The sequence below is a fragment of the Mixophyes fleayi genome, chromosome 4 (genome assembly GCF_038048845.1).
Source record: "Mixophyes fleayi isolate aMixFle1 chromosome 4, aMixFle1.hap1, whole genome shotgun sequence".
NCBI classification, from domain to species: Eukaryota; Metazoa; Chordata; class Amphibia; order Anura; family Limnodynastidae; genus Mixophyes; species Mixophyes fleayi.
In genome coordinates this window covers 38,423,495-38,567,673 of record NC_134405.1, presented here as the reverse complement: position 1 = coordinate 38,567,673, position 144,179 = coordinate 38,423,495, and the positions used below count along the sequence as shown (strand labels likewise).

Sequence of the window (144,179 nt, the reverse complement as noted above, 5' to 3'; positions counted from 1 at the left end):
TATTTTATACAAGTGGAGGGGGGCCTAGAGAGACAGAGTGACCCCAAACTGTCTTTCTCCATGTCAATTAATATTGTACAGTCTATAATGGCTGAATTTTTTAGTATTTTATACAAGTGGAGGGGGGCCTAGAGAGACAGAAACCAAACTGGCTTTCTCCATGTCAATTAATATTGTACAGTCTATAATGGCAGAATTTTTGGGTATTTTATACAAGTGGAGGGGGGCCTTGAGAGACAGAAACCAAACTGTCTTTCTCCATGTCAATTAATATTGTACAGTCTATAATGGCTGAATTTTTTGGTATTTTATACAAGTGGAGGGGGGCCTTGAGAGACAGAAACCAAACTGGCTTTTTCCATTTCTTTACATATTTAACTATAAGTGTAGGGTGTAATATACATTCAAAGACGATGGCTGCATTGCCAATATGCATAGATGGAGAGGAAGACAATCTGTTTTGTGTGTAGAATAGGCCTACCAACGAAGAATTAAACTGTTTTTTTGGATGATTTATTACCTCAACAATTAGATTACTTGTCTCTAAAACAGTTGGAGCACTAAATTGGGTTAATTTAGGCCCAAAAACATGGATTTTCCCAAAAAATAGCAAAACAAAACCAAACAAAACCAAAACCAAAACCAAAACACGCAATGGCGGTTTTGCAAAACCAAAACCAAAACCAAAACACGACGGTAATCCAGATCCAAAACCGAATCCAAAACCAAAACACGGGGGTCAGTGACCATCTCTACTTTATATTAACTTACATCTACTGATGCTTACCTGTACAATACATACATTTACCATCACTTTTATACCTATACAAGTGCTAAAACGTTATAATATTAATCTGTACTAACATATAATACAAATCTATAATATTACGTACCCTTACAGCATGTACTACGTTACATGCACTGACACGTTATAATATTCACCTGCACTGTTGCTGGTGAATTGCAGCCTCTTCTTGTCCTATCACCTATGTTCTATGGCCCTTCGGAGAGATCGCTTATAATGTGCCCCCATGGACTATCCTCCTCCACTGGTGTCACTTTAGGGACATTTCTTCCCTGTTGGTGAAGGAAATAGGACTGGTTTTTTTTTTGTAATATGATCGTTGATGTTATCGTTATCTTTGAAACTATATTTTCATCCTGGAGCTTGTTCCTCCTACTTTAGTGGCCTCAGAAAGACAGCTGTCCCGGTGACATGGCCGACAACTCTCAGTCTATTGTTATTTAATCCCATGAGAGGGGGCAGCGACTTCCATGTCATCATACAACAATCCGAATCAGTCAATCAGTCTCAAAATCCATATATATTCTTCAGGGCACAGCAATTAACAGTGTGAAAAGTTTGGTCACATCCATAAATATCTTCTGTTGAAACTGTTATGCCATCATCATCATCACCATTTATTTATATAGCACCACTAATTCCGCAGCGCTGTACAGAGAACTCACATCAGTCCCTGCCCCATTGGAGCTTACAGTCTAATTCCCTAACATACACAGACACACACACGGATACATAGACCAGGGTCAATTTGTTAGCAGCCAATTAACATTCCAGTATGTTTTTGGAGTGTGGGAGGAAACCGGAGCACCCGGAAGAAACCCAAGCAAACACGGGGAGAACATACAAACTCCTCACAGATAAGGCCATGGTCGGGAATTTATGACCCCAGTGCTGTGAGGCAGAAGTGCTAATCACTTAGCCACCGTCTGTTCTACCTCTGAATGAACGAAACACACATTCTGACTCATGAAATATTTCTTCTTATAGTGAAAGCGTCTGGTTTGCCATTACACGGGTAATAACCTTACCAGTTGTTGGCCAAAGAGAAATACCGCTGTAATCCTCATAGTTTGCGTTATGTCCCTTGTTAAATTTTGAAAGTATATGGGCATCCCTCAGTCCGTCATCCATCTTCTCCTTGTTCAAGATCTTCAAGAGTAGTTTGTTCATTTGTTCCTGGAGGATTGTACCACCTCCCTTAAAGATCTCGGTTGAAATTCCATTCCAAGTGGTTAGACATATCTATTTCAGCAGCGGCAATGATGGTCTCTTAGTTCTTCAAGAAAGTTTGTCCATCCTTCAAGAGCATTTGCACCATGATAAATTGGTCTATATAGAGTCTTGGGTCATGACAGAGGTTTGCTTTTCTAAAACTTAAGTTCTATCACTTTCCTCCGGACATGTTTTTTGGCTCTAGAATGAACTCTTGCTTCCTCTTGGACTTGATGTCATTTTGCCAGACACAAAAGGCCTTTCTTCAAGAACTTGTCGAACTTCCACTTCATTCTCGTTAAACCAGTCCTGATGTTTCTCGCCTTTAAGACCAAGAGTTTCCTCACAAACAGAAAGGTTATTGGAGTTGAACATACTCAAATGTACTTCCATATCTTCTGGATATTGTTTTGGAAGTCACAAGTTGTTGTAGCTTATTAGTGTCCCTCATGTTGATACTAGTAGAGGGAAAACTCAATTTATTTTGTGTCCTTCTCTTTTTTACAAGTTGAATGGACAACGTAGTATGGATGAGACAGTGAACTGTCTAGCGGTCGTCTGCACTAGTCATTAATTTGCTGATGACCACACCTCAGCACCCCCTATTGGATACTACATCACAATCGGTAAACGGTCCTGAGATTGGATTGATTGAATAGCTCTTTTGTCGTAAAAAGGGGTTTGTGATACTGCTGTGTTCCGCACACTTCGAGAGGAGCATGACATCCTAGGAACTGTAGTTTCTGATCCTACTTGAAATCTTCAACCTTAAGCACTTAGCACGGGAACCATGTTCAAAAGCTTCAGAAGAAGGGGAATTAAGGGCGAGATTTTCTAAAACTTCTAAATAGGAAAAGTGGAGGTGTTGCCCATAGTAACCAATCACATTGTAGCTATCATGTTCTAGAATGTGTTAAATAAGTGATAGCTAGAATCTGATTGGTTGCTAGAGGCAACACCTCCACTTTCCCTTTTTAGACGTTTTAGTAAATCTGCCCATAAATGTTCATTTGGGTTCATACAGTCGGGTGCCCAATTTACCTCTCCAAGCTATAACTACCCTTCTCATCCCACACTGACCCTTCCTCAGCTAATGGAGTTTCAGAAAGAGGAGCTAGCTTAATGTGGATCCTCCCTCATCCCGTTTTGCAATAACTACAGTTGGTCTTTCTGGTTTCTTCCTACAGGCATTGTCCATAAGTGTCCTCGCATTCCAAGCTGGAAAAATACATATACTTTTCTTTATTATTGCAATTATCTGTTATTATTTATTATTAATATTAACATTTATTTGTAGAGCTCCAGCAGACTCCAGAAGGCAGGCTTTACCAGCAGCTTCCCCCTATGGGGTGAGCAGGCTCTTAAATAAGTCTGCTCAGTCATGGCTGCCGATGACTAGAATCATCCAGGCCACACTTCTCCTGTGGCCACAGGACATTCCAAGCTCAGAAATGCCTGTGTGCGAGATCTACGTTATGCATTAACTTTGTAAAGTCCTTTGGTGTCAGGAGCAGGGTCGTGTGACCTGTGTGATCGATGACAGAGAAAGGGACAGAGTTTAGAGGCCCGTGACAATTGGTGACCCTTACTCCTGCACAACACTAGAGTGGACTGTATAGTGCTAAAGCCACCATCTTGTTGTGGACCGCACCATCTTGTTGTGGACCGCACCATCTTGTTGTGGACCGCACCATCTTGTTGTGGACCGCACCATCTTGTTGTGGAGCGCACCATCTTGTTGTGGACTTTGTCAGATCGCACTTTATCTGGTTCCTAGCTTTTGACCTTACCGTTATGGGCGCTACCATGAGCCAGAGCTTCTGGCGGTTCCACCTTTCATGATTGCAGAGATTAACCTGTGTAATATACCCACTGAGATGAACCTGTGTAATAGACTCACTTACTTGTATAATATAGAGGCCTACTAATACCAACTTGTAAAAGGAACACCTGAAAAGCACTGATATTTACCTGTACAATGTACACCTGTGCTTACACATATACAATAGGCATCTATACTATTTCACATACATTTCTACGCACCTGCATATTACACAATTTACCGGCAAGTTTCAGTTATGTGCAATTAACCTGTTAAATACACAAATATATTAACTGACTTGTACTGAAAGCGGTGCATTCATTTACATGCACAGATATAGTGTATATTTTCTAATCAAACCTACATTGTATCATCCATTGATATATAGTACCTGTACAATATACAGCTATATACCTCCATATATACCATGTAGTGTCTCACTATACAACTATACAAACCATACTTGCCTACTTTAAGGGATCTCCCTCCAGAAGATCCCTGAAGAGGGGTGTGGTGGAAGGGTGAAAGGGGGCATGGCATGGTGAATTGCATCATTTCTGCCCCGCCCTACGGAAAAATTTTGTTGTGGGTGGCAGGGGCCAAAATGACACAATTCACCATGAATCGCATCATTGAGGCCCGTCGGGGAAAGGATGCGGGAGACTTGCCTGCTCTCCCGGGAGTCCGGGAGACATATCCGGACTTTTGGAGTCTCCTGGGCATTGCTGGAGAGTAGGCAAGTATGATACAAACACAGGTATAAATGATACCTATCCTAGTATATACTGACACCTGTGGTGATACAGTCCAGATTTGTGGACCTAAAAATGGACGGGGCTTGCACAAAACTGAGTTTCATACAGAAGGGGTGGGGTTTGGTGGATGGGAGTGGGGCTTAGTTTTTTGGACGTGTATCCTGATTTGAGGACCACAAACAGGGAGAAAAGTGGGTGGCGTTTTAAGTAAATTTATACGGTTGTAGGCGGAGTTTGGGGTGAACGGGGGCGGTGCTTATTTTGTCCCGCTTTCGAGATTCTAAATTTTGGGAGGTATGCTGTTATTTTTATTTTGTGGAACAATCTTGTATAATAACTTTCATCTACAGTAGGGGCAAAGTGAAACAGGTGGAGGACCGCAGTTGTAGTCCTGTCACCATTCGATACAACGCAGAACACCTTCACTTTCTGCATTGTGTACAGCTGTATCCAGAGAGCAGCTTTGTGTTATATCTCAGGGCAATAAAGATAAATGCCCCCTGATGATATAAATACATGGCTAAAAGACAAAGCTAGTAAGAAAAGCAGCAGGACAAAGCTGCAAGAGGGCATACACAAGCCAAAACAATAAAGTCATCTGGAGGTGGATACCGCATTACAGTTCAGAGCTTGTCTCCGCTACCGATGTTAGCTACTTGGCAGCCTACGCATGTGCAGGGTGGCTTCCTTCTGACGATGGCGCTCAGATACTCTATTTTCCCTGTGACACCCACATGGATGGGTGCTGAACACAGAGTGTTAAACACAGATGGGTCCTCTGTGAAGCTCGTTATACAGTGAGAGCCGGAGTACTCTGGGTATTAAATTTCAGTTTGATTTTATCAAGTTCCTTAGCAGTGAATTCAGCAGAGCATGAAGCTCTTCCACGAAATCTCTATATCTAGTATTATGCAATGCAAGCTCTCTGTCTTTCTGCTTTTGGGTTTCATGTGCCATAGTTATGCAAATATTCAGATATTTATGCCAGTAACATGACTGCACTGACACGCACTTGTATAAAGCCAGTGCTTAGTAGTGTATAAGACATGTCTGACACACTGGTGTATAATCAGTGTCGGATCCAGGGCCAGGGGCAAACGCAGGGTTTGTAGAGGGGGGGTTCCACATCACGCCACCAGTGGGCATGACCAGCATGCATGGGGGCATGGCTATAATATTAGACAGTGCTTGGCTGCTCTCCAACTCTTCTCTATCCCCATAATATACATGGGCAATGCTGCGTGCACTACTGCTAGGGGCACGCAGCTCTCCCTTTTCAAACAGAGCCGTGTGAAGCGGGGGCAGGGTCCAGCCACCTCAATTATACAGTGCCCCAGGCTTGGAGGGGGGTTTCCAGGCACTAGTAAAACCCCCTCAGTTTGCCCAAGAGGGGGAAGGAGCGATCGAGGCAATCGCCCCCCCCCCCCCCTAGCAGCACAAACATACCTTTTAAATGGCCAAGACACTGATCGAAGGGGTCGGGGCCAATTGGGACCAGCCAATCAGAATGAGGGGGGGAGGGGGGCTTGACTATGCTAAATAGCCCTCCCCTAAAGATTAAGTCTAGCTCCACCCCTGTGTATAATACACCTGGGGTAAATTTATCAAGCTGCAGGTTTGAAAAAGCGGAGATGTTGCCTGTAGCAGCCAATCAGATTCTAGTTATCATTTATTTAGTACATTCTACAATCTGATTGGTTGCTATAGGCAACATCTCCACTTTTTCAAACCCGCAGCTTGATAAATTTACCCCCTGTACTGTATAATATATAGCCACATGGACACTCACCTTATTGACTTACATAGAAACATACTGTGGCTGGATCACTTATAAATAACTTATTGTATAAATGTATTTAAATTATTAGCGCAGTGTGCACATTTATATTATTGCAAAATGTACTGATTTTTGATACTGTGTATTAGAAATTAATTTCTGAGGTATTGATTTCTGAGACAGTATGTCATGTTTGGGTTTTGTAATTTTTCTATAGGAAATCCCAAATTAGCATATGTGTGGAGGGGATGTGTTTCTGAAACTGTCTGGAGACAAGTAAGCTCATGTTAAGTAGACATTTTTGCTTTGCTGAATGTTCAACAAGTCTGTTGAGCGTGAAAGCACAGGAGGGGGTAATTACACTTGCTGGTAGATTTCCTATGTGTGTAAGACTCAGGCTGCAAGTGATCACAGATTAATGTGAATTTTGCAAGTTAAATTGCGTTAACAGCAAGATTAGAGAAAATGTTATACCCTGATGGTAAACATTCAATATAAAACCTCAGACGTTGTGGTGCTACTAACACTAATGTAAAAAGACCTCCAGACTGATTTATGTGCAGGCTGCATGAAGCATCTGGATTGGTTACAGGAGCAGGAGGCTGGATTACCTCCAGCCAGGGTATCTGTGTAAATCTGTATAAAAAGCAGACTGTTTGACCATGTAATGTCGTATTATTCCATTTATACCATTCTGGAGATCATTAGTACCACAAACTAGTGTAACTGTACTTATTAGGACACTTGAGCTAATAAAACATCACTGCTTCAAGATCCTGCTTTGACTCCTCCTTACCTGCTGTAATTCCTGTGACCTACAGATTTGACCACTCTAATCCGTTATCTGGCTGTTCTGAGGTTGGGACCCAGCATCTAGTACAAATGCTCTGCCCGCTACCCCTCAGCTCTGGCCAGTGTGATAGGCCAGGGGGAACCACCCACAGCAACCCTGATCTAAAGGAAGAGGTCAGGGGTACCAGCCTAGGTGCCCAGGTACAGTAGCAGTGAAAGTTACTCAGAAGAAAGTGGTTGTAGGTGCCGGTGTAGGAGCCTAGTGGTGGCAGCAGGCTCCTGTTACTGCGGTTAGAGGGATGCAATTTGGGATAAAGAAAGGGGAGGGTGGCAAAGCAAGCCCAGCCCAGCTGGTCCACAGCAACACACGGACAGGGTGGCATAGGAGGTCCATCCTGTCACAAATACACATTAAAATAATAAAATAAAAAAAAATATTTTCTGGCCTTTTATGATCCACCCTCTTTTGACCATCAGTTTTTAATATTTTGCTGCTTTTAAATGAACCATTGTTTAGTGAGGAGGTGAAGTATTTTAAAATATACTAATAAAGTTATAGAAAAACACAAACTTTCTTATCTATGTGTATGTATCTATGTTTTGTCCCACTAGAATCAGAACATTTGACAGACTGTCCTACCTGTTTTTGTCACTTTTACCACCTGTGGCTGCTGGTTTCTTTAGTTGCGGCTTGTCTGGATCCTGGAATGTTGGGGGCCCTATTTGGGGGGAAAAAATGGGTATATTTAGAAAATTCCAACCAGCCCCGGAGTTAAATCAATAGGACCCACGATTAATACTTAGGCCTTCCTCCAGCCCCAACATTAAGGTAATAGTATTCACATTTAATAAATAAACCTATTTCCCTCCCTATAAACAGCCCCAGCAATAGATTAATAGCGTTTGCGTATAATAAATATACCTATTTCCCGCAACAGTCACTGCCATTAAAAAATTCATATTCACATTTAATAAATAGACCTCCTGCTCCTCAAACTCAGCCCCACATTCAATTAATAGCCCCCAAACCACCCCATCTTAAATTAATAGTCCCCACTATAGAATTAAATTGCCCCTCCATCACCCCACAAACAAAATAGCACCCATTAGTTAGCCACCACCTACCTCACACTACATTGCCACAAGCTGTGCCATCACACACACATTACTGTGCCCCTTCATCACCATGCTGTTCCTCCTTATGATCACACTGCACCCTCCATGCTGCTCCCCCCACTCTCCTGGCCCCCCCTCATCACACTGTGCCATGCTGCTTCTGTCCCCCTCTTCTCCTGGCGCCCCTTAATCACCCTGTGCCACGCTGCTTTGGCCCCCCTTCACACTCTGCCATGCTGACTTTGCTCCCCCTTCACTCGCTGCCATGCTGCCTTTGCCCATTTTCACACTCTGCTATGCTATCTTTGCTCCCCCATCACACTCTGCTATGCTGCCTATGCTGTCTTTGCTCTCCCCTTGCTTCCGTTCCTTCACTTACCTTTTCTAGCGGCTTCTTTCTTTCTTCTCTTTTCTTCACTTCTTCTGTCTTCTTTCTTCTTGCGACTCCTCTCTGCGCCGCTCTTCACTGAACGTCGGGCGTGATGACGGCACGCCCGACATTCAGTGCGGACGGTGCCGCGGTCACATGAGTATGTTTTTTTTGTTTTTTAAAGTGTCCGCTCCCCCGAACCAATGAAGAGGGGAGCGATCAGGGTCGGGTCCTACCGGGGAATAGCCCGGCTCTCCGGCAGGCCAGTCCAACCCTGATTGTCCCATAAATTGTAAGCCTGCAAGCAGGACCCTCTTACCTCTCTGTCTGTATGTATTACCCAGAATTGTATTATTACTGTTTGTTCCCAATTGTAAAGCGCTATCGAATCTGCTGGCGCTATATAAATAAATGTTGATAATGATGATGATTACATAAGGTGTGAAAGTATTGCCTCACATTTCTGTTATTCAATATATAGAATAGATCAATTCTGATGCGGCGATATGCTTGTTGTAAGTGCTACAATAAGAACACTGTGTGACATACACAACTTCCAGCTTTCACCTGTACAATATACACCGACACTAATCTGTATAACATATACCCACATTGACACTCACCTGTGTGACATACATGCTCAACAAAATCTGGGACCTGACATGGAAAACAAGCCGACTCCTCCTATGAGCCCTCAAACCATTTGTTAAAAAATGTTAAAAACAAATTTTGGGCGCTATTGGGTGCTATTAGCACTCACGTTATCCAGTGGTCAATATGGTTTAATACTGTACATGTGTTTTATAGTTGTATCACTAATGTTTCTTTATATTGTGACTATACACTATGCCAATGTTGTGATATATGTCTAAGTTTATTATTACACAGTTATGGACCTGACAATATGTATTTAATACTTGGCTAGTATAAGTCACATGTTGTACTTTAAATGGTAAAATGTGTCGATTAGAATCTGCAAGTAGATGTAGCATTAACTTTCTATGAGGAACGCACTATTGTTTTAAAATGTATCCTGTGCGTATTTATGATAATTGTTCTGTAAATTAGACAAGTCATTCTTGAATGTGGTCAGGTGAAGTGTTTAATCAGGGATAAAAGAGAACAATATGCCTGGGTTAAACAACTAGTATATGCAGATACTATCAACCCTTTCATGCTTAGCCAACAAGGTCATTGTTATACAGTACCCTGGATTAGATTCCTAGGCACCTTCTCCACAGAGGGGTGAACAGTTCCCAACCACCAGGGGGGGACACGCAGGGTTAAGTCTTATCACGTTCCCATCTGTCACAAATTGACTACCACCCCTAATCCGCCCACCACTAGCCCAACCACTGGGAATATTAAAGGGGACATACCTGTGTTCTTGACTGGAGCTGTAGTGGATTAGTGATTAGTAACTACACTTCCGTTACATGGGTATGGTGTGTTTGTGGATAACTGATTAGGAACTGCGTTTCCGTCACATGGGTATGGTGTGTTCGTGGATTAGTGACAAGGAACTACACTTCCATCACATGGGTATGGTGTGTTTGTGGATTAGTGACGAACTACGCTGCCGTCATATTGGTATGGTGTGTTCGTGGATTAGTGACGAGGAACTACGCTTCCGTCACATGGGTATGATGTGTTCGTGGATCAGTGATTAGGAACTGGGCATCCGTCACATGGGTATGGTGTGTTTGTGGATTAGTGACGAGGAACAACGCTGCCGTCACATGGGTATGGTGTGTTCATGGATTAGTGACTAGGAACTAGGCTTCCGTCACATGGGTATGGTGTGTTCGTGGATTAGTGACGAGGAACTACGCTTCCGTCACATGGGTATGTTATGTTTGTGGATTAGTGACGAGGAACTACGCTTCCGTCACATGGGTATGATGTGTTCGTGGATCAGTGATTAGGAACTGGACTTCTGTCACATGGGTATGGTGTGTTCGTGGATTAGTGACAAGAAACTACACTTTCGTCACATGACTATGGTGTGTTCGTGGATTAGTGACTAGGAACTAGGCTTCCGTCACATGGGTATGGTGTGTTCGTGGATTAGTGACGAGGAACTACGCTTCCGTCACATGGGTATGTTATGTTTGTGGATTAGTGACGAGGAACTACGCTTCCGTCACATGGGTATGATGTGTTCGTGGATCAGTGATTAGGAACTGGACTTCTGTCACATGGGTATGGTGTGTTCGTGGATTAGTGACAAGGTACTACGCTTCTGTCACATGGGTATGGTGTGCTTGTGGATTAGTGACAAGGAACTACACTTTCGTCACATGACTATGGTGTGTTCGTGGATTAGTGTCTAGAAACTGCGCTTCTGTCACATGGGTATGCTGTGTTCGTGGATAAGTGGCTAGGAACTGCGCTTCCGTCACATGGGTATGATGTTGTGTTCGTGGATTAGTGGCTAGGAACTACGCTTCCGTCACATGGGTTTGGTGTATCTGGAAAGAATCGCATCTGTGTGCGATTGTATATCCCCTTGTCTCTATTTCCATCTACAGAATAAACTACATTTTGGTTGGAACAATCTGCCTAGTTGATTTCAAAGGATCCGCTAGGGTGTGCGGTCCACACAGTACACCTGTACTGATTCATTGTAAGAATAACACCTTTACTGACCCCTTACCTCTATAGTACTTACCTGCACGACATACAGCTGTACTCCTCCTTCCCGGTACTCCCTGACACTTACCTGTATAATATACCTCTATACCAGCCCTAACCTATATAATATACCACTATACTGGCACTTACCTGTATAATATACCCCTATACCGGCACTTACCTGTATAATATACCCCAATAGGAACACTTGTGTAAGATACCCCTGTGACTGGATCACTGATAAATAACTACTGGTATAAATTTATTTAAAGGAAATAGCACAGTACGCTTATTTATATAATTGCACAAGCACTTATTCTTTGATATTGTGTATATTTTGAGATAGGAAATCGTTATTTCTGAGACCAGGGTAGAAAATGGGTTTTTTTCAGTTTAGCCTTTCTAGAGGAAATGCATTATGTCTGATGTATATATCTGATACAATGAGCTTTTGTTTACAAAGCCTTTGGTGTATTGTGATGTGGGGATTGGCTTGTTTGGGTTTGTGTTGTTCTGTGGGAATGCATATTTGGCAAGTGTCTCAAGAAGGTATTCATGTCAGTTAGACCTTTTGACTTGCTAGTATGTATCCTACCTCTGAACTAAGAAGCAGGATATCACAGCAAGGTTTTTAAGAATTTCATAGCTAAGTGTAAATATTATTGGCTTTACAATGCATGTAAATCCATGTTTGTGTAAACAGGTTATATCCTGATGCTAAAAATAGCCTGTGTAAAAGGCAATAGACTGTATAAAAAGGCACTAGCTTGTATTGGAAACTTGTTCTTCTTCTGATTTTCATCTGACCTGATCACCTGGTACCTCCAACCAGTGTGAGAGCAAATAAACATCACTTGCTTCAAAGACCTGCTTGAAAACATCTTCAGTATTGCTGTATTTCTGTGACCTTGTCACTCACCGGACTGTGAGTGCTTCTTCTCGGACCTTTAGGAACCGTGGCCGTCCTCCATCCTGAGGTTCTGCGCATGCGCAGCCCTTTCAAATCCTTCAGTACATGTTCCTTTAACTTAATTGGCAGATCAGGCAACACTCCCTATATTAAGCACCTGTGGTCAACACCACGTGGCCTGATCTTGGAGTCTCATTCCTCATGAGTCTCTGAAGGTGTTCCTGTGTTTCCTCGTGTATTCAGCGCTGCTGATTCCTGTGGTTTCCAAACCACTTCTACCTCTGTGGTTTCCAAACCACTTCTACTCCTGTGGTTCCCATACCACTTCTACCCTCCTGTGTATCATCGTGACTGTTAGCTGATTCCTATCCGCTGCCTCCGTGCACTACAGTCTTCTAGCCACTTCAACTCTACCATATATCATTGTGACTGTTAGCTGATTCCTATCCGCTGCCTCCGTGCACTACAGTCTTCAATCTACATCAACTCACCTGTGCATCATCGTGACTGTTAGCTGATTCCTATCCGCTGCCTCCGTGCACTACAGTCTTCAACCTGCAACTCGTCTGTGTTTCATCGTGACTGTTAGCTGATTCCTATCCGCTGCCTCCGTGCACTACAGTCTTCAACCTGCAACTCGTCTGTGTTTCATCGTGACTGTTTGGCTGAATTCTATCCGCTGCCTCTGTGCGCTTCAGTCTTCAGCTCATCTCAACTCTCCCGTGTTTCCTCGAGACTGCTACTACTATTGCTACCCGCTACTCTCCGTGATCATCTGTTCCAGCTCAGCTCTGCTCTCCTGTGTTCCATCGTTACTGCACCTGCTGGTTGCTATTGGCTACCTCCGTGTGTCCGCCGAGTCCTGCTGCTGCTACTCCTCAGCTCTGCTCGTCATTCAACAGCTGATCCGCTCTCCATGCTTTCCTGTGTTCCCGCTGGTCTCTACCCGCCTGTTAGCATCGGATCTGCGCCTCACTACTTACCTCTCAGCTAGACCATCGCTTCTCTTCAGGGTCCTCCAGGAGTCCAGTTCTACATACTACTGCTTCCTGAGTATTTGCTTCCCTGCTGGTCTACCTACCTGTGCGCTGCACCTACTTGACTACCGCTTCACCCATCCAGGGACTTCGCATCCTGCCGGCCTCCAGCCGTTCAGGTATCTCTGCACTCCTGTCTGACAGCCTGCTTCTGAACCACGGTATGCATACTTCTTATTGACTGTGCTGGTGTATTGCATATCTTGCTGGACTGTGTTGGTTCTCCTCTGGAGTTTGCTATCCGCTGAGTCTACTGCCATCATTGACTGTGTTATCTTGTGCTGGATTACCTCAAGTGACTTTCTATTATTGCAGTGCTGTTCAGTCATTTATATATTGTGCATATTATTGTGGATCAAGTTTAAGGTGCCCGTGTATCTCCTGTATTGCAGTCTCTCCCCGTGCTCCTCCTCACATATATATTCAGTGGTACAACTTGCTAGAGGCAGACCACTGATCCCTGTTTCCTGTGTCACCTGTTCCAGTATCCTCTCACATAGCAGTGGTACAACTTGCTATCGCAGACCACTGACTCCCCGGATACCTCCACTTGGATTCCATTCCTTCACTCAGACAGCGGTACAACTTGCTATCCGCAGACCGCTGACTCTCATCACCTCCTCGTTTCTGTTGGACATTCCTCCTCACTATAGCAGTGGTACAACTTGCTACCGCAGACCACTGACTACCTTCACGTGTCCTTTGTCCATACAGTTCCTCGTGTATTATTACCTCCACATTACCAGTGCTGCTAGTCATAGACTTTCCTGAGCATCTCATCATCTGCTATTTCCTGTTCCGTGATCACCCTGCTACCAGAGTACCATATTACCACCTATACTGCTCTGGTAAGCCTATCACCTGGTGATCCCTGGGTAAAGACTCCTAGTGCCCGTGACAGTAAGATCAGGCCATGACAGACCCAGATACGGAACCTACAGCCAAGGAGATGCTGCAGCATCTGGTCAGCCGTGTGGAGCAACAGGATGCTCGCCAACAGCTGTTACTTCAATGTTACCAATCGTTAACCTCCCAAGGAACATCTGGACAGACTATTACAGCTAATATTGAAGCTCCTGTGCTTTCCTCCGTTTCCCCAGTGCCATCCCAGGTGTCTACAGCTCCCACGCTTCACCTGCCTACTCCGTCAAAATACGATGGAGACCCCAAAACTTGTAGGGGTTTTCTTAACCAATGCTCAGTTCATTTTGAGCTCCAACCTCAAAATTTTTCTACCCATCGTTCCAGAGTGGCCTATCTTATCTCATTGTTTTCTGGACAAGCTCTGGCTTGGGCTTCCCCTCTGTGGGAGAGAAACGATCCTATACTACAAGATAGTGCCAAATTCATTTCTACATTCCGAAGTGTGTTCGATGAACCAGGTCGTGTGACCTCCGCTGCTTCCAGCATTCTTCGTTTAAAACAAGGTTCTCATACAGTAGGCCAGTATGTCATCCAATTTAGGATCTTAGCCTCTGAACTTCAGTGGAACACTGAAGCATTAATTGCCGCCTTCTGGCAGGGGCTCTCCGACAAAATTAAAGATGCACTGACTACCCAAGAGCTTCCTTCGTCACTAGAAGATTTGATCTCTCTTTGCCATCGTGTAGACATGAGATTTCGTGAAAGAGAATCTGAGAAAACAACTTCTGTTAAAGCACCTCTTCGTTCAACCCCTCAATTTCGTCCAACTTCACCTTCTGTGATTCCCATGGAGATAGGACGTTCCAAGTTATCCTTAGAAGAGAGGAAACGAAGAGTCAAGAATAGACTCTGTATCTATTGTGCTGATTCCACACATATGCTCAGCTCTTGTCCTAAGAGATCGGGAAATGCCAGGCCCTAACTAGTTCTGGAGAGGTGAAGTTAGGGTCCCTGGAGTCCTCTCCATCTTCTATGAAATTAAAAGTCTGCGCTTTTGATGTTACTATTTCCTTTGCTACCAAATCCTTTGAGTCACAGGCATTGATTGATTCTGGAGCAGCAGGAAATTTCATTTCTAAATCCCTAGTGAATCAATGGTCCCTACCAGTGATTACTTTAAAAACACCGATTACTGTGACTGCTATAGATGGATCACGTCTCATCAATGGTCTCATCACCCAGAGTACGTCTCCAGTAACACTTCAGATTGGTGTGCTGCACCATGAAGAAATCTCGTTTTTAATTCTTCCAGTTACGACAAGTCCGATTGTCTTAGGCCTTCCATGGCTTCAGTGTCACTCTCCCCAGATTGACTGGCGCACTCCTCAAGTTACGTCTTGGGGAGCTGAATGTCATCATCGTTGCCTTTCCCAAGTCATTCCTCTTAAAGTACAGCAATCTTCCATCTCATCTTCCTCACCGGGACTCCCTCCTCAGTATGCTTCATTTGCCGATGTGTTTGATAAAGCTCAGTCTGAACGTCTTCCTCCTCATCGTTCTTGGGATTGTCCGATCGACCTTCTACCTGGCAAGACTCCTCCCAGGGGTCGGGTCTATCCACTTTCGTTACCTGAAATTCAAGCCACATCTGAGTATATACAGAAGAATCTCCAGCGAGGGTTTATTCGACCTTCCACCTCTCCCGCTGGAGCCGGATTCTTCTTCGTTAAAAAGAAGGATGGATCACTACGCCCCTGCATAGATTTTCGTGGACTCAACGCCATTACTATTAAGAATCGGTATCCCATTCCACTGATCACTGAGTTATTTGATCGCATCAAGGGAGCTCGGATCTTTACCAAATTGGATCTTCGTGGTGCTTACAATTTAATTAGAATCCGTTCCGGTGACGAATGGAAGACAGCGTTCAACACCAGAGATGGGCATTATGAATATCTAGTAATGCCTTTCGGGTTGTGCAATGCCCCCGCTGTTTTCCAAGGCTTCATCAATGAGATCTTTCGGGACTTATTATATGTATGTGTCGTTGTCTACCTGGATGACATATTGATCTTTTCACAGGACCTGCCTTCTCATCACCAACATGTGGCAGAAGTCCTCTCCAGACTCCGGAAAAATTCATTGTTCTGTAAATTAGAAAAATGTTCATTCGAGTTACCCCAGATTCCATTCTTGGGGTATATAGTTTCCGGAGTTGGCCTGAAGATGGATCCAGACAAGGTGAATGCTGTATTACATTGGCCCCAGCCAACTACTCTTCGTGCTATCCAGCGTTTTTTAGGTTTTGCCAATTACTATAGACGCTTCATTCAAGACTTTTCATCCATTGCATCCCCTATTGTGGCCCTGACTCGTAAAGGGGCTAATACTAAGCAATGGTCATCTGAGGCTCTCCAAGCCTTTCAAATTCTCAAAGAGTCCTTCTCCTCTGCTCCCATTCTTCGACAGCCTGATGTGACACTTCCCTTCTTCCTAGAAGTAGATGCCTCTAATGTGGGCTTAGGAGCCATTCTCTCCCAACGCTCGGAGCAACAAAAATTCCATCCTTGTGTCTTCTACTCTCGGGGTCTCCTGCCTGCAGAGAGAAATTATACTATCGGGGACAAGGAGTTGCTGGCTATCAAAGCTGCATTAGAGGAGTGGAGATACTTATTGGAAGGAGCTCGCCATCCGGTGACGATTTTCACGGATCATAAGAACCTGTCATATCTACAATCTGCTCAATGCTTGAATCCTCGTCAAGCAAGATGGTCTCTTTTCTTTTCCCGTTTTGAATTAATTATAACCTTCAAACCAGCTGCTAAGAACAAAAAAGCTGACGCTCTATCTCGAGCTTTTGTGACGTCCTCTGACGTTGAAGAGGTTCCCAACCATGCTATTCTAGACCCCAAATGTATCTCGCTGGCTGCTTTATCCACCAATACGCTACCATTTGGGAAGACCCTCGTGCCTCCTACTCTGAGGAGGAAAATCCTTTCGTGGTTCCATGCCTCTCGTTTTTCTGGACACGCCGGTGAACGCAAGACCTTTGAGATTCTCTCTCGAAGTTACTGGTGGCCTTCGATGAGGAGAGACGTCAAAGAGTTTATTGCGTCCTGTGATTTATGTTCTCAGTTCAAATCCTCCCGCAGAACTCCAGCAGGGTTGCTGCGACCACTACCCATTCCGTCCAAGCCTTGGACTCATATTAGTATGGATTTCGTTACTGATTTGCCACCTAGTAAGAATTATAATACTATTTGGGTAGTGGTAGACAGATTTTCGAAGATGGCTCATTTTGTCCCTTTGTCTGGTTTGCTTTCCTCGTCTACTCTGGCTGAACATTTCATTAAAGAAATCTTTCGTATCCATGGATGTCCGTCTGAGATTGTGTCAGATAGAGGAGTACAATTCGTTTCCAGATTCTGGCGGGCCCTTTGTAAAACCTTGGGCATACGATTAGCACTCTCATCTTCTTACCATCCGCAATCTAACGGACAAACTGAACGGGTCAATCAAGATCTCGAGACCTTTATTAGGATGTTCTCGTCAGCCAATCAAGACAACTGGGGAGAATTGCTTCCTTGGGCTGAATTCGCCCATAACAACATGTACCATGAGTCATCATCCAAAACTCCATTCCTTGTGGTCTACGGTCACCATCCGTCTTTTCCGGAATTTCCTGCCCTCCCTCCCACCCAAGTTCCTGCTGTGGAGACTGCTTGTCAGACCTTCAAAAATATCTGGTCTCAGGTCAAAACCTGTTTAAAGAAGACATCTAACAAATATAAGTCTTTCGCAGATAAGAAGAGGCGGGCTATTCCACCACTAAAAATTAGAGATCGTGTCTGGTTATCTACCAAAAATATTCGTTTGAAGGTCCCATCTATGAAATTCGCTCCTCGTTTTATTGGTCCATATAGGATCATTCAAGTAATCAATCCAGTGTGTGTTAAACTTCTACTCCCTAAGAATCTTCGGATTTCCAATGCCTTCCATGTGTCCTTGCTCAAACCTCTCATCATCAACCGTTTCTCGACTCCTCCTTCAGCACCTCAGCCAGTTCAAGTTCATCAGGAGGAGGATTTCGAGATTACTGAGGTATTGGATGCAAAAATTTCGCGAGGAGTCCTCCGTTTCCTCGTTCATTGGAAGGGCTTTGGTCCTGAAGAGCGTTCATGGATCAAAGCTGAAGATCTTAACGCTCCAGCTCTCCTGAAGAAGTTTTATTCCAAAAATCCGGACAAGCCCGGTTCCAGGCGTTCTGTGCCCACCTTTAAAAGGGGGGGTACTGTCACTCACCGGACTGTGAGTGCTTCTTCTCGGACCTTTAGGAACCGTGGCCGTCCTCTATCCTGAGGTTCTGCGCATGCGCAGCCCTTTCAAATCCTTCAGTACATGTTCCTTTAACTTAATTGGCAGATCAGGCAACACTCCCTATATTAAGCACCTGTGGTCAACACCACGTGGCCTGATCTTGGAGTCTCATTCCTCATGAGTCTCTGAAGGTGTTCCTGTGTTTCCTCGTGTATTCAGCGCTGCTGATTCCTGTGGTTTCCAAACCACTTCTACCTCTGTGGTTTCCAAACCACTTCTACTCCTGTGGTTCCCATACCACTTCTACCCTCCTGTGTATCATCGTGACTGTTAGCTGATTCCTATCCGCTGCCTCCGTGCACTACAGTCTTCAATCTACATCAACTCACCTGTGCATCATCGTGACTGTTAGCTGATTCCTATCCGCTGCCTCCGTGCACTACAGTCTTCAACCTGCAACTCGTCTGTGTTTCATCGTGACTGTTAGCTGATTCCTATCCGCTGCCTCCGTGCACTACAGTCTTCAACCTGCAACTCGTCTGTGTTTCATCGTGACTGTTAGCTGATTCCTATCCGCTGCCTCCGTGCACTACAGTCTTCAACCTGCAACTCGTCTGTGTTTCATCGTGACTGTTTGGCTGATTCCTATCCGCTGCCTCTGTGCGCTTCAGTCTTCAGCTCATCTCAACTCTCCCGTGTTTCCTCGAGACTGCTACTACTATTGCTACCCGCTACTCTCCGTGATCATCTGTTCCAGCTCAGCTCTGCTCTCCTGTGTTCCATCGTTACTGCACCTGCTGGTTGCTATTGGCTACCTCCGTGTGTCCGCCGAGTCCTGCTGCTGCTACTCCTCAGCTCTGCTCGTCATTCAACAGCTGATCCGCTCTCCATGCTTTCCTGTGTTCCCGCTGGTCTCTACCCGCCTGTTAGCATCGGATCTGCGCCTCACTACTTACCTCTCAGCTAGACCATCGCTTCTCTTCAGGGTCCTCCAGGAGTCCAGTTCTACATACTACTGCTTCCTGAGTATTTGCTTCCCTGCTGGTCTACCTACCTATGCGCTGCACCTACTTGACTACCGCTTCACCCATCCAGGGACTTCGCATCCTGCCGGCCTCCAGCCGTTCAGGTATCTCTGCACTCCTGTCTGACAGCCTGCTTCTGAACCACGGTATGCATACTTCTCATTGACTGTGCTGGTGTATTGCATATCTTGCTGGACTGTGTTGGTTCTCCTCTGGAGTTTGCTATCCGCTGAGTCTACTGCCATTATTGACTGTGTTATCTTGTGCTGGATTACCTCAAGTGACTTTCTATTATTGCAGTGCTGTTCAGTCATTTATATATTGTGCATATTATTGTGGATCAAGTTTAAGGTGCCCGTGTATCTCCTGTATTGCAGTCTCTCCCCGTGCTCCTCCTCACATATATATTCAGTGGTACAACTTGCTAGAGGCAGACCACTGATCCCTGTTTCCTGTGTCACCTGTTCCAGTATCCTCTCACATAGCAGTGGTACAACTTGCTATCGCAGACCACTGACTCCCCGGATACCTCCACTTGGATTCCATTCCTTCACTCAGACAGCGGTACAACTTGCTATCCGCAGACCGCTGACTCTCATCACCTCCTCGTTTCTGTTGGACATTCCTCCTCACTATAGCAGTGGTACAACTTGCTACCGCAGACCACTGACTACCTTCACGTGTCCTTTGTCCATACAGTTCCTCGTGTATTATTACCTCCACATTACCAGTGCTGCTAGTCATAGACTTTCCTGAGCATCTCATCATCTGCTATTTCCTGTTCCGTGATCACCCTGCTACCAGAGTACCATATTACCACCTATATTGCTCTGGTAAGCCTATCACCTGGTGATCCCTGGGTAAAGACTCCTAGTGCCCGTGACAGACCTGCAGATTAGACCCTAAATCTAATCCGTTCTCCGGCTGTTTCTGAGATTTGGACACAAGTTTTTCCAGTGCCACCGCTCTGCCTGCTACCCATGCAGCCCTAATCAGTGTGATAGGCCAGGGGGAATCCATCCACAGCTTCCCTGACCCATAGTAAGTGGTCAGGAGTACCAGCCCAGGTACACCAACAACGAGATACGCTAGCAGCGTCAGTTACCCAGTAGAAACCCGGTTCTGGATGCCGGTAAGGAGTCCAGTGGTGGCAGCCTTTGTAAGCCCCTCCTATTGCAGCAAGAGGGCGCATTTGGCATAACAAAAGGGAACGGTGGCAAAGTAAGCCCAGCCGGTTCCCAGGAACAACAGGCAGGATGGCATAGGCAGTCCATCCTGTCACAACCCCTATACTGGCACTCACCTGTATAATATACCCTTATACCTGGACAATATATCCAATACTGGCACTTACCTGTATAATATACCCCAATACCAGCACTTACCTATATAATATGCCCCTATGCCTGCACTTACCTATATAATATATCCAATACTGGCACTTACCTGTATAATATACCCCTATACCAGCACTTACGTACATTATATGCCACTATACCAGCACTTACCTATATTATATACCACTATACCAGCACTTACCAGTATATAATATAGCTGCACTGGCCTTGCCTTGTAGAGTATACAAGTGCACTTACACACACTGATATCACATTATTTTATTGACACCCATTACTATAAGACATTTCTTCAGGAGCAGCAAACTCCGTCCTGAAGATCTACCAACAGTTTATGTTTTCAGGATTCCATTAATCATACACAGGTGTGTTAATCTATTTGGATGGGTCAGTAATTATCCCACAAAAATACTGAAAACATGACCTGTTGCTAGCTCTTGAAGACTGGGTTTGAGCACCTCTAGCGTACAGTCTGTCATTCACCTGCACAGGTAAGTTATCTCAAAAATCACCTGTATGTACACAGTTTGTCCAGCAGGTGGCAGACTTATGTGTACAGAAACTGCGTTTAGAATCATGGAGCCATTTACTGGAGCGTGCAAGAGGCGTTCTATGTGTTATTTAATAAAATAATCTATACATGGAAATGTGTTATTTAAATAAGTACAATTAAAATATTTTAAAAAAGTAATGTTATGGCATATATTCATGGATGCAATAACTAAACATGCAATAGACTGACACTCATTTGTATAATGTGAGTACTCAGCAGTCCTCATCTCTATAGAACCTGTCTATTCTGACACACATGTGTATAATACACCTGCACTGACTCTAATCTGTATAATATATACTCACATTGACCCTAACCTGTTTGACGTACACCTGCACTGAAAACCATTATGATACTATGGGGTCTATTTATTTTAGGGCAAATAGTCCTATCTATGGGGCTTTGACAGCTGGGGGCCCATTAACAGCTGCAGCAGCCCACATTTATGTAGTTACACCCTTTCAGAGGGTGTATCGTTTACCTGCCTTGACAAGATTTTGATAATAAATTATGGCGATAGGTTATTTTCTCAGGAATAGAAAATCAGCCCTACCTCCAATGTCTCTTAGGTCTATAGTGAGCTCTGGTCCAACCTGAACTTCTGATCTATAGTGACTGAACACTAAAGCACAAATTCCCGTTACCTGTAGTAATATTAGCGGTCTGCGTTTGCCGTAATGCTGGGTTAAACACAGGACAGCTGGGGAACGGATTAGAGTGTAAGCTCTTATCTGTTGGTCACTGGAAACAGCAGACAATAGGCGTCGGGCAGAATCTTCAAGCAGTGATGTTTATGACTCAAGGGGTTTACAAGGACCATTACACACTAGTTGTAGGTACTACTGATCATCGAGAAGTACGGATAGTATAATTCATTACATGGTGAAACAGAGCTCTTTATTTACTGTTTCTGACAGTAGTGGCAGAGCGTAAACCAGCCCCCTTCTCTACCTGGCACCACAAAGTTTGAGGTATTACATTCAATGATTAGCATCAGGATATAATATGGTCTCTAAACTTAAATTTAAATGCAATTTAAACTTACCAAAATTTACATCAATTTCTTTCACATCATCGTAAGGATGATTAAGGAAATATATTTGTATCAGTGTTACTATATTTCAATGTGTACACTGTGCAGTAAAATTCCTTGCTTATTTTATAAGTGATGGTATTTGGTGAGCTCCCACATAAAGTTTGGCTTAGCAGGGGCAAACGCAGGAATTTGAAGAGGGGGGTTTCCACACCACGCCGCCAGTGGGCGTGACCAGCAGGCATGGGGGCGTAGCTATAATTTTAGACAGTGCTTGGCTGCTCTCCAAGTCTTCCTATCCCCATAATATACATGGGCAATGCTGCATGCACTACTGATAGGTGCATGCAGTTCTCTCTTTTTGAGCAGAGCCGTGTGAAGAGGGAGCAGGGTCCAGCCACCTCAATTATACAGTGCTCCAGGCTTGGAGGGGGTTTCCAGGCACTAGGAAACCCCCCCCCCCCTCCAAAATCCTACAGTCGCCCTTGATTTCCAGCATTTCTGACCATGGATTGATGAAGCTGAAGTGCTCATACTAGGTAGGGGATTTATCGGCTATGTGGCACATAGTTGGGGGGGCTGACTCCCCTGTCAAAGCCTAATGTGCACAGTGAGTTGCTAAAATATTCAATCTCCTAAAAGATTTGTCTGTACAAATGACTCTTACACAGATTGTTCCAGGTTGCATTTTTTATTGAAAACCAGTAGGCTCTTATAGTACATTTTCAAACTCATAATTAATTATTTGTCTGCAGGAGTTCTAAAAAAAGAAAAACTGCTTTTTTTGCTTGCATAAGTATTCAACCCCACCGACTAATACTTAGCAGGACCACCTTTTGCTGCAATAACAACTTTACGTCTGTTGGGGATACATTTCTACCAGGGTTGCACACTACATTCTTCCTTGCAGATTTGCTCCAGGTTGTTCAGATTGGTTGGATGACGCTTGTGGACGGCAATTTTCAAATAGTGCTACAATCTCTGGACTTTGGTTCGGTCACTATAGAACATTCCTCTTTTTGTTCAACGCCTGTGTTGCTTTGGCCTTGTGCTTGGGATCATTGTCCTGCTGAAAGGTGAACTCTCTCTCAAGCTTTAGTTTTGTAGCAGAATGAAGCAGGTTGTCTTGCAGTATCTCTCTGTATTTTGCACCAACCTTCAGTCCTTCAATTTTTAACAAGGTGCCAGAGCATCCCCACAACATGATGCTGCCGAACCCATACTTCACTTTTGGGATGGTATTTGCTCAGCAATGGGCAGTGTTAGGTTTGCGTCACACATAGCGTTTTGAATTGGGGCCAGAAAGCTCATTTTTTTGTCTCATCTGACAACAAAACCATATCCCACAATTTAGCTGGTCACTCTGGTGTTTTCTGGCACACTCCAGATGTTCTTTGTTGTGGATTCCCTTCAGTAATGACTCCCTTGTAGCCACCCTTCCATACAGGCCAGTTGTATGCAGAGCTCTTGATATGGTTGGCCGGTGCACCTAGACTCCGGTATCAGCCACTGAACTCTGTAGCTATTTCATAGTGATAGTTGTCCTCTCTGAGGCTTCCTCACAAGTCTCGTCCTTGCTCTGACGCTGAGGTTTGATGGACGGCCTTATCTAGGCAGAACCTTGGTGATAGGACGCAACTTCCATTCCCTCACAATTCAATCAACAGTGCTCACTGGGATGTCCAAACACTTGGATATTATTTTGTAGCACTTTCCTATCTTGTGCATGTCTACAACTCTATCTTAATTTTCTTAGACCCCTCTTGGGTCTTCATTTTCACAGGTTTCCTTTAGATTCAAAGTATGACCAATGTTATTTTAATTAGGGGGTCTTTTATCCATAAAATCTGACCTTTTTTATTTTTCACAGGTAAAGGCTAATTGTAAGCCAGTTGTTAGTAAGGATGAGCGGGCTCGGATTTACTAAATCAGAACAGCCCCGAACGGTGCGGATCCGAGCCCGATCCGAGCACTGTTTGGGTATTCCCGCCGATTAGCAAAACTCAAAACGAAGCTATGACTCATAATCCCGCCGTCGGATCTCGCGATACTCGGATTCTTTAAATTCCCCGCTTGGCGCCGCCATCTTCACTCGGGCATTGATCAGGGAAGCGGGAGGTTGTGTTTTGTTAGTGGTGTCCTCTGTCCTGGTCATTCCTGTGCTCTGTCCTGCTGAGTCCAGTGGTGCTTTGTCCTGTGCTCTGTCCTGCTGAGTCCAGTGGTGCTGTGTCCTGTGCTCTGTCCTGCTGAGTCCAGTGGTGCTTTGTCCTGTGCTCTGTCCTGCTGAGTCCAGTGGTGCTTTGTCCTGTGCTCTGTCCTGCTGAGTCCAGTGGTGCTGTGTCCTGTGCTCTGTCCTGCTGAGTCCAGTGGTGCTTTGTCCTGTGCTCTGTCCTGCTGAGTCCAGTGGTGCTTTGTCCTGTGCTCTGTCCTGCTGAGTCCAGTGGTGCTTTGTCCTGTGCTCTGTCCTGCTGAGTCCAGTGGTGCTGTGTCCTGTGCTCTGTCCTGCTGAGTCCAGTGGTGCTTTGTCCTGTGCTCTGTCCTGCTGAGTCCAGTGGTGCTTTGTCCTGTGCTCTGTCCTGCTGAGTCCAGTGGTGCTGTGTCCTGTGCTTTGTCCTGCTGAGTCCAGTGGTGCTGTGTCCTGTGCTCTGTCCTGCTAAGTCCATTGGTACTGCTATATATCAACGTTCACTGTTCCTGCAGTCTAAAAAAATTGGTACTGCAATCTAACTACGTTCACTGTTCCTGCAGTATAAAAAAATTAGTACTGCAATATATAACTACGTTCACTGTTCCTGCAGTATAAAGGAATTTGTACTGCAATATATAACTACGTTCACTGTTCCTGCAGTATAAAATAATTAGTACTGCAATATATAACTACGTTCACTGTTCCTGCAGTATAAAGAAATTTGTACTGCAATATATAACTACGTTCACTGTTCCTGCAGTATAAAAGAATTAGTACTGCAATATATAACTACGTTCACTGTTCCTGCAGTATAAAGGAATTTGTACTGCAATATATAACTACGTTCACTGTTCCTGCAGTATAAAAGAATTAGTACTGCAATATATAACTACGTTCACTGTTCCTGCAGTATAAAGGAATTTGTACTGCAATATATAACTACGTTCACTGTTCCTGCAGTATAAAAGAATTTGTACTGCAATATATAACTACGTTCACTGTTCCTGCAGTATAAAAGAATTAGTACTGCAATATATAACTACGTTCACTGTTCCTGCAGTATAAAGGAATTTGTACTGCAATATATAACTATGTTCACTGTTCCTGCAGTATAAAAGAATTAGTACTGCAATATATAACTACGTTCACTGTTCCTGCTGTATAAAAGAATTAGTACTGCAATATATAACTACGTTCACTGTTCCTGCAGTATAAAGGAATTTGTACTGCAATATTTAACTACGTTCACTGTTCCTGCAGTATAAAAGAATTTGTACTGCAATATATAACTACGTTCACTGTTCCTGCAGTATAAAATAATTTGTACTGCAATATATAACTACGTTCACTGTTCCTGCAGTATAAAAGAATTAGTACTGCAATGTATAACTACGTTCACTGTTACTGCAGTCTAAAAAAATTGGTACTGCTGTATAACTCCAGTCCAGTGGTACTGTCCTGTGCCGCATATAATTTTTAAAGCCTTTGCCGGGTGTGTGTGGTTTAGGGGTACGCTCTCTTGTGCTGCATATAATGGAGTATAAAAATTTGGAGGATAAAGTAAGGAAAGATCAAGAACCACTTCCTCCTAATGCTGAAGCTGCTGCCACTAGTCATGACATAGACGATGAAATGCCATCAATGTCGTCTGCCAAGGCCGATGCCCAATCTCCTAGTAGAGGGCATGTAAAATCCAAAAAGCCAAAGTTCACTAAAATTAGCAAAAAAAGAAAACTAAAATCATCTGAGGAGAAACGTAAACTTGCCAATATGCCATTTACGACAGGGAGTGGCAAGGAACGGCTTAGGCCCTGGTCCGTGTTCATGACTAGTGGTCCAGCTTCACCCAAGGATCTAAGCCCTCCTCCTCCCCCCCCTCTAAAAAATTTAAGAGAGTTAAGCTGTCATTAACAACACAGCAAACAACTCTGCCTTCCAAAGACATGTCATCACAAATCCCCAAGGCGAGTCCAAGGGTGTTGGTGGTTGCGAAGCCTGACCTTCCCATCACTGTACGGGAAGAGGTGGCTCCTTCCACCAGTTGCAGCACGCCCTCTGCATATGCTGGAAGGATCACCCACAGTGCAGTTACAGATTTGGATAATGAAGGTGTCAATGTTGTACACCAGGAGGAGGATATTGATGTAGCTGGTGCTGAGGAGGAACTTGACGAGGAGGATGCTGATGTGGTTATCTTAAATGAGGCACCAGGGGGGGAAACAGTTGTTGTCCATGGGAAGAAAAAACACATCATGCCTGGCCAGAAGACCAAGAAATCCACCTCTTCGGTCTGGAATTATTTCTATCCTAATCCGGACAACAAATGTATTGCCATATGTACCTTATGTAAAGCTCAAATAAGCAGGGGTAAGGATCTTGGCCACCTAGGGACATCCTCCCTTATATGTCACCTGAAGAACCTTCATAATTCTGTGTTTAGTTCAGGAACTGTGGCTAGGACCGTCAGCAGTCCAGGGACACCTAAATCCCTTGGACCTGTTGTATCCACACCAGCAACACCCTCCTCGTCAATTTCCTCCTCGATCTCGATTGAAGATAGTCCTGCAGGCCATGTCACCGGCATGACTGAGTCCTCTTCAATCCGGGATTCTTCCGGAGGATCCTGCAGCACTACGCCTACTACTGCCGCCGCTGCTGCTGTTGCTGCTGGTAGTCGGTCATCTTCCCAGAGGGTAAGTCGTAAGACCGCTACGTCTTTCACTAAACAATTGACCGTACAACAGTCGTTTGCCATGAGCACGAAGTAGGACAGCAGTCAACCAATGGCAAAGCGGATAACTGTGTCCTTAACAGCTATGTTGGTGTTAGACGTGCGTCCGGTGTCCGCCATCAGTGGAGTGGGATTTAGATGGTTTATGGAGGTATTGTGTCCCCGGTACCAAATCCCGTCGAGATTCCACTTCACTAGGCAGGCGATACCCGGGATGTACAGAGAAGTACGAAAAAATGTCCTCAGTGCTCTGAAAAATGCGATTGTACTCACTGTCCACTTAGCCACTGACATGTGGACAAGTGGTTCAGGGCAAACTAAGGACTATATGACTGTGACAGCCCACTGGATAGATGCATCGCCTTCCGCAGCAACAGCAGCAGCAGCATCAGTAGCAGCATCTACAAAACGCCTGCTCGTTCCAAGGCAGGCAACGTTGTGTATCACCGGTTTCAGTAAGAGGCACAATGCTGCCAACCTCTTAGAGAAACTGAGGGAAATCATCTCGCAGTGGCTTACCCCACTTACACTCTCCTGGGGATTTGTGGTGTCGGACAACGCCAGTAACATTGTGCGGGCATTACATATGGGCAATTTCCAGCACGTGCCATGTTTTGCCCACACAATAAATTTGGTGGTGCAGCATTACCTGAAAAGTGACAGGGGTGTGCAGGATATGCTTGCGGTGGCCCGCAAAATTGCTGGACACTTTCGGCATTCTGCCACTGCCTACCGCAGACTCGAGCAACATCAGAAAAGCCTGAACCTGCCCTGCCATCACCTCAAACAAGAGGTTGTGACGCGCTGGAACTCCACCCTCTATATGCTGCAGAGGATGGAGGAGCAGCAAAAGGCCATTCAAGCCTACACAGCCACCTACGACATAGGCAAAGGAGTGGGGATGCGCCTGAGTCAAGCGCAGTGGAGACTGATTTCCGTGTTGGGCAAGGTTCTCCAGCCGTTTGAACTTGCCACACGAGAAATCAGTTCCGACACTGCCAGCTTGAGTCAGGTGATTCCCCTGATCAGGCTGTTGCAGAAGCAGCTGGAGAAAGTGAGGAAGGAGCTGGTAAACCATTGCGATTCCACAAAGCATGTAGCTCTTGTGGATGAAGCCCTTCGTACCCTTTGCCAGGATCCGAGGGTGGTCACTCTTTTAAAGTCAGAGGAATACATTCTGGCCACCGTGCTCGATCCTCGGTTTAAAGCGTATGTTGTGTCTCTGTTTTCGGCGGACACAAGTGTACAGTGGTGCAAAGACCTGCTGGTCAGTAGATTGTCATCTGAAGAGGACCAAGACATGCCAACAGCTCCTCCTTCATTTTCTTCCACACCTGTGGCTGCGAGGAAACAGCTGAGATTTCATAAACGACCCGCTGGCGGGGATGCAGAGAACATCTGGTCCAGACTGAAGGACCTGCCAACCATTGCAGACATGTCTACTGTCGCTGCATTGGATGCTGTCACCATTGAAAAAATGGTGGAGGATTACTTTGCTGACACCATCCAAGTAGACATGTCAGACAGTCCTTACTTTTATTGGCAGGAAAAAAAGGCAGTTTGAAAGCCCCTGTACAAACTGGCTCTATTTTACCTGAGTTGTCCCCCCTCCAGTGTGTACTCGGAAAGAGTTTTTAGTGCAGCGGGGAACCTGGTCAGTGAGCGACGAAGGAGGTTGCTTCCGCAAAATGTTGAGAAGATGATGTTCATAAAAATGAATTATCAATTCTTCAATCAAGACCAGCAATGGCCTCCAGAGACTACAGAGGGACCGGTGATTGTGGAGTCCAGCGGGGACGAATTGATAATGTGTTAGGATGAGGAAGTACACACTGTAGGGGGCAAGGAATCAGAGGATGAGGATGAGGACGACATCTTGCCTCACTAGAGCCAGTTTACTTTGTACAGGGAGAGATGAATAGCTTTTTTTGTGTGGGGGCCCAAACAAACCAATCATTTCAGCCACAGTTTTGTAGGCCCTGTCGATGAAATGATTGGTTTGTTAAAGTGCGCATGTCCTATTTCACCAACATAAGGGTGGGTGGGAGGGCCCAAGGACAATTCCATCTTGCACCTCTTTTTTTGGCATTATGTGCTCTTTGGGGCCTAGTTTTTCAAACTGCCATCCTGTCTGCCACTGCAGTGCCATTCCTAGATGGGCCACGTGTTTGTGCCGCCCACTTGTGTCGCTTAGCTTAGTCATCCAGCTACCTCGGTGTAACCTTTTGGCCTAAAAACAATATTGTGAGGTGTGAGGTGTTCAGAATAGACTGGAAATGAGTGGAAATGAATGTTATTGAGGTTAATAATAGCGTAGGAGTGAAAAAAAATCAAAAAATCTGGATTTTAGCACTATTTAAAAAAAAAAATCAGAACCCAAAACCCAAAATCAGAACCAAAACCTTGAGTGGGGTGTTTTGGCAAAACCCATTCGAACCCAAAACCTCAAGGTAATCAGAACCCAAAACCCAAAACACGAAAAGTGTCCGGTGCACACCCCTAGTTGTTAGGGCAGTATCTTTCATCTGTGTAAACTTGGAGCTTCCACGTAACGTGGGGCTGAATACTTATGCAACCTGTGGTTTTCAGTTCTTTTTTTATTTACAAAAAAATCTGCAGACACATAGTGAATTATGACTTAAATACTGACTGGGACAATCTGTGTAAGTGTCATTTGTAATACAGACAAATCTGTTGACTTTTTGGGGTTTTGAATACTTTTCCAAGCTGCTGTATATGTGTTTTTTAACCATTGGATGGTACGTGGGGCCCTTACAACGTTTTGCTATGGAGGCCACGGATGTCTGCTTACGCCTCTAGAAACAACCATTGATCACATTTTTTCTGAGTTGCTTGGAAACCTTTTTTGACCAAAGTCTGACTCATATCCACAAATCAGTACTGTGAGCACAAACTGATGGTGACAACCAAATTATGTAGTGTGTTACTTCTTGCTAAGGACCCCTACCTGACAGTCATCCCATTGATTAGTCTGCAATCATCCACTTAGTTGATCTGATTACCTTCCAGCTACACACACTTTCTTCGAAGACAATTAGGGGCAATCCTGAAAGTAGATTTTAAACAATTATTTTGCAATTATGGCGCTCTACACCTAAAGCAGGACGGCGTTCATAGAGAAGTAGACTTTATTCTTTTTAATGCAGAAATGTTTAACAGTCATTTATTTATTAAAATTAAATAATAGTTAGAAAAAACATTCTATATAATATATATATATTTGGATTTTTGGAAAGTCTTCAATACTGGTCCAAATAACAGCCAGGTACGTAAGATGAGAGTATTATTTCTAGGGGACAAAGTAAGTACATTGGGTAAAGAATTGGTTGACAAACAAACAAAGAGCATTAAATGGGACATATTCAGAATGTCCTATTGAGACTGTGCTAGAAGTTATCAGTTCTGTATTAAAACTTAGAACTTATGTATTAGGGTTAGTCCTTTTAATTAACTACCTTGTGGATGGAAAGCAAGGAGTCCGTGTTTGTTGATGACAGTAAAACGTGATGCCTACGCGTTTCATTCTTTCCCTCAAGGGGCTACATCATCTGTGTGGACTTCATTGAGCACAGTCTGATTTTTTTATACTGAGAAAGCGCAAGTTGGGACTGGATTCTCCTGTGTATGTCATGTCTGGAATACTTCTTACTTCTGTTCCAATAGTGTACTTGAAAAAGGTATATAGATGTTATCAATGCTCCTGATTATAAATGCCATGACCTGAATCCAGCATCAAAAGTTTTTTCAATTGCACCAGCCACAGAACAGATGTAAGTGCCGAATGATAGTGATAACACAGGTACAGGTAGGTTAATTTGCTGCTACCAAAATTGACCCTAGTCTGTGTGTCTGTCTGTGTCTGTGTGTGTGTGTGTGTGTGTCTGTCTGTCTGTCTGTGTGTGTGTGTCTGTCTGTGTGTGTCTGTCTGTGTCTGTGTGTGTCTGTCTGTTTGTGTGTGTCTGTCTGTGTCTGTGTGTCTGTGTCTGTGTGTGTGTGTGTCTGTCTGTGTGTGTGTGTCTGTCTGTGTGTGTGTGTCTGTCTGTGTCTGTCTGTCTGTCTCTGTCTGTCTGTGTGTGTGTCTGTCTGTGTATGTTAGGGAATTTAGACTGTAAGCTCCAATGGGGCAGGGACTGATGTGAGTGAGTTCTCTGTACAGCGCTGCGGATTCAGTGGCGCTATATAAATAAATGGTGATGATGATGATGATGATATGTGCAAAAGTTACAGGAGCGTATAAAAAATGAATAAATTTGAGATAAAGCTTTGGTTGAGGGGGAAGATTTCATTCTGATGCTGCCCACACTTACAGTCTTTATGTTTATTAAAGCACATTGCTTCCCGATCTCAGCTGCTTAGTTAATGTAAACACATTCATTCAGGTTATGTCATTGCATCAAGGGATGTTTTGCATACTGTACATATTTGTGAATGTTACACAATACTATGTGTTACTGGATCATCGAGTGACAACAGTATCCCTGTATCTGTTATGATGCTTACTGCTTTCATGTATGTCATATATGTCCGTTACTATGGCATTTGCGGCACAATATAAATAAACGATGATGAGGATAGATTGAAAAGACTCTAAATTTAGCAGCTAGTTCTGTTCCAGCAGCCAAATCCACCTGCAGTTTATTCATGGCTCCAACCCTACCTATCCAAGAGCATTGTGGGAAATGTTTGTGTGAATTCTGGTATGGGGCAGTCATCGGTCACATGACCCCATTGATGAAATTAACACCGAGCACATTAATTCTAGGGCATGTGCTCCTGTATTCCCAGAATAATTCTAGTTTTTCCCACAAGGAATCTATAACTCACACAGGTTAAATCTACTACAGCAGAGATGTAATCAATTCATCTCTGTGACAGTTTATCACAATCTACACAGTAAGGACACAAATGTACTGATATGTCTATAACCTCTATATCTTGCTAGGGGTCAGGATCATTTTAACCTTCCCGTCATGTGATGTAATAATCCCACCAATAGACCTGTTAATAAATACACTAATTAGCTTGATGGTATTTCAATCTGCTGACAGAACGCACCTCTGTGCTAAGGTGATGGCTGCAGGAACAATTTGACATGGTTGATTATTAAGAGATTTTCCAGAAATATGTCAGCAAACATCTGAGTGTGCTGAATACCAGCCCAGTAACCAGTTTCCCTGCCGGCAAATAGTAACTGTTCTGGTTCTGTATGTTCTGTCTACTGGGGCTAGCAGGAATTTACCTGTACTGTCTACTGGGGCTAGCAGGAATTTACCTGTACTGTCTTCTGGGGCTAGCAGGAATTTACCTGTACTGTCTACTGGGGCTAGCACGAATTTACCTGTACTGTCTACTGGGGCTAGCAGGAATTTACCTGTAGTGTCTACTGGGGCTAGCAGGAATTTACCTGTACTGTCTCATGGGGCTAGCAGTAATTTACCTGTTCTGTCTACTGGGGCTAGCAGGAATTTACCTGTAGTGTCTACTGGGGCTAGCAGGAATTTACCTGTACTGTATTCTGGGACTAGCAGGAATTTACCTGTACTGTCTTCTGGGGCTAGCAGGAATTTACCTGTACTGTCTCATGGGGCTAGCAGGAATTTACCTGTACTGTCTACTGGAGCTAGCAGGAATTTACCTGTACTGTCTTCTGGGGCTAGCAGGAATTTACCTGTACTGTCTACTGGGGCTAGCAGGAATTTACCTGTACTGTCTTCTGGGGCTAGCAGGAATTTACCTGTACTGTCTCATGGGGCTAGCAGTAATTTACCTGTACTGTCTACTGAGGCTAGCAGGAATTTACCTGTACTGTCTACTGGGGCTAGCAGGAATTTACCTGTACTGTCTTCTGGGGCTAGCAGGAATTTACCTGTACTGTCTCATGGGGCTAGCAGGAATTTACCTGTACTGTCTACTGGGGCTATCAGGAATTTACCTTTACTGTCTACTGGGGCTAGCAGGAATTTACCTGTACTGTCTTCTGGGGCTAGCAGGAATTTACCTGTACTGTCTTCTGGGGCTAGCAGGAATTTACCTGTACTGTCTACTGGGGCTAGCAGGAATTTACCTATACTGTCTACTGTGACTAGCAGGATTTTACCTGTATTGTCTACTGGGGCTAGCAGGAATTTACCTGTAATGTCTACTGGGGCTAGTAGGAATTTACCTGTACTGTCAACTGGGGCTAGTAGGAATTTACCTGTACTGTCTACTGGGGCTGGTAGGAATTTACCTGTTCGGTCTACTGCGGCTAGTAGGAATTTACCTGTACTGTCTACTGCGGCTAGTAGGAATTTACCTGTGCTGTCTACTGGGGCTGGTAGGAATTTACCTGTGCTATCTACTGGGGCTGGTAGGAATTTACCTGTACTGTCTACTGGGGCTGGTAGGAATTTACCTGTACTCTCTACTGGGGCTAGTAGGAATTTACCTGTACTGTCTTCCGGGACTAGCAGGAATTTAGCTGTACTATCTACTGGGGCTAGCAGGAATTTATCTTTACTGTCTACTGTGACTAGCAGGATTTTACCTGTACGGTCTACTGGGGCTAGCAGGAATTTACCTGTACTGTCTACTGGGGCTAATAGGAACTTACCTGTACTGTCTATTGGGGATAGCAGGAAATTACCTGTATTGTCTCATGGGGCTAGCAGGAATTTACCTGTACTGTCTACTGCGGCTAGTAGGAATTTACCTGTACTGTCTACTGGGGCTGGTAGGAATTTACCTGTACTGTCTACTGCGGCTAGTAGGAATTTACCTGTACTGTCTACTGGGGCTAGCAGGAATTTACCTGTACTGTCTACTGGGGCTAATAGGAACTTACCTGTACTGTCTATTGGGGATAGCAGGAATTTACCTGTATTGTCTCATGGGGCTAGCAGGAATTTACCTGTACTGTCTACTGCGGCTAGTAGGAATTTACCTGTACTGTCTACTGGGGCTGGTAGGAATTTACCTGTACTGTCTACTGCGGCTAGTAGGAATTTACCTGTACTGTCTACTGGGGCTAGTATGAATTTACCTGTACTGTCTGCTGGGGCTATCAGGAATTTACCTGTACTGTTATCTGAAGCTAGCAGGAATTTACCTGTACTGTCTCATGGGGCTAGAAGGAATTTACCTTTACTGGGTATATTTATTAATTTAAATGTAAATATGTAATGTATTGGCGCTGTGGCGCCGGTTAGTAACCATCGCACAGAGCCAGAAAGGGCGAAGTTCCTGCGCTGGGACCTGAAAGTATAAATGGATTTATTTTCATATTCATGCATTGATTTCTGATGCAATAGCCATTTGTTAAAGTAGTTTGTTTTTGTAACTTTTCTGAAGAAAGTCCCCCATGCTAATTAGACCTTTTGATGTAAGTGTCCAACACATCCTATAGCCGGAAGGCACAGGAGGGGGTAATTAGACTTGCTATCTTTCTAAGACAGGTTGCAATTAATATAGAAAACAAAACACTATGTTTTAGGAAATCACAAATTAATGTAAATTTTGTTAAAGTTTAAATTGCATTAGCTGCAAGGTTGGAGGTTATACTACATCCTAATTATTGAAATGTTATATATCAGACATTGCGGTGCCAACTGGGACAGGGGCTGAGATACCCCCTGCCAGCATGAATGTCAGGATCTGTATAAAAGAGCACTGTTTGACCATGTAATGTATCATTCCATCTGTAACATATGGAAGATCGTTAGTACCTAACTGATTATTCTCTGGATTTTCGTGACCCCTGACCTCGGCCTGTTTGACTTCGCTTCTGGATCACCCTGTTGTACCGCCTGTCTCTGCTGGCTTTGACCCAGACCGTCTTGACCCTTCTTCACCTCGCTGGTAACTGTCTAGGTGGACCGTGACCTGTGTACTCCTTGCAGCCAAGCCCATACCTCCTTGCGGTGGTCCCTGGGCAAAACCAGGGGTACGTTAGACTCCACGCATCCTAGTTCAGTGGCGCAAATACCAGTGAGTGTTCTCAGTGCATTCGGTGGCTTCTCAGCCTGACAGCCACACTGGCAAAAGCGCCAGGTTAACGGCCAACCTCAAAAGGACTATACAACCCCTCTTCTACTCAACCCCAAAAGCAAGTATACAACCAATCGAGTACCTTTTGCCAGCCACGGCCCCCTCCTGTCCCTGGGAGTTATCAGAGACCACCGGAGCCCAGGCTAGAGAAGAAGTGCTGCAGCTGTGGGGAAAACGATCACTTAAGGTTGGACTGTCCCACAGCCCCAGCACCCCAGACTTGTGCCCCTAATCCGAGTCCTGGAGTCTGGTTTACTTGCTTAACTGGTGAAGGTGAACCAGTAGAGTCTGTTTCAAATTCAAACCCTGCCAGCCCAATAAAGTGTGGCATGCCTGATGGTGTCTGAGCGGGAAGAGTTACTTGTTTGTCCAAAAGACTCCCCAAAAACATGTGGAGAAACCTACAGGCTGTCCAAGCGGGAACCTCTGCAGGGAGAAGGACTGAGAGATTCAGGGGCCTTAATTACTGTAGTGAGCCCCAATCTTATTGATCCTGCTGCAGTATTGCAGGATCGCACTGCCAAAGTTACTGTGGCAGATAAACTGGAGAAGGAAGTGCCTGTAGCAAGGGTGTATCTGGACTTGGGAGATGGCCAGGAGTTGTGAGATGTTGCCGTTATGGATGGCCTCCCAACCGATATGATCTTGGGCAACGATGTTGGGGGTGGAATTGTGACCGCATTTTTCAACTTTATTACCCGGAGCCAAGCTGCCAGTACACACTCTTCAGGATCTACACCTGCACAGCCCAGCCCAGAGGAACGGACCACAGCTGCTAGACAACATGCATCGCGAGCCACCACAGATTCAGCCAGCGTGGATGAATAGACTCAATCTGCTATTTCTTCAGGAACCAGCCAGCTCTTTGCCTCTGGAAAGACTACGTCCCCTAGCAATGCAGAGGATATTGTCTCCGGCCATTCTGATTTTGTGAGGGTGCCTGGTGATGCTCCTGTCCCTAGCAGTATGCCAGCTCCAGCGGTGAGTACAGCTGACCACAGTGACCTTCCTTTGACTGACCTCACTTTTACTGAACCTAGTATCCTCAACATAGACTCCCCCTGCGGAGTGTCCTGACTTAGATGATAGTGAGGGCCGCAGGAAAGAGTTCAGGGCAGCTCAGCTCTCTGATCCCTCACTGGAAGGCATGAGGCGCCAGGCTGGCAGCGGCCTTCCAGGGATAGAGGTAGGGAGTGTGACCTGGCATAAAGGCTTGTTATACCATGTAGCTAGGAAGGTAGATGAGGATAGACCAGTCTGGAAACAAGTTCAACTGGTGGTACCATGGAACTTTTGCGTGCAACTGATGTCAGTTGCCCACGAAATCCCTATGGCTGGACACCAGGGAAGAGACCGAACACTGAAGAACCTGACATATAACTTTTTCTGGCCTGGAATGTTTGATGACTTCTGGATATACTGTAAGTCCTGTGATATGTGTCAGCGGCTTGGTTTCTCCAGTGCTCATGCTCCTCTCAGGTCCTTGCCAACATTTGGGGAACCTTTCCAGTGAGTGACTGTGGAAATAGTAGGTCCCCTGTCTGTGCAAAGTAGATCAAGGAAGAGGTACATCCTTACCATGGTGGACTACATCACAAGGTATCTTGAGACTGTAGCTCTGTTCTCTGGGGAAAAGATATCAGACACGCTGCTAGGAGTTTTTAGTAGAGTACGGTTCCCTAGTGAGATCCTAACCGATCAAGGGACACAGTTCATGAGTGAACTGGTCCAGTGTCTCTGCAGCAAGTTTAAGGAACTCACAGATTGATTTTATTAAGTTAAATTGTGTTAAATGCAATATATAAATACAAGATATAAATACAGGATATATTACATCCTAATGGTAATTACTGAAAATAGTGTATCAGCCAGTTTGGTGCCAGGGAGGATAAGGGGGGCTGGATTACCCCCTGCCAGGCTGTGTCCAAAACTGTGTAACTGTCCTTATTAGGACTGCTGGAGCTAATAAAACATCACTGCTTCAAAATCCTGCTTTGACGCCTACTTACCTGTGGCAATTCCTGTAACCTACAGTTTAGACCAATCTAATCCGTTATCCGGCTTTTCTGTGGTTGGTACCCAGCATTGCAGTATCAACGCTCTGCCCGCTCCCTTGCAGCTATGGCCAGAGTGATAGGCTGGGGGGAACCATCCACAGCAACCCTGATCTAAAGGAAGGGGTCAGGTGTACCAGCCCAGGTGCCCAGTGTGAGGGTACACCAGCAGCGAAAATTATCTAGAAGGAAGTGGTTCTAGGCGCTGGTGTAGGAGCCTAGGGGTGGTAGCAGACTCCTCACACTGTGACAGGAGTGGCGCATTTGGGATAAAGAAAGGGGACGGTGGCAAAGAATACCCAGCCGGTCCCCAGAAAAATGGCCTAGGAGTTCCATCCTGTTATGTGGGGATAGCAGGAAATTACATGTACTGTATTCTGGGGCTAGCAGGAAGTTACCTGTAGTGTCCTTTGGGAATAGTAGGAATTTTCCTGTGTCATCCTGCGGGGCTAGTGAGAAGTTTCTTGTGCTGTCCTGCGGGGCTAGTAGGAATTTTTCTGTGTTGTCCTGTGGGACTAGTAGAAAGTATCCTGTGCTGTCCTGTGGGACTAGTAGGAAGTTTTCTGTGGTTTACTGTGGGACTAGTAGGAAGTTTCCTGTGCTGTCCTGTGGGGCTAGCATGAATTCAACCTGCGCTGTCCTGTGAACCAACTGAATGCTTCTTGTGCTATCTGTGGGGCTAGTAGGAAGTTTCCTGTTCTCTCCTGTGGGGCTAATAAGAAGTTTCCTGTGATGTCCTGTGAGACTAGTAGGAATTTTCTTGTGCTGTCTTGTGGGACTAGTAAAAAGTTTCTTCTGCTGTCCTTTGGGACTAGTAGGAATTTTCCTGTGTCATCCTGCGGGGCTAGTGAGAAGTTTCTTGTGCTGTCCTGTGGGACTAGTAGAAAGTTTTCTGTTGTCTACTGTGGGCCTAATAAGAAGTTTCCTGTACTGTTCTTTTGGACTAATAAGAAGTTTCCTGTGCTGTTCTGTTGGCTAGAACACATAGTTTCCTTTATAGAAAGCAGCACATTTATATCACATGTGTTTCCATTATTACGATACAAACTGTGGTTCTCCTTTATTGGGCTAATACCTAGGTTCCCAAACTGTCACAGGGGTGCCGTGGCGCTGTCACAGGGGTGCCGTGGCGCTGTCACAGGGGTGCCGTGGCCAGGAAGAAAAAAACTTACCAATCATGCAGTGCCCAGGACCCAGCAACCTCTTCCTCTTCCCGTGACGTCATCACGCCCAACATATTCAGTGAGAAGCGGCAGGAGAGAGGAGGATGCTGCAGGATTGGTAAATTTTTCTTTTTTTTTTTTTCATGTCCACATAGGGATACAGAGGGGTCAGAGCGAGGGGGCACAGCGCGGATGCAGAGGGGGCAGAAAGGATGCAGAGGGGGCAGAGCGCGGATGCAGAGGGACAGAAAGGATGCAGAGCGCGGATGCAGAGCGGGCAGAGCGCGGATGCAGAGGGGGCAAAGTGTGTGGATGCAGGAGGCAGTGTGTGTGTGGATGCAGGAGGCACAGTGTGTGTGGATGCAGGGGGCACAGAGTGTGTGGATGCAGGAGGCACAGTGTGTGTGGATGCAGGGGGCACAGTGTGTGTGGATGCAGGAGGCACAGTGTGTGTGGATGCAGGGGGCACAGAGTGTGTGGATGTAGAGGGGGCACAGAGTGTGTGGATGCAGAAGGGCACAGAGTGTGTGGATGCAGGGGGCACAGAATGTGTGGATGCAGGGGGCACAGAATGTGTGGATGCAGGGGGCACAGTGTGTGTGGATGCAGAAGGGCACAGAGTGTGTGGATGCAGGGGGCACAGAGTGTGAGGATGCAGGGGGCACAGTGCTTGTGGATGCAGGGGGCACAGAATGTGTGGATGCAGGGGGCACAGAGTGTGTGGATGCAGAAGGGCACAGAGTGTGTGGATGCAGGGGGCACAGAGTGTGAGGATGCAGGGGGCACAGTGCTTGTGGATGCAGGGGGCACAGAATGTGTGGATGCAGGGGGCACAGAATGTGTGGATGCAGGGGGCACAGTGCTTGTGGATGCAGGGGGCACAGAATGTGTGGATGCAGGGGGCACAGAATGTGTGGATGCAGGGGGCACAGAGTGTGTGGATGCAGGGGGCACAGTGCTTGTGGATGCAGGGGGCACAGAATGTGTGGATGCAGGGGGCAGAGAATGTGTGGATGCAGGGAGCACAGTGCTTGTGGCTGCAGGGGGCACAGTGTGTGGATGCAGGGGGTACAGAGTGTGTTAGCTGTAAATTAATCTTTGACAGAAATATAATTGAAAAAAATATATATAAAAATATTCTTTTCCCTTGGATTTATGTGTATTATTTTTGCATACAACTAAATAAGTACCTCTGTCCTGACCTAAATACTTATTACGGTTTTTTGACTACTTATAAAACGGGACTGCTCGGTAATTATTTTGGAGAGGTGCCTTGAAAAAATTATGGAGACTCTAAGGGTGCCGCAAACTGCAAAAGTTTGGGAACCACTGGGCTAATATGATATTTTTGTGTGATGTTTGCTACAGCCAGACACAATCTGCCAGTGCTTCCTAATGGTCATAGTGGGTTACAGGGGAATAGCTGCAATGAACATATATGTTGGATAGATGAGATAGATGGGATGTTTTATTAACATTAAAAACAAGGTGTCACAGTGAAATACGACTGTTACTTTCTTTAAACCTCTCTGGTATTTACCGTATTTTCTCATGATCTCAGATTCTCACAATGAAATATGTGGCTGAATCTCCTCGGAATAGGACGTTAAACAAGTTTCTGCCAGGACTTGTCGTTGGGGGTTCTGCTTCGCGGGTACACTGCTGGTAGACGGGGCTGGGGAGAACCAGTCTCAACATGTGCCCCAGGCATGGGAGGAATCTGCCATGAATCTGTCCTGAGGGGATAGGACAGAACTTGTCTGTGATTTGTAGTGAAAGATTGTGTCCAACAGTGACTGCAGCCCCCTAACCTGTGGGATCAGCGACCCTCTGTCCTGAAGCATTGCTACAATCTGCCCTCTGGGGTATTCAGGAATCTGCCCCTCTCTGTCCTGTAGCATTGCTGTAATCTGCCCTCTGGGGTATTCAGGAATCTGCCCCTCTCTGTCCTGTAGCATTGCTGTAATCTGCCCTCTGGGGTATTCAGGAATGTGCCCCTCTCTGTCCTGTAGCATTGCTGTAATCTGCCCTCTGGGGTATTCAGGAATCTGCCCCTCTCTGTCCTGTAGCATAGCTGTAATCTGCCCTCTGGGGTATTCAGGAATGTGCCCCTCTCTGTCCTGTAGCATTGCTGTAATCTGCCCTCTGGGATATTCAGGAATCTCCCCCCCCCCCCCCTCTGTACTGTAGCATTGCTGTAATCTGCCCTCTAGGGTATTCATGAATCTGCCCCTCTCTCTCCTGTAGCATAGCTGTAATCTGCCCTCTAGGGTATTCAGGAATCTGCCCCTCTCTGTCCTGTAGCATTGCTGTAATCTGCCCTCTGGGGTATTCAGGAATGTGCCCCTCTCTGTCCTGTAGCATTGCTGTAATCTGCCCTCTAGGGTATTCAGGAATCTGCCCCCCCCCCCCCTCTGTACTGTAGCATTGCTGTAATCTGCCCTCTAGGGTATTCATGAATCTGCCCCTCTCTCTCCTGTAGCATAGCTGTAATCTGCCCTCTAGGGTATTCAGGAATCTGCCCCTCTCTGTCCTGTAGCATTGCTGTAATCTGCCCTCTGGGGTATTCAGGAATGTGCCCCTCTCTGTCCTGTAGCATTGCTGTAATCTGCCCTCTAGGGTATTCCGGAATCTGCCCCCCCCCCCCTCTGTACTGTAGCATTGCTGTAATCTGCCCTCTAGGGTATTCAGGAATCTGCCCCTCTCTGTACTGTAGTTGCAGAATTCTAGGACAAACACTAATGTCTCACCAAGTTGAGAATACAATGTTATTCCAATATGAAAAGATCCCATGAACACTGTATATGTACAGTTGTCCCTTCTGACAGAACCAGATATTTTTTTATGTAATGCCGCTAAGTGCAAGCTACTATTCTCAGTTATCAGCTGTGTCAGGTTGGTATACATAGGAAAACATCTTCCCCATGATCTGTTTGCACCTTTATCTGAAATATCTTCAGGATGAAAAGCTCCTCATGTCTTTATAAACATATCTCTGTACCCAGGGACAAAAGCAGGATTTGTAGAGTGGAGTTTCCACACCACGCTGCCAGTGGGCGTGGCCAGCATGCATGGGGGTGTGGCTATCATTTTAGACTGTGCTTGGTTGCTCTCCAACTCTTCCTATCCCCATAATATACATGGGCAATGCTGCGTGCACTACTGTTAGGTGCACACAGCTCTCCCTTTTCAAGCAGAGCTGTGTGAAGTGGAAGCAGGGTCCAGCCACCTCAATTGCCTGGAGGGGGGTTTCAAGGCACTAGGAACTCCCCCCCCCCCCCCCCCTCGGTTTGTCTATGGTGCCAGCAACTAATTTTGTGAAGAGTAATTCATACTTTGCTGATTCTATTCCATATAGGTGATAGGTGCGGAACACGAAGTTGCTGGGCTACAAAGCTAGACTTTGGGGAGGGCCATCCTCCCAAGGCCCCATGCGCCGTCAAGCCCCAAACAGGGATTTACTATGTGCCCCATGAGTATAGCGCTCTTGTGGTTGCAGAATATGTTCTCCCTTTGTTTGTCTAGTAGGGTCTGCTGGGCACTGTGCCACTCTGCCCTTCGCTTATAGATATCTATATATGAATGTCCCAACCTAATAGGAATTTATTTTCTCACTATATAGTGTTTACCAATTGCCTATTCATCCCACTAAAACTAAAGGAGGGGGTGTTGGTGCACAATTAGTCATTTAGGGAGTGCGCCTTGCGATGCCCTGGTAGGAGGAAGCTGCCCGTCTCTGTATGGAGCATTCGTTGGCATTAAAGAACCACTAAAGCTAAAATAAGTGCTGCCCTATATAGTACAGTACAAAATACACAATATATATGTATAAGTCTCCAGAACTCGACAGGTTTGACATTCCATCTACATTTGCTGTGCAGCTGAGTGCAAGCTATTGTTATCTGTTATCAGCCATCTGCAGTAAGAGTTGCCTACACGAGTCCAACACCGGCAGCCTTCAAATGGATAACTGTCAGGACGTCTGCAGTGTGTAGGAACGTATATCGCCCGTGATGTGGAATGCCACGTAGGCTCGGGCCTAAGAAGGCAGAATTACAGGGGCGGTAGCAGAGCCGGAAGTAGCGAGCTGTGGGCCCCGGTGCAGGGAAGCAGGGAGGATGGAACCGGGGTCCACAGCTAGCTAATTCCCCACCGCACCTGCTACACCAATGATAGTTCCATCCACTGGGCAGTAGGCTGCCACTTGTTTCATCAGCTTAAAACATGTTCCTCTTATGTGTATCTACCAGCACAGTTAAAAAATAAAAACCCCACAATGATCATTTAAATAACTTATAGAATATATTGATTTATACAGGTGGATCTGCGGTGATCGGGGTGGGTTGCGGGCAGCAGAAACGGCCTATCAATGTCAGTACGCAAATTCCAAGCCTGGTGCTGATGACGACTTTATCTCAGATATCTTCAGTTGTAATAAGCTCCTGGAACGTTCCCATGCTGTGGTAGTCGCTCTGTTCTATAAAGCCACGTAGGAGTAGTGGTCCTGTCTGTCCCTTTTATGAATGATTGGAATTAGTCCGGTCACTACATCAGGCAGGAATTAGATGTCTTTGTCCGGTACCAGGAATATGCTGGAGCCCCTCTCTGGTCTGCGGGGGGGTCAGGCATTAATCCTCCCCTCGGCGTCCTCTAACGTTGTATGGATCTGTACTACTCCGTCTCTGGGGAGCACAGGCTGCTCTGTTATAGAGGAAGTGGGGGGATCAATAACCAGTGAGAAATGAATAATGTAGAGCAATCTAATACAGCACTCTGTCTCTCACCTCCTCCCCCCTTCTCTCCATTCACACCGTCTTCTGCCTCACTTCTATCGCACGCTTCTGGCATTAGGTGGCCATTATATACAAGGCACTAACTGGTCAGCTGGTCCAGGATACAAAAAAGCATCTTGTAACATTCACAATGAATATGTAGCAGTTCTCATACACCAACCAGAGATGTCTCGTCTTCTAAACCACTCACTGCACACTATCCACCTCTGCTATTAGGTATTTCAGGCTCAGTTAGTTAGTGTGGAAAGAGCTGTATGTGACAGGGGCAGTGACATGATGTGAGGAGAGGAGTGGAGGCAGCAGAAAGCCACAGACTAAGCGTTATATAGTGGAAGGAGCAGGGTCCCAGCAGCACAGAGTATATCAGGAGATGTGTGGTGTGTTAATGAGGACAGGGCTGTATGTGACAGTGGCAGTGACATGACGTGAGAAGAGGATTGGAGGCAGGAGGGAGCCACAGACTGAGAGTTATATAGTGGAAGGAGCAGGGTCCCAGCAGCACAGAGTATATCAGGAGATGGGTGGTGTGTTAGTGAGGACAGGGCTGTATGTGACGGGGCAGTGACATGATGTGAGGAGGGGAATGGAGGCAGCAGAAAGCCACAGACTGAGAGTTATATAGTGGGAGTACAAGTGCCTCACAGCAGCACAGAGCATATCAGGAGATGAGTGATGTGTTAGTGAGGACAGGGTTGCATGTGACAGGGGCAGTGACATGATGTGAGGAGGGGAATGGAGGCAGCAGAAAGCCACAGACTTATATAGTAGAGAGTTATATAGTGGGAGGAGCAGGGTCCCCCAGCAGACTAGTGAAGTGAGGATCTTGTCCCACTTGATGCAATAAGATTGATGTGCGAAAAACCAATGTTCATACATCCAACTTGTTTATTATAGCAGATCAATGTCAGTTTTTTAAGGGATGAGCTCCACGTATGTCATAAATACATGCCATTAGATTACTTTCACAACACGCCCATCACCTGGTCACAGTAAATGTGAATGAATAGACTGCATTGTCATGAATATTTGTTTAGCCCACAAAACGGCTGTGCCCAATGTGTCTGGGCATCAGGTCTATTTATTTCTAGGTCATGACTGTAGGCCACCTGTCCAGTACACATTTTAAATTACATAATGGAGAATATTTATGAAAACTGCTCTACGGTAACCGTAGATAAAGTGCTGTTGCCCACAACAACCAGCGACTGACATATTTCTAGCGCCATTTGGAACTATTAATGATTTTGTACTAGCAGTGAATTGTGTAATATTGAATTATATGTAAACAATATCATACTGTGTAGGTTACAGAAAAGCAGGGATGAGCCTCTAAGGAGGGAGGCTGATATACCACAACGAAGATATTTGGTGCCCAAGGCACAATCCTGGAGGAGAGCAATAACATGGATGGCTTCTCTGTGGTTGATTGCTCAATCAAATAGTGTATAAAACAGCAATATTTCTTTATCATTACATAATAATGACAGTTCGCCTTGTATAAGTGCTGAGTTGAACACCAATTCGTTTCGTACATCAATAATCGAAATAATTTGGCTACTCATGTAATAAAGAAAATAATAAAAAAATTGTAAACACATTAGTCATTCAGATCTACACCATACATCCCAATCCTCCCCACCCTTGACAACTTATGAATGACTGAGAAAAGGTTAGAAAATGCCTGTTTTACAATGTTTCTAGGGGTGGATCCTATGTCTGATACAAAATGAGTAACCGGCATCTGTGTAATATAAAAAACACAGTTGTGAGCATCAATTCATCTACAAGATTGTAAGCCTTCAGGCCAACCATACAAAAAAGATGTTCATAACTCATTGATCTACTTACATATATTTACAAAGCTATATATATATAAATATATATATATATATATATATATATATATATATATATATATATATATATATATATATATATATAAGATTGCAAAACTAAATAGTGACGAGGGTGCATTTCTGCATACATTATATAGCTGAGTAGTGGTAATATATGCAGGCATGCACATGTAATGACACCCTGGTGACTATTTTGAGAGGTGATGTACCTGTTGGGGTATGAGAGATCCTGGCTGGGGGGTGGCACCCCGCATAATACCTAATTACCCACTAGCCCCTCCCTGCTCCTCACTGTGGAACCGGTGAGACCAGCTCAGGTATCGCCTCCCCCCCCCCCTGTGACTCCCCCTCCTCCCTCTCCCTCCGCCCCGGTCCCTCCAGCACTCAGTCTGCAATGTGATCGGGGAGTGCAAGCTGTCAGCCCGGAGGAAGGAGGGAGACGAGAGGTGAGAGGAGACTGATTTGGGAGGATGAAAGTGTGATCGGGAGATGGGGCTGGGGGTTGGTGTCTGTGGGGTGCAGGACTTTGGGGATCAGTCCTATCTGGGGGTGCGCTGGTTATGTCTAGGGGGGACTGGAGGTAAGTACTTTCTAGGTAAGTACAATGGGGAAGGGTGCAATCTGATGGGTGCAATCTGATGGTTGACAAGTCACTGGGGTGTGTAAGGGTGCATGAATTTTGGGGACCCATATTATGTGGGAGAGTTGGGTGCAGGGAGATTGACATGAGACAGGTGACTGGAGGTATTACCTGGGATAAGGGGGCTGTGTAGCATATTGGTGTCAGAGCTGTAACTTAAAAATGTCACCGTCTTGGGCGAGATTGAAAACTGTTGACCCCCCGAGCCCTCAATTTTAACTAAATGAACTTAAAATATTCACAAACTGCTCCCCTCTTCAGCGTTGCGCCCTGGGCGGTCGCCCCACTCACACAGCCCTAATTAAGGCTCTGGTTGGTGCTCTATAAATAAAGGATAATAATAATACAAAGGTGACTTCAAGTCACTGACTTGTATCATTTGGGTCTGGGTGACAAGACAGAGTGTGAGTATAGGTAGGGTGGGGGCATCGGGATGAGGAGACGATAGTGGGGCAGAGCATTGTGGAAGGAGTCACTATCTGTACCCTTTATACTGTAAACATAGACACATACTCTTTGTAAAAAAATGACACATTGCATATATATGAATATATTGCACGCCCTGTTCTTGTACACACCTGTGCCTCTCCCAGCCCATACATCATTCATTAGGATTAATTAGGTTCATAACAACTGGTATTTAAATAGCATATCATGGTAATATTGCAGAGTGTTGGAGGTATTGTTGACATTCTGAGTACTGTTCGTGGAGTAGTACACAGTAGTATTGATTTCAGAGTATTACATGTCACAGTGTGGTACTAGACGTCATCATGTGACCATGTCTGCTCCCAATAACAGAATTGTTCTAGTTACTGTATAATTTTGTGGTAGGGGTGTTAGAGATTCTGTACCTCACCAGGGGGGGCCTCTAGAATTACAGATGACTTTTGTGGTGCTAAGGGTGTAATAATATTGGTTTCCAGGGTATTGGTGTATAATAAATATAATATTGTTAATAATATTATAAGTTGGGAATGTGGAAGGGTACTGGGCACACAAGGTGCTGCCCCCCTCACAGGCAGCTACTGCGCCCGTGTCAGTGATAGGCTGGGAGTGTGGCGCTGTGGCATCACAAAGTGAGGTGAACACACCCGCTGTTCCCTATTGTCAGTCACTGAGTTAGGGGGATGTTTAATTTAATCCACAGGGCGGACAACATCCAATTCGCGGCTCTGGGGAACAAAACACTAAATGATTGACATGATGTTTTAAGCGCCTAATGGTAGCACCAGTCCTGAATATATATATACATATATATAATATATATATATATATATATATATATATATATATATATATATATATATATATATATACACATACACGATATTGCTTATTTGCTGGACATAAGTATATCGGAATATGTTATTAACATATTGTTAGTGTGTTGCTATTGGGTAATATAGTATGTCATAGTATTGTTGGCTTGCAGAGTATTATTGTGAATTGTAAATGCACTACAGACATAGAACTGTTTGTAGATTATTAGTGGGGGGTGTAAATGTAATTGGGGTATAATACTGTTGGCTTGTATAGTACTAGTGTGGAGTAGGCTATACAAATATACAATAATAAAGTAGATACTTGGGACAATAGAACTGTTTGCAGAGTATTAGAGTGGAGTGTCAATATACTTGGGGCATAGACAAGGCCAGGGATACCATTAGGCGAAGCTAGGCATTTGGCATGGTTGGGGATCGTCTAAAACACTGGATGAATGGCATAATGTCACTCACCCAGTGATTTTAATGCTCCCACAGCGCCCCCACATGGAGGGCCGGCCACTGACATGAAGGCTTATGGAGCTAGCTGGCTGCTCCTCCTCCATGTCAGCGATAGGTTGGTAGTGTGGCGTTTGGCTATGATGTCATAGCTAAGCGCCACACTCCCAATCTGCCGCCCCCAGCACCCACCTGCCAAGGTAAGAAGCAGCAGAGGTGGGTGTGCCGTATCAGAGTCTGGGGGTCCGCCTAGGTTGCTCTGTTGCTTGTATAGGCCCTGGGCATAGAACGGTGTGCATAGTATTAGTGTAGAGTATAAATGTACTTGGGACGTAGTACTATTGGCTTGTAGAGTATTAGTGTAGAGCAGTGGATCCCAAACTTTCTCAATTCGAGGCAACCTTAGTGTCTCCATAATTTTTTCAAGGCACTCCTAAACCAAAATAACTATCAAGTACTCCCCCACCCAGCTTACCCAGATTACCACCGGCCCTGGCCGCGGCAGCCCAAAGAGATCGTCGCAGCACCCCAGGGAGCCACAGCGCACAGTTTGGGAACCGCTGATGTAGAGTATAAATGTACTTGGGACATAGTACTATTGCCTTGCAGGTATTAATGTGGAGTAAAAAGGTACTTGGGACAGAGTATTGTTGCTGGTTATACCTTGTTATAGAAGGAGCACCGATGTGTGGTGCTGTTGGTATTGTTGGTATGCAGAGCATTTAGGAAGGATGTTTTTGTAACTAAGGTAAATGAGAACATTCCTCCCACACTCTATTCCTCTCTCCCAGTCACTATCAGCTCACACCCCATCTCCCCCTGCTCTTATCTCCCCCTACCACTAACTGCCCTCACCCCCATCTCCCCCTGCTCTTATCTCCCCCCTACCACAACCTGCCCTCACGCCATCTCCCCCTGCTCTTATCTCCCTCTACCACTAACTGCCCTCACCTCATCTCCCCCTGCTCTTATCTCCCCCCAGCCACTACCTGTCCTCATCCCCATCTCCCCCTGCTCTTATCTCCCTCTACCACTAACTGCCCTCACCCCCATCTCCCCTGATCTTATCCTCCCCCTACCACTAACTGCCCTCAACCCTATCTCCCCCTACCACTAACTGCCCTCACCCCATCTCTCTCTGCTCTTATCTTATCTTCTCTCATTAACAATTTCTCCCCTTATCACTATGTGCACTCTGCCAATAGATATATATGTGTATATAAATAATACACCTGTTGTGTAGCCACTGCGATGGTAGAAGGTTAGAAATCCCTGACCCTTGTGTACCTTCCTCTACTCTCTGTATGTACATATTTGTCTCACCTAATTATATATAATATTATTATATCTGGGAGAAATGCTGCCTGTGGCTCTCCAGCTGCTGTAGAACTACTAGTTCCAGCATGCCCGGCGAGCCGATCTCTGGGACCTGGAGTACCACAGCAGCTGTTAGAGCCATGGGTCGATCAGCCTGCTCTGTCTGGATAATTTGCCTGTCCCTCCATGTTTCCCAGCCTGTCCCCCTCTCCCCCCTCCTCCCTACTCATATTACAGCCACAATGGACACACAGAAGGCGCTGTATGTACAGTGTACTCTTGTTTACCGCAGCTCTGTACTCTAATACCTCTTCACTAATGTGTTATCTGGTGACAGAATCCCGCTGCTGCCAAACATTTTGCCAGATTTCGGGTAATTGTTGAGGGATCGAGAGTTAGGATTAGGCTGGGATTAGGGTTTTGTTACTTCTGCTGTGTCAGTTTTATAACCTACAATTTCCGGTTGGTGCATCTGGGGATTGTAAAAGGCTCTGAGCCAGGGGCCATTGTCTAACCTAAAAATCTTCTCGCTCCCATCGCAACGAATAAGCTCATACAACCTGTCCACGCTGCAAAGGGCATGATTGTAAAAAAAGAAGATACCAGTTGTAGGTTTAACATCAGAGCTTTTGGTGCTGAAATACTGGAAAGAAAAAAACTTTTTGAATGTTAAAGCTCCAGGGGACATTAAACTAGGACTCTGAAGGCAGCCATTTTGTGGGATAAAGTAACGTACATGAGGATGCAGCCAATCATTTTCCTAGGAACCGGTGCCTCCTGAATATTAGTTAGGCCTCAGTGATGTCCTGGTTCCTAGTGGACTGGATGGGTGCATTGTTGTGACCATTGCTCTTATCTCCCTCTACCACTAACTGCCCTCACTCCCATCTCCCCCTGCTCTTATGTCCCCCTACCACTACCTGTCCTCATCCCCATCTCCCCCTGCTCTTATCTCCCCCTACCGCTACCTGTCCTCACCCCCATCTCCCCCTGCTCTTATCTCCCTCTACCTGCCCTCACCCCCATCTCCCCCTGCTCTTATCTCCCCCTACCGCTACCTGTCCTCACCCCCATCTCCCCCTGCTCTTATCTCCCTCTACCTGCCCTCACCCCCATCTCCCCCTGCTCTTATCTCCCCCTACCGCTAACTGCCCTCACCCCCATCTCCCCCTGCTCTTATCAGCGGCAGTGATGTCACAGCGGCTCAAATGACTGCATTCTCAGCCTTTTCTCCTCTATCACAACCCATTAGACCACTGTCCTAAAGACATTTGAGGTCCAACCATCAACATGATGCTATCCTTGTCCCTTCTCTGTACTATTGTGAGTTTAGTGTGTGTCAGTGATGTTTGTTTTGCTTTGTGTACACTACAGTATGAAGTTTCTGTAGAAAAGAAAGTTTCCATCCAAGTTGTAAAGTATTCACAAAACTCCTCCTTATTTAATGAGCAGACCTGTCCTGCTCTCAGTGTATCATGCTGGCTGTATAAACACTGCAGTCTTTAACCACTTGCAGATCACACACTAGCTCAGTGTTGGCTAACCTGTGACACTCCAGGTGTTGTGAAACTACAAGTCCCATCATGCTTTGCCAATATATAGCAGCTTATTGCTGGAAGGGTATGCTGGGACTTGTAGTTTCACAACACCTGGAGTGTAACAGGTTAGCCAATACTGCACTAGCTTATACCAGCCTCTTACCTTTGCACCAATCAGCTGGCAGAAAGCAGCGTCCTTCCGAGAACGGAGGCCGTGTTCCCTCCTTCCCAGTTTTCAGGAAATCAGGAATCCTCCAGGAATTTGTAGTAATGAGATTTTTCTTCTCTATATAAGACCCCCAATAATACTGCTATACTGTAAATTATATGGGTATTAGCAGTCACTGAGAGGTTCTGTGACCATATAAGAGCACAAGGCTGTAGGGCAGAGAAAACTAAAATATTCTTTTTATTGTTACATAAGGTTTTTCAGGCACAAAAACACAATCATTGTTTCAACTTACATACAGCTGTTTCTACCTTATTAAAGGGTAGATTTATCAAACTTTCTTAGAAAGAGAAGTTGAGGGAGGTGTTGCCCATGGCAACCATTTAGATTCTAGCTATTGTGTTCTAGAATGCACTAGACAAATGAGAGCTAGAATCTGATTGTTTCCATTTTAGAAGGTTTGATAAGTCGACCCCCTAGTCTCATCAGTATGAGATAGGGATTTCATACAGATCTTTGGGTATTGTGCTTAAAGCGTATGTGCCCCTTTGGCATTGTGAGCACCTCTCCACCTTCCCTGACCTGGGAGGACTCGAATAAGCAGAGACCACCTCTCAGTCCAGACAGACCACCTTGCTCTCTGACACCTTATCCAGACTATGTTAAAAGATATGAAGCGCTCACTGGGGCTTACAAATCTGGCGGCGTCAATGGGCTGACGCAACGTGGGCGGGATCAACTCATTGCACCGCAGCAGGAAAGAGGTGTCTGGTCTCCCAGCTGCCTCAGGACCTCCGTGCCGGAGGACTGAAAAATATCAGGGTCTCACTGACACAGAAGTTAAGGGGTCCCATCGAAGGGACCCCCACGTGACAGGGGCACTACCTCCTTGTGGGAAATAGCAGATCGTTTTCAGCCAGTAATCATTTGAATTTGTGTCTCTGAAAATGTCTTTATTGTTTACATGAACTGTAATGGGCCATAGGGAAAGTTGAGAGTTCACCCATTAATATACTGCATTTAAAATGTGGCTTCTACTGTAATATGGTTAAAGCCTTATCCTGGAGCCCCATTGAACCAGGAGCCCTTATACTAAGGCCCTCTTTGTCATAGCATTATGCTCTGCTAGAATATACAACATACCTACCTATATTTTTTTTGTACAAATGTGGAAGTGTTATGTGCATGTTGTGGGTTTGTGTGTATGTGCGCATGTCTGTGTGGGCCGCAGTCACATGCTCTGCGTGTCGTGCATTCCTGGGGTATATGGAGCATGGAGGAACAAATGACCTGCATCCTCCCCGCACAACATTAACTCCTTCACTGCCATAGGCACACCTGAAGCTAGGCGGAAGACATTAAGCCCCCTGCAGATGCAGCAGCTCCGTCGTCATCTCGGAACATTTGTACCCACAAAGCAGCTTTGTGTCATATCCAAGGGCTTTGGAAATGGCAGTGCATGCTGCTGTAGATACATGAATAAGATTTGCAGCAGAAAGGCACAAAAGACAATGCTTTATTAAAAGTTGCAGTAGGGCGTAGACAAGATATTACATTGAAATCACTAGGGGGGGTGGGTGGGGTGTTGGCTGTAGGGATTAGGGATCATTTCTGTGACAGGTTGAAGGAATGATGATGGTGTACTTAGCAGCATATGGGCTGTGGGTTGTCTGCTGATTATTACGAATAATGGGTTAACACGACTGTGCATTGCATTACTGGTAAAGGATAATTAGGAATTCCTCTGTTGGTAAGGAAGGGTTTAATGGAGGGGTTACTCTGACGGGAAGGCGCAAATAAGCAGCGTGGGTTGGAAGGACAAGGTGTGACTAGTATAGTGGTGTATTATATATGTACTAAACTTCTGTTAATTATGTCATTATAATCAGTATTTAATGATATAATCAGCTCAGCATTTACAAGGAAAACTTTTACATTAATAAAAGACAATGTAAGGATGTGTAAAGAGTGTACAGTCATGGCCAAAATTTTTTAGATTGACACAAATATTATATTTCACAAAGTCTGCTGCCTTAATTTTTATGATGGCAATTTGCATATACTCCAGAATGTCATTAACAGTGATCAGATGAATTGCAATTAATTTAAAAGTCCCTCTTTGTCATAACAATGAACTTTATCCCAGAAGCAACTTTTCCACTGCATTTCAGCCCTGCCACAAAAGGACCAGCTGACATCAGGTCAGTGATTCTCTCGTTAACACAGGTGAGAGTGTTGATGGCGACAAGGCTGGAGATCACTCTGTCATGCTGATTGAGTTAGAATAACAGACTGGAAGCTTTAAAAGGAGTGTGGTGCTTGAAATAATTGTTCTTCCTCTGTTAACCATGTTTATCTGCAAGGAAACGTGCAGTCATCATTGCTTTGCACAAAAAGGGCTTCACAGGCAAGGATATTGCTGCTAAGATTAAGATTGCACCTAAAACAACCATTTATCGGATCATCAAGAACTTCAAGGAGAGAGGTGCAGTAGTTGTGAAGAAGGCATCAGGGCGCCCAAGAACGGCCAGCAAGTGCCAGGACCGTCTCCTAAAGTTGATTCGGCTGCATGATCGGGGCACCACCAGTGCAGAGCTTGTTCAGGAATGGCAGCAGGCAGGTGTGAGTGCAGCTGCACGCACAGTGAGGCGAAGACTTTGGGAGGATGGCCTGGTGTCAAGAAGGCCAGCAAAGAAGCCACTTCTCTCCAGGAAAAACATCAGGGACAGTCTGATAATCTTTAAAAGGTACAGGGATTGGACTGCTGAGGACTGGGGTAAAGTCATTTTCTCTGATGAATCCCATTTCAGATTGTTTGGGGCATCGGAAAAATGTTTGTCTGGAGAAGGAAAGGTGAGCACTACCATCAGTCCTGTGTCATGCCAACAGTAAAGCATCCTGAGACCATTCATGTGTGGGGTTGCTTCTCCGCTAAGGGAGTGGGCACACTCACAATTTTGCCTAGGAACACAGCCATGAATAAAGAATGGTACCAAAACATCTTCCAAGAGCAACTTCTCCCAACCATCCAAGAACAGTTGGTGATGAACAATGCCTTTACCAGCAGGATGGAGCACCTTGTCATAAGGCGAAAGTGATAACTAAGTGGGTCAAAATATCGGAATTTTGTGTCCATGGACAGGAAACTCCCCAGACCTTAAACCCATTGAGAACTTGTGGTCAATCCTCAAGAGGCGGGTGCACAAACAAAAACCCACAAATTCTGGCAAACTCCAAGCATTGATTAGGCAAGATTGGGCGGCCATCAGTCAGTATATGGCCCAGAAGTTGATTGACATCATGCCAGGGCGAATTGCAGAGGTCAACACTGCAAATACTGACTCTTTGCATAACCTTAATGTAATTGTCAATAAAAGCCTTTGACACTTATGAAATGCTTGTAATCTTACTTCAGTTATACCATAGCAACATCTGACAAAAAGGTCTAAAAACACTGAAGCAGCAAACTTTGTGAAAACCAATACTTGTGTCATTCTCAAAACTTTTGGCCATAACTGTATGTCCTTAGATTTTCCTTTTGTTGTACCTGAGCACACTGCTGTCAGATACAGAAATATGCTGTTGTTACAGAGCTATTGCATTCTCCTTCCCATGCATTTATAATATGTGCCTGTATATAGACCAGTGGTGACATTAGTATCTGTCCCCTGTAAACCAACAGAGGCGTCAATCTGTTCTATCGCCCAGGGGATTATGCTGTGTTCCGATACCTCTCGCATGAACTAATAAATTGATGAGATGGGGGTCATTTTGGAGGGGCCTGTTGGACATTGTCTTCTTTATATCTCCCACTCCCAAGAAAAATTGGACTGGCTCTCAGGGAACGCCGGGGAGCATGATTTTCAGGGTTTATACTTTAGACAATGGGAAGAAGTATGTCTATTCGGGTTAGGTCCATAAGTGCCAAAGATTCAAGGGAGTATGTTATAGGCAACAGAGGTATGATAGATTTAGGCAGGATAGGGGTTATGGCAGTGGTTCCCAAATTTTTTCAGTTCGCAGCACCCTTAGAGTCTCCAAATTTGTTTTCAAGGCACCCGTCCAAAATAATTACAGAGTAGTCCAGTTCAAGTATTTGAGTGAAAATAACGCAAGTATTTAGATCAGGACAGAAATACTTAGTAAGTTGTTTGCAAAAATATTATACAAAAATCCAAGGGAAAAGAATATTGTTATATATATTTTTTTTTCAATTATATTTCTGTCAAATAATAATTTACAGCTAAATTTAAGAGGAATAAGATCAAACAAAATAAAACCACATGTACAAAAATCATCACACTGTGCCCCTTCACCTTTACACTGTGCCCTCCTTCATCCACACACTCTGTGCCCCTCTTCATCACCACACACTGTCTGCCCCTTCTTCATCCCCACACACACTGTCTGCACACTGTCTGCCCCCTCTTCATCCCCACACACACTGTCTGCCCCCTCTTCAGGCCCACACACACTGTCTGCCCCCTCTTCAGGCCCACACACACTGTCTGCCCCCTCTTCAGGCCCACACACACTGTCTGCCCCCTCTTCAGGCCCACACACACTGTCTGCCCCCTCTTCAGGCCCACACACACTGTCTGCCCCCTCTTCAGGCCCACACACAGTCTGCCCCCTCTTCATCCCCACACACACTGTCTGCCCCCTCTTCATCCCCACACACACTGTCTGCCCCCTCTTCATCCCCACACACACTGTCTGCCCCCTCTTCATCCCCACACACACACTGTCTGCCCCCTCTTCATCCCCACACACACTGTCTGCCCCCTCTTCATCCCCACACACACTGTCTGCCCCTTTCTTCATTCTTTTGCCCCTCCATTGCTGTTTGCTTTCACCTTCCCCTCTGTTTCTTTACCTACCATACTTGGCCTTCTTTCTTCTATTTCTTCTGTCTTCTCTTCTATCTTCTTACCAATGAGGCGGCGCCCGAGACCCAGCATCCTCCTCTCTCCTGCCGCTTCTCACTGAATATGTTGGGTGTGATGACGGTGAGGAGGGAGGAGGATGCTGGGTCCCGGGCGCCGCCGGATTGGTAAGTTGTTTTTTGATTTATTTTTGTCCCTTGGCCGCGGCACCCCTGTAACAGTGCCGCAGCCCCCTGGGAGCCGCGGGACATACTTTGGGGATCGCTAGATTATGGAGAACAGGACAGCCCACTGAGCTATGCGCTTAATTCCATTACTGATACCTGGGTTGAGATTATTAATTACATACTTGCTACTTTTCCTACTTGACTTTTGGGAAATCCAAAAGCAAGGTAGGTAAAGACTAGATGAGCGGCTAGACAGCTTGCTGTCAAAAGTAGGTGTGGCAGTCACATCAAGCCCCGCCCAAATCAATAGACCCTGAGTGACGGGGCGTACAATAAAATCGGGACAGTCGAGAAGTATGCGGAAAGTGCCGCATTTAGCTGGTGTCGTGAGATTTAAATGGTCAGATCTCTACCGGGCTAATTATCTGCAATTGTCACACAGTGATGAATTAAAGCTGTGAACCCCAACTCCATATAGGAGTCCTGGTCAAGCTGTGGCTCTCCAGGTGTTGTGAAACTATAAGTCCCAGCATGCCCTGCCAGCTATTGATTGGCTATATGGTGGCAAAGCATGCTGGGGCTTGTAGTTTCACCTGGAAAGCCACAGGTTGGCCAGGCCTCCCGTATGCCAAGTAATTGTAATACACAACAAGCTCATCTTTTATTCCTGCCTACGCCATGGTGTGGCTCCTCCTTGCTGCCCTAGCACCCAAAATGTCTCTATTGTAAATAGCCAATGAGAAGAAAACATCAGGACTTGGACCGGATAGACTGACAGAGGGAGCTCACATTTGATTGGTCTGCTGGACAGGTATATGAAAGCATGTTACGGGCGGTGCTGTTGAGGGTGAACCTTGGTGTAACTGGAGAGATGACGTTCAGGCCTCTGGAAGCTGAAGGGTTAACGCTTAGCTGGCGTCTAATGGAAATGGAGGAAGAGGATGATGTGCTAACGTCTGGCAAGGCACTGGTTATTTGTGCAATATTTGTGCTTAGTTCAAATATTGTTCCCTCATTACCAAGTTACCCTTTCTTATATAACTCATTACTAGGAAATCCGGTACTATTACAAATTAATATGTAAATGTGATCATTGATCGCACCAATGCACTCTAAAATGTTGTGGTGAGACATTTTTGGTGTCCCAGGCCAATGGCATTAACTGTTCGGTACACCTTATGGGCACGTCTTAGACCAGTGTTGGCTAACCTGTGACACTCCAGGTGTTGTGAAACTACATGTCCCAGCATACCCTTCCAGCAATAAGCTGCTATATATTGGCAAAGCATGCTGGGACTTGTAGTTTCACAACACCTGGAGTGTCACAGGTTAGCCAACACTGTCTTAGACTGTACATATTTGCATTTGTCGATATTGGTGCCTTGCTAAAGTAGGATGCAATGATATAGTGATAGGACAGAGCCACCCTGTGCCCAGTTATTCTGAAATATGGTGGGACAACAGCTTGGCATGATCAGATAATAATGCCTCAGCGGGATGATGACAGCGTACATGCATTCATACAGAGGGCTATAATATTGTGTTCCTTTGTAATGCATGGTTTGCTGATGGAATGTTAATGACCACTTATAACAATAATGAGAATGTTTGGTCCAACTCGCCCAAATAAAGAATATGGGGTAATAGTACTGTTGTGTTCATAGAGATCTCATTCAGATACGGAGTTTAATGAGATGTTGCAAAAAAAAAGTCTCTGGCAAAAGGTATTTTAGCATGAGAAATAATGTTGAAGTACCTGGCAAGAGTAGGGTTAATGATTGAAAGGAAAGGGGTAATGGCTTGTTAGTGGCGTTCAGGAAGATGACGTTGGGGTAACTGGCAAGAGGGGGTTTAGGCTGGGACATCGCAAGTGATTTCATGTTGTGCTGTTGTATGTGAGATAAGTTTCATGACCTCAATGCAATCCTTTAAGAGACATTCTGCAGGAATGGGGCTGGTAAGCTGAACAACCTGGAAATAAGAGTTAAAAGCGTAATCTAGCAAGATCTCCACGCTCAATGGGCTGCATTAAGCATCTGCTGTTCAGTGCGACTCTTCACAATGTTTTTTTCCTGGCAAGTTCAGTTCTTAACCCAACAATTTCCTGGTTACTCAGCTTAGAGATACCAGTGCTCAGTTGGGTGCGAGGGAACATGTTGTGATGGTTTCTAGCCAGCTGCTATCCAGATACTGATTACTTTGCTTAGCTTCATTAAGCAGCGATTCACTGTTCTCCAGCAGAAGGAGAGTTAATGCCACGCCAGCGGATTGGGTTTCCGAGCAAGAGATGAGTCAATCTAAACGGAGAGATAACTCCTGCATTGTAGACTACCCAGCTTGTCGTTCAGCCAGCAAATCATTTATTACCCAACTTATAGATGAATCTACACATCTTGTATTACACAACACTCTTCTGTAAAGTAAAAAGTCTTTACTTGAATCAGGAACTCTAGATATGAATGTGCGTATCGGCGTACACTTGGCCGTTTATTTTGGTGTGACGTTCGTGTATGAGTGTGCGCAAATCAAATACTGTTTGTAGATGGCCGTACTTGTGCCTAAAGCAGAATGGCCTTCTGGGGGATTTATCTGGCATGTCGGTGGTAGCATGTCAGTTTGGTGGTGGTTATAAGTTGTGCTGGATGCTTGGAGGATGCAGGCGGAGAAAGTGCCCTCGTGGCTCCCAGTGAATTGCTAGCAATATTTCTTTAACCCACAAAACAGGGCAGCACGGTGGCGTAGTAGTTGGCACTTCTGCCTTACAGCACTGGGGTCATGAGTTCAATTCCCGACCTCGGCCTTATTTGTGAGAAGTTTGTATGTTCTCCCTGTGTTGTGTGGGTTTCCTCCGGGTGCTCCGGTTTCCTCCCACACTCCAAAAACATACTGGTAGGTTAATTGGCTGCTAACAAAAATTGACCCTAGTCTGTGTGTGTGTGTGTGTGTGTGTGTGTGTGTGTATGTTAGGGAATTTAGACTAATCCCCAATGGGGCAGGGACTGATGTGAGTGAGTTCTCTGTACAGCGCTGCGGAATTAGTGGCGCTATATAAATAAATGGTGGTGATGATGATGAATATGGCTGCCTCCTTCGTATGTAGCGGATGGGTACACTTTAATGCTGAGTATAGGAGATTTTAAAGCTGTATGGACTATTTTAGTTTCATTATATCACTTCCATATATGTAACATAATCTCTCCCAAATAGCAGGATCCGTCCAATCAGCCGCAGTAGACGTACAGGTGTCAGAAGTGCGCTGCGTCACAAATCTCTTTCCAGGCCCCTATCATTTTGCTGTTTGGGGGGAGGGGGACAAATACTGTAAAATTAAGTAATATATAAGAATTGGTGGTCATGTATTGTTGTTCGGTGCTGGCCCGTTACATTTGCTGTCTGTACCTTTGGCTGTGTTCTCGTTCTGTGTGCAGCACACAAGTGGTTAACAGCGAGCGCTCTGTCAGGAAGTGGCGAAGCTCTGTATTGTTGTTGTTATATAGGTGACATTTCTGCTTCCTCTGCAGTGTCAAGATGGGGGAGACTCAGCTATACAGCCAACGCTTGCATGGAATCAACGTGAGTAAAACTCTGAGTCCTGTGCTCCGGAGCTTACACTCTAATACCCAGGTATTCACAGATACAGTGCAGGAATAATGCAATCTAGTCCGAGAAGGGAATACCGTCATGCAGAGCTTACACCGTTATGTATAGAGACAACACAGGGGACAGATGGACAGTGGGATAAATGTAGCGTGGACTGCAGAGCTTACACTCTAGTACTGAGTATGCACAAATACAATGATGAAAAGTTATACCAAGAATTGAATCCTGTCCTGCTGAGTTTATACTCTACTATGCAGATACACAGCTACTCTACAGTAAGTTGCCAAACTCGTGGGAGAACATAGTTTTGTTCTGTAGAGCTAACACTCTAATATACGGACAGACACCGGTATTATACAGCGCACTGATGCAAAACGTTAGAAGGAAAACTTTTGAGTATAGAGAAAACTGCCCCACAGAGCTGACACTCTAGTATGCAATACCTGGCGAGGAGATAATGTTACTCTTCCTATTGCTTTGATAGGAGAAGCGCAGGATTCTGAGCGAGGTGGAAAGGATACAGCGGGAGCTGGAGCTGCAGAAACTCAAACTGCAACAACAGAAGGTAATAACGAAAATTGCCATCTTCCCTTTCCTGAAATCGCCTTCATTGATCACAGCATGTCTGAGAACCTGCTATATTTGTGTCTATGGTGGTACTTAGAGTTAAATAGACCTCTTGCCAAGCGTAGTTACCCAGCGGTGTACTATGTTCACTATGGGATACAACACCAGTACTCTGCAGAATCAGCCCTAAGAATGGTGTCATGTGACAGCTTCAGAATACTCTGGTGGTGCGGAGTGCCCCAATATTTGCCAATACGCCTAGATTTGTTACGTAGCCTACAGGCAGTTTTAAGCAGCTGTTTAATCGCTCATGTAACAAGTGCTGGAGACAAACTTTTAAGAGACCCTTTTTTTTTTTTTTTTTTTTTTGCACGAGCTGTTTTGCTGCTGGCCCTAATTGCTGCTTCATTTCAGTAGGACAACATCTTCAAACAGAAAAGACTCTTGTGGGAATAAAGAGTCAACAGAATGAGCTTTATCTCCTCTGCTTTTCCTACTGAATTGAATGTGTGTTGCGGACGGTGTGTCACACAGGCAGATTTCCTGCTCTAGCAGCTGTTTTAAAAGCGCAAGCAGCATTTAGTCCGGCAAGAAACCAACTGAAGGACTGAAGTGCTTTACAGATGTCTGTTATTTCTCCTGCACCTGTCACATCACTGATTAAACAGCAGTTGAAAAACTGCTTCTGTAACATGTAGATCTTACCAGCAGGAAAAAAAGCTTCTTTCTCCAGCTGTTTTCCTGCTCTCATATAACACCAACCTACAATATGTGAGTAACCTTAATGGAAGCAGCCGTTTAGTGGGCTGCAGCAATATGCAGATGCCTTAGTGATGTCACTTGTTCCTAGTGAACTGATTGGCTGCATTTCTAGAAATATTGGTTTGGCCCAAAAAATGACTCCACCGTAAACAGATACACTTTCAGTCACCAACCCACTAGTCACCACCTGCATCACCCCAATAAAATTGTTCTCTTACCCTGTTTACCTGCCCACAGAGGAAGTCTCTGCGAGATCGCTGGTTGATGGATGGGCTGGTTCCTGCCCAAGGAGTAGAAACGGACAACCCACTAAGTCAGACAGAAGATAAAATACGGAACCTTGAGCTTGAGTTGGAGAGGTGAGTCGATGGTCATCATACAGTGTGATGGTGTAGCGGTGGAAGTGTAGGTTAATTTGAGCGTGAGAAAATGTTTATGGTGCATTTACCTGGTTTTATTGCAGCTACCAGTTACAGCTGGTCCATTTGGAAAATCCAGAACTGAACATCGCAAAAACGAAGAAAGTTGAGGTAACTTTTTTGGTGAATATTCTAGTTTTGTCCAAGTAGAGTTCATCTTTGGAGAATTATTTTCACAACCGTTCTAGAATCTGAGGACATGAATGTGGCTCTGTTTTTGTTACGCTTCACTTTATTTGGTTTTAGGGGACTAACCTGCATAAGGAACTTGTGAATGGTGACGGGAACCAACGTGCAGCTGACCAGAAAGAGAATCATGAGCACAATACAACTATAAAAGAAGATAAGCCACTAGATAGCAGTCGAGGAGAAAAACCAGAGATGGAACGACAAGTTCTATCACAACAAGAGCCTGCACAGGGTAAGGATGGGCTGGTTGGACCTCCCGTACCAGCTCCTCGAGGGATAAAAATTCCAGAAAATAATCAAGTGGAACACAGTCTAGAACTTCCAAAATCAAATGAACTGGGTGCAAATCAAACACATCAAAGCCAGAACCAGGAACATTTTGACCAAAAAGGTGAAGCTGGGCACCATGAGAATCTCGCTCAAAAAGAAGATGATGTAATGCAGAATTTAAATCACTGCCGAGAAGATCAGGATGAGAATGCAGAGCATCTTGACAAGGATGGGGAACATCAACATCAAGATCAGAGTCTGGACCAAGAGCACATTGATAAAAACATAGACCTTCATAACCAAAGCTCGGACAAGAGTCTGGAACATGAGCAAGAGAACTTGGAACATCTCACTCACGAGTCAGGGCATGTAAACCTAGGTACAGAAGGTCATAAACTGGACATCTCACAGCCAAGTTTGGCAAATGAAGACCTAAGCAAGGTTTCGTTCAATCAACATCAGAATGACAATGTAAAACTACTGGGTGAACCCACAAATTCAGAGATCCTTGAAAACCAAAAAGAGAATGAAAGGTCAACCCAAAATGACATACATCCAACTTTACCCACTGCAGAGGACCATGACTTACCGTTGAGGACAGGTGACCACAAAAATAGCCAAAACGTAAATGAAAAAGACGTTTCAGGATCAGTTATCCATGACCAAAATCGAGACCAGACTGAAGAGTTTGTAATATCGCTTGAAAAGCAGGAACAACACCAAAATGAAAAACCACCAGTGACTCAAGACAAAGCTGATAATCCTGTGGTGTTACTTACAGGTCAGGATAAAGACCCTGACTCAACACAGCCACCAGAAGATTCAAAGCAAAACCCATTATTGCCATTCAAGGACCAGAATCTGGATTTAATCTCATTGCCTATCTACAAAGACCAGTGCCCAATCCTGCCAACTATGGCTCAAGAGAAGACCACAACACTGCCACCTAATAACCAGCACCCCAGTGCGTCACTACCTGATGAGGACAACCAACAACCTGGTCAAGTACATATATCCCAAGTTGTGGTCATATCTGCTCCAGGAGTTAACCAACACTCCGCTCACCCTCAACCGGGTCCATCAGCCTCCCACCAGCCTGGCACAGTAATAACAAACACTCCCGCTGAGTGCCAGCCCCTGTTGCACAAAACTCAAGAGACTGATGCCCATCCGCACCAGCATGGATCTAACACAGCAGAGACACGGGACAAGGACACGCCTGTGAAAAAGAAGACATGCCAGTGTTGTGTAGTAATGTGAATATAATGGTGCGCTACATTATTATAACTTTTTAAATTAAGTTGGATATTATAATTCGATATTATATAATAATAATAATTAAAAAGAAAACAGATATCGCCTATATATAGTATTTTTTTTTTTTTATTATTTTTTTTTTCTTTGTCCGGATATATTTTTTTTAAAATGCACTTATTGACTACACTCAATGGAGGCAGCCATTTTTGTGGGCGGAATCAATATTCACGACAAGGCAGCCAATCAATTCATTAGGAACTAGTGACATCACTCACCCAGGGTGGGGAATGGGTGCACTTTAAGTATTTTAATGAGATATTTTTAATGCACAAACAGTAGTTAATGGAAAACCAATATGTTAATAATTGTATGAATGTATTCTTTAATAAAAGGATCATGTATTTTTCATTCGGTATTAAATCTAATATTTTGTCGCTTGTTTTGTTCTTACTAGACCTAAAGGCTAACTCCACCCAAAACAAGAACAAAAAAAATTGTTTTGTGTAGCGTTACGTGGCGTGATATTATAGTTTTCCTTACCAGTGCTCTGTAGATCTTGAGGTCCCCCAATACTTACGGGCCAAGCACATGGATGAAAACTTCATGGGAGAGGAGCTTTGAAAACCAGAAGAGGAGGCAAGACTCTCCTGACCGGGCCTTTACAAGCATACGTAAGACTAATATGGTGGCTCAGTGGTTAGCACTTTGCCTCACAGCGCTGGGGTCATGAGTTAAATTCCCGACCATGGCCTTATCTGTGAGGAGTTTGTATGTTCTCCCCGTGTTTGGCGTGGGTTTCCTCCGGGTGCTCCGGTTTCCTCCCACACTCCAAAAATATACTGGTAGGTTAATTGGCTGCTATCATAATTGACCCTAGTCTCTCTCTCTATCCCTCTCTCTCATTCCCCCTCTCTCTCTCTCCCTCCCTCTCTCTCTCTCTCTCTCTCTCCCTCCCTCTCTCTCTCTTTCCCTCCCCCTCTCATTCCTCCCTCCCTCTCTCTCATTCCTCCCTCTCTCTCTCTCATTCCTCCCTCTCTCTCTCTCATTCCCCCCTCCCTCTCTCTCTCTCATTCCCCCCTCCCTCTCTCTCTCTCATTCCCCCCTCCCTCTCTCTCTCTCATTCCCCCCTCCCTCTCTCTCTCTCATTCCCCCCTCCCTCTCTCTCTCTCATTCCCCCCTCCCTCTCTCTCTCTCATTCCCCCCTCCCTCTCTCTCTCTCATTCCCCCCTCTCTCTCTCTCATTCCCCCCTCTCTCTCTCTCATTCCCCCCTCCCTCTCTCTCTCTCTCATTCCCCCCTCCCTCTCTCTCTCTCTCATTCCCCCCTCCCTCTCTCTCTCTCTCATTCCCCCCTCCCTCTCTCTCTCTCTCTCATTCCCCCCTCCCTCTCTCTCTCTCTCATTCCCCCCTCCCTCTCTTATTCCCTCTCTCCCTCCAATGGGGCAGGGACTGATGTGAGTTCTCTGTACAGCGCTGCAGAATCAGTGGCGCTATAAAAATAGATGGTGATGAGGATATCCTTTTTAGTTTTGTGTGAAGTTAGCCTTTCATTATTTAAAGCATTTAATATAAATGGAAATCCACTTAAAACATGTACTTCCGATATGTCCCAGTAGAATGTTTTTACCTTTTCTTTGCTGCAATATAAATATTGGAATCATTAGTTGTCTAGTGATTGTTACCATATGTCTTACAAACTCTGTTCCACATCTTGCTGATTTGGGTGGAGTCAATAAACTGCTAAGCTAGAAGAGACATATGGTGTAGCTGCCTTGCTTACCTATATATTTTTTTCCACCTCACATTAAACGAAAAAGAAATTCGATAAAATGGGGACATTATAGAAAGAGGCGGTGTTGCCAGTATGTACACATCAGATGTTTGGCTTCATTTTCTAAACTGCACTAGAAAAATGGCTTAATCTGATTGGTAGCTATGAGCAACACCAACTTTTTGCCGTGCACCAGTTTTCAGAAAACGCCCCAAATTAAGTATCTTTAATAAAAATGATGCTAACGTGTTGCAACCAATCACATCCTGCCATTTTATTACATAAACTCCAATCACAGCACAGCATTGGACTTGGCTCACGCTATATACAAAGCACGTGATCACCCACTTTGGTGCAGAGATTATCGTGGTGGGGTTCAGTCAGCAGAGATTGAGGTGGAAGTTCTAGTGAAAATTCAATAATAAGTTGAAGGTTCCTACGAGGAATTTTAAATGAGCTCATTGACTTACATCCAAAACTAACTTTAGTTTTGGATGTAGTTCAATCTGTAACAACATCAACAATAAGAAAAATGAACCTGTTATTTGCCGGAGTTATTCTTAATGTCTTTTCCTTTCTATATGTATCATTGTAGTTTTACTTGGCTCTGAGATAGTAAATGAAAGCAGCATGTGTATACATAGATATATTTATTGTTGTTTTCGCTTGTTCAGCCAAACAAAATTTGCCTGTCATGTCAAAGACAATTGGATGTATGACGCTGCCCAATCACAAGCAACGGATTACCTTTGTGTTCTTTGATACGGAACGTCTTGTGAGTGTAAAGGTTCACCTGCAACACTGGCTTTAAAGGGGATTTGTGGAGTTTTTATTTAATGTAACGCTGGAGGCCCCAGTGGCCTGGCCCCACCTAACTGCTAAATGAGAGAACACTTAATTATGTCGAACTCTCCGAAGGGGGAGAATCCCTTTTAACTCTTGTGATGTCAATGTTTTAATGCTCTGATTACAATTGGGTCTAAGCTTGTAAAACTTTTAGTGCTCTGATTGACTACAGGTTGGGCTAGCTCTGTGAGTGTTCCGATGCTTTGATTGGAGGAAAGTTTATCAAGCCCTGTGAACGCTCTGATTCTCTGATTGGCTAAAGGTTGGACTAGCCTTGTGAGTGTTCCGATGCTTTGATTGGAGGAAAGTTTATCAAGCCCTGTGAACCTTCTGATTCTCTGATTGGCTACAAGCAGAATAAAGCTCCACCCACATCGCACTTTCTTACACACAAAAAAAATTTGAATACGATGGATGCTAGCATGGCAGTGAAATGTGCCTGTTATCTTTCTTTAAAATATGTTCAAAGACCTATACATTGTAGTAGATAAATTGTTGGAAAGTTATACATATCAATTTTTACTTTGACATAATATGGAAAAATGCCTTTTCCTTATATTTGAGGCAGTTTAGGAATAATGCAGACATGTATGTGGGCGCTGTATGGCAGAAGTATTATCAGCCACCAATAATAAAGCAGCCAGTTGAGACTGGCATTTATTGGTGACTGGCATGTCTGTGCAGCTACCAGCGGCACGGCTGGTGTGAGGAGAGACCGTGGATGGTGAACCAGTCATTGTAGAAATGTCAGGACTGCTGCTCCTTCATGTGATGTTGCTTTCCAGGCTCAGTTGCTAGCTAAATTATCTTCATACAGTCAATCTTTAGAACACCATGTAAATATATATTGGCAATAGGCCGCCATCTTGTGTTATGAAGAAATATTCATGAGAATAAAACCGATCAGCTCAGTAGGAGCTTGTGCCGTCCCTGAGCTACTGGTAGAATTATACATTTCCAATAATAGATAGATAAATATCCATTAGACTGCAGCCTGACAACTCACTAGAACCTACTGATGTTACAGAAGCACTGGTGGAGGCAGCCATTTTGTGATGTCAATTCATTGGAATTAGTCACCTCACCGAGGCGTTTTTACTAGTCTTTCTGCAATTATCAGGTGGTTTTCCATATTGTAATGTTGTTGTTATCATCATTATATTGTATATTGTCATTGGCAGTTGTTTCGTAGGATGAATTACTGAGTTATAGCTAAAATTGGTGTCGGGCATTTGAATTTATTACCATTGTTTTTGTTATGACCTTTTATGATGTTTTACAGCTACTTTTGCGCCTTTTACGTCAATGTGCATGGATATGTGTGACAAAATGGCAGTATCTGCGGGGGATGGGCCAATGGGAGATACACATTGTTATGTTTGGACTAGGTGCCATCTTGCACCCAAAGTATAAAAATTAGACTTGTATTTGAGGGGTGTAATTACGTAAATGAGCTAGTAGGGTTGGAAAACAATATAAAGTACAGGAAGGCACAGCCATGTTGTCCGGTGCCCCAAGATGGACGCCCTATAGCCTCCCCACACTGAGCCGAGCTATGAATGGAAGTAGATTGTCTTTTTTTTAATCAGCCTGCACTCATCAACCTAAAAAACATTTTACATTTGTGTCTCATAAGTTAAGACCCCTCCACCTGCAGAACACGACAGACTCTACATTTGCAGTTTTTATATGAACCCCGTTCGGGCACATAATTTCCTCTAATTTGCAAAAACATGGCAGATGCAAACCTTGTTAATACACTGCAAGAAAACGTTCCAAGACACAGGCAATTCCTACAAAAATGTGTGTTTAATTCTTTGATATTAACAGTAGCAAAATAGAGTTAAAAAAAATATATATAATATGTTGAGAAGGACACAAAGGGAGTCTGTACATGGGTATAAAAAAAGAACTATACAGGCACGCAGGCCGCCTGGGTCTCACAGTAACGTTTGGTGAGGTACTGATAATTGGTGAAATCGTAAATCCGTGTTGTAAACCAAATGTTGCAGAACAGGTTTGGCGAGCTTTCCTTTGCATACCTAATAAAATATGCCAGCCCGAAAAATCCCGTCAGCACATACACGTCCTTCTCTTCACACTCAATCAGGACTGCAGCCCTAGTCTCCAATGACCCGGAGACACTTGGCAGCCATATTGTTTTTCGCGTGGGGTGGATGCGGCTGTCGTATCGTCACATTACACGTCCTTCACCAGCTGCGGCTCTTGTCCGTGCGTTGTAGGGTTTCCTCCATAGCGGCTCTCACCAAAAACCCATCACCTCCTCTGCGGTTGGCATGAAGTGTTTTTCATAACCAGAATTAATGGCGGGAGGCTTGCTGGGTAGTGGTGCCGATGGTGGTCGTGGAGGAGGAGAAGGAGGTTGTTCCATCTCTTCAACTACTGTGATGATAGAATTGGGGGTGTCCTGTGTGGGTATAAACAAATAATGTCAGGATATGAGGATTTTCATTCATAGACAAAGAGAACGATTTAATTTGCATAGAGATTATCGACATCAGACCTGGCCAACCTGTGGCTCTCTGGGAGCTGTGAAACCACAAGTCCCAGCATACCATGCCGGCTATCTACGGTCAGAGCATGCTGGGACTTGTAGTATGCCTTTGTACGTGAACTAAAAACAGACGTGCCTCATTGCTCAGAGGTGTCATTGGTTCCTAGTGAATTTATAAGCCAAATTAAAAATGAAACAATGGCTGCCTCGGCGGTGTAAACAAGAGATATGTTGACTTGGAACAAGGTCGCTAGAGAATGGCTAAATTTTAAAACTCTTATGTGGCACATTCACCTCATTCCACCCTTGCTGTTCAAATTAATAATTCATGCAAAAACAAATCATCCCTGTTAAAACTCTGGTAGGAAAGTGTTTCCGATCAGCCATGGACAATTTTATTGGAGAATTGCCCATTTTGAGTAATGTTCGGTGAGCAAGAGTGGGGCATTTCTGGAAACTCTTCCACTGGTGTAGCTCAAATGCAAAATAGGTGCAATAGCTAAATCAATGACTGCCAGAAACTGATAGGCTGACATGAGTTACAAAATCTTTTTTTTTTTTTCTTTAACCTTTGCACCAGTCCCAAGGATGTTTTTCTGGTCTTCTCTTTATAAACAATCCTTATACTTAATATTTAACTCGAATAACACTGGTTTTTTAATCCCACTCCGTATCAACATCTCTTAGTAAGTTTTTCTCGAGTTAGTTGTGTAACTTTCTTTCATGATTTAGAAAGTCAATATCCGCTTATCCTCTGGAAACCCAATGATGAACCAACCCGCTGTCTGTGTTGACTCAAGAGCTTGCTCTCCTATCTGGCCTGGAACGGAAGGCCTCTCTCAAATCATTTATTATTTTCCTGCTACTCTGGGCAGCTGCAAATTATGGCGCTGAAGGGCAAATAGTTTATTCTGCTTCCCAAACAAGTGGTTGACGTCACCCCCTCCTCCCTCAGAGGGAAAAAAAAAAGTAAATGAAGATATCTGAGTCTGCATTTTGTCAATCCTGTCTGCAGCATGCTGGGACAATGAAACCAGTGAATCAGCATTCGAGATGGATTTAGAGGAAAGGGGGAAGTGGGTGGATAACGTCAGGCTGTTGCTTATTCGCGGCCAGGACAGAGAAAGCATCAGCTGATCCTGCAGAATTGGAGATGAGTTGCATTGTGGGTTGTGTGTGATTAAGAGGCTGCGCTTCAAACATTAACCTGGTCTGCAAAGTGTCTGTCAAAAAACAGACATACGTCAATACAATACAATTCTGTACACAACACTGCGGGACGTGCTAAGATCTACCATGGCTTAGAGGCGCACAGGACCCTTGTAGAGGCGCCAACCTTTACTGACAATTTAATAATAATTCACTGATGACCAAAATCTTTCCTATGTTAAAGTCCATTTACAGTTAAACATGTGTCAAGCGAGTGAAAAATAGAAATGTGTAGAGCAGTAAGGGGCGACCTAAAACACTGGGGGGCCACATGGTGTGGCCCTAATACCTTCACACGGGCCCCGCTCAGTAATTAGAGCAATACATTTAATCAAAGAAAGAGACGACTATCTGTACGTACATATCAGCTGGCATTTTTTTTTTTTATAAATTCTTTATTTATTAGAAAGATAAAGTACAGCAATGCAGATTATCAGTGAAGCATGGAAGATATGCATATTGTTACGTTTAGTACAATACTATTATATGTTAACAGAGAAAAATATGCAAAGTATATATGATAGAAGTCTATCTGTCGACAATTACAATAAAGCAAGCAAACAGCTGTTTCCTCTTTCTCTTTTTTTTTTTTTTTTCTTCTAATGAATCCAATTAAACATAATTGACGCAGGAAACAAGAGAAAAAGAAGGGGGGTTGACACACGGTAGGAATTGGGGAGAAAGAAGGGGAAAGGAGGAAAGGGTAGAAGGGGGGGGGGAGGGGAGTATGTGAAACTCTTCATGCTATTTTCAAATGATCACGTGATGAATGGAGGAGACTGACAAATCATATACCTGAGTATGTGGAGGATAAGCCGATTTAAGTTACCTTATATAAGAATTCCAAAGTTACATTTTTGAATGTGCAGCTCTCGATTGAGGTTGGGGAGCAAAAAAGGGTCTTAAATTCTACTGTTTCCTTGAACTCCAACCAGCTAAACCAGGTGGCTGTGAAGTCTGAATATTTATCTTTTACAGAAAAAATAATATCATCCATTGACATATAGAATTCGACTCTGGTGAACCAGTCCTTGAGTGAAGGGGGAGATCGAGAACGCCAATGCATTGGAATAACTGCTCTGGCTGCGTTGTTTAAGTGTTTTAAAAGTGATTTCTTGTATTTAGATGAGGGAATGTTGGAGAGAGATAAAAGCCAAAAACCCAGGTCTACCGGAACCTCATGACCAACAATGGTCTTAGAGAGCCTGATAACTTCATCCCAAAAGGGAGTAATATGAGGACATTCCCACCATATATGCACCAAAGAGCCAAAGGCTCCGTTACATCTCCAGCATAATGAGGACACCTGAGGATGATATTTATGAAGTGTGGAGGGGCATCTATACCATCTTGTCAGAAGTTTATAATGGGTTTCTATGACCGAGGCATCAGCTGGCATTTTAATGTATGTGCTACTGCTATAACAACTAATCAGACAATAAAGTAAAAAGGAGCTGCGGCCCGTAGGTGAAGGCTCAGAGGGCCGCTTGTTGCCCATCACTAATATAGAGGGGGAGGGGGCCAAAGCGTGGAAAATTTGCTCTTTACTTTATTCATACTTGCCAACTTTTCCTCGTTGGCTTCAGAGAGATCCCGGGGGAGGTGGGAATGAGGGGCCGGGGCTTGACGAATTGTTTTTTGTATGTCCTGTTTCCCCCACTGCCCTGTTCTACGGCGCACTGTGGGGCCTTACACATCAACAATAATGATAATATATTAAGAGGCTCCTCATGCTTCTCCCATTCAGTCATTTTAGTAAAACATTTGGGCAGAGGATTTCAGAGAACCTTATTTTTCTGTAGATGGGAGTCAGTATAAATGCTCCCTAGTAGATTTATTATCTCCTTTAAAAGTAATGTATTAGGGAGATGTGGGTGTCATCCCCTAAGCGAAAGCTGACAATTTATTTTTTTTGTCCTTGGGAGGTGGAGGGTCTCTGTTTTGCATCACCGTGAATGTATAAGAGGAGGGGACATAGTACACAAGAACCTTATGCAAACGCTCTATGCAAGGTTGTAGATTTAGACACAGGAGTGGTCAGGACATCACCTTTCCAATATCAGTTTTTTGGCCCAAAGACGTAGCCTTAAGTCATAGACGTCCGTGTGGGGGTTATTATTATTACCATTTATTTATATAGCGTCACTAATTCCTCGGCGCTGTACAGAGAACTCACATCAGTCCCTGCCCCATTGGAGCTTAATCCCCTAACACACACACAGACAACAGACAGACAGACTAGGGTCAATTTGATAGCAGCCAATTCACCTACCAGTATGTTTTTGGAATGTGGGAGGAAACCGGAGCACCGGGAGGAAACCCACGCAAGCACGGGGAGAACATAAAAACTCCACACAGATAAGGCCATGGTCGGGAATTGAACTCATGACCCCAGAGCTGTGAGGCAGAAGTGCTAACAACTTAGCCACCGTGTGTGCTTTGCTGTTTGCTAAGGAGGCGGTGTGGAGCGCAGCGTTAGTGTCTTTACTACGGAGACAAGTGTACGGTTCAGCTGAAATTTCCTTAGACCCCTGTGTAAGAACACAGAACACAGCAATAGAGGAACAGGAGAGTGTATAACGGTGAAGGTAATGAAGGTGCTATCAGCAATATAAACAATATTTACACTGGCAAAGGGTGGCATACAGTGAGCCAACATACTATACACCTCCCTCTTAGTAGCCTATCTCAGGTTGGGTCTTGTGGAGAAGATACTTCCTCACAAATGGCAGACTCCCACCCTGTCACATCCAACACCTTCTCCCAATCAAAGAATGGTTTTGGACACGCTCTTCCTGGGTCAAAAAAAATCTAAATTGAGGTGCAGATTTTCAAATGTAAACAAACCCCCCCTTCCCCATGACCCAGTACTGGGTCTCCCAGGGGTTTTGGGCTTTGAACTTTAACACCAGGGGTAAATTTACCCTAAGATGCTTTAACCCCTCAAATTACCGGCTCAGGACAACCCCAAGCACTACATCAAAAGCATGCATGAAGAGCAAACTTTGACTTTAAATTTAGGGACTGAAGTACAGGACCTTTACAGATTAACTGCTTGAGACCAATGTGAGGACTGCACGTCCTAGTGAGTTCTTTGAAATGACCTAGGTAGACTGTTGCTACCAAAACCAGATTTATGCCACAGATGGCAATACAGACAGGTGGCAGCACAGTGGCCTAGTGGTTAGCACTTCTGCCTCACAGCACTGGGATCATGAGTTCGATTCCCGACCATGGCCTTATCTGTGTGGAGTTTGTATGTTCTCCCTGTGTTTGCGTGGGTTTCCTCCGGGTGCTTCGGTTTCCTCCCACACGCCAAAAACATACTGGTAGGTTAATTGGCTGCTATCAAAATTGACCCTAGTCTCTTCCTCTCTGTCTGTGTGTGAGTGTGTGTCTATATTAGGGAATTTAGACTGTAAGCTCCAATGGGGCAGGGACTGATGTGAATGAGTTCACTGTACAGCGCTGCGGAATTAGTGGCGCTATATAAATAAATGATGATGATGATGAGGTGGATATACAATCACCAGACAGACATGATTCTTTGTAGGTACAGTAGACCCATGTGATGGAAGCACAGCTCCTAATCACTAATCCACTACAGCTCCAGTCAAAAACACAGGTACATCCCCTTCAATATTCCCAGTGGTTGGGCTAGTGGTGGGTGGATTAGGGGCAGTAGCCAGCTTGTGATAGGTGGGAAAATGATAATGCTTAACCGTGCGTTCCCCCCCCCCCGCCCCAGTGGTTGGGGTCCCCCTCTGAAGAAGGTGCCTAGGAATGTAATCCAGGGTACTGTATAACAATGACCTTGTTGGCTAAGCATGGTTGATAGTATCTGCATATACTAGTTGTTTAATCCAGACCTATTCTCTTATCCCTGATTAAACACTCCACCTGACCATATTTAAGAATGACTTGTCGGGTACACACTACAAGGTTGGGTACACACTACAAGAAAGTTCTAACAATGTGATAGTTTTAACAATTTTACCAAGGACAGAAAAAAAAAAAAGTCCACATTAGCATGCCGATACATGTGTACATACTATACACGATTACCGTCAGATCTGTGCTCTTCATCTGTCATAACCATCGTCTGCAACTCCTCTGTCTCCTCTCCGCCTCTTACCCTTTCATCTCTAAACTATCCTGCCCTGACTAAGCAGTCTCCCAGTAGAGCAGACTGTCACACAGTGTACTGCCTGCCCGACCCCCAAATCTGCCGAGGCTCACCCCCTTATCCCTAAACAAGTTAGCTTTGTGGTTTAAAACATGCGTGATGATCAAAAGGATTAAAGTGAGCTTCCAGGAAACTTTTCTCCTTACACAATACAGATCCCTCCAAATCTCTATGCTTTACTCCCTCGTGTGGAACAACGTTTTTAGTTCAGTTTAAAAACCTCATAAATTATATTATGTGCTTTGGAACAATAATCACCCTCATGGCAGGGTACCCACTGCCGTGATATCGGGGCAACCGGACGCTTATCGTCTGATTGGCCCGATAATCAACTGAAAGCACGGTAGTCTGTGCCCAGCCAGCTTATAGAACAATTAACACAAATACGCACAGGAGACAATCTTAAAACAATGGTATCTTCCTCATAGAAAGTCAATGAGTTCAGACTATATCTACTTGCAGATTGTAAATGGCATAGTTTACCATTTAAACTACATGTGAGTTATACTAGCCAAGTATTAAATACATATTGTCAGGTCCATACCTGTGTGATAATAACCTTAGACATATATCACAACATTGGCATATTGTATAGTCAGAATATATTGCAACATTCGTGATACATCTATAAAACACATGTACAGTATTAAACCACACTGGTTCATCGCATCCACTAAAAGTGGTTTTAATCAAATCTATTTGATGAAAATAGATTTTTTTAATCAAATCTATTAGTGGGGCAACAACATAGGACGAACGAGTTATAAACCTATAATTCCAAGCACCAGCAAATGTCCTTTTACGTTTACGGAACCCCAAATACAGCAACTCAGGAACAGAAGTGAGGAAGTTGAAGGGATTACATACAATGTAAACCGTATTTACACTGGTAGAGGGTACTGAACATACGATACTTCTCCCTCTTCGTAATCTATCGCCTGCTGGGTCTTATGAAGGGCGCAGAGCCGTCCAGTGTGAGGAAACCTCTCCGGGATCAGACCCTTCCTCACTCTGGATGCTACCAAAACTCTCATCTACTCGCCAGTCATCTCTTCCCTTGATTATTGCATCTCATGGGGGGATAACAGCCAAGAAGCGCTCACGTAGGGTCATTTAACCCAGGGCACACTGACTGTATGGAGAACTTTGGTCGTATGAGCCGATAAATTACTGCTGATGATCTTGTGAACCTACAAACTTGCTTATGAAGGAAATAAAATCTGAAACAGAGGGCTCTATGTACTAACATGCAGAGACACCCAGAGGTGTTTATGGAGCAGAGCACTGCCATATGTAATTAGAGATGCTCAGGCTCGGTTCCTCGAGAACCGGACAGACCCGAACTTAGAGGATCCGAGAACTGAGCAGAGTCGGCTCGGTACTGTCGCGCGCCCTCAGAATTGAAAACAAAGGCAAAACGTCATTGTGACATCGTCGGATCTCTGGAGTTTTGAATTCCTTTTAAAGATTCAAAATCACGGAGGGTGAGAGGGAGGGCTGACCCCCATTTATCTTTTCTGCCACTGCTGTGTGGCAATGTGTCCTAGATGTGCTAGGAACTGCCGTGTGTTTGTGTCATTGCTCTGTCGCTTACCATCCAGCCAGGTCACTGCAGTATTTGTCGGAAAGTGTATGAAAATAATATTGTGATCTGTGAGGTGGTCAAAATTGACTGCAAATGACTTGAAATTAGTGTTATTGAGGTTAATAATAATGTAGGAGCAAAAAAAGCAAAAATGATGTGATTTTAGCATATTTTAGGATTTCTTCTAAAAAATCCAAAACCAAAACACACGAGGGTTGTTTTGCCGAAACCAAAACACGAAGCTAATCCAGATCCAAAACCAAAACCAGTTCACGGGGCTCAGTGAGCATCTCTATATGTAATAGTGAATTATTACATACACCGCAGATCAGATGTCCACGCAGGGAGATGGAAAAGCGCAATACATTGGATGGCAATGATTAATCTCATTACAATGGGTGCACACCCTCGCTCCCACCCCGACACCTGTGTCCACACTCCGGACAGGCGGCCACACGTAATGGAAATGAGCTGCTCTTTCTTCCAGACATGCCTTGATACAAAGACCCCAGATTTATTATTAAAAACAGGAATGGCTGTACAAAATTAAGGGGAAATAAGTGTAGAGGTGAATGAAGTCTACACACACCCAGAACGGCACAACGGTCAATAGTAGGAAAATTGAATCCCGTAAAAGAGGAATTTGAGACCTTTGAAGGTGAAGATGTTCATGTAAGGACCCGTTAGCCCTAGATCAATGAAAAGCCTTTGACAGGGTCGATCATGAATAGTGCATGACATTTTGGGGCAATGTCAATCAAGAGAGAGCTTCCCTCTAAAGCTTTCAGGGTTTTCTTCTAACTTCTGTGGAGGAACAAACAATCCCATCAAGAGGATTGTTACCTACCAGCTAAGGACGGAAGGAGTGTTGGGCATGCTCAATCAGTGATCAATTTGTTAAATTTAATTTAAGTAACCTCTTTCAAGAGATTTTTTTTTTTTGTGCCTCTGATAAAACCACTAGTGGAGAAACGCGTCAGCGGGTGGACTGGTGAGCAATGCTAGGACTGATTATTATAATAGGATTCACCTCTGCTGCCGGAGAGAGTGCTGGACAATAAGATAAGAGGCACCTGATTTTGTTACACTGCTTATTATAATATCCTTAGCTATTGAATTACAACGGCTTATTTAAGTTTTAACCCTGCAGTGCTGTATGTGAAATTGTCTGAACTCTTCCTCCTATGGACTTCATGAGTGTAACACCACTAAAGAGATATTATTCACTAGTCAGCAGATGTGGTGAACAATGGCTTTAGCATTCTGCTCAGGTTGATGTTTCTCTGGTTGTTAAATTCCAGTCTCATCTCTTTGTGTAGCTTTTTGACGAATACAGTGACCTAGTTTGGATTTGCCTGTGATTAGGTGTGTGATGAAATATATATGTAACACCAGCTCTGGCGTTATTATTGACACCTCCCAGTGACTGAATGTGTGGCCCCAGCACTAGGACGTAGAGGAGACACACCAGGAATGGTTGCTTAGCAACATAAAGCTAGTATCAGCTGTGGAGAAGTGCGTGGGCTGAGTGTGATAGTCAGGAAACTGGGACAGAGGGAAGGAGGTCCAGGGATCAACTGGCAAATTTAGGAGCTGGTCAGAAAAGTGGAGATGTTGCCCATAGCAACCAGTCAGAATCTAGTCAGCATTCTTTAGAATGTACTAGATATATGATAACTAGAATATGTTTGGTTGCTAAGGGCAACATCTCCACTTTTCTTTTTTAGAAGGTTTGAGGAATCCACCCCTTGATCTTTTAAGCAACATTACCACTTAACTGCAGCCTTGGAAACTTCATGCTGATGTATTTTCTCAGTTTTGGTGTAGAGCAGTGTTGGCTAACCTGTGACACTCCAGGTGTTGTGAAACTACAAGTCCCAGCATGCTTTGCCAATATATAGCAGCTTATTGCTGGAAGGGTATGCTGGGACTTGTAGTTTTACAAACACCTGGAGTGTCACAGGTAAGCCAACACTGGTATAGAGCATCCACAAATCTTTTAACATCTACACATTAAAATGGCTGCGGATGGGGGTGTGAGCGGGAGGACCAATCTCTGTGATTGCGACTTCCGATTGGTCCGCACAGTGACAATCCCCTGGCAGTATCTTCACACAGCCCCCCCTGGTTTTCTGGGCGGCCAGGATGGGGTGATTTTGTTTATACACCTTAACCTGGGAGTGCAGCTTCACACCAGTACAAATATATGTATACTTTATATCCTACCTGCTGGAGTTTCCACACATGGCTGCTGGGTGACGTACAGAGTCCTTTAAATTTATCCTCAGGTTTGGGGATCTTTGGCCAACAGCAAATGAGAAGATTTTTCAGGACATTTGGGATTCCCACCAAGATAAAGAAAAAGATGCTGACACACACTACAGCCAAAATATGGTTCCGGGATCCTGAGATGTCAGATGGAAACAAGGGTTTAAAAAAAAAATAAAAAAAATAGGCTGTTCAAGAAACAATAAAGACACGTGGTAGCATTGCAGAGACAGACACGACACAGAGCACCAGGGGATAGCTGCAGCTTAGCAGTGTGCTGGGAAGACTGACCACTAGAGGGGGCTGTAGTATGTAACTACCGATACAGAGTATATGTGTTACTGTGCTATGTGTTTTCTCCCTCTCTATGATCTACCATCTTCCTGAAGCGTAGTCATAGTTGCCAATTCTGCTTATAAGTATACCTCCCAAGTGTCCCAATTACAGCGGGACCCGATTTCAGTGGACTGTCCCCCTGTCCCGCCCGGCGGTCTGATACCGGGACATAGCAGCCAGTTTCCCCGGTGGTCTAGGAGGAAGTGGGGCAAGTCGTGTTCGAAAAATGCTACTGCGCATGCGCGTACTGTCCTCCAGCAGCTTCTGCGCATGCGCAAACCGGAAATCGTAGGCAGTGACGATGGCGGGGCTTCTTTGTCCCGGAATCGGACCACCAAATGTTGGGAGGTATGTTATAAGTGAGATTAGGTTTTACAGTTTAAACTTTTGGGTTTTTGTTGCCCATGCTATGTGTTGTGTTTTTTTGGGCTTTTATTTATTTTTAATTATTGCTTTTATTTGTAACTGATCTCTGGCAGACTGGAAGTCCTGTCCCGACCATGGAAGTGCTTTTCAGGACCAGGAAGTGCTGCCTGGGGCCTGGTAGAGCTGTCCAAGGTCCGGAAGAGCTGTCCATGGTCCGGGAAAGCTGTCCATGGCCCGGAAGAGCTGTCTAAGGCCCGCAAGAGCTGTCCATGACCCGGAAGAGCTGTTTAAGGCTCGGATAAGCGGTCCATGGCCAAGAAGAGCTGTCCATGGCCCGGAAGAGCTGTCCATGGCCCGGAAGAGCTGTCCATGGCCCGGAAGAGCTGTCCAAGGCCCGGAAGAGATGTCCAAGGCCCGGAAGAGCTGTCCAAGGCCCGGAAGAGCTGTCCAAAGCCTGGAAATGTGCACACTCAACATGTTTTTGAGGATGACACCAAGCAAATGGGTAAAGTATGGCAAAAAGTACAACAAGGAGTAGAAATAGGAAGCCCTAGACTAGTATTTGGCATTTAGAGTAACACAGCTTTTCGTACATGGCCTTCTGCAGCAGCCAACCACCGACAAGCATCAACAACAACTTTAAACAACTATCAGCACACAAGTAAAATAGGGTGGGTTTGTTACTCATACAGAGGTAGTAAGGCACATGCGGAGGACATAATTCTTCCACTATTTCCTCCATGGTCAAGTATTCAAATCTTCTGTCATTTCAACAGTTATTTAATTGAGTAGACATTTTTGTTATACTTGGTTCCGTTGCCTTTATTTGATATTTTAAAGTTTCTTATATTGACAAACGTTACTTTTTTATTCAATACTGGAAAAATTGAGTTTCTCTTTTTATTTGCATTTTTCTCTACGATTTCCATTAGCAAATAAAGCAGCCTAAAATTACAGATTATCCCGCATCCTCCTTCAAGGGATGGGGTGTGATTGCTTTAGACATTTTTAGTTAGAGGTGGGGCTGGTTTGGGATTCTGCTGTTAGAATAGGAAAAGTGCAAACATGCGACAGACAGACAAAACCAGAGCGCATAGATTAAAGATGACCACCCTTGCAGAGAGATTGTCATACTCCCTCGAAATCATCAAATAGGCACTCCTAAACAGAGATGGACCAACACTGCTGACAGTCTTTAGGGCTAAAGAAAATGAAATCAAACCATCACTATCTTCTCAAGCTGGTCCAAAAACAAAGGTATATGGGAGAAGTTACCATGACGGTTAAAGAGATACATTTCTCTAACATTATACAGAGATTCCAGTTCCATACAAGATATCAAGGAAAAAATGAGAGAAGGGTAATTTACAAACCACAAAAGCTGTGAACCCACCATGCTTCTTTATGTGCACAAACTAAACTCACGTCAAGGTGGCTTACAAATGGTAAATGTAAGGATGGGACCTGGGCGTATATTTACTAAATTACGGGTTTGAAAAAGTGGAGATGTTGCCTGTGGCAACCAATCAGATTTTAGCTGTCATTTTGTAGAATGCACTAAATAAATTATAGCTAGAATCTGATTGGTTGCTATAGGCAACATCTCCACTTTTTCAAACCCGCAATTTAGTAAATCTAGCCCCTGATCTCTGGGATGTTGGAGATAGCAGCAAATTCAAGTTTTAGGAGAAAACTAGAAAAGCTTTTTTAATGAAAGGGGGTGGAAGTGTTAGGAGGATAGACCTCCCCACATATCTAGGTTATGGAGGCTTCCCCCAAGAGTAGAGGACAGGGTAAACCATCTAGATGCAATAGTGCGCTCCGTCAATGACCTCCACTATGTGCAAATTGTAGCTATCATAGTTGGTCTTGAGAAGTTCCACAACTTTCTTATGAGTGCACGTTGAACTCCAAATGGATCACAAGCTACTATTAAAAGATATTCCCCCTTTACTGTCACGCTGGATGCATTGTTGGATGAGTGCCCATGATTATTATCTTGTGTCTAATTTTGGGAAATCAATCTTAATTGGTGATGCTTTCAGCCACTAGCCCTTATAGATTTTTCACTGCTCAATAACCCCTTTACAGGAAATTGTCTTGTTGGAAACACAGGCCACCTGGCCTGTGTAACCATGGGAAGCCACCGAGATAACACAAATGACTGTAAAGGCTCCAATAATGTCCCATGTTCTAAGCTGGACGTGGAAGGGGTGGCCACTTGAAATGCTTAATGAAGAGTTCAGGCCATACTGAAGCTGCCAACGTGAATTATCTGCTCACAGAGAGACATGGGTTTGTTATATGGGAGCCAAGAAGTCATACGGTCACGGTGCTGGTTACCCCCAAGATAGAACCACTTGGCCGGGGTAGCTATCAGTGGTGCACCACGACCGGCCAAGCTGATTAGACCTCAGAGGATGGGTCGTGATGGACAAAGATGAAGTTGATGGGTTGTGAGGAATGAAGACAAGGTCGATGGATTGGAGAATTAAGAATTCGAGGCACAAAGCCAAAGTCAATAAACAGGCAAACAAAACAGGACTCTTGAAGCACCAGCAGAGAAACAATATTCCAACTTTGCTTGTGCAAAGATTGGTAGGAGTGAGGGCCTTATAAAGGGTACATACAGATGAGGTCTCTTAGTCCTAATTGACTTGACCTTTAGCAAGTGCTGATTGCAGTAAGTGAAAAGGAATGTACATGTAACCCCCTGTCACAGTGTGTAGTGTGAAGTGCTCAGTTTAGGCAGTACACCTCCTTCTCATCCCTGGCTGGATGTACATGACCAAAGGGTCCCCGCACAAGCAGCTTATTTTTATAGAGTCTCTGAGAAGATGTTGGGACTCAGGTGATGTAACTGGGTGGTGCAGTGCAATCAGATGTTTCAATAATTTGAGCGCCAGACCATCTCTATATTGCAAAATAAACTCTTTATTTACACTCCTTCTTCACTCCAGCACATTCTTGAATGGCTGCAGTTATAAAGTAAATATGTACAGTTCCTATATACATCTCCTGTCTCCTCCTGCACAGTTCTTAAGGGCTACATGGACAGAATATAAATGGGGCAGTCACAACCAAAATGGTGGCTGTCAAGCTCACCCTCATCTCTCTCTCACAGCAGTGTTCACTCACCCCTCCTCTGAGGGGGTAATATCTCTCTCCTGTCCTCTGAGGGGGTAATATCTCTCTCCCGTCCTCTGAGGGCGTAATATTTGTCTCCTGTCAAATGCCTGCTGCCTCTCCCATCATCCAGTCACTTTCTGAGTTAATTTATCCATGAAATCTGCCCCAATGTCACTAGTATTCTGTCTGTGATGTTGTACTTTGTCCCCTAGTGGCAGCAGGCGATGGACCAGCTCCCCATATTATGAGGGGGGGTCCTAGGACCTCCTCCCATCTATCCTGGGTCCCTGGCTGTCACTGTCTACACAGGTTCTGATCCACTTATACCAGCCTGATAAGTTTCTGCTAAGAAACATTCCTGCTGTGTCTCCTCTGGGTCCAAATGCCGGGCTACATATTCAGTCACTGGGAGGTGTGAATGTCAAGATACAGGGGACTACTGGACTAAGAAATTTTTATTCATCACCTGTTTATCACGGTTTAATGTACTTTTTAATCTTTGGCCAGTCTAAGTATATACACCAGACCATCGGTGTATTATGTGTATTATTATTTCATGTTATTAGGTACATTTTGCCCTTGCTATTACCTGCAATACTGTATGTATTAGAAATAGAAAGAATATTGCCATATTGTGTGAAAATAACAGGACAGCAGTCATTTTGCTTGTATTAGCTAAGGTAATTACCATTTGTCTCAAATACCTATTGTTATGAGGTGTGGCGTAGACCTGGTTTGTAATCAGAACAATGTCTGAGTAACTTGACATAGCTAGCTGGCAGCCCATGTTAATTAACTAGGTCAACAGGTAATCTGAGAGGTGATTAGTGTCACTCACCGGACTGTGAGTGCTACTTCTCGTGTGTTTAGGAACCGTGGCCGTCTACCATCCTGAGGGTCTGCGCATGTGCAGCCCTTTCAACCCTTCAGTACATGTTCCTTTTAGTTAATTGGCTGATCAGGCAACACTCCCTATTTAAAGCACCTGTGGTCAATACCTCGTTGCCTGATCTTGGAGTCTCATTCCCCATGAGCCTCTGAAGGTGTTCCTGTGTTTCCTCGTGTATTCAGCTCCTGCTGATTCCTGTTGTTCGTTTGTGGTTTCCAGACCACTTCAACTCTCCTGTGTTTCATCGTGACTGCACCAGCTGATTCCTATCCGCTGCCTCCGTGTATCTGCAGTGTTCTGCTCATCGCAACCCTCCAGACTCATCGTGTCTGCAGCCAGCCGATCCGCTGTCTCCGTGCTTCTACAGTGTTCCTGCCTGTGTCAACTCGCCTGTCTGCATCGGATCAACGCTCCGCTGCTTTCATCTCGGCTAGATCGCCTCAACTCTCCCGTGTTCTCCAGGTGTCCAGTTCTATATACTACTGCTTCCTGAGTATTGTTTCCATCCTTGCTGGTCTACCTACCGTGCGCTGCACCTACTCGGTTACCGCTTCCACCCTCCTGGGACTTCGCATCCTGCCGGCCTCCAGCTGTTCAGGTATCCCTGCACCTCTCTCTGACAGCCTGCTCTCCTGAACCACGGTATGCATACTTCTCATTGACTGTGCTGGTGTATTGCATACCTTGCTGGACTGAGTTGTTCTCCTCCGGAGTTTCCTATCCACTGAGACTATTGCTATCATTTGACTGTGTTACCTTTTAGCCTGGATAGTTCTAGTGACTTTGTATATTTGTGCAATGCTGCTCAGTTATTATTATTGTGTGCATATCATCGTGGGATCAAGTTCAGTGTGCCCGTGTATACTCTGCATTGCATTTATCTCCCCGTGCTCCTCCTCACTTATATATTTCAGTGGTACAACTTGCTAGTGGCAGACCACTGTTCCCTGTTTTCTGAGTCACCAGTTTCCAGTATCCTTTCACATAGCAGTGGTACAACTTGCTAACGCAGACCACTGACTCCCCGGATACCTTCACCTGGATTCCATTCCTTCACCCAGACAGCGGTACAACTTGCTATACGCAGACCGCTGACTCTCATCACCTCCTCGTTACTCCTGGACATTCCTCCTCACTATAGCAGTGGTACAACTTGCTATACGCAGACCACTGACTACCTTCACGTTTCCTTGTCCATCCAGTTCCTCGTGTACAGTTATCTACCTATTACCAGTGCTGCTAGTCATAGACTTTCCTCGAGCATTCTCTTATCACCTGCTGTCTCCTGTTCCGTGATCACCCCGCTACCAGAGTACCATATTACCAACTATACTGCTCTGGTAAGTCTATCATCTGGTGATACCTGGGTAAAGACTCCTAGTGCCCGTGACAATTAGGTTAGAACTTCTAGATGATATGCAATGTGCCTCCACAGTAATATACTGGCTGAAATAGCATTGGGAAATGTATTAATATGTATCAATATAAATGTTATTGTATCAAAATATATCACAGACTCAGATTCTGTAATGTTGCAGATACCGTGTGTCAAATGTCTTGCTGTTTCACGCAAGCGTGAAGTGTCATTCCTTGATGTTATATTGTAACCCTTTGTTTAGTGTTTAGTTTAGAGTCAAGGCATCACATTTTATAATCAAGGTAACAGAGACAGTATGTCTAACAGTTAAAGTGTCCACTGATAGACCCCTGTTGTAAGGGGGAGGATTGAGACATTTGACGCTACTCTGTGTATATGGCCAAGAATATAGGGAGAGGAGATTGCCAAGAGAGCTATTCTAGCTTGGAGGATCCTGGTGTACAAGACATCAGCGAAATGGACTCTGGGCCAGGCATCATGGTGCCGTTGGAGGAAACCCTAACAGGACAGGGTCTGTGTGAGCCAGTAACCCAGTTTGGGCGACACCGTAACTGTCTAGCTAATCGATAGTGGTAATATTGCGGGAGGATAAGACTCTGAAAGAAACTGAGATTATTCTTTTTGGAGTGCTGACTGCAAGAGGCTGCTGGAGGATACATGCTACCATTTACCCTGTATCTTGTGAATGTCTTGTGGTATTGTGCTGTCGTAATAAAGCCTTATTTTGGATATATTCTGGTCTACCCGAGTGAGTTGAATCCCACAGAGGGTAACTGTCATCCCAGCTAAGGGTGGTATCCTCACAGTGAACAACAACACTAGATTGAGAGTTACGTACAATTTTCAGTGTTGATGGTGCACTGCCACCTGTCATCTGTAGCTGGTATTGCGGAAGACTTTGATATGTTGCAGTTGCCAAATATATCCTCTCTACCGCTCCCCTTTAATTTGCAGCATAGGTTTTTTTCATTGCACTTTGGGCCTTTGTAAACAAATTTACGGCCTTAAATTTGATCCTCTGACAAAACTATACTTTCTGTATGGTTGACCACAATGTTTGTAAGCCTATGTCTTTATTCACTCTTTATGAAGTGATCTAAAGATTGTAAGACTGAACTTTCCTGTAACCCCTCCCTTCCCCCCTATTGTCTTTTCTGTATCCCGTCCTTTATTCATCCTTGAGAAAATAATACAATTTATTAGAAGAAAAGCAAAAAAGATGCTGTCAGACCACCAACAAGTTGCCGTTTATTGAGCTCTTGTTCCTTAAACCAGCATGCCTCATTCTTCTATTGGATTATTCAGGGTATGACCATGGCTTCCTCTAACTCGACCCCTGGCGTGCTCTCGACCCCTGGCATTGTCGGACTACTCTTCTAGCTCTCGGCCCCTGGCATTGTCGGACTACTCTTCTAGCTCTCGGCCCCTGGCATTGTCGGACTACTCTTCTAGCTCTCGGCCCCTGGCATTGTCGGACTACTCTTCTAGCTCTCGGCCCCTGGCATTGTCGGACTACTCTTCTAGCTCTCGGCCCCTGGCATTGTCGGACTACTCTTCTAGCTCTCGGCCCCTGGCATTGTTGGACTACTCTTCTAGCTCTCGGCCCCTGGCATTGTTGGACTACTCTTCTAGCTCTTAGCCCCTGGCATTGTTGGACTACTCTTCTAGCTCTCAGATTAGAGTGCTGGAGAGACAAAGTACAGAATAAAGTACTGAAGAGACACGGAACCTTATGCAGCACACAGAGTGCTACAGAGCATTTCTCTGAATGACATACGAATCCACAAAACGTTCTGTCTGATGTACATACCTGTGGGTTGAAATGTCATCTCAGTGCCTGGTGGTCCTTCCCCAGCTGTAGTGGTTGCTGTCATCCATACGGTATACACTATCCCTGATGACAGCCCTGAGAGGGTCTTATTCGTGCTATATACTGTGATATAAATACATAACATAAGACACATAGACTGATAAAATACTAAATATAGACTGACAAAACACATACAGCATGCATCCAGAAGGGCGACAAAAGGAGACTGTGAGCAGGAGAAGTACGGGAGAAAAAAACCACAAGAAATCGCATAAAGTACAAGAGAGAAGAGTAAAGCTATGAGACAGAGAACTGAAAAGTAAGGGGTGGGTGGTAATACACAGTGTGAGGAGAGATGGTGAGGGGACCTGTGTGGTGGTGATACTGGCTGTATTTACGGTGTGAGGAGAGATGGTGAGGCGACCTGTGTGGTGGTGATACTGGCTGTATTTACACAGTGTGAGGAGAGATGTTGAGGGGACCTGTGTGATGGTGATACTGGCTGTATTTACACAGTGTGAGGAGAGATGGTGAGAGGACCTGTGTGGTGGTGATACTGGCTGTAGTTACACAGTGTGAGGAGAGATGGTGAGAGGACCTGTGTGGTGGTGATACTGGCTGTAGTTACACAGTGTGAGGAGAGATGGTGAGGGGACCTGGGTGGTGGTGATACTGGCTGTAGTTACACAGTGTGAGGAGAGATGGTGATGGGGACCTGTGTGATGGTGATACTGGCTGTAGTTACACAGTATGAGGAGAGATGGTGAGGGGACCTGTGTGATGGTGATACTGGCTGTAGTTACACAGTGTGAGGAGAGATGGTGAGAGGACCTGTGTGGTGGTGATACTGGCTGTAGTTACACAGTGTGAGGAGAGATGGTGAGGGGACCTGGGTGGTGGTGATACTGGCTGTAGTTACACAGTGTGAGGAGAGATGGTGATGGGGACCTGTGTGATGGTGATACTGGCTGTAGTTACACAGTGTGAGGAGAGATGGTGAGGGGACCTGTGTGGTGGCGATACTGGCTGTAGTTACACAGTGTGAGGAGAGATGGTGAGGGGACCTGGGTGGTGGTGATACTGGCTGTATTTACACAGTGTGAGGAGAGATGGTGAGAGGACCTGTGTGATGGTGATACTGGCTGTAGTTACACAGTGTGAGGAGAGATGGTGAGAGGACCTGTGTGGTGGTGATACTGGCTGTAGTTACACAGTGTGAGGAGAGATGGTGAGGGGACCTGGGTGGTGGTGATACTGGCTGTATTTACACAGTGTGAGGAGAGATGGTGAGAGGACCTGTGTGATGGTGATACTGGCTGTAGTTACACAGTGTGAGGAGAGATGGTGAGAGGACCTGTGTGGTGGTGATACTGGCTGTAGTTACACAGTGTGAGGAGAGATGGTGAGGGGACCTGGGTGGTGGTGATACTGGCTGTAGTTACACAGTGTGAGGAGAGATGGTGAGGGGACCTGGGTGGTGGTGATACTGGCTGTATTTACACAGTGTGAGGAGAGATGGTGAGAGGACCTGTGTGATGGTGATACTGGCTGTAGTTACACAGTGTGAGGAGAGATGGTGAGAGGACCTGTGTGGTGGTGATACTGGCTGTAGTTACACAGTGTGAGGAGAGATGGTGAGGGGACCTGTGTGATGGTGATACTGGCTGTAGTTACACAGTGTGAGGAGAGATGGTGAGGGGACCTGTGTGGTGGTGATACTGGCTGTAGTTACACAGTGTGAGGAGAGATGGTGAGGGGACCTGGGTGGTGGTGATACTGGCTGTATTTACACAGTGTGAGGAGAGATGTTGAGGGGACTTGTGTGATGGTGATACTGGCTGTAGTTACACAGTGTGAGGAGAGATGGTGAGGGGACCTGTGTGATGGTGATACTGGCTGTAGTTACACAGTGTGAGGAGAGATGGTGAGAGGACCTGTGTGATGGTGATACTGGCTGTATTTACACAGTGTGAGGAGAGATGGTGAGGGGACCTGTGTGATGGTGATACTGGCTGTATTTACACAGTGTGAGGAGAGATGGTGAGGGGACCTGTGTGATGGTGATACTGGCTGTAGTTACACAGTGTGAGGAGAGATGGTGAGAGGACCTGTGTGATGGTGATACTGGCTGTATTTACACAGTGTGAGGAGAGATGGTGAGGGGACCTGTGTGATGGTGATACTGGCTGTATTTACACAGTGTGAGGAGAGATGGTGAGGGGACCTGTGTGATGGTGATACTGGCTGTAGTTACACAGTGTGAGGAGAGATGTTGAGGGAACCTGTGTGGTGGTGATACTGGCTGTATTTACACAGTGTGAAGAGAGATGGTGATGGGGACCTGTGTGGTAGTGATACTGGCTGTATTTACACAGTGTGAGGAGAGATGGTGAGGGGACCTGTGTAGTGGTGATACTGGCTGTATTTACACAGTGTGAGGAGAGATGGTGAGGGGACCTGTGTGATGGTGATACTGGCTGTAGTTACACATTGTGAGGAGAGATGGTGAGAGGAACTATGTGGTGGTGATACCTGCTGTATTTACACAGTGTGAGGAGAGATGGTGAGAGGACCTGTGTGATGGTGATACTGGCTGTATTTACACAGTGTGAGGAGAGATGGTGAGGGGACCTGTGTGATGGTGATACTGGCTGTAGTTACACAGTGTGAGGAGAGATGGTGAGGGGACCTGTGTGGTGCTGATACTGGCTGTATTTACACAGTATGAGGAGAGATGGTGAGGGGACCTGTGTGGTGGTGATACTGGCTGTAGTTACACAGTATGAGGAGAGATGGTGAGGGGACCTGTGTGATGGTGATACTGGCTGTATTTACACAGTGTGAGGAGAGATGGTGAGGGGACCTGTGTGGTGGTGATACTGGCTGTAGTTACACAGTGTGAGGAGAGATGGTGAGGGGACCTGTGTGGTGGTGATACTGGCTGTAGTTACACAGTGTGAAGAGAGATGGTGAGAGGATCTGTGTGGTGGTGATGCTGGCTGTAGTTACACAGTGTGAGGAGAGGTGGTGAGAGGACCTGTGTGGTGGTGATACTGGCTGTATTTACACAGTGTGAGGAGAGATGGTGAGAGGACCTGTGTGATGGTGATACTGGCTGTAGTTACACAGTGTGAGGAGAGATGGTGAGAGGACCTGTGTGATGGTGATACTGGCTGTAGTTACACAGTGTGAGGAGAGATGGTGAGAGGACATGTGTGGTGGTGATACTGGCTGTAGTTACACAGTGTGAGGAGAGATGGTGAGAGGACCTGTGTGATGGTGATACTGGCTGTAGTTACACAGTGTGAGGAGAGATGGTGAGAGGACCTGTGTGGTGGTAATACTGGCTGTAGTTACACAGTGTGAGGAGAGATGGTGCTGGGGACCTGTGTGGTGGTGATACTGGCTGTATTTACACAGTGTGAATAGAGATGGTGAGGGGACCTGTGTGATGGTGATACTGGCTGTAGTTACACAGTGTGAGGAGAGATGGTGAGAAGACCTGGGTGGTGGTGATACTGGCTGTATTTACACAGTGTGAGGAGAGATGGTGAGGGGACCTGTGTGATGGTGATACTGGCTGTAGTTACACAGTGTGAGGAGAGATGGTGAGGGGACCTGTGTGATGGTGATACTGGCTGTAGTTACACAGTGTGAGGAGAGATGGTGAGAGGACCTGTGTGATGGTGATACTGCCTGTATTTACACAGTGTGAGGAGAGATGGTGAGGGGACCTGTGTGATGGTGATACTGCCTGTATTTACACAGTGTGAGGAGAGATGGTGAGGGGACCTGTGTGATGGTGATACTGGCTGTAGTTACACAGTGTGAGGAGAGATGTTGAGGGAACCTGTGTGGTGGTGATACTGGCTGTATTTACACAGTGTGAAGAGAGATGGTGATGGGGACCTGTGTGGTAGTGATACTGGCTGTATTTACACAGTGTGAGGAGAGATGGTGAGGGGACCTGTGTAGTGGTGATACTGGCTGTATTTACACAGTGTGAGGAGAGATGGTGAGGGGACCTGTGTGATGGTGATACTGGCTGTAGTTACACATTGTGAGGAGAGATGGTGAGAGGAACTATGTGGTGGTGATACCTGCTGTATTTACACAGTGTGAGGAGAGATGGTGAGAGGACCTGTGTGATGGTGATACTGGCTGTATTTACACAGTGTGAGGAGAGATGGTGAGGGGACCTGTGTGATGGTGATACTGGCTGTAGTTACACAGTGTGAGGAGAGATGGTGAGGGGACCTGTGTGGTGCTGATACTGGCTGTATTTACACAGTATGAGGAGAGATGGTGAGGGGACCTGTGTGGTGGTGATACTGGCTGTAGTTACACAGTATGAGGAGAGATGGTGAGGGGACCTGTGTGATGGTGATACTGGCTGTATTTACACAGTGTGAGGAGAGATGGTGAGGGGACCTGTGTGGTGGTGATACTGGCTGTAGTTACACAGTGTGAGGAGAGATGGTGAGGGGACCTGTGTGGTGGTGATACTGGCTGTAGTTACACAGTGTGAAGAGAGATGGTGAGAGGATCTGTGTGGTGGTGATACTGGCTGTAGTTACACAGTGTGAGGAGAGGTGGTGAGAGGACCTGTGTGGTGGTGATACTGGCTGTATTTACACAGTGTGAGGAGAGATGGTGAGAGGACCTGTGTGATGGTGATACTGGCTGTAGTTACACAGTGTGAGGAGAGATGGTGAGAGGACCTGTGTGATGGTGATACTGGCTGTAGTTACACAATGTGAGGAGAGATGGTGAGAGGACCTGTGTGATGGTGATACTGGCTGTAGTTACACAGTGTGAGGAGAGATGGTGAGAGGACCTGTGTGATGGTGATACTGGCTGTAGTTACACAGTGTGAGGAGAGATGGTGAGAGGACCTGTGTGGTGGTAATACTGGCTGTAGTTACACAGTGTGCGGAGAGATGGTGCTGGGGACCTGTGTGGTGGTGATACTGGCTGTATTTACACAGTGTGAATAGAGATGGTGAGGGGACCTGTGTGATAGTGATACTGGCTGTAGTTACACAGTGTGAGGAGAGATGGTGAGGAGACCTGGGTGGTGGTGATACTGGCTGTATTTACACAGTGTGAGGAGAGATGGTGAGGGGACCTGTGTGATGGTGATACTGGCTGTAGTTACACAGTGTGAGGAGAGATGGTGAGGGGACCTGTGTGATGGTGATACTGGCTGTAGTTACACAGTGTGAGGAGAGGTGGTGAGAGGACCTGTGTGGTGGTGATACTGGCTGTATTTACACAGTGTGAGGAGAGATGGTGAGAGGACCTGTGTGATGGTGATACTGGCTGTAGTTACACAGTGTGAGGAGAGATGGTGAGAGGACACGTGTGGTGGTGATACTGGCTGTAGTTACACAGTGTGAGGAGAGATGGTGAGAGGACCTGTGTGATGGTGATACTGGCTGTAGTTACACAGTGTGAGGAGAGATGGTGAGAGGACCTGTGTGGTGGTAATACTGGCTGTAGTTACACAGTGTGAGGAGAGATGGTGATGGGGACCTGTGTGGTGGTGATACTGGCTGTATTTACACAGTGTGAGGAGAGATGGTGAGGGGACCTGTGTGATGGTGATACTGGCTGTAGTTACACAGTGTGAGGAGAGATGGTGAGGAGACCTGGGTGGTGGTGATACTGGCTGTATTTACACAGTGTGAGGAGAGATGGTGAGGGGACCTGTGTGATGGTGATACTGGCTGTAGTTACACAGTGTGAGGAGAGATGGTGAGGGGACCTGTGTGATGGTGATACTGGCTGTAGTTACACAGTGTGAGGAGAGATGGTGAGGAGACCTGGGTGGTGGTGATACTGGCTGTATTTACACAGTGTGAGGAGAGATGGTGAGAGAAACTATGTGGTGGTGATACCTGCTGTATTTACACAGTGTGAGGAGAGATGGTGAGGGGACCTGTGTGATGGTGATACTGGCTGTAGTTACACAGTGTGAGGAGAGATGGTGAGGGGACCTGTGTGGTGCTGATACTGGCTGTATTTACACAGTATGAGGAGAGATGGTGAGGGGACCTGTGTGGTGGTGATACTGGCTGTAGTTACACAGTATGAGGAGAGATGGTGAGGGGACCTGTGTGATGGTGATACTGGCTGTATTTACACAGTGTGAGGAGAGATGGTGAGAGGACCTGTGTGGTCGTGATACTGGCTGTAGTTACACAGTGTGAGGAGAGATGGTGAGGGGACCTGTGTGATGGTGATACTGGCTGTAGTTACACAGTGTGAGGAGAGATGGTGAGGGGACCTGTGTGATGGTGATACTGGCTGTAGTTACACAGTGTGAGGAGAGGTGGTGAGAGGACCTGTGTGGTGGTGATACTGGCTGTATTTACACAGTGTGAGGAGAGATGGTGAGAGGACCTGTGTGATGGTGATACTGGCTGTAGTTACACAGTGTGAGGAGAGATGGTGAGAGGACACGTGTGGTGGTGATACTGGCTGTAGTTACACAGTGTGAGGAGAGATGGTGAGAGGACCTGTGTGATGGTGATACTGGCTGTAGTTACACAGTGTGAGGAGAGATGGTGAGAGGACCTGTGTGGTGGTAATACTGGCTGTAGTTACACAGTGTGAGGAGAGATGGTGATGGGGACCTGTGTGGTGGTGATACTGGCTGTATTTACACAGTGTGAGGAGAGATGGTGAGGAGACCTGGGTGGTGGTGATACTGGCTGTATTTACACAGTGTGAGGAGAGATGGTGAGGGGACCTGTGTGATGGTGATACTGGCTGTAGTTACACAGTGTGAGGAGAGATGGTGAGGGGACCTGTGTGATGGTGATACTGGCTGTAGTTACACAGTGTGAGGAGAGATGGTGAGGAGACCTGGGTGGTGGTGATACTGGCTGTATTTACACAGTGTGAGGAGAGATGGTGAGAGAAACTATGTGGTGGTGATACCTGCTGTATTTACACAGTGTGAGGAGAGATGGTGAGGGGACCTGTGTGATGGTGATACTGGCTGTAGTTACACAGTGTGAGGAGAGATGGTGAGGGGACCTGTGTGGTGCTGATACTGGCTGTATTTACACAGTATGAGGAGAGATGGTGAGGGGACCTGTGTGGTGGTGATACTGGCTGTAGTTACACAGTATGAGGAGAGATGGTGAGGGGACCTGTGTGATGGTGATACTGGCTGTATTTACACAGTGTGAGGAGAGATGGTGAGAGGACCTGTGTGGTCGTGATACTGGCTGTAGTTACACAGTGTGAGGAGAGATGGTGAGGGGACCTGTGTGATGGTGATACTGGCTGTAGTTACACAGTGTGAGGAGAGATGGTGAGGGGACCTGTGTGGTGGTGATACTGGCTGTAGTTACACAGTGTGAGGAGAGATGGTGAGGGGACCTGTGTGGTGGTGATACTGGCTGTATTTACACAGTGTGAGGAGAGATGGTGAGGGGACCTGTGTGATGGTGATACTGGCTGTAGTTACGCAGTGTGAGGAGAGATGGTGAGGGGACCTGTGTGATGGTGATACTGGCTGTATTTACACAGTATGAGGAGAGATGGTGAGGGGACCTGTGTGGTGGTGATACTGGCTGTAGTTACACAGTGTGAGGAGAGATGGTGAGAGGACCTGTGTGGTGGTGATACTGGCTGTAGTTACACAGTGTGAGGAGAGGTGGTGAGAGGACCTGTGTGGTGGTGATACTGGCTGTATTTACACAGTGTGAGGAGAGATGGTGAGGGGACCTGTGTGGTGGTGATACTGGCTGTAGTTACACAGTGTGAGGAGAGATGGTGAGGGGACCTGTGTGGTGGTGATACTGGCTGTATTTACACAGTGTGAGGAGAGATGGTGAGGGGACCTGTGTGATGGTGATACTGGCTGTAGTTACACAGTGTGAGGAGAGATGGTGAGGGGACCTGTGTGATGGTGATACTGGCTGTATTTACACAGTATGAGGAGAGATGGTGAGGGGACCTGTGTGGTGGTGATACTGGCTGTAGTTACACAGTGTGAGGAGAGATGGTGAGAGGACCTGTGTGGTGGTGATACTGGCTGTAGTTACACAGTGTGAGGAGAGGTGGTGAGAGGACCTGTGTGGTGGTGATACTGGCTGTAGTTACACAGTGTGAGGAGAGATGGTGAGAGGACCTGTGTGATGGTGATACTGGCTGTAGTTACACAGTGTGAGGAGAGATGGTGAGAGGACCTGTGTGATGGTGATACTGGCTGTAGTTACACAGTGTGAGGAGAGATGGTGAGAGGACATGTGTGGTGGTGATACTGGCTGTAGTTACACAGTGTGAGGAGAGATGGTGAGAGGACCTGTGTGATGGTGATACTGGCTGTAGTTACACAGTGTGAGGAGAGATGGTGAGGGGACCTGTGTGGTGGTGATACTGGCTGTATTTACACAGTGTGAGGAGAGATGGTGAGGGGACCTGTGTGATGGTGATACTGGCTGTAGTTACACAGTGTGAGGAGAGATGGTGAGGAGACCTGGGTGGTGGTGATACTGGCTGTATTTACACAGTGTGAGGAGAGATGGTGAGGGGACCTGTGTGATGGTGATACTGGCTGTAGTTACGCAGTGTGAGGAGAGATGGTGAGGGGACCTGTGTGATGGTGATACTGGCTGTATTTACACAGTATGAGGAGAGATGGTGAGGGGACCTGTGTGGTGGTGATACTGGCTGTAGTTACACAGTGTGAGGAGAGATGGTGAGAGGACCTGTGTGGTGGTGATACTGGCTGTAGTTACACAGTGTGAGGAGAGGTGGTGAGAGGACCTGTGTGGTGGTGATACTGGCTGTATTTACACAGTGTGAGGAGAGATGGTGAGGGGACCTGTGTGGTGGTGATACTGGCTGTAGTTACACAGTGTGAGGAGAGATGGTGAGGGGACCTGTGTGGTGGTGATACTGGCTGTATTTACACAGTGTGAGGAGAGATGGTGAGGGGACCTGTGTGATGGTGATACTGGCTGTAGTTACACAGTGTGAGGAGAGATGGTGAGGGGACCTGTGTGATGGTGATACTGGCTGTATTTACACAGTATGAGGAGAGATGGTGAGGGGACCTGTGTGGTGGTGATACTGGCTGTAGTTACACAGTGTGAGGAGAGATGGTGAGAGGACCTGTGTGGTGGTGATACTGGCTGTAGTTACACAGTGTGAGGAGAGGTGGTGAGAGGACCTGTGTGGTGGTGATACTGGCTGTAGTTACACAGTGTGAGGAGAGATGGTGAGAGGACCTGTGTGATGGTGATACTGGCTGTAGTTACACAGTGTGAGGAGAGATGGTGAGAGGACCTGTGTGATGGTGATACTGGCTGTAGTTACACAGTGTGAGGAGAGATGGTGAGAGGACATGTGTGGTGGTGATACTGGCTGTAGTTACACAGTGTGAGGAGAGATGGTGAGAGGACCTGTGTGATGGTGATACTGGCTGTAGTTACACAGTGTGAGGAGAGATGGTGAGGGGACCTGTGTGGTGGTGATACTGGCTGTATTTACACAGTGTGAGGAGAGATGGTGAGGGGACCTGTGTGATGGTGATACTGGCTGTAGTTACACAGTGTGAGGAGAGATGGTGAGGAGACCTGGGTGGTGGTGATACTGGCTGTATTTACACAGTGTGAGGAGAGATGGTGAGGAGACCTGGGTGGTGGTGATACTGGCTGTATTTACACAGTGTGAGGAGAGATGGTGAGAGGAACTATGTGGTGGTGATACCTGCTGTATTTACACAGTGTGAGGAGAGATGGTGAGAGGACCTGTGTGATGGTGATACTGGCTGTAGTTACACAGTGTGAGGAGAGATGGTGAGGGGACCTGTGTGGTGGTGATACTGGCTGTATTTACACAGTGTGAGGAGAGATGGTGAGAGGACCTGTGTGATGGTGATACTGGCTGTATTTACACAGTGTGAGGAGAGATGGTGAGGGGACCTGTGTGGTCGTGATACTGGCTGTAGTTACACAGTGTGAGGAGAGATGGTGAGGGGACCTGTGTGATGGTGATACTGGCTGTAGTTACACAGTGTGAGGAGAGATGGTGAGGGGACCTGTGTGGTGGTGATACTGGCTGTAGTTACACAGTGTGAGGAGAGATGGTGAGGGGACCTGTGTGGTGGTGATACTGGCTGTAGTTACAGTGTGAGGAGAGATGGTGAGAGGACCTGTGTGATGGTGATACTGGCTGTATTTACACAGTGTGAGGAGAGATGGTGAGGGGACCTGTGTGGTCGTGATACTGGCTGTAGTTACACAGTGTGAGGAGAGATGGTGAGGGGACCTGTGTGATGGTGATACTGGCTGTAGTTACACAGTGTGAGGAGAGATGGTGAGGGGACCTGTGTGGTGGTGATACTGGCTGTAGTTACACAGTGTGAGGAGAGATGGTGAGGGGACCTGTGTGGTGGTGATACTGGCTGTAGTTACAGTGTGAGGAGAGATGGTGAGAGGACCTGTGTGATGGTGATACTGGCTGTAGTTACACAGTGTGAGGAGAGATGGTGAGAGGACCTGTGTGATGGTGATACTGGCTGTAGTTACACAGTATGAGGAGAGATGGTGAGGGGACCTGTGTGATGGTGATACTGGCTGTATTTACACAGTGTGAGGAGAGATGGTGAGGGGACCTGTGTGGTCGTGATACTGGCTGTAGTTACACAGTGTGAGGAGAGATGGTGAGGGGACCTGTGTGATGGTGATACTGGCTGTAGTTACACAGTGTGAGGAGAGATGGTGATGGGACCTGTGTGATGGTGATACTGGCTGTAGTTACACAGTGTGAGGAGAGATGGTGAGGGGACCTGTGTGATGGTGATACTGGCTGTAGTTACACAGTGTGAGGAGAGATGGTGAGGGGACCTGTGTGGTGGTGATACTGGCTGTAGTTACACAGTGTGAGGAGAGATGGTGAGGGGACATGTGTGGTGGTGATACTGGCTGTAGTTACAGTGTGAGGAGAGATGGTGAGAGGACCTGTGTGATGGTGATACTGGCTGTAGTTACACAGTGTGAGGAGAGATGGTGAGAGGACCTGTGTGATGGTGATACTGGCTGTAGTTACACAGTGTGAGGAGAGATGGTGAGAGGACATGTGTGGTGGTGATACTGGCTGTAGTTACACAGTGTGAGGAGAGATGGTGAGAGGACCTGTGTGATGGTGATACTGGCTGTAGTTACACAGTGTGAGGAGAGATGGTGAGAGGACCTGTGTGGTGGTGATACTGGCTGTAATTACACAGTGTGAGGAGAGATGGTGATGGGGACCTGTGTGGTGGTGATACTGGCTGTATTTACACAGTGTGAGGAGAGATGGTGAGGGGACCTGTGTGATGGTGATACTGGCTGTAGTTACACAGTGTGAGGAGAGATGGTGAGGGGACCTGTGTGGTCGTGATACTGGCTGTAGTTACACAGTGTGAGGAGAGATGGTGAGGGGACCTGTGTGATGGTGATACTGGCTGTAGTTACACAGTGTGAGGAGAGATGGTGAGGGGACCTGTGTGGTGGTGATACTGGCTGTAGTTACACAGTGTGAGGAGAGATGGTGAGGGGACCTGTGTGGTGGTGATACTGGCTGTAGTTACAGTGTGAGGAGAGATGGTGAGAGGACCTGTGTGATGGTGATACTGGCTGTAGTTACACAGTGTGAGGAGAGATGGTGAGAGGACCTGTGTGATGGTGATACTGGCTGTAGTTACACAGTGTGAGGAGAGATGGTGAGAGGACATGTGTGGTGGTGATACTGGCTGTAGTTACACAGTGTGAGGAGAGATGGTGAGAGGACCTGTGTGATGGTGATACTGGCTGTAGTTACACAGTGTGAGGAGAGATGGTGAGAGGACCTGTGTGGTGGTGATACTGGCTGTAATTACACAGTGTGAGGAGAGATGGTGATGGGGACCTGTGTGGTGGTGATACTGGCTGTATTTACACAGTGTGAGGAGAGATGGTGAGGGGACCTGTGTGATGGTGATACTGGCTGTAGTTACACAGTGTGAGGAGAGATGGTGAGGAGACCTGGGTGGTGGTGATACTGGCTGTATTTACACAGTGTGAGGAGAGATGGTGAGGGGACCTGTGTGATGGTGATACTGGCTGTAGTTACACAGTGTGAGGAGAGTTGGTGAGGGGACCTGTGCGGTGCTGATACTGGCTGTAGTTACACAGTGTGAGGAGAGATGGTGAGAGGACCTGTGTGATGGTGATACTGGCTGTAGTTACACAGTGTGAGGAGAGATGGTGAGAGAACCTGTGTGGTGGTGATACTGGCTGTAATTACACAGTGTGAGGAGAGATGGTGATGGGGACCTGTGTGGTGGTGATACTGGCTGTATTTACACAGTGTGAGGAGAGATGGTGAGGGGACCTGTGTGATGGTGATACTGTCTGTAGTTACACAGTGTGAGGAGAGATGGTGAGGAGACCTGGGTGGTGGTGATACTGGCTGTAGTTACACAGTGTGAGGAGAGATGGTGAGGGGACCTGTGTGGTGCTGATACTGGCTGTAGTTACACAGTGTGAGGAGAGATGGTGATGGGGGACCTGTGTTTTGGTGATACTGGCTGTATTTACACAGTATGAGGAGAGATGGTGAGGGGACCTGTGTGATGGTGATAATGGCTGTATTTACACAGTGTGAGGAGAGATGGTGATGGGGACCTGTGTGGTGGTGATACTGGCTGTATTTACACATTGTGAGGAGAGATAGTGAATAGTACCTGTGTATTGCTGTGAACTTTCTGCGCTATTTGCGTAGATTGTATAATGTTTAAGGTTTCCTCTCCGGTGCTGCACTGGAATCTCATCCCATGAAATAAAGGCTTCTGTCGCCGTAAGAACATCGATGGTGAAATTGGGACCTGCAGAAGGGACTAACAGGAGACAAGGGACAAAACAAAGCTATGTCATATAACTATGTGTTATGTCTAGTATACTATACATTTTATTAGTGTTAATAAATAAATAGACATAATTTACTGAAGCAAACTTAGTTTTACTTTAGTCTTGTAGAATTAAGCACGACAATTACCCATAGATAGCAATAGCACCAGCTGTTGTCATCAGCATGTATTACATTAATCACATTTTATTCTTTGCTTTGCAGCAATGCCTGAATGATAAATATCAGCGTCACCCTTGTTACTTAAGACGGCGCTATGTTTGGTGGGTTAGTTCAGTATAATGTACATTGTGTTCCTTCCTCATTTTCTACAGCTCAGTCATATCCAGCCATTTCTCACCTTCATCTAGGCTGTAGGTCTCGGTAGAAAACTGTGCAACACAGTTGCTGACGTTGATGGCAAATACAGAGACATGGTAGACAACCCCAGGGGTGAATTCACCTGCAGTGCGAGATATAGGCGGAGAATAATGTAGAGTAGGGATTACAGAAGTAAGAACTATACAGGTCACCAAATGAAGAATAGTACATAAGTGAGAGATAAGGAAGATGTTCAATCAGGTTAGCTTGATCTCATTTTCCCCTCCATTGAGCGAGTTGGGCCTTTTCTGGGATTAGTAAAGGTTATTTGCCCCTCCCTGATGAGTGTTAGGACCTTTCTCATCCTTCCCTGGGACTTGAAGACTTCTCCTCGCTCCTCATTATCAGCATTTATTTATATAGCACTAGCAGATACCGTAGCGCTTTAATTACTTCTGAGCTTTCCCCTCTGCGGGCCACATACATGGATCACAATAAGGACATGATATGTGGCCATAAGATGACAGCACACACAGGTATATAGTGGTCATCAGCTGACTAAATTTACAGACATATGCATTAATTACATTGCTGGATTTTATTTAATGGCTCTTGAGCACTGAGCTTGTTTAGGGGACACATCACCAATATTCATCATCATCACCATTTATTTACATAGCGCCACTGATTCCGCAGCGCTGTACAGAGAACTCATTCACATCAGTCCCTGCCCCCATTGGAGCTTACAGTCTAACTTCCCTAACATACACACACAGACAGACAGAAAGCGAGAGAGAGACTAGGGTCAATTTTGATAGCAGCCAATTAACCTACCAGTATGTTTCTGGAGTGTGGGAGGAAACCGGAGCACCTGGAGGAAACCCACACAAACACAGGGAGAACATACAAACTCCACACAGATAAGGCCATGGTCGGGAATTGAAGTCATGACCTCAGCGCTGTGAGGCAGAAGTGCTACCACTTAGCCACCGTGCTGCCCTATTTGTGCCAATTTGCCAATTTTTCTAAAATATCATTGTGTGGTCAATATTTTTATTACAAAACACAGCAAGCTCCTTATCAAGTGTATAATATACACAGAAAGTATCTCACCAGTCCCAGAATTGTTAACCTGTCCGTCACCTGGTTTTGTTAGATCCTCACATGAGACTGTTAGGCTCTCAGCTGTCCCTCACTTGGGAGTGTTAGGCTCTCAGCTGTCCCTCCCCTGAGCGTGTTAGGCTCTCAGCTGTCCCTCACCTGGGACTGTTAGGTTCTCAGCTGTCCCTTACCTGGGAGTGTTAGGCTCTCAGCTGTTCCTCACCTGGGAGCGTTAGGTTCTCAGCTGTCCCTCACCTGAGCGTGTTATGCTCTCAGCTGTCCCTCACCTGAGCGTGTTAGGCTTTCAGCTGTCCCTCACTTGGGTGTTTCAGGCTCTCAGCTGTCCCTCACCTGAGCGTGATAGGCTCTCAGCTGTTCTTCACCTGGGAGCGTTAGGTTCTCAGCTGTCCCTCACCTGGAAGTATTAGGCTCTCAGCTGTCCATCACCTGGGAGTGTTAGGCTCTCAGCTGTCCCTCACGTGGAAGTATTAGGCTCTCAGCTGTCCCTCACCTGGGAGTGTTATGCTCTCAGCTGTTCCTCACCTGGGAGTGTTAGGCTCTCAGCTGTTCCTCACCTGGGAGTGTTAGGCTCTCAGCTGTCCCTTACCTGGGAGTGTTAGGCTCTCAGCTGTTCCTCACCTGGGAGCGTTAGGCTCTCAGCTGTTCTTCACCTGGGAGCGTTTGGCTCTCAGCTGTTCCTCACCTGGGAGCGTTAGGTTCTCAGCTGTCCCTCACCTGGGAGCGTTAGGCTCTCAGCTGTCCCTCACTTGGGAGAGTTAGGCTCTCAGCTGTCCCTCACTTGGGAGAGTTAGGCTCTCAGCTGTCCCTCACTTGGGAGAGTTAGGCTCTCAGCTGTCCCTCACCTGGGAGTATTAGGCTCTCAGTTGTCCCTCACCTGGGAGTATTAGGCTCTCAGTTGTCCCTCACCTGAGTGTGGTAGGCTCTCAGCTGTCCCTCACTTGGGAGTGTTAGGCTCTCAGCTGTCCCTCACTTGGGAGAGTTAGGCTCTCAGCTGTCCTTCACCTGAAGTGTTAGGCTCTCAGCTTTCCCTCACCTGGGACTGTCAGGCTCTCAGCTGTCCCTCACCTGGGACTGTCAGGCTCTCAGCTGTCCCTCACCTGGGACTGTCAGGCTCTCAGCTGTCCCTCACCTGGGACTGTCAGGCTCTCAGCTGTCCCTCACCTGGGACTGTCAGGCTCTCAGCTGTCCCTCACCTGGGACTGTCAGGCTCTCAGCTGTCCCTCACCTGGGACTGTCAGGCTCTCAGCTGTCCCTCACCTGGGACTGTCAGGCTCTCAGCTGTCCCTCACCTGGGAGCGTTAGGTTCTCAGCTGTTCCTCACCTGGGAGCGTTAGGTTCTCAGCTGTTCCTCACCTGGGAGCGTTAGGCTCTCAGCTGTCCCTCACTTGGGAGAGTTAGGCTCTCAGCTGTCCCTCACCTGAGTGTGGTAGGCTCTCAGCTGTCCCTCACTTGGGAGTGTTAGGCACTCAACTGTCCCTCACTTGGGAGAGTTAGGCTCTCAGCTGTCCTTTAACTGGAGTGTTAGGCTCTCAGCTGTCCCTCACCAGGGACTGTCATGCTCTCCTCTCAGCTGTCCCTCACCTGGGACTGTCAGGCTCTCAGCTGTCCCTCACCTGGGACTGTTAGGCTCTCAGCTGTCCCTCACCTGGGACTGTTAGGCTCTCAGCTGTCCCTCACCTGGAGTGTCAGGCTCTCAGTTGTCCCTCACCTGGGACTGTTAGGCTCTCAGCTGTCCCTCACCTGGGACTGTCAGGCTCTCAGCTGTCGCTCACCTGGGACTGTCAGGCTCTCAGCTGTCCCTCACCTGGGAGTGTTAGGCTCTCAGCTGTCCCTCACCAGGGAGTGTTAGGCTCTCAGCTGTCCTTTACCTGTTCCTGCTTTTGTGGGAGTAATAGATACTAAGGTATTAGGCTCTCAATTATGTCTAACCTGGAAGTATTAATGTCTTATTGGCCGCTTGACTCCTGGTCCAGTTTATCTGTTTGTTTCCGTCTTCATTCCACTCCACCACATAGCTCAATGAGAGCCTGGAGTCCAGTGGCTCTTCCCACCAGACATTGATTCTTCCTGCCTCATCTCCCCAGGCTTTACCACCAAAAACAGATGTATCTGCAATTTATGTGGATGAATGAACATGCGAGTCAGAGAATAATAATAATAATTGTATAGAGTTCAGATAAGATGTTATTTGCAGGAGCAAATTCCCTCTGAGATACAGATGTTAATAATGTAAACAATCATCATAAAAAAACCCAGTTATTAAGGGTTATTCCTAGCAGCATAATGGTAGTGACCCAGGCATTGTCTCCCAACATGAGGTATCACAGGACACTGTACAGGAACATCAGGTATCACAGGACACTACAGTAACATTATATATCACAGGACACTGTACAGGAACATGAGGTATCACAGGACATTGTACAATAACATCAGGTTAAACATCAGGTATCACAGGTTACAGGACAACAATACATTACCTGAGCAAAGTGTGGTAACACAAGTGTAATTTCCGAGCCCCTTAGAGTTTTTGGCACCGACACACACATGTGTGGTCTGGGCAGGCAGTATGGTGCTACAACATGGCACTTCAGTGGTGTTGTTCCCATTAAACACCACATGGTAACTGAGGATTTTGCCTCTAGCAGAGCGAGGGTTCAAGGGCTGCATACAGAGACAGAAAGAGATCATAGCATAAGGCCATTCGTACAAGAAATATTCACCTCTATTTCCAGCATGCAGTGAAAGATTCCTTTTCTTGTAGAGTAGCCAACACCCAATATCTACTCCATCTATAGCTGGACAACTAACAGTACCATCTTCTATACATCCTATAATGGCATTACCACTCATTGCTCATGTAAGCATCCTATAGCTGCCTGTACCAGCACTCTTCTTATATATAGATGGCATGTTCAACCTCTTTATTTTCCATGTATATATAAAGCAGTGACATTTGCTCTACATATCCTCACAAACACTGTCATACTAACATTGACAATGTAAACCTTACCTTCCACATTATCAGTAGAAGAGGCCACTTCTCCAAACTTCTCCATATATCCAGGTTTCCTGTAGGAACTGAAAGAGAGATAAAAGTGTCACGGAAAATAGATGGAAATACGAAAAGTTTTGAGTGCATACAATATGTATAGAGAGGGATATGGAAAGTTGAGATCAGACAGAGAAAGGAACACACAGACAGCGAACCAGAGAGGTGGTGGTGGGCTAGAGAGGAGAACGCAGGAGGTGATGATGAGCAAGAGATGTAAACACAAGAGGTAGTTATAGGACAGAGATGAAAACACAGGAAGTGTTGATGGAATAGAGAGAAGAGCACAAGAGGTGGTGATGGAATACAGAGGAGAACATGAGGTGGTGATGGGATAGAAAGATGAACATGAAGTGGTGATGGGATAGAGAGGGGAACATGAGAGATGGTGATGGAGTAGAGAGGGGAACATGAGAGATGGTGATGGGGTAGAGAGGAGAACACAAGAAATGGTGGTAATGGGATAGAGAGGAGGACACAAAGTGGTGATGGGATAAAGATAAGAACACAAAAAATGGTGATGGGATACAGTAGAACACAAGAGGTGGTAATAGGATAGAAAGGAGGACACACGGTGGTGATGGGATAAAGAGAAGAACACAAGAGGTGGTGATGATGGAATACAGAGGAGAACACAAGGTGGTGAAGTGACAAACAGGTGAACACGAGAGATGGTGATGGGATAAAAAGGACAACACGAGGTGGTAATGGGATAGAGAGGTGAACTCGATAGATGGTGGAGGGATAGAGAGCAGAGTTGAGCACCAGAGATGGTGATGAGCTAGAGAGGGCAACACAGGCAATGGTCATGGCCTAGAGAGAGCACAGAAGATGGTCATAGGATAGATGATAACACAAGAAATTACGATGGGCTAGAGAGGACAACAGAAAAGGTGGTGACGGGCAAGAGAGGTGAACAGAAGAGGCGGTGTTGGAAAACAGTAGAGAACACAAATGGTTGTGATGGGCCACAGAAGGGAACAAAATATGGGGTAATTTGACATTAGAAGACAAGGAATGATGAAGGTATAGAGAGGAAAATACAAGAGATGATGGTGTGATAGAGAGGATAACACCACATGATATGGCGTTGAGATACAGAGGAGAACATGAGGTGTGGTAATGGGATAGAGGAGAACACAAGTGGTGGTGTCAGGATAGAGAGGAGTACACAAGAGGTATTTATAGGATAGAGAGGAAAACACAAGAGGTGGTGAATAGATAGAGAGGAGAACACAGAAGGTGGTGAGAGGATAGAGAGGAGAATACAAGATATGGTGATGGGCTAGAGAGGAGAACATAAAAAAAGTGATGATGGAAAGCAGAGGCGAGCACAAGCGGTGGTAATGGTCTATAGAGGGGAACAAAATAGGAGGTGATTTGAGATGACGACACAAGAGGCAGTGTTAGGGTAGAACGGAGAAGAGGTAGTTATGGTGAAAGCGGAGATCACAAGAGGTTGTGGTTTGACAGATAGGAGGACACAAGAGGAGGTGGTGGTCAAAGCAACAGAACTCAAGGATTAGTGATGAACAGAGGTAAATTCAAGCAGTGAGTGACTTAAAATAAAATGCACAAGATGTGGTAATGAAGTACAGAGAAAAGCTCTAGAGGTGGCGATTAAGAGAAGAGAACAAAAAGCAGAAGACGTGGTGATGAACTAGAGAGAAGAATGTGAGATGTTGTGACAGACTACAAAAGACAACACAAGAGGTTGTAATGAGCTAATAAAGTAAGTGGAAGAGGTGGTACCAGGGAGAGTAGAATGTGAAATGTGTTGTCTACAGGAAGGTCCACTCCACCCCTCTTACCATCTTCTGGAGTAGTGATAACATGACTTTCACTCCACAGGCTGCCTTGGTTGTTTAGATTTTCGTCTGGCAGACAGCGAATCTGGAATTCATATTTTGCATCTGGCTCTAGGTCAGCTAACTCATATGCTGTGGGTTCCAGGATATCACTGTTAACCTGAACGTAATTAAGAGAATTATCGTGGATTGTAACACTGCTAGATATAATCTGCTATTGAGATTTGTTAGATATATACTGAGCTTCATCACAAGACGCCGGAGATACAGGTTGTATAACCACTAGTTTATATTATTCTTTTATTCTTTTTAGATTTTATTATGCCCTAACGCTGTGTTTGTCAGTGCTGTATTGAAAAGGTGAAAATGGGTCACATACTTGAAGCACAATTGGAAGACAAATGATGTGTGTAATATAGATAGGGGAAGGCAGATCTATATGCCTCAATCTTAATTACTAGAAAAGGAAAAATATTACGCAAACGTTAATAAGGAATTATCAGAATGTATACAGAGATCAATGTATTCAGGGATAAGGTAGCATCTAATGAAATTCTGATTGCTGAATTACAAAGCGATTTAATCAGTAGAGCACAGATGATAACAAAGATACAAAAAAAAAAAAACTATCAATGAGTTGTCAACTTTTTCCCCAACACATAATATAATTATACCTACAAAGCAAGTATGTATACCAGATAAGAGAAGCAGTGAAACAGGAGTATGGTATATATATTATTATATATAATATATATATGCTCCTCTGAGCAGGGCCATCTCTCCTCCTGTTTCCACCACTTCTAACTCTGCTCTCCAGCTACTTAGCCCTCCTCCTCGAGGGTCCTCCACCCCACGTCCACTTTCGCTCCCTCCTCCCCCCTGGGGGTCTCCCTGTCTTCCACGCCCTCCTTCTTGGGCCCCGTCGTTTGCGGATCCTCCCTCCCCCTTCCCCGCCCTCTCTAGCTGTGCATTGAGCTTACTGAGTTACTGTGCTTACTGTTTACTGTACTGTGCTGTCTCCCATTGTATTGTAATTTGTTTGTCTCTGTACGGCGCTGCGGATGCCTTGTGGCGCCTTATAAATAAAAATTAATAATAGTAATAATAATAATAATATGACCATACTTACCCTTCAGGTAGATCCAATACCCTCAGTGGCTGACCCTGGATACCATGTAGAGCGCACATTAACTTATTCCCCAAAACCCATGGGGGATGGATCTAATGGTCGTGCACATTTTGCAGATTACCAAGTTTTTGGCCTCAGTTGGGAAGCTGTACATACCGCTCCCACCCCACAAGCAACCAACAATAATGGCACAGGATTGCATGTTCCCCATCAAAATGTTGAAAACTTGTAAGGAAATTTCAAAATATGATCCCAGTATAGACCCTTGTACCTCTTGCGATATTGTTAAGGGACACTGAAACAAATTTATCGTCGCCCCAGAACATTGCATGGAGTGGTTTAAATTATGGTTACCCACTAACCTCAACCAGAGGTATGTAGCAACTGGAAAAACTACTCCCAAAAATGGTCAATTTCAGAATGACAAGACTTCCTGTCTTCATGAAATTGGCAACCGGTCATTGGGAAGTTACTCTGTTACCCCAGATATGCTATTTAACTTTAAACCTACCACTCACGCTGAGCCATTGTCTCTAAGTGGTAGGCTTGAAGCCATGTATAGAAAAGTAATCAAAAATCAAGGTACAGAAGATCTACAAAACAAGACTAACGCTTGCAGACGCAGCAATGGTTATAAGGAGAATACAGACAAGATTTGCTGAAAAAATAGGAAGTCACTAAAGATAAGGGAATATGTTGTGGTAAATAGCAGACCACAACAGACAAATCTTACCTCTACAGGACCACCACAGAAGAAATGGGTGAATGTGCAATGTTATGCATGCCTAAACTATGTAGAACATGTAAACAATTGTGAGGTACAGAAAGCACAAGTAGCAGTTCACACAGCAGATGTCCCTACTGGGAATCTTGTGCAACTCATCTGAAGGTTAGGGAGCCCTAAGGATCTGGCCCCAATATGCAATATTATATTGGATTCCTCGGGGTGACCCCACTTAATGGCCAGAATAAAAAATAAATTAATAAAAATCTTGTTTGATACTGGGGTAGACATTTCTATCATCGATGTAGAACATGACTTACTGCCGGACAGCCCTCAGTGTGTGGTGACTGGATTTGATTCCCCCCCACCCCCGTAAGAGCTCATAGAGTTGATGAAGTCGCTATGAAAATCAACAATGATTTCACTTTAAAAATTCCCATGTGTTATTATTCAGGTTCTGATAACATTATCGTAACTGATGTAATGACACAGAATGGCTGGATCTTGGATCTAGAAAACTGTATGGTATGGAAGGGTCCAAGAAACTCAAAGGCCTGTGTGATAAAGAAACATCACTTAGGACCATCCATATATGAAATTGGTGGAACAGTCATCATGTTTGTACACAAATGGCCATAGGTCTCGCACAACACAGACCTTGAACCTACTGTGTACAAATACCCAGAGCAATGAGCCCAAGGGATGAATGATTGTGGAAAGATGATTGACGTCCAGGTAGACATAGAAGGATCAGATCCACCACCTCAACGTCAATATCATTTCCCCCCTGAAGCCATGGAACCAATGATAGAAGCTGTGAATCAAAAGGGAGTGGTCATAAAGGGATATTCCAAGTACAATAATCCCTTATTGAATGTCAAGAAGAAAGAGTCAAACACTTGGAGACTCACAATTGATCTCAGGGTTTTGAATAAATACACCCACATGTCAGCACAGGTAGTAGTGGACATATTGGCAAGAATAAATGGCAAAATTAAAGTATTCTCTACCCTCGATGTAGTCAATGGGTTCTTTTCAATACTGTTGACAGAAAGCTACCATTACAGATCTGCATTCTGTGTATTGCCCCAACAATTCCACAGTAGTCCCACTTGTTTCCACCAGGCATTTTCACGCCCAGAATATGTGCTGCAATATGTGGATGACCTACTTCTCCATACAGAGACTACGGTGGAACATTTGACACTCCTGCAGGAATTGTTAGGCCTCCCTGTAAGTGCAGGGCTCAAACTGAGCCCTCACAAAGCAAATCTGGCTAGGTCAGAGGTCATATTCCTGGGGGTCAAGATTGCTCATGGAACAATAGGTATAAAGGCAATCCGAGTTGAAGTAATGTTCAAGTTACCCAGACAAAATACCCTACAAGTTCCTTGGAGTTGTAAACTTCATGAGGGCGTTCATAGAAGATTTTGCTACAAAAGCAAGACCCCTGTATGATTTACACAGAGGTGAGGAAAGGATGGGCAGAAGCACAGGAAGAGGCAGTCTGCACACTGAAAAGAGACCTCTCTTCTGCCCCAGTTTTGGCCACTCCACACCCAGAGGGTGAAATGGCAATTCAGACTCACGCCAGCCCAGAGACTATGTCAGCAGTCTTGCAACAACAAATAGGATCTGTAATTAGACCACTAGGATATTTCTCTAGGATTCTTTCCCCTGTGGAAAGAGGCTTTGATGAATGTGTAAAACAACTGACTGTAATACATTATGCTGTCAAAGTGACCGTACACAATGTGGGTTTTCCACCCCTTACTTCACAATCCCAGAAACTCAATGAATCAGAGAATCAAACTGCAATCATGATTTCGAGGAAGATGCTATAGTATCCTGGTGGGAAAATAAGTTTGGCTACAGTCCAAAAGCAACATCCTTCCTCAATCTTCTCATTCATCCCGTAATAGTTCTAATTCTAATGGTATTAGTCATGTATCATGTTTTGATACTTCTCAAAAAGAAAATGAAAAGACTGGCTAAGTAATTTATACAGTCGGGGAAAGGGTGTTTTTCAACTATGGTGGAAAACCTCTAGGAGTTTTGTTCCTGTTGTGTGCCAATGACACAAGAGTTTTTTTTATCTCCTCCATATTTGGTAAGGTTCACCACCAAAACTAAGGATAGATAAGTGATAGCTAATTTTCTATCTGTAGTGTCGGGTTTCTGACAACAGGGGGACTGTGAAGAGTGCCACGGCTAATATGGCTGTTGCACGGACACTAACACACTGCACACTTGCCATAGTGTGTCAGTCACACCAAGGCACCCCACTGCATATGCCAACTACACCTGGCCTCTGGGGATGCTGGGAATTTCCGGGTCTGGACTATAAAAGCCATAGTCCAGACCCAGGATCCCCCCTCTCTCTCTTGCACACATTACAAGTAAAACACAAAAACACATTTACAATGTCAGCCCCTACATACCTTGTTTAGCTCAGTCTATTCTGATGCAATTATACACATCAGATTCCAATTTGGTGGCTAGTATTAAAAAAACAGATGAAAGTTTGATAGCAAGTGGACAAAGGAGACCTCAGTCTGGTGGCAAGGATTCAATTCAGACCCCAATTTCGAAGCTTATATAAAAAATTGATAGCTACTATACAATAGAAAACACAAATATGTTGGTAGTGTAAAAGGAAGGATCCAAACTTATGGCAAGTATATGAAACTTACTCCTGTTTGGTGGCTAGTGTACAGAACAGACCCAGTCGGATGGCAAGTGTACAAAAAAAATCTCTGTACAAAGCAGTCACCAACCTGGTAATAATACCCAAAGCAGGCCAGAATGTTGTGGCTTATATACAAAACAGCTTTGGAACGTGTACAAAACAGACTCAAATATTCTGGTGGCTAGATTATACAGCAGACAGCATTCTCGTGGCTTGAGTTCCTAGCAAAAGCCAATATAATGGTTAGTACACAAAACAGATTTTAAATATTAACCTAATCTAATGGCTATTATACAAAACAGAACCTAATCTGGTGACTTTCGTACAAAGTAGGTCCTAATCTAGTATACAATGCTTAACCCAGGCTGGTGGATATATACAAAACAGACGCTGATCTGGGGACTAATATGCAAATCAAAGCCTAATCTGGTGACTAGTATGTAAATCAGAGCTTGATCTGTTGGCTAATAAACAATACAAATCCTGCTCCCAAAACCTAGATCCCAATACTAATTTCTACATCGACAGTCCTTGATCTGCCCCACCAAATGGACTTACTCCAACAACCTGCATTATCACCGATGAAAAGTCTTCGCACAGGTATTAGTTAGCGATTCATCTCCATAAGGGGACATTTATTAAAGAAAACAGAAAATAAAACATTTCGGGGGTGGTCACCTCACAATAATAAGTAATATCACTTTTGTTTAACATTGCCAACATAGAGTAAGGACCTGATTCATTAAGAAAAGTAAGGCCAAAAAATGAGTAAGCTTTCTCCTGAACAAAACCATGTTATAATGCAAGGGGTGCAAATTAGTATATTATTTTGCACATAAGATAAATACTGGCTGTTTTTTCATGTAGCACACAAATACTTGATAGCTTTATTTGTACAATGAATTTTAAAGTTGATCTAGAACATGCCTTACCCAAACTATAAATCTGTCATCACATTTTAAATTTGCCTCCCCCTCCAATGCAACATGGTTTTGCCAATGTGCAAAGTTACTTATTTCTCATACTTTCATAAATGAATCAGGCCGTTAAAATGCACCTGCCATCAACAGACAGCGGAGGCAGCCATTTTGTGGCTTCAATGATGTTGCTACTTCCTGGTGAATCGATAGCCCAAAATATTGCGGTGCCACAGTATCTAGGCGACGGCTGCACCCTACCTCTTAAATAACACAAGTTCTCTAAAATTCTACCACACATTCTACATTCCAACAAACATGCTACATTCCACCACACACATTCTACATTCCACCACACACATTCTACATTCCACCACACACATGCTACATTCCACCACACACATGCTACCACACATTCTACATTCCACCACACACATTCTACATTCCACCACACACATTCTACCACACATTCTACATTCGACCACACACATTCTACCACACATTCTACATTCCACCACACACATTCCAACACACATTCAACATTCCACCACACACATTCTACATTCCACCACACACATTCTACATTCCACCACACACATTCTACCACACATGCTACATTCCACCACACACATTCTACCACACATGCTACATTCCACCACACACATTCTACATTCCACCACACACATTCTACATTCCACCACACACATTCTACCACACATGCTACATTCCACCACACATTCTACATTCCACCACACACATTCTACCACACATGCTACATTCCACCACACACATTCTACTACACATTCTAAATTCCACCACACACATTCTACCACACATGCTACATTCCACCACACACATTCTACATTTTACCACACATTCCACCACACAATCTGCATTCCACCACACACTAGGCCCAGGGGCCTCGGGCATCCAGGGGGCCCTTGAAAGTGCTCAGCAGCAGTATTGATCGGTCGGGGGCGGGGGCGCCCCCAGCCCGATCAGTGCTGCTGAGCACATTCACTGCAGTACTTCCCCGGCGCACTGTAGTCTCCTTACTGAGGAGATCTCGTGAGTCTCACTCTCACGAGTTCTCCTCAGTAAAGAGTGTACAGCGCGCCGGGGAAGGAGGTAAGTGCCGGGGGGGTGGAGTTGGACGGCTCGGCTCACCGAGGGGGGCGGCTCGGATCATGGGAGGGGGACCTCACGGGGGAATGGAGGCCCCCTTATCCCAGGGGCCTTCATTCCCTTAATCCGGCCCTACACACATTATATATTCCACCACACACATTTCACCACAGACATTCCACCACATACATTCCACCACATTTTAACACACAAATACTCACCACAGTCCAACTGCTGTCTCCCAATATGCGATACCTCAATTCCACAAGCCAATAGTCTGAATGGTCATAGGGGTATTCCCAAGTCAGATCCACTGTCTTACCATCTTCCAAGATAGATGAATTGAGGGTAGGTGGACTAATAAACACTGTAAGAAAGGAGATGCATAATTAGTCACTTCATTAGTCTGTCTTTGTCACTCTTATACTTCTAACTGCCACCCTATGCCATTGTGATCAATTACAAACTGGATGCAGAATGGCTGCTCGTATTTTGCGTGAATTTGTTTACTTGTCCTCCATGCCCATCCACTGGTGTAGAGCGCCAGTCCACTTTTTCATGAGCGGTTGCACAATACTTTGTGAGATTACAGTTCCTTATGCTGACTAAAGGAAAAGTGTAACATTTGCTCCCTGCCATGCTAATTCATGCATGTGTCCCTAAAAAACAGTTAAAAGGTGCAAAATTTAGGAGCATGGCGTCACAAAATAAGAAGCGATGGGTTTGGCATTGCACCTGAGAAGTTATTCATGTTTGGATCAGATGTATTATGGGGGTAATGGTAGAACTTACCACCCAACATTTAGAATCCTGAAAAAAGGGACAACATAAGCCCCGCCCCTGATCCACCCACAAATGGCAACATTTTACCACACTCCACGCATTTCCCGTTAAGACCCACCCATTCTGCGTATGTTCCACCAAAATCGGGACAGTTGAAGGGTATGGTATAACAGGTCAATATGTGGACATTCTCACTTTATAGCATATCCAGAACTTCACTCTGTGTCTGCTGTGCCCAGACAGCTCCGACTTAGCGCAGGTTGTGAGGGTGGGTGAGTCTCTGTTTCTCTCACTGTCCCTGGGTACCTCCTTACCATTCTCCCCATCATGGCTGTAGGTGAAGCTCAATGCCTCATCCCTTCCTCCTCCAGATACTCTCAGCTGATACTTGTGAAAATGAGTCAAGTTTTCTCGGGGAATCACCAACCAGTTCTGACCGGGCTGCAGGATGATACGGCGAGGGGGATCCTGAGATCTAAAGGAAGAGGCAGTGAAAGTTGTCTTAAAACGATCGATGATAAGGAAGTTTGCATAAAACGGGCATTAGTTGACCATTACAATTTCAAGAGGTGACCCATTGGTTGGAGTCCAAAGACTCACCTACATATAAGATACACTGGAGACCTCAGAGAGCGACTCTGTAGGATTGTACCTGGGTGAGATCCCCCTTTCTAGACTCTGGAAATAGATGCCTCCACCTCTTTGCTGAGTTTGTGCATCCCCAGGTCCCTCCCCCTAATCATGTTCTTACCTGAACCTTCTCTCTTCTTCTAATTCTTAGGGAATTAAGGGGAGCTCAGGGAGGACAGAAACCTCCCGTGGAGCAGAACGGCAAGCTATTCAATGACCACTGTTCCTATTACTGTCCACAGGTACCTCCGACCTAACAGTGGGTGTTCCTGATAAAATTGGTACCTACAGCTTACTGGCCAGAGCTGTGTCCCTGAATTATTAAAACCTTTAACTGACTGTCTGCATAGTTTAGATCTAGGTGTCTCCCATGGAGGGCACAATTCCAGAGACGGAAGAGACAATTTTATCACCCAACATCGTCACCCCTGCATACAAGTCTGCTCTCAAATCGCTGCTTCTCTCCTGCAGTTACTGTTCACCTATCACCATGAGCTTCCTCTTGCAGCCGATATATGAGAAGCATGGTATCCAACAGAAGATAGTAGGAGGTATGAGAGTGGTAGGTGACTTCCTCTTCCTCCCTCATACCTCTGTAGGCCCCACTCTTAGACCCCGTCCACACTCTTCACATAGTACCTGCAGGAGGAAGCACAGTGATATGTCTCCATGCCCCCTCTACTGCACTCAATGTAGGCGAGAAATGCTGTATGAAGGAGCCTCAGGCGGCATTAGGGGCTTGACTGCCCATGGGGGAACCTGTACATTACAACATCTGAAAACCTCTCAGCACACACACAGGTCAATCACTGAACGCGCTTCCTCCTGCAATCACTGCATGAGGAACACAGTGACTAAAATTAAGCCCAAAAGAGAGAGGTCTCATACAGTCACTGCAGGAGGAAGCTCACTCAGCGATTGGTCTGTGTGTTTCTCTTGGTTCAGTTTTGAGCTAATAAAGTATTTCTCTTTAACTACTTTAGCATGAGCTACCAGTATAATAAATATTTTTTCACATAATATTAAAATATATTTACATATGCAATTAATATATTAGTTGGTAGTGCACAATAGGTTTTCTAAAATAGAATCATAGGAACCACTTCATAGTAATATTTTTTTTAATTACATGTTCTTGGAATGTGGTGGAACAGTTTTTTGATACCCCCAACACACTGATACCGATGTAGTCAATAACTCCATGATAATTTTCTCCAGATCAACGAAACTCAGGTAAATGGGTGTGGCTTGTAGTATTGGGGGTGTGGCCCATATCTATAACAGGTGTGGAGGGACAAATTGGGCTGTGGCCAGTTATGATGTGTTCTGAGCTATATATACAATCCATCATGTGTGTTAATCATGTGTGTACAGTCCATTGTGTGTACTTGTCAGACTTACCTGGTGAGACTCCTCAGAGCGGCAGTGTGCTGTGATACGTTGTGACTACTCCACATGCAGTGCAGGTCTTCTCTCTTGGCTTCTATGATGCAGCAGAAAGAGCAGAGTTCGACACTACCTGTTTCATCCAAACAATAGACAATGTCACAAGACCGAGACCAGCAAAAATAAATGTTGTTCCGATGGGCAAATAAACCTTGTTGCATTGAGAAATATCTAACCTTCCCGTACATTGAATAACCCTTTGTTTAACATTATAGCTGTGGTCTGTGGCTGAGTAAATGCCGTCCTCTAGTCATTTATTAGGTTTAAAGACAGGAAGTTTGCTGTGCACAGGAAAGAATGCCCCTCCCCCCTTTATGGCCACTGCATCATCTTACATATCTGTACTTGTGATCATGAAGTCTTTGTACATAAACTTTAAATTCAATTTAGCAGAAGGTAAAGACAGTATGGATTAAAGCAGGCTCTAACTCCATGTGGAATGTGGGGCCGCGGGAGGAGGTCTGAGTGGCATGTTGGGCCACGTGGGGAAGTCTGAGTGGCATGTGGGGCCACGTGGGGAAGTCTGAGTGGCACGTGGGGCCACATGGGGAAGTCTGAGTGGCATGTGAGGCCACGTGGGTAAGTCTGATTGGCATGTGAGGCCACGTGGGGAAGTCTGAGTGACATGTGGGCCACGTGAGGAAGCCTAAGTGGCATGTGGGGCTACGTGGGGAAGTCTAAGTGGCATGTGGGGACACGTGGGGAAGTCTGAGTGGCATGTAGGGCCACATGAAGAAGTCTAAATGGCATGTGGGGCCACGTGGTGAAAGTCTAAATGGCATGTGGGGCCACATGGGGAAGTCTGAGTGACATGTGGGACCACGTGAGAAGTCTAAGTGACATGTGGGCCACGTGGGGAAGTCTGAGTGGCATGTGGGGCCACGTGGGGAAGTCTGAGTGGCATGTGGGGCCACGTGGGGAAGTCTGAGTGGCATGTGGGGCCACGTGGGGAAGTCTGAGTGGCATGTAGTGTAATTTGGAGCAAGTTAGAGATTGATTTAGGGCTGTTTTCTAACTCTTGAAATTAAGGATAAAGTGTGGCCCTCATGAAGGTTGGCGGGTGGAACATGTGGCCCTTGATGTACATCAGGTTGCCCATCACTGGTCTAGAACAGTGTTTCTCAAACCCGGTCCCCAGGACCCATAACAGTGCATGTGTTACATGTCTCCTTGCTGGAGCACAGGTGTGGTCATTACTGACTGACACATTTTGGAAGATCCCCAGGTGGTATAATTATTTCACTTGTGATCTGGAAAACCTGCACTGTTAGGGGTCCTGAGGCCTGGGTTCAAGAAGCACTGGTCTAGAACATAGCTGCATATGAATCAAGCTTCTCATACTACATGGGACATTATATGACATACAGTAGCTATGTTACGTTAACACATTCTTAATAAACAAATATAAAGCCTTGAAAGTCTCATTGTGTCACTGTTATATCAGACAGCAGCAAACGTGTAATACATGTAAAAAGTATATCCCAATTTTTTCCCTTAACTTGGTAACATAGCGTCTTAAATGTGTCCGCATTTCACTGTATGGGGGCTGTATACCCCTCTCGGCTGACTTTCCTGTCTTTATAAAGATCTCCCATACCTCTAAATATGTCTTTGTATATTTTTCTGTTTGTAGGCAGGCTTCCAGCCAATCCATATGAAGTATGTCAAATCATTATTCCCTAAACAGCGGATGGGGGGCTCTCTGGATCCACATCTGGATAACACAATTTATTGCAGCTGCTGACACAGCCAGCACATATTTTCCCCTCCTTTGGAAACTCTGGTAACTTGTGGTAAAATTCCTAAAATTTGACTTTCTGGGGTGAAAGAGGGGTCACGGACTAATGATTCAGCAGCGAGTCTCCAGAACCCAATCCAGAAGCCCTGTACAGGCCCATGGGAAATTAAACAAGTCCGCTGGCGGGGGTTGGCATTTAGGGCACGTAGGATAGTCCGTCAGTCCAATTACATAACTACGATCTGCTGACAAGGAGGCTCTATGAAAAATGTTAGGAAACATTTCCACATATGTGAAGGCAGGGAGTCATTTGGTTGATCCGAACAATACCTTGAGCAGGCTCTGCACGTTTACGGTGGGATAATATTCTAGCCATGGAATGATTCCAGATTTGGTGGTCATATGTTCAAAGTCATCACATACATTATATTTTTGTAAATTCTGTAGGTTCTAAGGGTAGTCTAAGTAGTCAACTGATTGGGCAAAATTAACTCTAAAACCAGAAATTTGTCCAAAATCTTCGATTCTCATCACTAACGGTCGTCATAAAGTTTTCGCATTAGAGACGTATAAAAGATTGTCATCTGCAAATGCCGAGATTTTTACAGAGTCAGTCCCAATCCAGGTGCAACATGGAGCAATTTTGGAAGCCGTAGCATGGGATCAATAGATAGTTGACGTCTATCTGTTGTCATTTCCAAATTCTCTCCTCATGTCACATTTATTAATAAAGACGTGTCATAAAAATCGTTTCCAAATACCCTAGCATTGAGTATTTCTATAAAACATGACCAAGATACTGCACCACATGCCTTGTGCACATCTGTGGCTTACGAGCATATTGGACGGCTTTGGATCCGTTGATGAAGCTGCAACTGGAGCTATTTCTGTGCCTATTCCTCTGACCGAGTAGGAACCACCCACAAAAACCCAACTGATGCCCTGTTAGTAGTGTTGGATTGATGGTTTTACAGCCTTATGGCCATTATGTTTGATGAGAGAGAGAAAGAGAGAAAGAGAGGGAAAGGGAGAGGGAGAGAAGGAGAGAGGGAGAGGGAGAGAGGGAGGGGGAGAGGGAGAGGGGGAGGGGGAGAGGGAGAGGAAGAAGGGGAGGGGGAGAGCGAGAGAGGGGGAGAGGGAGAAAGAGAGATGGAGAGGGGGAGAGGGAGAAAGAGAGAAAGAGAGGGAAAGGGAGAGGGAGAGAAGGAAAAGGGGAGAGGGAGAGAAGGAGAGAGGGAGATAGAGGGAGAGAGGGAGATAGAGGGAGAGGGGGAGGGGGAGAGTGAGAGGAAGAAGGGGAGGGGGAGAGGGAGAGAGGGGGAGAGGGAGAAAGAGAGATGGAGAGGGGGAGAGGGATAGGGAGAGGGAGAGAGAGAGAGGTTGAGATGGGGATAGGGAGAGAGAGAGATGGAGAAGGGGAGGTGGAGAGGGGGAAACGAGAGAGAGAGAGATGGAGAGGGGGAGGAGGAGAGGGAGAAGGGGAGGTGGGGAGGGGGAAAGGAAGAGAGAGGTAGAGGGGGGAGAGGGATTAGGAGGGGGAAAGGTAGAGTGGGAGAGGGAGAGAGAGAGGGACTGGGAGAGGGAGGGAGAGAGAGAGGGGGAGAGGGAGAGAGAGAGGGACTGGGAGAGGGAGGGAGAGAGAAAGAGGAGGAGAGGGAGAGAGAGAGAGAGAGAGAGGGGGAGGGGGGGAGAGGTAGAGGGAGGAGAAGGAGAGAGAGAGAGAGGGATGGCCAATGTCAATCAATGGTCTGATATATATCCAGTGAAGTGGGGATTAGCATTTGTCATAGTTATTGATAATGTTCTGCAGTTAAGCCACCTAGCCCTGGAGATGCCCTTGTAAGTTGGTTATAGTGTTATTTATTTGTTGAATGGTGACGTCTTTCTGAGATTCCGTGAGCTCGGCCTGTCTTAGAAGCGTTACTATGCGGTTAGGGTTTGGCACGGTAGCTGTATAAAAATCCTTGTAGCCTTCGCCAAAAACTTTAGCAATGTCTTCTGGTTTAGTTAGTGGGACAGGGGTGTTTTCCTCCCTGATTTCCAAGTTGACAACATTTTAAATTATAGCTAGAGACCATTTACTGATCCTCAGGTGGATCTAAACACACCCCGTCCGGTCCAGGTGGGCCGTCATTACCTACAGTCTTATAATGACAGATTCATGTATCGAGGGTAAGAAGCGCAATCTTAGTAATATTTCCTTTTCGTTGGTGGAATTGAAACTGGCGTGGTTGTTATGTGCATACAGATGTATCTAGGTCAGCATAGTTATCAGATGTAAAATGAAGACAATATCAAATATGTAGAAATTAAAATTAAAATAGAATTAAAATAAAATAAAATAAATATGAGATAAAATGAAATAAAATAAAATAAATATTGTGAAGAAACACTACATCAGCTGCTACAGGGAAGAAGCACAGAAGAGGCAATAGGGAAAACTGGTTTAGGTAAGATAACAGATTACATACGTTGCAGCAGTGCTCTGTTCCTTCGCCTGCCAACATGTCCCACATTCAACACAACAAAAACTCCAAAACGAGCTATAACATTGCCTATATAATCCACATAGGTAGTGGACGTACCCTGCAGCGTCTTATATAGTAGATCCACACCCGAATTCATTGGCCCACGAATCTTGAGATCCGTTCCGTGATGATTTGGAGACTCCCGAAATTCGGGTCAGTCTCACGGACTCGCGTCATTTTGGCCCCGCGACAAATATGCTGTTTTGTCGCGGGGTGGGGCCAAAATGACGCATTTGACCGTGCCCCGCCCCCTCCCGCCCTCTAGAAACGCCCCTCTCCCGGATACAACTTGCCAAAAGTAGGCAAGTATGATTTACGCTCAGTATGCTTGCCTTGATGTAGTTCTATTGCATCTAAATTTACATGTTTAATAAAGAGCAATTGGAAAGCTCGGTGATGGAGAATACAGATCTAGAATTGTACTCAATATACAGAGGAACTGTACCCTTGGTCAACCCTGAAATATAGGGACATTTTTAGAGACAAACCTTAACCTGTTACGGAGTCCAGAAATTAGGGACTGCTGGCAGCGACGTTATCAGATACAACAACAGGGGGTAAATGTATTAAGCTGAGAGTTTTCCGGCGGGTTTGAAAAATCAATCAGATTCTAGCTATCATTTTTTTAGTACATTCTACTAAATGATAGCTAGAATCTGATTGGTTGCTATAGGCAACATCTACACTTTTCAAACCTGACGCAAAACTCTCAGCTTGATACATTTACCCCCAGATCTACAATTGTATCCAATGCACAGGAATCATCTCCTCTCGCTGGGCTGTAGGATTCTCTGAAGCTGGAGTTCTACTTTAATGTCACACAGTTCCCACAGCGCTCATCACTTAGACCACAGGATGTGTCAGACTTTAATATAAAACCACATTACTAAACAGACAGTATGTGTTTCTCCTTCTCTATGTTCAGCCCCCGTACACCCCCCCCCCCCCCTCCTTCTATCTACCCTCAAAGGTCTCTGTACTTTCATCTCTCACTTCTATATCTGGCCCCAGAAAGTCACTGAGCGTAGGCTGTCACATAATACATAACCACAAAGAGGATACAACTATTACAGTAAAAACTGAAACTCCAATTCTCACTCTGCGGGAAACACACAATATATTAATAACATCAGCTGATGTTAATTTCCTTTGCAAAGACTCATATAGGTTTCAGCGTATCAACTATCCACATTATCTCACCACGGACACATCCGAATGCTAAGGACTGCAAGCAAAACATTAAAGCCAAGTTAACCCCCCCCTCCTCCGAAAAACAAAAAAAGAAAATGTATATGTTGCAGGGGGGTGAATTAGTTGTAACTTATCTTGAATATTAGATCAGCTATATACCGACAAAATCATTTAGATGTTGTTCATTACACATTGCCATATTTCTGTGAATATACAACATACTAGTACATATACACTAGTACATTTACTAATGCTGTGCATTTCTTTAACTACTGTTTGCAAAGTAAAACTATGCCGGACAGAACAACTGCAAAATAAAAATGTATTTCATTTGTTGCAACAGTTATTAACTAGTACTTTGATATACCTGATATGATCCTACAAGAAGCAGGAAGTGTGAGCAATCATAGAGAGTAAGAATAGTGGATAAATTGATAAGTGGATTAGCCTCCCATCAGAGGTGGTAGAGGCTAATATAGTAGAGCAAGTTAAATATGCTTGGGATAGACATAAGGATATCCTTACAAAGAACTAAGGATCAAATAGGGTTTGAGGTTATCATAGGTTAAAAAATGGGCAGACTAGATGGGCCAAGTGGTTCTTATCAGCCGTAAAATTCTATGTTTCTATGTCATACATACAGGGAATTATATTCAGCATACAGAACTAAATTGTTACTGTACATTTGCCAATACATACGCAGGCGGAGATACAGAACTGATACAGAACAAGAGAAGTGGTACTGTGCAGTAAAGCACACATACAGAACAAGAGAAGTGGTACTGTGCAGTAAAGCACACATACAGAACAAGAGAAGTGGTACTGTGCAGTAGAGCACACATACAGAACAAGAGAAGTGATAGTGTGCAGTAGAACACACATACAGAACCAGAGAAGTGGTACTGTGCAGTAGAACACACATACAGAACAAGAGAAGTGGTACTGTGCAGTAGATCACACATACAGAACAAGAGAAGTGGCACTGTGCAGTATAACACACATACAGAACAAGAGAAGTGGCACTGTGCAGTAGAGCACACATACAGAACAAGAGAAGTGGCACTGTGCAGTAGAGCACACATACAGAACAAGAGAAGTGATACTGTGCAGTAGATCACACATACAGAGCAAGAGAAGTGGTACTGTGCAGTAGAACACACATACAGAACAATAGAAGAGGTACTGTGCAGTAGATCACACATATAGAACAAGAGAAGTGGTACTGTGCAGTAGAGCACACATACAGGACAATAGAAGTGATACTGTGCAGTAGAGCACACATACAGAACAAGAGAAGTGGTACTGTGCAGTAAAGCACACATACAGAACAAGCAAAGTAGTACTGTGCAGCAGAACACACATACAGAACAAGAGAAGTGGTACTGTGCAGTAGAACACACATACAGAACAAGAGAAGTGGTACTGTGCAGTAGAACACACATACAGAACAAGAGAAGTGGTACTGTGCAGTAGAACACACATACAGAACAAGAGAAGTGGCACTGTGCAGTAGAGCACACATACAGAACAAGAGAAGTGGTACTGTGCAGTAGAGCACACATACAGAACAAGAGAAGTGGCACTGTGCAGTAGAGCACACATACAGAACCAGAGAAGTGGTACTGTGCAGTAGAACACACATACAGAACCAGAGAAGTGGTACTGTGCAGTAAAACACACACACAGAACAAGAGAAGTGGTACTGTGCAGTAGAGCACACATACAGAACAAGAGAAGTGGCACTGTGCAGTAAAGCACACATACAGAACAAGAGAAGTGGCACTGTGCAGTAAAGCACACATACAGAACAAGAGAAGTAGTACTGTGCAGTAGAGCACACATACAGAACAAGACAAGTGGTACTGTGCAGTAAAGCACACATACAGAACAAGAGAAGTGGTACTGTGCAGTAGAACACACATACAGAACAAGAGAAGTGGTACTGTGCAGCAGAACACACATACAGAACAAGAGAAGTGGTACTGTGCAGCAGAACACACATACAGAACAAGAGAAGTGGTACTGTGCAGTAGAACACACATACAGAACAAGAGAAGTGGTACTGTGCAGTAGAACACACATACAGAACAAGAGAAGTGGTACTGTGCAGTAGAACACACATACAGAACAAGAGAAGTGGTACTGTGCAGTAGAACACACATACAGAACAAGAGAAGTGGTACTGTGCAGTAGAACACACATACAGAACAAGAGAAGTGGTACTGTGCAGTAGAACACACATACAGAACAAGAGAAGTGGTACTGTGCAGTAGAACACACATACAGAACAAGAGAAGTGGCACTGTGCAGTAGAGCACACATACAGAACAAGAGAAGTGGTACTGTGCAGTAGAGCACACATACAGAACAAGAGAAGTGGCACTGTGCAGTAGAGCACACATACAGAACCAGAGAAGTGGTACTGTGCAGTAGAACACACATACAGAACCAGAGAAGTGGTACTGTGCAGTAAAACACACACACAGAACAAGAGAAGTGGTACTGTGCAGTAGAGCACACATACAGAACAAGAGAAGTGGCACTGTGCAGTAAAGCACACATACAGAACAAGAGAAGTGGCACTGTGCAGTAAAGCACACATACAGAACCAGAGAAGTGGTACTGTGCAGTAAAACACACACACAGAACAAGAGAACTGGTACTGTGCAGTAAAACACACACACAGAACAAGAGAAGTGGTACTGTGCAGTAGAGCACACATACAGAACAAGAGAAGTGGTACTGTGCAGTAGAACACACATACAGAACAAGAGAAGTGGTACTGTGCAGTAGAACACACACACAGAACAAGAGAACTGGTACTGTGCAGTAGAACACACATACAGAACAAGAGAAGTGGTACTGTGCAGTAGAACACACATACAGAACAAGAGAAGTGGCACTGTGCAGTAGAGCACACATACAGAACAAGAGAAGTGGTACTGTGCAGTAGAGCACACATACAGAACAAGAGAAGTGGCACTGTGCAGTAGAGCACACATACAGAACCAGAGAAGTGGTACTGTGCAGTAGAACACACATACAGAACCAGAGAAGTGGTACTGTGCAGTAAAACACACACACAGAACAAGAGAAGTGGTACTGTGCAGTAGAGCACACATACAGAACAAGAGAAGTGGCACTGTGCAGTAAAGCACACATACAGAACAAGAGAAGTGGCACTGTGCAGTAAAGCACACATACAGAACCAGAGAAGTGGTACTGTGCAGTAAAACACACACACAGAACAAGAGAACTGGTACTGTGCAGTAAAACACACACACAGAACAAGAGAAGTGGTACTGTGCAGTAGAGCACACATACAGAACAAGAGAAGTGGCACTGTGCAGTACAGCACACATACAGAACCAGAGAAGTGGTACTGTGCAGTAAAACACACACACAGAACAAGAGAACTGGTACTGTGCAGTAAAACACACACACAGAACAAGAGAAGTGGTACTGTGCAGTAGAGCACACATACAGAATAAGACAGAAATACAATTACAAGTGACTGGTTTCTCACCTTTAGAATACCCAACACTGATCATCAGAATGAGGAGTCCTCCAGCCAGAGTCCTGATCCAGCCACTGTCAGACATCCCACCCTGTATCAGAGACAGGACAAGAGGGGGTGGGAGACAGCAATTATGATAATGCCTAAAATTACTAGTGATATTATTATTACGTGAATGCTGAATAAGACCAAGAATACAGCAGAAATTACTACCACCAACATATCCTGTTTAATGTATCATCCACATAGTTCTCCATCACCCGCAGCCTGAATACACTGCAGCCTAGAAGGATGTGATTACATATAATGGTTGGCAGCAGTGGGTGCACTGGTCTGCTGGTGCCAGCGCTGGTGTATAATGCAGTAATATTACATACAGTAAATGTGGCCACAAACTCACAAGAAAACATCAGATTTTTTCTGTTTGAGCAAAAGAAATGTGTCTGTGTGTTATTGTTGTGACCAGAGAACATTGGGGATCACAGACCAGTTTCCTCTCTTCCTATCTTGCACAATGCTGCCTGGTGGAGGACAGCAGCCTGCAGTCATGGCACAGCTCTGGGTGCAATAAACTACAACTCCCATCAGCCATCACATGGGAGCACTTCAACTCCCATCAGCCATCACATGGGAGCACTACAACTCCCATCAGCCATCACATGGGAGCACTACAACTCCCATCAGCCATTACATGGATATACTACAACTCCCATCAGCCATTACATGGGAGCGCTACAACTCCCATCAGCCATTACATGGGAGCACTACAACTCTCATCAGCCATTACATGGGAGCACTACAACTCCCATCAGCCATTACATGGAAGCACTACAACTCCCATCAGCCATTACATGGGAGCACTACAACTCCCATCAGCCATTACATGGGAGCACTACAACTCCCATCAGCCATTACATGGGAGCACTACAACTCCCATCAGCCATTACATTTAAGCACTACAACTCCCAGCAGCCATTACATGGGAGCACTACAACTCCCATCAGCCATTACATTTAAGCACTGCAACTCCCAGCAGCCATTACATGGGAGCACTACAACTCCCATCAGCCATTACATGGGAGCACTACAACTCCCATCAACCATTACATGGGAGCACTACAACTCCCAGCAACCATTACATGGATATACTACAACTCCCATCAGCCATTACATGGATACACTACAACTCCCCTCAGCCATTACATGGGAGCACTACAACTCCCATCAGCCATTACATGGGAGCACTACAACTCCCATCAACCATTACATGTGAGCACTACAACTCCCATCAACCATTACATGGGAGCACTACAACTCCCAGCAACCATTACATGGATATACTACAACTCCCATCAGCCATTACATGTAAGCACTACAACTCCCATCACATTGACGCACTACAACTCCCATCAGCCATTACACTGACCAGCTTGGTGGGACCCTGAGTATTAGTCTCCCTACCGATGTAGGCACCAATTCCCCAGAATCTGCGAGTGTCTCCTGATGGAGTGGTGGCAGAATCAGTCCTAGAGGTACACTGTCCGATCTGCTTCAAGAAGCTCCTGCTTCAAGTACTCCTTCTTACTGGCCCTGAGAGGATACGGTTACTCTCAATCAGTCCAACTACGTGCTCAAGATTCTACAACAACACCCACTCTCCCCCAGACATCTCCTTTTTGTCCCTTCTCACAAGACACCCAATCCTGGCCCCCTCTATGGGTCAACCCCCCGCTCATTGTCCTCTTGTGACAGGTGGTGTGAAGAGTTTGGGTGCTAACAGGAGTGGAGGTAGAGCATGACATCAGTGGTCTCTCCCACCTGCTATGATGGTGCCAATCAGACTGTGCTGAAGAGTTGCTGAAACAATAGTTTGCAAACAGGGAGAGTCCACCTCCTGATATTAGATAAGGTCCTGACCCTCCTGTTTTTAACCCCCTCCAGTCTTTTTTGATGTCACAGGGTCCACAGCTTCATGTGAGCTGCCCCCCCCCCCCTCCCTCTCCAGACACCACGACAATAAAGGATCTGGCCACCGGACGGCATTTAATAACAAAGTGGACCACGGTTGTTCAATTGGCCCACAGATGACAGACCGGGTTGGCACGATATTCCCAAAAAAAGGCCCGGGTCTGTCACACATTGTATAACTCCCCCTATTACACCATGTAACCATTGTATAACTCCCCCATGCAACCTCTGTATAACTCTGTATAACTCCCCCTATTACACCATGTAACCATTGTATAACTCCCCCTATTACAACATGTAACCGTTGTATAACTCTCCCTATTACACCATGTATCCTCTGTATAACTCCCCCTATTACACCATGTAACCATAGTATAACTCCCCATATTACACCATGTAACCTCTGTATAACTCCTCCTATTACACCATGTAACCTCTGTATAACTCCCCCTATTACACCATGTAACCATTGTCTAACTCCCCCTATTACACCATGTAACCACTGTATAACTCTCTGTATTACACAATGTATCCTCTGTATAATTCCCCCTATTACACCATGTAACCATAGTATAACTCCCCCTATTACACCATGTAACCATAGTATAACTCCCCTATTACACCATGTAACCTTTGTATAACTCCCCCTATTACACCGTGTAACCTCTGTATAACTCCCCTATTACACCATGTAACCTCTGTATAACTCCCCCTATTACACCATGTATCCTCTGTATAACTCTCCCTATTACACCATGTAACCTCTGTATAACTCCCCCTATTACACCATGTAATCCTCGCCCAAGCAGCTACACACAGGACTGTATCGCTCTCACCTGTAATTGGGGACAGCACAGTGTGCATCCTCCTGAGGGCACGCCGGCTGCAGACTGTCTCTTTCTGCCTTCCGCTGCTTTCTCCCTCTCTCTCTCTCTCTCTCTCTCTCTCTCTATAGTACTGTCACTTCCTCTTTCCTTTTCCGTTTTCACACTCACTCACTCTCAGTGTCTCTATGTGTTTCTTCTCTCTCTGTCACTCCCCCCCCCCCCCGTCTCCACCCCAGGCTGTCACCCCCACACACTGTCTCACTCTCTCTGTGTATTCCCTCTCAGTATGTCTCTCTGTCTCTCCCTGTGCCCTCTCTTTCTCTCTCTCTCTCTCTTCCCTCTCTCTCTCTTCCCTCTCTCTCTCTCTTTCTGTCTCCCACTGTGCCCTCTCTGTCTTTCTTAAGTCCTCTCTCTCTCTGTCTCTGTCTCTCCCTGAACCCTGTCTCTCCCTGCACCCTCTCTCTGTCTTCCCCCTGTGCTCTCTCTCTCTCTCTCTCTCTCTCTTTGCCTCTCCCTCTCCCTGTGCCCTCTCTGTCTCTATCTCTCCCTGTGCCCTCTCTGTCTTTCTTGTGTCCTCTCTCTCTGTCACTGTTTCCTGCCTCCTCCCCAGGCTGTCACCTAGACACACTCTCTTCATGTCCTGGTACCCTCTCAGTATGTCTCTCTGTCTCTCCCTGTGCCCTCTCTCTGCGCTCTCTATCTCTCTCTCTCTCCCTGTGCACTCTCTCCCTGCACCCTCTCTCTCACTGCGCCCTCTCTCTCTCCCTACACCCTCTCTCTGTCTCTCTCAGTGGCCTCTCTCTCTCCCCGTGCCCTCTCTCCCTGCGCCCTCTCTCTCTCCCTGCGCCCTCTCTCTGTCTCTCTCAGTGCCCTCTCTCTCTCCCTGTGCCCTCTCTCCCTGCACCCTCTCTCTCTCTCTCCCTGCACCCTCTCTCTGTCTCTCTCAGTGCCCTCTCTCTCTCAGTGCCCTCTCTCTCCCTGTGCCCTCTCTCTCTGTCTCTCGTAGTGCCCTCTTTCTCTCCCTGCGCCCTGTCTCTCTCCCTGAAACCCTCTCTCTGTCTCTCTCAGTGCCCTCTCTCTCTCCCTGTGCTCTCTCTCACTGCACCCTCTCTCTCTCTCCCTGCACCCTCTCTCTGTCTCTCTCAGTGCCCTCTCTCTCCCTGCGCCCTCTCTCTCTCCCTGCGCCCTCTCTCTGTCTCTCTCAGTGCCCTCTCTCTCTCAGTGCCCTCTCTCTCCCTGTGCCCTCTCTCTCTGTCTCTCGTAGTGCCCTCTCTCTCCCTGCGCCCTCTCTCTCTCCCTGAAACCCTCTCTCTGTCTCTCTCAGTGCCCTCTCTCTCTCCCTGTGCTCTCTCTCACTGCACCCTCTCTCTCTCTCTCCCTGCACCCTCTCTCTGTCTCTCTCAGTGCCCTCTCTCTCTCAGTGCCCTCTCTCTCCCTGTGCCCTCTCTCCCTCCCTGTGCCCTCTCTTTCTGTCTCTCGCAGTGCCCTCTCTCTCTCCCTGCACCCTCTCTCTCTCTCCCTGAACCCTCTCTCTGTCTCTCTCAGTGCCCTCTCTCTCTCAGTGCCCTCTCTCTCCCCGTGCCCTCTCTCTCTCCCTGTGCCCTCTCTCTCTGTCTCTCGCAGTGCCCTCTCTCTCTCCCTGTGCCCTCTCTCTCTGTCTCTCTCAGTGCCCTCTCTCTCTCCCTGTGCCCTCTCTCCCTGCACCCTCTCTCTCTCTCTCCCTGCACCCTCTCTCTGTCTCTCTCAGTGCCCTCTCTCTCTCAGTGCCCTCTCTCTCCCTGTGCCCTCTCTCTCTGTCTCTCGTAGTGCCCTCTTTCTCTCCCTGCGCCCTGTCTCTCTCCCTGAAACCCTCTCTCTGTCTCTCTCAGTGCCCTCTCTCTCTCCCTGTGCTCTCTCTCACTGCACCCTCTCTCTCTCTCTCCCTGCACCCTCTCTCTGTCTCTCTCAGTGCCCTCTCTCTCTCAGTGCCCTCTCTCTCCCTGCGCCCTTTCTCTCTCCCTGCGCCCTCTCTCTGTCTCTCTCAGTGCCCTCTCTCTCTCAGTGCCCTCTCTCTCTCTGTGCCCTCTCTCTCTGTCTCTCGTAGTGCCCTCTCTCTCCCTGCGCCCTCTCTCTCTCCCTGAAACCCTCTCTCTGTCTCTCTCAGTGCCCTCTCTCTCTCCCTGTGCTCTCTCTCACTGCACCCTCTCTCTCTCTCTCTCTCTCTCCCTGCACCCTCTCTCTGTCTCTCTCAGTGCCCTCTCTCTCTCAGTGCCCTCTCTCTCCCTGTGCCCTCTCTCCCTCCCTGTGCCCTCTCTTTCTGTCTCTCGCAGTGCCCTCTCTCTCCCCCTGCACCCTCTCTCTCTCTCCCTGAACCCTCTCTCTGTCTCTCTCAGTGCCCTCTCTCTCTCAGTGCCCTCTCTCTCCCCGTGCCCTCTCTCTCCCTGTGCCCTCTCTCTCTGTCTCTCGCAGTGCCCTCTCTCTCTCCCTGCGCCCTCTCTCTCTCCCTGCACCCTTTCTCTGTCTCTCTCAGTGTCCCCTCTCTCTCAGTGCCCTCTCTCTCCCTGTGCCCTCTCTCTCTCCCTGTGCCCTCTCTCTCTGTCTCTCGCAGTGCCCTCTCTCTCCCTGCGCCCTCTCTCTCTCCCTGCACCCTCTCTCTGTCTCTCTCAGTGCTCTCTCTCTCACTGCCCTCTCTCTCCCTGCGCCCTCTCTCTCTCCCTGCGCCCTCTCTCTGTCTCTCTCAGTGCCCTCTCTCTCTCCCTGTGCCCTCTCTCCCTGCACCCTCTCTCTCTCTCTCCCTGCACCCTCTCGCTGTCTCTCTCAGTGCCTTCTCTCTCTCAGTGCCCTCTCTCTCCCTGTGCCCTCTCTCTCTCCCTGTGCCCTCTCTCTCCTGTCTCTCGCAGTGCCCTCTCTCTCTCCCTGCGCCCTCTCTCTCTCCCTGCACCCTCTCTCTGTCTCTCTCAGTGGCCTCTCTCTCTCCCCGTGCCCTCTCTCCCTGCGCCCTCTCTCTCTCCCTGCGCCCTCTCTCTGTCTCTCTCAGTGCCCTCTCTCTCTCCCTGTGCCCTCTCTCCCTGCACCCTCTCTCTCTCTCTCCCTGCACCCTCTCTCTGTCTCTCTCAGTGCCCTCTCTCTCGTAGTGCCCTCTTTCTCTCCCTGCGCCCTCTCTCTCTCCCTGAAACCCTCTCTCTGTCTCTCTCAGTGCCCTCTCTCTCTCCCTGTGCTCTCTCTCACTGCACCCTCTCTCTCTCTCTCTCCCTGCACCCTCTCTCTGTCTCTCTCAGTGCCCTCTCTCTCTCAGTGCCCTCTCTCTCCCTGCGCCCTCTCTCTCTCCCTGCGCCCTCTCTCTGTCTCTCTCAGTGCCCTCTCTCTCTCAGTGCCCTCTCTCTCCCTGTGCCCTCTCTCTCTGTCTCTCGTAGTGCCCTCTCTCTCCCTGCGCCCTCTCTCTCTCCCTGAAACCCTCTCTCTGTCTCTCTCAGTGCCCTCTCTCTCTCCCTGTGCTCTCTCTCACTGCACCCTCTCTCTCTCTCTCTCTCTCTCTCTCTCTCTCCCTGCACCCTCTCTCTGTCTCAGTGCCCTCTCTCTCTCAGTGCCCTCTCTCTCCCTGTGCCCTCTCTCCCTCCCTGTGCCCTCTCTTTCTGTCTCTCGCAGTGCCCTCTCTCTCTCCCTGCACCCTCTCTCTCTCTCCCTGAACCCTCTCTCTGTCTCTCTCAGTGCCCTCTCTCTCTCAGTGCCCTCTCTCTCCCCGTGCCCTCTCTCTCTCCCTGTGCCCTCTCTCTCTGTCTCTCGTAGTGCCCTCTTTCTCTCCCTGCGCCCTCTCTCTCTCCCTGAAACCCTCTCTCTGTCTCTCTCAGTGCCCTCTCTCTCTCCCTGTGCTCTCTCTCACTGCACCCTCTCTCTCTCTCTCTCCCTGCACCCTCTCTCTGTCTCTCTCAGTGCCCTCTCTCTCTCAGTGCCCTCTCTCTCCCTGCGCCCTCTCTCTCTCCCTGCGCCCTCTCTCTGTCTCTCTCAGTGCTCTCTCTCTCTCAGTGCCCTCTCTCTCTCCCTGTGCCCTCTCTCTGTATCTCGCAGTGCCCTCTCTCTCTCCCTGCGCCCTCTCTCTCTCTCCCTGCATCCTCTCTCTGTCTCTCGCAGTGCCCTCTCTCTCTCTCCCTGTGCCCTCTCTCTCTATCACCCCCCTGCCTCCTCCCCTGGCTGTCACCCACACACTCTCTCTCTGCGTCCAGGTTGCTGTCACTTCTTTCCACTTACCACTATATCCCTCTCTGATTCTACCAGCCAACCACTTTATCTTGTGCTGCCACTCTGCCAACTGTGACTTACCACCCCTGTGTGCAGCTTATCTCTGGCTGCCTCTCCCTCTGTAATACCAGGCAGAGCATTGGGGTGTTAGGTGATACAGGGGACTGCACTGAGTTGATAACTATTAATGCACATGTGTCAGTTAAACCTACCTGATATGTGCCTACTATATATCAGTATATGAAGTATATATAGTAATATTAAGGTCTGCAGTCAGTGTTTACGGGCATCCATGCAGTACTAATTCTCTTGTATTTCTAGCCTGGATGTACATATGTAATAAGTAACTTAATACTTATCAATTGGCTGTGAGTAATGGTGGAAATCCCGCCCCCACCACAGATCTAACCAATTGTAAAGCGCTTCAGAATAAGCTGGCGTTATATAAATATTTCAGGAGATGAGTGCGCTGATCTTATCGGGTGGGGGGAGATAACGCAATTCACGGAAAATCGCATTATTGAGGCCCCCCATCCCACACTATGATGTGGGCAGGAAATCGGGAGAAATGTCTGCTTTCCCAGGAGTCTGGGAGACCTACCCGGAATTTGAGAGTCCCCCAGACATACCGTGATCTTATGGGAAGCAGTGACCCCTTCCTCAGTGATTATGTTACTGAGTCTGACGATTCACCTGGGTATTTCACATATCTTCAGATTACCACTTTCCCTTTAGTTTTATACCTAACAAGATAACTATTATCATCTATGATATAGATAGTGCCAATTTATAATCGGAGAACAGAGCAATTTACAATCTAATTCCCATATCACAGACACACAAACACTATGAAAATTTAGTCAAAAGCCAATTAACCTATCAGAATATCTTTGGACCGTGGGAGGAGAGCGGAGCACTAGGGGGAAACCCGGGAGGTGAACATATAAACTCTGTGCAGAGGGCATCCTGGTTGGAATGGAACTCGAACTCTAGAGTTGCGTAATGGCAATGCTAACCACTGTACCACCGTACCACTGTACCACCGTACCACTGTACCACCGTACCACTGTACCACCGTACCACTATACCACCGATGGTTATAACCACTTCCACCAATATTAAGCCTCATTGATAAAACCTCACTGCACGCAGCAGTGTCATTCATTTAAACCACTGTTGCTTCTCTACATGAAAGGAAGGAGCTTTGTCTGCAGTGACTGTCTACAGCCAGGATGAGAACACTGACCATCCTATGAGAGAGGAGGAAAAGCAAGTTTTGTGGGGAGAGTTGTAGACATTTGCGCACAGGAGTCTGGAATAATTATTATTATTATTATTATTACCATTTATTTATATAGCGCCACTAATTCCGTAGCGCTGTACAGAGAACTCATTCACATCAGTCCCTGCCCCATTGGAGCTTACAGTATAAATTCCCTAACACACACAAACACGTCAATTTGATAGCAGCCAATTAACCTACCAGTATGTTTTTGGAGTGTGGGAGGAAACCGGAGCACCTGGAGGAAACCAACGCAAACATGGGGAGAACATACAAACTCCACGAGGATAAGGCCATGGTCGGGAATTGAACTCAAGACCCCAGTGCTGTGAGGCAGAAGTGCTAACCACTGAGCCACCGTGCTGCCCAATGGGCACAGGCTGTGTATGAAGGATCTTATAACGGGCAGAAGTTTTATATTGCGGACAGTAGTCTGGTGGGCAAGCTGGACACACACAGTTTAATGTGGGCACGGGGTCATTATGCTGTATTCAAGCTATATATGATGGATTGGGATTGTGTGGGCATTAAGCCATTATGCTAGGCACCCACTGTATATGTTAGGCATGGGATTGTATTGACATGGGGCACTTATTTGGGGCACAAGCTGTATATGTTGTTCATAGGACTGTGTTGGAATGTAGCCATTATGCTGGGTGAAGGCTGTATATGTTGGGCAAGAGACTGTGTGGCCCTGGGGCCGTTATCCTAGGGACAGGTTATATATGATGAGCATTGGGCCATTATTCTGGGTGCAGGTTGTATATGATGGGTATCAGACTATGTTGGTCATTAGGCTATTGTGCTATAACATCTCTGTATGTAGTGGGCATGGGTCTATCACACATAATTATAAGAGAATCCTTCTAGGTGCCCCACAAATGACACTAAACGTCTGCCTTCTTCCAATCAACAAATGCCACCACACTTGAATTGCATCAACCCTGGTTCAATGGTAAAAGTTCCGCAGCGATGCTGTAATATTAATTAGTAGGAGCATAGTCTGTGACTCAACAGCTCTCTGACCTACGCGTTTCAACCGCTCCACTGTCTTTTCCAATGATCCAATCAGTTGTAACGCGTAGGAGAAAGGTGTTAAGTCACAGATTATATATGCTCTTACTAATTAATATTACAACGTCGTTGAGGAACTATCTAGAGAAAACATATATGTCTATAACCAAATTAAACAATTGTTCTGTGCTAATAAGTAACAAGTGATAGTAATAACATCATATAGAGGAGTAGGAGAAGGGGGAGACTCCTATATGTATTTATTTCTTTTATAACGTTTATTTATATTGTGCCACCATAATAAACAGCACATTACAGAGAATTATCTAATCATCACACACCGGTCCTTGCTCCATTGGAGCTTACAATCCCACATGCTCTACCACACAAATTGGCACACAACCTAAGAGACTGTCTGATTTTACTTTAAGTTTGACATTCACAAGCAAATTTGTTTGGACAATTTGGTAACTATTGACCCCATTCTGACACATCACAATGGGATTGATCGGTATTGATCTGGAACATGCGTCGGTGTATGAATGGGGTTGTAGGTTGAAGTGGCGAAATCCAGAATCATACAGATACTTAGCGATGTATCTGAAACGAAAAATCTGTAACTTTAGCCACATTGCTCACAGACCTGATCATTCAGCGATTGGCCAGACAATTGGATGGCACTTTGTGTGGTCTGCTTTAGGACACATGGCTGTCATATCTCTCTGTTATTCGGATAACAAAGGTGTAGGCTCACCGACTGCAACAAGTAAACCAAAACCAATGATCCGGCAGCATAAGTAGGATTCAGAAAGGCAATGATTATGCAGCATAGGTAGTGATCAGGAAGACAATAATTATGCAGCATATGTAGTGATCAGGAAGACAATGATTATGCAGCATAGGTAGTGATCAGGAAGACAGTGATTAGGCAGCATAGGTAGTGATCAGGAAGACAATGATCAGGCAGCATAGGTAGTGATCAGGAAGACAGTGATTATACAGCATAGGTAGTGATCAGGAAGACAATGATTAGGCAGCATAGGTAGTGATCAGGAAGACAATGATTAGGCAGCATAGGTAGTGATCAGGAACACAATGATTAGGCAGCATAGGTAGTGATCAGAAAGACAATGATTATGCAGCATAGGTAGTGATCAGGAAGACAATGATTATGCAGCATAGGTAGTGATCAGGAAGACAATGATTAGGCAGCATAGGTAGTGGTCAGGAAAACAGTGATTAGGCAGCATAGGTAGTGATCAGGAAGATAATGATTAGGCAGCATAGGTAGTAATCAGGAAGACAATGATCCGGCAGCATAGGTAGTGATCAGGAAGACAATGATTATGCAGCATAGGTAGTGATCAGGAAGACAATGATTAGGCAGCATAGGTAGTGGTCAGGAAAACAGTGATTAGGCAGCATAGGTAGTGATCAGGAAGATAATGATTAGGCAGCATAGGTAGTAATCAGGAAGACAATGATCCGGCAGCATAGGTAGTGATAAGGAAAACAGTGATTAGGCAGCATAGGTAGTGATCAGGAAGACAATGATTCATCAGCATAAGTAGGGTTCAGGAAGACAATGATTATGCAGCATAGGTAGTGATCAGGAAGACAATGATTAGGCAGCATAGGTAGTGATCAGGAAGACAATGATCCGGCAGCATAGGTAGTGATCAGGAAGACAATGATTAGGCAGCATAGGTAGAGATCAGGAAGACAATGATCCGGCAGTATAGGTAGTGATCAGGAAGACAGTGATTAGGCAGCATAGGTAGTGATCAGGAAGACAATGATTAGGCAGCATAGGTAGTGATCAGGAAGACAATGATTAGGCAGCATAGGTAGTGATCAGGAAGACAATGATTAAGCAGCATATGTAGTGATCAGGAAGACAATGATCCGGCAGCATAGGAAGTAATCAGGAAGACAATGATTATGCAGCATAGGTAGTGATCAGGAAGACAATGATTAGGCAGCATAGGTAGTGATCAGGAAGACAATGATTAGCAGCATAGGTAGTGATCAGGAAGACAGTGATTAGGCAGCATTGTTAGGAACCCCAACAATCTGCACCACAATACCCGGAGTCTACTCTGAAGTCTGGTGTTCGCTGGAGCCCCTAGTGGTGGGGACAGACTTGGCTGCAGACAACAAAGGGTCGTGAATTGCGTGCTGACTGTGGAGAACCCAGGCGAGTGAAGTGAGGGTCCAGCAGAAGTCCAATAGGAGACAGGCAAGACAGCAGAGTCGATATCCAGGCAGAAGATCAGGGGTCACAGGCAAACAATCGTAAATAGTCAGGCAGAAGATCAGGGGTCACAAACAATAATCGTAGTCAATGTCCAGGCAGAGGGTCAAAAGGTCACAGGCAATCAAACGGAGTCAGGAAACAGGCAAAGGTCGGCAGTAGTAAATAAATCCAAAGTCACCAGAGCAAATAACAGGAGCAGGCTAAGCACAGCAAGCTGGAACTATAACCGGCAGGGAAGGATTGCCCTTCCCTGCCTTAAATACTAACCCTGGCCAATGAGAGGAAGGCAGCCCCGGGGAGCATAATTAGCCAGCTGGCTTTCTTCTTATTTGCGCATGCGCCCGGCTGTCCTGCATGCCGGGGCGCAGCGCAGGAGTCTGAATGCATCCTGACCGTTGCCTTGGCAACGGCCGGGACGACCCGGAAGTGACGTCCCGGTCGTCATGACGACGGCCGGGACATGAGGACGGAGAGTCGCGGCGGTGCTCGGAGCCGCCGCGGCTCGTGACAGTACCCCCCCCTTGAGGAGGGGTCAAGGAACCCCGACAACCTGGTTTTCCGGGAAATTTTTTAAAGAATTCTGTGAGTAACCTATCTGAATGTAGGTTTCTTTGCGGTACCCATGACCGTTCCTCGGGACCGTACCCCTTCCAATCGACTAAGTAGTGAACTTGGCCTTGGACCTTTTTTGAATCCAGGATTTTTTCCACTATGAATTCTTGATGTCCATCCACCGAGACTGGTTGAGGTTTGGATTTTTTGGCAGGTCGGGCAGGCTTCAATAAGGAGCAGTGAAATGTACTGGGGATCTTTAAGGATTCCGGAAGTTTTAGTTTGAAGGCCACTGGATTAATTTGCTTTAGGATGGTAAATGGACCAATAAATTTGGGTCCTAATTTCTTACATGGCTGACGGAGTCTTATATTCCGAGTAGAGAGCCACACAGAATCCCCAACCTTGAATGAACAAGCGGAACGATGTAAATCAGCAAAAACCTTGGACCTAAAGGAAGCCTGAAGTAACGACTGATGCACAGACTTCCATATCTTCCTAAGGCGGATGGCCGTGGCTCTGGTTTCAAGTGGTTTATCAGTGGATAGTGAGGATAAAGAGTTGGCTCTGGGATGGTACCCCAGGTTACAATAAAAAGGAGAATACTGTGAAAACGTGTGGCATGTGTTGTTGTACGCAAATTCGGCCCATGGAAGGAGGTCAGCCCAATTATCATGGTGTTTAGAAATATATAGTCGAAGGTATTGCTCTAAGGATTGATTCACCCTTACGGTTTGTCCGTTTGATTTGCAGGTGATAGGCTGATGACAAACTGAGGCTGATGCCTAGGAGTGAGCAAAAGGCTTTCCAGAAGACTGCAATGAATTGTGAGCCCCGGTCTGACACAATATCTTCTGGTAGTCCATGGTGACAGAATATATATTTGATGAACAAGGTGGCCAAAGAATGAGCGAAAGGTATCTTGGTTAAAGGAATAAAATGGGCCATTTTGCTGAACCGGTCTACGGTTACCCATATGGTGTTACACCCAGAGGATAAAGGTAAGTCCACGATGAAGTCCATGGATACATGGGTCCAAGGCCTGACCGGCACAGGTAACGGCAGTAATGGCCCAGAAGGGGAATTTCGGGAAACCTTGTTCTTGGAGCACAGGTCACAGGATAAAATATACTCTTTTACAGCTCTAGATAATGATGGCCACCAGACCGTACGAGATACAATTTCAATGGTTTTAGCAATACCGGGATGTCCAGAAATCTTGTTATCATGACACTGGGAAAGGACTGATCCCCGGAGGTGCACTGGCACGAATAGTTTCCCCTCTGGGGTTTCGGAAGGTGCCTGTGGTTGACATTGCTGAAGGGTTTTACCCAATTCCTGTGTGAAGGCAACCAAAATAGAGGAAGTAGGAATAATGGAACAGGGCTCAGAAACTGGAATTTGAGCAGAGATAAAGCTGCGGGACAGGGCATCCGCCCTAAGGTTCTTTGAACCGGGCCGGAAAGTAATAATGAAATGGAAGCGAGCGAAGAAGAGGGACCACCGTGCTTGCCGGGAATTCAATCTCTTAGCTGACTCAATATAGGACAAGTTCTTATGGTCCGTATATATTGTAATAGTATGTTTTGCTCCTTCAAGCCAGTGGCGCCATTCTTCTAGTGCCCATTTGATGGCCAGCAATTCACGATTGCCCACGTCGTAATGTTCTTGCGCGGAAGAGAATTTCCGAGACAGATAGGCACAAGGATGAAAACGGTGGTCTTTAAGATCCTTTTGAGACAATACGGCTCAAACTCCCATATCAGAAGAATCGACTTCAACAATAAAGGGGAGGTCAGGATTAGGATGTCTCAGGACTGGAGCAGACATAAAAGCACGTTTCAAGGTTTCAAAGGCGGAAACTGCAGTAGATGGCCAAACTTTAGGATCGGCACCCTTACGGGTCAGGGCTGTGATGGGAGCGACAAGGACGGAAAAAGCACTGATGAACTTCCTATAATAATTAGCGAATCCCAGGAACCTTTGGATGGCTTTTAAATTAGAGGGTTGTACCCAATCGAGGATAGCCTGCACTTTAGTGGGGTCCATGGCGAAGCCTTCTGGAGAGATGACATATCCTTGAAAAACGACTTTGGAGACTTCGAAGTCACATTTTTCTAGTTTCGCGTATAGATGATGCTGACGCAGCTTCAGAAGCACCTGTCGGACATGTCCCCGATGTTGTTCCAACGAGCGGGAGTAAATCAGTATGTCATCCAGATAGACCACGACAAAAGAACCCAGGAATTCACGAAGAACATCGTTGATCAGATCTTGAAATACTGCTGGAGCATTGCTGAGACCAAAGGGCATAACTAAGTACTCGTAATGGCCCGTTTGAGTATTAAACGCAGTTTTCCATTCATCACCACTACGGATACGTATCAAATTGTAGGCCCCTCGTAGGTCAATCTTAGAATAAACTGTAGCTCCCTTTAGTTGGTCGAAGATAGCTGAGATCAGTGGCAAAGGATATGTATTTTTAATGGTTATTTTATTTAACCCTCGGTAATCAATACAAGGCCTAAGCCCACCGTCTTTCTTAGCCACAAAGAAGAAGCCTGCTCCGGCGGGAGACTTGGAGGGCCGAATAAAGCCTTTCTGTAGGTTCTCCTTCACATATGATTCCATGGCTTGGGTCTCTAGAATAGATAAGGCATATAGTCTCCCCTTTGGCAACCTAGAACCAGGGACAAGGTCAATAGCACAGTCGTATTTGGAGGAAGAACATCGGCCTCTTTCTTAGAGAAGACGTCAGCGAATTCACTGTAGTGAAAAGGCAACCGCTCCGGACAGACCTGAGTAATTCTGAGTGGTAGAGACAAGCATGAAGAAGAAGAACATTGAGGACCCCACTTGATAATTTCACCCTTGGTCCAGTCGATACAAGGATTGTGAAGAACAAGCCAGGGGTGACCCAGAATTAGAGGAACCGAAGGGCAATCAATAAGATATAGGGAGATAAGTTCGGAGTGAAGGGCACCCACCTTTAACTGTAGAGAAGGCGAACGAAAATATATCTCACCCTTATCTAGACGATTTCCATCCAATCCAACGACAGTAATGACGGATTCCAGAGGAACGGCTACGAAACCCAAGGACCGGGCGAGGGCCAAATCTAAAAAGTTCCCGGCAGCTCCACTGTCCACAAATGCTGGAATGGAAACGTCTTGTCCGTTCACTGTGAGTTGAGCAGGTACAAGTAAAGAATTGTTTGGAGAGATGACTTGTAGGCCTAAATGGACACTCTCCATGTTCACTTGGCCTGGTCTTTTCCTGGCTTAACGGGGCAGGAACGAAGCAGATGGCCCTTTCCTCCACAGTATAAGCAGAGACCCAAGGTGCGCCTTCGGGTACGTTCCTCAGATGACAGTTGATACGCTCCCAATTGCATAGGTTCAACCTGATCCACGGAGGCAACTTGAGGAGGCATAAAAGAATAAGTTGAAGTGTCTTCCTTCTCAGCTCTTCTTTCCTTATATCTCCTGTCAATCCGAATGGCCAATTTCATGAGTTCCTCGAGGGTTTCCGCAGTGGGATACTGGACTAGGGAGTCCTTAATTTGATCAGAGAGACCCAAGCGAAATTGACTGCGAAGAGCTGGGTCATTCCAAGTACAGTCTGAAGACCACCGCCTGAAGTTGGAACATTACTCTTCAGCGGAACGTTGTCCTTGCTTTAATGATCGAAGCTGTGCTTCAGCAGAAGCCACTCGGTCCGGGTCACCATAGATTAAACCAAGAGCTTTGAAAAAGACATCTACGGACTGCAACTGAGGACAATTGGGTTCCAGGCTAAATGCCCAAGATTGGGGATCCCCTTGTAGAAGAGAGATGATTATCCCCACTCTTTGCTGTGGGGACCCGGATGACAGTGGTCTCAACTTAATGTAAAGTTTACAACTTTCGCGGAAGTTACGGAAGGCCCTGCGATCTCCCGAAAACTGGTCTGGAAGATGCATCTTGGGTTCCACAACAGGAGACTGAGCAGCTTGTGAGGCTCGGGACGCCTATTCCTGGGCAGCCTGTCGCTGGGACAATTCCTGGACCATTTGAGACAGGGTCTGGATCTGTCCTGCCAAAACTTGAGCTGGACTTGGTTCCATCAAACTGGTGTCAGTAATATCACTCACTTCAAAATTTTTTGGGCCGGTTATAATGTTAGGAACCCCAACAATCTGCACCACAATACCCGGAGTCTACTCTGAAGTCTGGTGTTCGCTGGAGCCCCTAGTGGTGGGGACAGACTTGGCTGCAGACAACAAAGGGTCGTGAATTGCGTGCTGACTGTGGAGAACCCAGGCGAGTGAAGTGAGGGTCCAGCAGAAGTCCAATAGGAGACGGGCAAGCCAGCAGAGTCGGTATCCAGGCAGAAGATCAGGGGTCACAGGCAAACAATCGTAGTAAATAGCCAGGCAAAAGATCAGGGGTCACAAGCAATAATCGTAGTCAATGTCCAGGCAGAGGGTCAAAAGGTCACAGGCAATCAAACGGAGTCAGGAAACAGGCAAAGGTCGGCAGTAGTAAATAAATCCAAAGTCACCAGAGCAAATAACAGGAGCAGGCTAAGCACAGCAAGCTGGAACTATAACCGGCAGGGAAGGATTGCCCTTCCCTGCCTTAAATACTAACCCTGGCCAATGAGAGGAAGGCAGCCCCGGGGAGCATAATTAGCCAGCTGGCTTTCTTCTTATTTGCGCATGCGCCCGGCTGTCCTGCATGCCGGGGCGCAGCGCAGGAGTCTGAATGCGTCCTGACCGTTGCCTTGGCAACGGCCGGGACGACCCAGAAGTAACGTCCCGGTCGTCATGACGACGGCCGGAACATGAGGGCGGAGAGTCGCGGCGGTGCTCGGAGCCGCAGCGGCTCGTGACAAGCATAGGTAGTGATCAGGAAGACAATGATCCAGCAGCATAGGTAGTGATCAGGAAGACAATGATTAGGCAGCATAGGTAGTGATCAGGAAGACAATGATTATGCAGCATAGGTAGTGATCAGGAAGACAATGATCCGGCAGCATAGGTAGTGATCAGGAAGACAATGATTATGCAGCTTAGGTAGTAATCAGGAAGACAATGATCCGGCAGCATAGGTAGTGATCAGGAAGACAATGATCCAGCAGAATAGGTAGTGATCAGGAAGACAATGATTTTGCAGCATTGGTAGTGATCAGGAAGACAATGATGATGCAGCATAGGTAGTGATCAGGAAGACAATGATTAGGCAGCATAGATACTGATCAGGAAGACAGTGATTAGGCAGCATAGGTAGTGATCAGGAAGACAATGATTATGCAGCATAGGTAGTGATCAGGAAGACAATGATTAGGCAGCATAGGTAGTGGTCAGGAAAACAGTGATTAGGCAGCATAGGTAGTGATCAGGAAGATAATGATTAGGCAGCATAGGTAGTAATCAGGAAGACAATGATCCGGCAGCATAGGTAGTGATAAGGAAAACAGTGATTAGGCAGCATAGGTAGTGATCAGGAAGACAATGATCCGTCAGCATTAGTAGGGTTCAGGAAGACAATGATTATGCAGCATAGGTAGTGATCAGGAAGACAATGATTAGGCAGCATAGGTAGTGATCAGGAAGACAATGATTAGGCAGCATAGGTAGAGATCAGGAAGACAATGATCCGGCAGCATAGGTAGTGATCAGGAAGACAATGATTAGGCAGCATAGGTAGTGATCAGGAAGACAATGATTAAGCAGCATAGGTAGTGATCAGGAAGACAATGATCCGGCATCATAGGTAGTGATAAGGAAAACAGTGATTAGGCAGCATAGGTAGTGATAAGGAAGACAATGATCCGTCAGCATTAGTAGGGTTCAGGAAGACAATGATTATGCAGCATAGGTAGTGATCAGGAAGACAATGATTAGGCAGCATAGGTAGTGATCAGGAAGACAATGATCCGGCAGCATAGGTAGTGATCAGGAAGACAATGATTAGGCAGCATAGGTAGAGATCAGGAAGACAATGATCCGGCAGCATAGGTCGTGATCAGGAAGACAATGATTACGCAGCATAGGTAGTGATCAGGAAGACAATGATTAAGCAGCATAGGTAGTGATCAGGAAGACAATGATCCGGCAGCATAGGTATTGATCAGGAAGACAATGATCCGGCAGCATAGGTAGTGATCAGGAAGACAATGATCCAGCAGAATAGGTAGTGATCAGGAAGACAATGATTTTGCAGCATTGGTAGTGATCAGGAAGACAATGATGATGCAGCATAGGTAGTGATCAGGAAGACAATGTTTAGGCAGCATAGATACTGATCAGGAAGACAGTGATTAGGCAGCATAGGTAGTGATCAGGAAGACAATGATTATGCAGCATAGGTAGTGATCAGGAAGACAATGATTAGGCAGCATAGGTAGTGGTCAGGAAAACAGTGATTAGGCAGCATAGGTAGTGATCAGGAAGATAATGATTAGGCAGCATAGGTAGTAATCAGGAAGACAATGATCCGGCAGCATAGGTAGTGATAAGGAAAACAGTGATTAGGCAGCATAGGTAGTGATCAGGAAGACAATGATCCGTCAGCATTAGTAGGGTTCAGGAAGACAATGATTATGCAGCATAGGTAGTGATCAGGAAGACAATGATTAGGCAGCATAGGTAGTGATCAGGAAGACAATGATCCGGCAGCATAGGTAGTGATCAGGAAGATAATGATTAGGCAGCATAGGTAGAGATCAGGAAGACAATGATCCGGCAGCATAGGTAGTGATCAGGAAGACAATGATTAGGCAGCATAGGTCGTGATCAGGAAGACAATGATTAAGCAGCATAGGTAGTGATCAGGAAGACAATGATCCGGCAGCATAGGTAGTGATCAGGAAGACAATGATCCGGCAGCATAGGTAGTGATCAGGAAGACAATGATCCAGCAGAATAGTTAGTGATCAGGAAGACAATGATTTTGCAGCATTGGTAGTGATCAGGAAGACAATGATGATGCAGCATAGGTAGTGATCAGGAAGACAATGATCCGGCAGCATAGGTAGTGATCAGGAAGACAATGATCCGGCAGCATAGGTAGTGATCAGGAAGACAATGATCCAGCAGAATAGTTAGTGATCAGGAAGACAATGATTTTGCAGCATTGGTAGTGATCAGGAAGACAATGATGATGCAGCATAGGTAGTGATCAGGAAGACAATGATTAGGCAGCATAGATACTGATCAGGAAGACAGTGATTAGGCAGCATAGGTAGTGATCAGGAAGACAATGATTATGCAGAATAGGTAGTGATCAGGAAGACAATGATTAGGCAGCATAGGTAGTGGTCAGGAAAACAGTGATTAGGCAGCATAGGTAGTGATCAGGAAGATAATGATTAGGCAGCATAGGTAGTAATCAGGAAGACAATTATCCGGCAGCATAGGTAGTGATAAGGAAAACAGTGATTAGGCAGCATAGGTAGTGATCAGGAAGACAATGATCCGTCAGCATTAGTAGGGTTCAGGAAGACAATGATTATGCAGCATAGGTAGTGATCAGGAAGACAATGATTAGGCAGCATAGGTAGTGATCAGGAAGACAATGATCCGGCAGCATAGGTAGTGATCAGGAAGACAATGATTAGGCAGCATAGGTAGAGATCAGGAAGACAATGATCCGGCAGCATAGGTAGTGATCAGGAAGACAATGATTAGGCAGCATAGGTAGTGATCAGGAAGACAATGATTAAGCAGCATAGGTAGTGATCAGGAAGACAATGATCCGGCAGCATAGGAAGTAATCAGGAAGACAATGATTATGCAGCATAGGTAGTGATCAGGAAGACAATGATTAGGCAGCATAGGTAGTGATCAGGAAGACAATGATTAGGCAGCATAGATACTGATCAGGAAGACAGTGATTAGGCAGCATAGGTAGTGATCAGGAAGACAATGATTATGCAGAATAGGTAGTGATCAGGAAGACAATGATTAGGCAGCATAGGTAGTGGTCAGGAAAACAGTGATTAGGCAGCATAGGTAGTGATCAGGAAGATAATGATTAGGCAGCATAGGTAGTAATCAGGAAGACAATTATCCGGCAGCATAGGTAGTGATAAGGAAAACAGTGATTAGGCAGCATAGGTAGTGATCAGGAAGACAATGATCCGTCAGCATTAGTAGGGTTCAGGAAGACAATGATTATGCAGCATAGGTAGTGATCAGGAAGACAATGATTAGGCAGCATAGGTAGTGATCAGGAAGACAATGATCCGGCAGCATAGGTAGTGATCAGGAAGACAATGATTAGGCAGCATAGGTAGAGATCAGGAAGACAATGATCCGGCAGCATAGGTAGTGATCAGGAAGACAATGATTAGGCAGCATAGGTAGTGATCAGGAAGACAATGATTAAGCAGCATAGGTAGTGATCAGGAAGACAATGATCCGGCAGCATAGGAAGTAATCAGGAAGACAATGATTATGCAGCATAGGTAGTGATCAGGAAGACAATGATTAGGCAGCATAGGTAGTGATCAGGAAGACAATGATTAGCAGCATAGGTAGTGATCAGGAAGACAGTGATTAGGCAGCATAGGTAGTGATCAGGAAGACAATGATCCAGCAGCATAGGTAGTGATCAGGAAGACAATGATTAGGCAGCATAGGTAGTGATCAGGAAGACAATGATTATGCAGCATAGGTAGTGATCAGGAAGACAATGATCCAGCAGCATAGGTAGTGATCAGGAAGACAATGATTAGGCAGCATAGGTAGTGATCAGGAAGACAATGATTATGCAGCATAGGTAGTGATCAGGAAGACAATGATCCTGCAGCATAGGTAGTGATCAGGAAGACAATTATTAGGCAGCATAGTTAGTGATCAGGAAGACAATGATTATGCAGCATAGGTAGTGATCAGGAAGACAATGATCCAGCAGAATAGATAGTGATCAGGAAAACAATGATTTTGCAGCATAGGTAGTGATCAGGAAGACAATGATGAGGCAGCATAGGTAGTGATCAGGAAGACAATGATCTGGCAGCATAGGTAGTGATCAGGAAGACAATGATTAGGCAGCATAGGTAGTAATCAGTAAGACAATGATTAGGCAGCATAGATAGTGATCAGGAAGACAATGATTAGGCAGCATAGGTAGTGATCAGGAAGACAATGATCCGTCAGCATAACTATGGTTCAGAAAGACAATGATTAGGCAGCATAGGTAGTGATCAGGAAGACAATGATCCGGCAGCATAGGTAGTGATCAGGAAGACAATGATTAGGCAGCATAGGTAGTGATCAGGAAGACAATGATTAGGCAGCATAGGTAGTGATCAGAAAGACAGTGATTAGGCAGCATAGGTAGTGATCAGGAAGACACTGATTATGCAGCATAGGTAGTGATCAGGAAGACAATGATCCGGCAGCATAAGTAGGGTTCAGGAAGACAATGATTAGGCAGCATAGGTAGTGATCAGGAAGACAATGATCCGG

The 144,179-nt window shown here is 45.7% G+C and overlaps 2 protein-coding genes across 6 annotated transcripts; one reads left to right on the top strand and one right to left on the bottom strand.

Annotated features, from left to right (window-relative positions):
- The first annotated feature begins 45,537 nt into the window (after positions 1 to 45,537).
- On the top strand, positions 45,538 to 63,138 carry PALM3 (paralemmin 3). The gene is made up of 6 exons (XM_075206599.1): positions 45,538 to 45,654; positions 59,171 to 59,222; positions 59,734 to 59,814; positions 60,816 to 60,937; positions 61,042 to 61,108; positions 61,244 to 63,138. The coding sequence occupies exons 2-6, from the start codon at positions 59,178 to 59,180 to the stop codon at positions 62,714 to 62,716; spliced, it is 1,788 nt and encodes a 595-aa protein (XP_075062700.1). The 5' UTR covers positions 45,538 to 45,654; positions 59,171 to 59,177; the 3' UTR covers positions 62,717 to 63,138.
- Positions 63,139 to 67,117: 3,979 nt separating this feature from the next.
- On the bottom strand, positions 67,118 to 125,611 carry IL27RA (interleukin 27 receptor subunit alpha). Of its 5 annotated transcripts, XM_075206594.1 has the most exons (15): positions 125,412 to 125,611; positions 124,034 to 124,197; positions 122,617 to 122,698; positions 113,589 to 113,706; positions 111,872 to 112,032; positions 110,996 to 111,141; positions 104,194 to 104,350; positions 102,344 to 102,411; positions 101,811 to 101,994; positions 101,260 to 101,439; positions 98,249 to 98,350; positions 97,727 to 97,879; positions 85,000 to 85,122; positions 77,050 to 77,228; positions 67,118 to 67,756 (listed from the first exon to the last, which is right to left on the bottom strand). In XM_075206594.1, exons 3-15 carry the CDS (start codon positions 122,690 to 122,692, stop codon positions 67,592 to 67,594), a joined length of 1,812 nt encoding a protein of 603 aa, XP_075062695.1. In that variant the 5' UTR covers positions 122,693 to 122,698; positions 124,034 to 124,197; positions 125,412 to 125,611; the 3' UTR covers positions 67,118 to 67,591. The 5 variants fall into 5 exon arrangements, with proteins under 5 accessions (XP_075062695.1, XP_075062694.1, XP_075062696.1 ...); XM_075206593.1 differs by lacking the exon at positions 124,034 to 124,197 and having other exon boundaries at positions 125,412 to 125,610; XM_075206595.1 differs by lacking the exon at positions 125,412 to 125,611 and having other exon boundaries at positions 124,069 to 124,480.
- Positions 125,612 to 144,179: the final 18,568 nt, after the last annotated feature.

What these genes read in the sequence shown, in the direction of transcription:
- PALM3 (XM_075206599.1), top strand. Translation starts at nt 59,178, where the DNA reads ATGGGGGAGACTCAGCTATACAGCCAACGCTTGCATGGAATCAAC. An exon ending in TCAAACTGCAACAACAGAAG is followed by an intron (nt 59,815 to 60,815) that starts GTAATAACGAAA and finishes ACCTGCCCACAG; the next exon opens with AGGAAGTCTCTGCGAGATCG. An exon ending in CAAAAACGAAGAAAGTTGAG is followed by an intron (nt 61,109 to 61,243) that starts GTAACTTTTTTG and finishes ATTTGGTTTTAG; the next exon opens with GGGACTAACCTGCATAAGGA.
- IL27RA (XM_075206594.1), bottom strand. Translation starts at nt 122,692, where the DNA reads ATGTCTGACAGTGGCTGGATCAGGACTCTGGCTGGAGGACTCCTCATT. An exon ending in CAGCCATGATGGGGAGAATG is followed by an intron (nt 111,142 to 111,871) that starts GTAAGGAGGTAC and finishes CCTTTCTTACAG; the next exon opens with TGTTTATTAGTCCACCTACC. An exon ending in ATGTGTGGAAACTCCAGCAG is followed by an intron (nt 67,757 to 77,049) that starts GTAGGATATAAA and finishes ATACCCACACAG; the next exon opens with GACACCCCCAATTCTATCAT.